The sequence below is a fragment of the Onychomys torridus genome, chromosome 12 (assembly GCF_903995425.1).
Source record: "Onychomys torridus chromosome 12, mOncTor1.1, whole genome shotgun sequence".
In the NCBI taxonomy this organism is placed as follows: Eukaryota; Metazoa; Chordata; class Mammalia; order Rodentia; family Cricetidae; genus Onychomys; species Onychomys torridus.
In genome coordinates this window covers 55,861,641-56,005,819 of record NC_050454.1, presented here as the reverse complement: position 1 = coordinate 56,005,819, position 144,179 = coordinate 55,861,641, and the positions used below count along the sequence as shown (strand labels likewise).

General features: G+C 41.5%; 2 protein-coding genes across 3 annotated transcripts; one reads left to right on the top strand and one right to left on the bottom strand.

Moving 5' to 3' along the window:
* The first annotated feature begins 63,482 nt into the window (after positions 1-63,482).
* On the top strand, positions 63,483-81,765 carry Btg3 (BTG anti-proliferation factor 3). Its single transcript, XM_036203366.1, has 5 exons — positions 63,483-63,686; positions 67,039-67,217; positions 71,714-71,851; positions 76,620-76,827; positions 81,092-81,765. Exons 2-5 carry the CDS (start codon positions 67,045-67,047, stop codon positions 81,329-81,331), a joined length of 759 nt encoding a protein of 252 aa, XP_036059259.1. The 5' UTR covers positions 63,483-63,686; positions 67,039-67,044; the 3' UTR covers positions 81,332-81,765.
* A 101-nt stretch (positions 81,766-81,866) lies between these two features.
* Positions 81,867-136,719, bottom strand: Cxadr (CXADR Ig-like cell adhesion molecule). 2 transcript variants are annotated; one of them, XM_036203365.1, is made up of 8 exons: positions 136,509-136,719; positions 109,701-109,867; positions 105,917-106,121; positions 101,576-101,731; positions 100,758-100,880; positions 100,144-100,282; positions 98,944-99,127; positions 81,867-82,400 (listed from the first exon to the last, which is right to left on the bottom strand). In XM_036203365.1, the coding sequence occupies exons 1-8, from the start codon at positions 136,549-136,551 to the stop codon at positions 82,359-82,361; spliced, it is 1,059 nt and encodes a 352-aa protein (XP_036059258.1). In that variant the 5' UTR covers positions 136,552-136,719; the 3' UTR covers positions 81,867-82,358. The 2 variants fall into 2 exon arrangements, with proteins under 2 accessions (XP_036059258.1, XP_036059257.1); XM_036203364.1 differs by lacking the exon at positions 81,867-82,400 and having other exon boundaries at positions 98,205-99,127; positions 136,509-136,717.
* Between the last annotated feature and the right edge of the window lie 7,460 nt (positions 136,720-144,179).

Genomic DNA, 144,179 nt, shown 5'->3' with positions numbered 1-144,179 from the left:
AGAGGAGAGGCTGGAGAGAAGGCTCAGCAGTTAAGAATGTTTGTTGTTCTTGCACAGGGCTGGACCTCGGTTCCCAGAACTCATACGGGGCCACTCACAACCACCTGTAATTCCTATTCCAGAGGATTCAATGTTTTCTTCTGGCCTCTGCAAACACTGCACACACACTGAAAATGGCAGAGGAAGAGTTGGGAAATCCACTAACGTAGTGACAGGACATCCAAGACGCTTAGAATGATGAGTGACAGACCTGAAGAAGTAAGCCAAAGCTAGCAGGCAGCCGAAGACAGGGGGTGGTCGTTTGAATGGGAGCTCTCCCCTAATCTTGGACATTTGAAAACTTCATCCCTACTTGGAGGCTGTTTGGGGAGGATAAGGAAGGAGTGTGGCCTCGCTGGAGGAAGTCAGTCGCTGGCAGGAGGCATTGGGGTTTCAAAAAACCCCGCGTCATTTCCAGTCAGCCCTCTCTGCTTCCTGTCCTGTGGTTGAAGACTTCATCTTAGACTGTCAGCTCTTGTTCCAGCTGCCTGCCCCATCTACCTCTGCTCTGCAATCATGGATTCTAGCCTTCAGGAACTGTAAGCCACAAACAAACTCTCTCTTCTATGAGCTGCTTTGGTCATGGTGTTATCACAGGAATAGAAAAGTAACTAATCCATGGGGAAAAGGAAACAGAAGTTATTTCCTAAGGGAAGCCAAGCAAGGGACAGTCCAGTTCCAGCTGCTGGCTTTACTCCAGCACATGGAGGAGAGGCATGAAGAACCCCATTTTGACACACAGTATGACTTAGAAAGCAGCAGTGGCCACATTGAGAGGCAACCTACTGTTAAAAGCTGAGCTACACTGGAGGCCTGAGAACAAGGAACAACAGAGGCCCAGAAGATTTCATTTGGCCTGCCACTGCCCCAGGGTGAAGGAAGGCCCTGGGAGGCAATTGTAAAGAACATGATAGGCAGTACTAACCAGCCAAAAGGTGCAGGGCAGCAGGAGGTTCCGCTCAGGCAGGGGAGTTCTTAGGGAAATGGTCTATGATCAGTAGCCAAGAGCAGATCCCATCGACTGATAGTAACCCTGGAGTCATAGCTCCGAGCTTCAGGTCAGCAGGTAGGTCAAGCTCTGGATCAGTTGTCTCCCTTCACTGTTATAGTAGAAACACAAAGAGCGAGCTCGATATCCACAGCTCTATTCCCTCCCACAGGGTCATTAACACTCAGGAAGCCATGGGAATTCAAAGGCAAGTGCTGCACTCCAACAGACCTCAGTGAGCACTGCCCACACTACCCAGGAATCTGGGAGATACTGTCCCCCAGCTCCATCATTTCAGGGATATAATCACAGGAATCTGTCGGGGGAGGGGAAGAGATCCTTCCCAACACCCACACCACAAGACTAAGCATGGCATGGAGGCCTCTGGTACTCAAAGCGATTCAAGTGAAGATGGTTCTGACAGGTGTTGGCCATTTGTAGGATGCTGAGACCCAACAGCAGCGTAAAGCACAGTAAAGACAAGGGTTCACCAATACAACTGACCCTCCCCTGCTGGGCATAGAACTGAGGTGTTTGAGGACACCGAGGCTTCCTTCTTTCTAAGCTCTTTTCTTACCCTTACCTTCTTGTTAGTTTGTTTGGACCACCAGGGTTGCCTCTGTTGTCCTCCACGTAGAGAAATAAAATGTTTATCATATGCTTTTATGGTTTTGTCCGTTATTGCCTGTCAGGCATTGACCTAGGTTTTGTTTAAACATTTTTCATCAATGGGTATTATTTTCCCGTAGTTTCCTTTCTACATGTTTACACTGTCCCTTTCTTTTTCCTTTTAGTATTTGGCTTTATTCATTTTCAAAAATACTCCTGTTTATTTATTTATTTATTTGTTTGTTTATTTATTTATTTATTTTGGTTTTTCGAAACAGGGTTTCTCTGTGTAGTTTTGCGCCTTTCCTAGAACTCGCTTTGTAGACCAGGCTGGCCTCGAACTCACAGAGATCCACCTGCCTCTCGAGTGCTGGGATTATAGGCGTTATTTTATTTTTTGATTACCTCCCATTTAGCTAAATTACTGTTATTATTATTAATATTTGGGGGTAGGAAGGGAGAGGATGTGTGTTTGCGGAGGTCAGAGGACAACTTTCTGGAGCTGGCTCTCACCTTCAACCATGGGTTCTGGGAATTCAGTTCACATCAGCCTTTACCTGCCGAGCCATCCATCACATTGGTCCCATTTACCTAATTTTATTTGTGTATTATCCCGGGGGAATCTTTCTCCCATGTTTTTTTTTTTTTTTTTTTCCCTAATCTCTGGCTCATCTTCCCTCCACTACAATACTCTGTTCCTCCCCTCTCTCCTCTCTTCTATGTAATCTTGCCCCTCCTGTTTGCACCTGCACCCTGCTGCCTTTGTGTAAAGTCTTCATTTACTCTTCCCATAACTACTCTAAATCATGTGTAATAATTTTAGCACATTCTACAATAGTTTTTACACTTTCTGTTTCACGGTCATTGGTGTTGTATTTATAATATAAAAATAACTGGGTTCTAATTTACTTCAAGCATATTTCATGTCTAGTATGATTTAATGTTGAATATATCCAGTCAAGACATTCAGACATGAAGCCAGGAACAGTGGTGGGTGTTGGAGTTACGGAAATGAATAATTTATGCCGACAGTGGCATATTTATTCAGGGCCTCTGAATTCACCATTCTACCGTGGCTGTGGTAAAAGTATAAACAGACATATAAAAATCCACAGTCATGCAGCCCTGTAAGCACGTGTCTCCAGATATGAGCAACAAGTTGGAGGCAGGTACCAGAACACAAAGAAAACATGTCCACTGAAAAGGTCCTGGGCCACAGCCTTGGCACAGCCATTTCCCGGTGGACCTGTGCTCCTCTGCACAGTGGGTTCTCATTTTCCGCCCCAGTGTTGAACAGCCGTGGAACAGAACAACCGCAGCATGCTGAGAGCAGAAAGGGCAGATGAGAATATAGGCCTAATGCCTAGCACTGTGCTCTGTAAATTTGACAAGGCTTCCCTGACGAAGGAAGACGGCCTAAGTGGGCCAAACAACAGAAATATACTTCCTCCCGTGTTTGTAGGGCTACCAGTCCAAGATCCTGGAGTCAAAATAGTTAGTTTCTTGTGGGTGCATTCTCTCCCTCCCCCTCTCTCTCATGGATGTTCTCTCTCCCTCCCTCCCCCTCTCTCTCATGGGTGTGCTCTCTCCCTCCATCCTTCTCCCTCTCCCTTTCTCTCCCCTCCCTCCCTTCCTTTCTCTTTCTCTCCCTTTCTCTCTCTCTCCTTCTCCCTCTCTCTCTTCCTCCCTCTCTCTCCCTCCTTCCCTCATCTCTTCCTCTCTTTCTGTGACTTACAGATATCACTACTTTGGACCACACACCATAAGCGACATGGCGGACACCCCCAAGTACCTGTGCTAGAGTTTTGTATCTTGAATATTTCCCAAAGACCTGTTTCTTGTTTGTTTGTTTGTTTTGTTTGTTTTTTTAGAGACAGGGTTTCTCTGTGTAGTTTTGGTGCCTGTCCTGAATCTCACTCTGTAGACTAGGCTGGTCTTGAACTCACAGAGAGCTGCCTAGCTCTGCCTCCCAAGTGCCGGGATTAAAGACGTGCACCACCACTGCCCAGCAAGACCTGTTTCTTAAAGGTTGGGATTCCTCGGATAGTTGTCCTGGGAGTGGTAGAGGTATAACCCTTTAGAAGTGGGGCCTAGTGAGAGGACCTTAGATCACAACAGTTGTGCCTTTGAAGAGGGTTTCTGGACCGTGGTTCCTTTTAATTTCTCTTTTGCTTCCCAGTGGTGAAGTAAGCAGCTTTGCTATGCTGTCACTGATGTTATCATGGGCTGCATTACTACCAGCCTAAAATAAGGGAGTACACTAACCACATACTGAAACCTCCAGACTGTGAGCCAAGATAGGCCTTGTTCCTGTGAGGGAATTGTCTCTGTTATACGGACATAATCTGAATATAACAACTGTATAAAAGAAGGAAATAATCAATTCACTTCAGAATTTCACATGACAATGAGCCATCCGAAAATAAAATTCAGAGGCTTGACGATCAGTAGACACAAAGGCTTGATGACAAGTGGACACCATCATTTTTGGAGAAACGTGGTTGTACCCTAAGGGAATAGTGACAAGCTGTCAGGGAAACACAGCAAGCTCTATGAGTTCAAATCCTTCCTGGCTGCTTTGTGTATCAACTTTCCTTTCAGACATAGGACAGGACCTCTTCAGGACATCAAGATCTTTGAACCGAAGGGGCAAGCTCAAAGAGTGGCATTTCTAGGTTTTGTGGCTTGTTTTGTTGGAGAAGAGTCCAATTTCTATGGCCCACCTCAGCAGAGAAGAATTCTGGTTTGTAAGACTTGCCTCGGAGGGAGAAAGGGAAGCTCCAGAAAGGGTGGGAAAGGATTAGAGACATTGCTTCAAAGACCTTTCCATTCTGCTTCAGTTCACAGTACTCTATATACCAATACTTGTCTTTCGGTGGCATGTCCTCAGCCCCAACACTTGCATACTTTGTTGCTTTCACATGGTCCTTCCTCTGTGTTTATTTTCTTGTAAGGACGATAATCACACTGACTTGTGCCCTAACTATATAATCTCATTTTACCTTAATTACTCCATGTTGCTATTTGAGTTCTCTAACAGACTCATGTTCTGACAGTATTTTGAGAAGTTATATAAACTTCAGGGACTAGGACCTAGCTGGAAGAACATCAGTGGGGATATGTCTTTGAAGTTTATATAGCATCCTCAATCCCTTCTGTTCTCTTTCTATTTCCTGTCTGCTGTGAGGTGAACAATGTTCCTCACCCATACACTCCCACTGCCACAATGTTCTTCAAATGGGGCCTAATGGAAGGACTGAATCTTCTAAAACTGTGAAGCAAAATACCTATATCCTACCATGTGACCTCACTATCACATCTGCAAATTGAGACCCATTCTCCTCTTTAGGGGACACTATTATGAAGCAACACATGCAAATATTATTCTTTTTATTATTATTGGCCTTTCTTGGTGACTATATATAGTATTATATATAGTATATATAGTATACACATATATTAGTATTGTATATCCTAACCATTTTAACCTTTGGTTTATGTACCTTATCTACTTCATTTAGTTTCATTAAATATAAATCATTAGCTCCATCATCATAGTATCCAACTGCCCCTTGCTATTACTGATCCCAAATCCAATGGGAAAATTTATGAAGGCTTACATTCTGCAACTCTTAGAGCAATTGAAAACCTGTCTTCCCCCTTTTTAGATGGATGGTGCATTCTATCTGTGTGTACCTGCTCGCCTAGTACAGTTCCTATGACAACATCTCTCTGAGATGTTTTTCTGCTCTTTCCAAATGTCAATGGTACGGTATTTCTTCCTGTTACCAAACAAATAAGCAAAAATGTATCAAGTAAGATCATGACTACAATGTTGCCTTTCTTTAGCAATGGGTAATTGTAACTGAAGTTTTCTCCAGTCCTGCCTGGCCCATGGTCAGGACAAATCTCTCTCACCTCCAGTCCTGCAGCCGCTCAGACCCAACCAAGTAAACACACAGAGCTTACAAACTGTATGGCTGCAGCAGGCTGTCTGTTATCTAGTCCTTATCTCTTAAATTAACCCATTTCTATTCATCTATAAGTTGCCATGTGGTTTACCGGTAATTTTACATCTTGCTTCCTCTGTGTCTGGCTCCTGACTCCTGACTCAGCCTTTCCTGTTCGCAGAATTCTCTTCCCTCCTTCTCCTGCCTATACTTCCTGCCTGGCTACTGGCCAATCAGTGTTTTATTTATTAAGCAATCAGAGCAACACATTTAATATACAGAACATCCCACAGCAGGTAATCTCAAAATTGACCCACAATGCTGCATCAAGCAAGACAGTAAACCCCTTTGAACTATTCCTTAAATGTTATAAAGCCCTGCCTGTGCTCATCCCATTTGCAGCATAATTACTGGTAACATATAAAACTGGTTGTTATAATGATTAGGTGGTCATAATCATCGATGCTGAAACTTAAAACCTTTTCCTTGACATTTCTTTTGGCTTTATTATCTGCTGTAATTTTCACTACCATATTCTAACATGTCAACAGTGGGAACCTTCTGTGTACAAATGGACTCTGATTTATGACCAAGGCATGAACTGGCATGTGAAATGTGCTAATGGGATTAACATCCTAAGAACTCACTAGGCAGCTTTCAAAATTATTTATTAGAATGTGGATTTCATTTCCAGTGGGTATGTGTGTGCACACATGTCAGGGGAGGAGGTTGCTGGACTATATGGTATGTAATTTAACAAAAATGAATTACATATCTCAAAAATGTCAGTATTTTTAAATAAAAATCAACACAAATTTACTATATAGCTTGTTGGGGTGTTAATTGGGAAAATTAACATAATTTATGTTATGTAATATGAGAAATTAGGTCTATTTTTGCAGAAGTAACATAACTAACACTTGCCTGGGTCACCTGTGCAGATAGATGGAAGTTCAACTAATCTGTCCATCATAACACACCTGTCTTTTTAGAGATATCCTTTCATGAAGATGCTGTTCAAGGTTTCAAGTGAAAACTTTCCAAGTATTTGGAATATATGATGGTGTTGTGCCTGCTTCCCAGGAGATTACCTATCTGCTTAATGGTACAGCCTGGGCTATATCATTGCTGCCACTGCCTGGGAGTCACAAGGACAGCTGGTAGGACAGGATTCCAGAGGATTGCAGTGTAGCCCACATCTAACGACATCTGTGGAACTGCAGACTCTCACTCTGCACTTCAACACACTTGCAAGGAGCAGTGTATGGACCTGTCCTTCTGACACACTGCTGTGTGTCTTCATTGAAATGCTTATGGGATATTTATGCAAATCTTCACGCTAACTTCCAGGCTCATTCCTACTGGGGGGCGCCCCCTGCCCCCCCTCCCAGTTGAGTAGACATTTTTTTTTTTTAGGGCAATTTAAAGTTCACATGAAAACTGAGTAGAAAGTACATGGTTCACACACGTCCCTTGCTCTCCTGTCTCACACTGTCAATATCCCACTGTAAGGAGGTTCATTTATGACAACTGATTGTAACTGATCTACATTGATCATTCAAAACCCTGGTTTAAAAAAAAGTCACACCAAATTTAAAGACGGAGTAGGCATTCATTTGAGGTTTCAAAACTTGGTACCACCTCATTCTATAAGACAGACTGTTGTGATAAATAGAGAACAGGGGATTGGTTGACTTCATATGCAGGAAAGTGCTGAAGAAGGATGAAGCAAGGAACACAGAGACGGGGCATGTAAACATCACCTTCTCAATGGCAGGCTTCGATACTATGCTAACTCATATTGACTAGGATCTCCTCTTATTTGGAAAAACTGTATAATTTTAAAATTTAGTTTAATTATGTCAAACATTTGTGACAGAATTCTAGTTTGGTTTGGTCTGCTGGGGGATAGGAAGCTCCCTCCAAAACAATGTTTACTTTAAACTTAAACACCACACACTATCTAGAGATTGCATTAGGATTCATTTGACTGATGTACATTCTGAGTATTTTATGATCTTGATCCAAGAGTAATACCAAACAGAATATTCTCTCTGCTTTGCTACGAATCCTGCATGCTTTACCTATTCATCTCTTCTTTCCCTTGTCTCCTGGCAACTCCTGATCTTTCTATTACTTCCTTTACAATTTTACAGAATTGCTGGGCGGTGGTCATGAACCCCTTTAATCCCAGCACTTGGGAGGCAGTGGCAGGTGGATCCCTGTGAGGTCAAGGCCAGCCTGGTCTACAGAGTGAGTTTTAGGACAGGCTCCAAAGCCACACAGAGAAACCCTGTCTCAAAAAAAAAAAAAATTAGCAGAATTAATATGCAGATAGCTCCCTATTTTTGGTTTATAATTTTTAAATTTATAGTGTTCCAAAGAGATATGCATTCAATAAGGAGAGGATTTTAAATTTTGTCTTTTTCTTAGTCAATTATTAAGCATCAGTACATGCTCTCTAGCCATGGTAGACAGCTTGTGGGTAGTCACACATCATTAAAATAAAACAACTCACATGCTTCAGTGTGCTATGACAATAAATGGTGATATTTTGTTTGTTTGTTTGTTTGTTTTGGTTTTTTGAGACAGGGTTTCTCTGTGTAGCTTTGCACCTTTTTCCTGGAACTCACTTGGTAGCCCAGGCTGGCCTCACAGAGATCCATCAGGCTCTGCCTCCTGAGTGATGGGATTAAAGGCATGCACCACCACCACCCAGCAATGGTGATATTTTGTAGGTGATATAGTAAATGTACTTTCAATGTAGGATATTTTCAACTTACAAAGGAGTTATTGGGTCCATAGCCCATCATAAAGCAAGGAGTATTTGTATTTAGAATCATATAGGATGAAAGATCTTCAGGTTTCATTTTATTAATAATACATATCTGATTTCTCCATGTCTCTCCATGAATAATAACTCCTTTTGTTCTGAATAATGTCCCTTGTTTGGACAGTGCCTTTGCACTCACTTTACTGAGTCTTGTGTGTAGCAGAATCTTCAAAGTTCTTATTAATAAAGTCAAACCCGGAGCCAGGTATTGGGGTGAATGCTGGAAGATCAGAGAAGCAGAACAAGCCACAGCTACCTCACCTCGTCAGTGCCTCAGCTGATCCTGTTTCCTCAGACCTGAAGCCTCTGACTCCTCATCTGAATGGATCTCAGCTGAACTGCTGCTAGAAGCCTAAAAGCTTAACCAGCCAAATGCTTCTAGTTTCTGGTCTTCACGCCTTATATATCTTTCTGTTTTTGCCATCACTCCCTGAGATTAAAGGCTCACTTCTTGGGATTAAATGCGTGTGTCACCATGCCTGGCTGTTTCCAATGTGGCCTTGAACTCACAGAGATCCAGAGGGATTTCTGTCTCTGGAATGCTAGGATTAAAGGCGTGTGCTACCACTGCCTAACCTCTATGTTTAATATTGTGGCTGTTCTGTCTCTGACCCCAGATAAGTTTATTAGGGTGCACAATATTTTGGGGAACACAATGCCACCACACTTGTTTATTATGAATAATGCTGCTTTAACATTTGTGTGGAATTATGAAGTGGACAAAAGTTTTTGACTCAGGTAAAATCAGAAAACATGCTGCTCTATGATATAGAAGGAGCCATTCCTTCCAAGGTTGCTGTGCCATTTTCTCCATCCCACCCGCAAGGATCGATGGCTCCTGTTGTTCCCCTTTTGTGGTCCATGTCCTGGTCTGGGTCATTCTAATGACTAGTATCCAGTGGTACCTCACTGTTTATGCTTGCGTTTCCCTAATGGCATATGAAAATAAACATTTTCAAATAACACATTTGCGTGTGTTCTTTGATGTGGTGTCTGTTCAACACATTTGCCTTTTTAATTGGATAGTATATTTTCTCACTGTTGATTCTCATAATCATCTGTCTTTTCAGATAACATCTTTATAAGGTCTATCTTTTACAAAGATTTCCTCATAGTCTGTGGTTTCTCATTTTTATTGACCATATTTATTCTTTTTTTAATGTTTGAGTATTTTTCTCACATGTATGTGTACCATGTGTGCCTGTTGCCTGTAGACACCAGCAAAGGCCATCAGATCCACTGAAACTAGAGCTACACATAGTTATGAGTTGCCATGTGGGTACTGGGAACTGAACCCAGGTCCTCTGCAAGAGGACCTATATTCATTAATAACGTAAGAAAACTTGCAGTTGTTTGTGTATTGGAATTATTCATTTATTTACTCTTACATTTATTAAATGTGTTTTCATTAGATACCTGCTAGTGTGCCAGGAATATAGAATACAGCAAAAGAGATATGCATTTGCCTCCAATCCACAGGGCCAGAGGTATCACACCACCTACCTTCTCTAAAATCATTTAACCACATTCAGCCTGACTAGGGCAAAGCAATGGCTATTTCCTCAGTGCTCCAGTTTGCTTTCCTGATGACATGACAATCACTCCAAACTAAAGCAACTTTGGAAGAAAGGGTTTATTTCAGCTTATACATCCAGGTCATAGTTCATCTCCAAGGGAGATCAAATCAGGATCTCAAGCAGGAACAAAGCAGAAGCCCTGGAAGAAGACTACTTCACGGCTTGCTCACTGGCTTGTTCCCTGGCCCATGCTTTCTTACAGAACACAGACCAACCTGCCTATGGGTGGTGCCTCCTACAGTGGGCCAGCCTTTCCCACATCAGCCATCAGTGAAGAAAATCCCTCATTTACAAGGACACAAGCCAACCTGATTTGGGTAATGCCTCAGCTGAGATTCCCTCTCTAGGCTGTCCAGTTAACAATAAAAATTAAACCAACCACACTCAAGAGCAGAACTCATTTCAGTCTTTTTATTAGACTCCTTTCTGTTAGGAACACTTTGAGGCTTTTAGCACTGTTGTGCAGAACATTCTGGAATAGCTCTCTCATGGCATACTACTATGCACTCTACTGTTCTTCACCTTGGCTATGTCCACATAGCCCTATGAAGGAAGACGATTAGGAATGTTTGAGATTTCCTCAGGAAGAAAAATTTAAAAGACCTAAAGGTGCAGAATAGTAAAGATTAGGAACCTTTTATGGAGTAAAATAAAACTTTGTAAAGAGTAGAACAACTTCACTAATTAGCATTTCAAGTTTTCCTGCTTCATGGAGTGATTCCAAATTCCTCGGCATGGCTGCTTAGACACAGCTACACTTCTCTGTTTTTGTTATCCTACTATATGCTGCAGACAGTTCACACTGGGTCTTACGAGTTAGGTGCTGATTTTTATAGCCACTTATTAGGTAGAGCTATTACTAAAAGTGAAATGATACAAACTTCCACTGTGAGTCTGGCCTAGTGATGTACACCTTTGATCTCAGCACTCAGGAGGCAAACGCAAACTGATCTCTGAGTTTGAAGTTAGCTTGGTCCACAGTGTGAGTCAGCTGAGCTACAGCTACAGAGTGGAACTCTGTCTCAATAATAATAATAATAATAATAATAATAATAATAATAATAATAAATAACTTACATCATTTCCCTTCATCTCCCTAAAGAAATCCTATTCCCACTTGAGGTCCCAAAACATTTTACAAGCAGGTGTGAGATAATGAAGCTGGCATTGTTCCTGGCTGGTGTTTTCACTGAAATACTGTCCAGCCTATGCATTTGTCAATAAGATTTCTTATTCTTATTTGTCTCTCTTGCTAGTTGAGGGCTTGGCAGATGATAGGAATTCAATAATAATTTTGTGAGTGAATGGAGGCTAAAACATTTTCCCTTTCTGATATCTTGACATCAGCTCTCTACCTGGAAGCACTCAATTTCCTCCATGCTCCACCTCCATAAACCCCAATTCCTTATACTCCTAGGGACCCGAGCCCTTCTGTCTTTTGATCAATCACTAGCAGGATAAAGTTTTGTTTCTCTCCCAAAGGAATACAGCTTTCCTTCTCCAGGGCTCTTTCCTGGAGAAAGGCCTTAATTTGCAGAGAAAAATACAAGAAGTAGGTTGGGAGAGATGGCTTATTGGGTTGAGGCACTAGCTGCCAAGTCTGATGACCTGAGTTCAATTCCTGGACCCACAGGAAGAAGAAAAGAGCAACACTCAAAGTTATCCTCTGATCTACACACACACACACACACACACACACACACACACACACACACACACACACGGCTGTGTGTATGCACATGTGTGCGTATGTGTAATAGACACAAGAAGTTGAAAAGCAAGGATCTGTACAAATTTCCTCAGGTATAGAAACTGAATGAATTACAAAGCACCGAGACAGTAATATGTTTTAATGCACAAGCCTGAACCGGAAGGTCCACGTGGGCCGGTTGGTAAACTCACAGACGGCTCTTTTCAGCTCAACTGACATTTTGGAAACAGGAGTGGGTAAGGGAAAGGCTGGCATGTAGCACTGCTAAGTGGGTTGCTTTATGGGAAACTAGCCAGGAGAGTCACTCATTGCATGCATACACCTGGAAAACATTCTTTAGTACCTTTCAGAACATTCTGGATGATTCACAACATAAATATATTGAGCACTGCGGGGGGGGGGGGGGGAGATGGAACAAGGGTTGAAAACCATTCTTTTTTTTATTTCAGAGTATCCAACCTCAGACAGAGAACTACTTGACCTAACTTCTGATTCCACAAACAGCTTTGGGGAAATAGTTATTGCTTTGCCCTAGGCTTCCTAGAACAAGAACCAAATGTCCCTAAGGGCACCAAATGATACCACCGCCCCACTGCCAAGCTGGCATCGGCAAAGAGATGGGCTATTTGCAGAGCGTGCCGCCCCTGCTGTGAGTGGGCAGTAAACTACCAGGGAGATGAGCGCTGCCTGCCTGCCTGCCTGCCTGGAGACAGGGTTGCTAGGTGCCTCTGAAGTAGTGAGACCAAGAGGTGTGCTTGATTCCCCGCCCACGCTTCTTATTTTACACAGTGGCAGTTGCGGCCTGGAAACACAAGCGAGGAACGGTGTCTACGATGTGAGGAATAATGGCTACCCAAGTGCCCTATGGGGCAGAAGGAGTAGGGTTGAGGCTTTTATCGGAGTGGCAGAAAAAAGTAATGTCATTTGGTTTCACCATAATTGCTCGAGCAGCCTGTGTGAGAACTAATTATGAGTTCATCTGGCTCCAGAGAAACCCCACCTCTTCCCTTCTCTATAATGCTACTAAAATATCAGCATTGCGTCACCATACTCACTCCCATTGGCAGGCTTTCTTAAAGAAATCAGCATAGTCTGTCTCTGAGATCTTTACAGACCCAGGAAGTCACATCATTCTGTGACAAATAAAAGATCCCTGGAACTCAATTCACCTGAAAACTCAGTGCTGGACCATTAGTATATCATAAAAGAAACATTGTTGATTTTCAAATACAGTTGTGATGAATTTGCAGAGAAGGAAATGAAGCATAAGTTCCATGCTTTATATCATTACAGTAGTCTTGTTACTGTTAGGTCCAGGAGGGGTTCTGGATTTCATAAATGCAATGCACATTGATGTCTTGTCTCTTCCTGTCCTTTCCCAGACCTCGGTGTCCCTAAAGAGACAGATACTTTTGCCCAGCAAGCCAAATGTATACTTCTCAAAAGGACAGAATTTGCATTGCAAGTCATCAGGATAAGACTGGGATTCCATGACAATCTTTAGTCCAAATTAAAAATCTATATGAAAATTAGACAAGACTGCTTTGTTTACTTGCTTGTATATGTGCCTGCTATATGCAGGCTTTATGTGAGCTCTGAGAATAAGGGAGCTGGCATATGGTGGTAGAGGGAACATGGATTCAGATCTCACATTCAACTTGGCCTCAAGTCCTGACTCTGATGCTTACTCTGCAATACTGATTATAAAATATACATTAGTTGCATGAAGGTTACTTGCCCTCTCTTTCTCAGATTCAACTAGAAAATCAGGAGGAAATAGCCCTTCCTTGCAGGGTTTCTGTAAGGATGAGGAAAGCATAAAATGCTTACATGGCACTTGCAGAAAGAGGTGCCAGGTAAATGGTGGTATGTGTCATAGATGTGCCTCTGCTCTGAGAGCTTCATCTGAGTGCTTCTGCAGGAAACTCTGTGGGGGTTGGTCATGAAGAGGTTCTCTGCCTGACTTTCATCTTGTAAGCCATCACAATTTGGTGAAAAGGAGGCGGTGAGAGGTATGGGGGGTAGTACTGTCTGAAACAAGCAGTAATAAAAACGCCACTACTTATTAGAATCCTGTTCCTTCTGTATAACTTCTAGTTGGGGTAGGAATTCAGAGGGAAGGAAGAACAATGAGATATAGCAATAGCTTAGGCCACTAGAGAGAAAAATAAACACTGATCACAAGTGGGATCTGCCAACTGCTAAGATTTACCCAGAACTCATACTTAGATTTAACAAACTAATACTGCAGAAAGAAGCTTGTCATATTTTACACAGTTTTCTAATTATTCCTGGAGGGATTAATTCTAAAATAATTGGGGGATTGCCATAGGTCAGATCTGAGATGTCCCCCAAAGGCATATGTGCTAAAGACTTAGTTCACAACTCACTGCTGTTGGGTGGGAGGTGGAAACTTTAAGGGGCTGCATCTAACAGGCAGTCCTCTGGTCAGTGGGACCCAGCATAGGGGAAGATCCTGCCTCACATTAATCTCCCCTTTCCTTCTGGGCTCCATCACAAGGTAAGCAGCTCCTTCCATCATGGATTCTCCACCACAATATGCTACATTGCCACTGGCCCACCCTTCTCCAAGACTGTGCATGTCCTAAAAAGCCACAGGGCCAACTCATGGGCTGAAGCCTCCAAAACTGAGTCAAAATAAAAATGCTCTCTTTTTAAGCTAATTGTCTCATGTATTTGTTTAAAAAAACAAAGACATCACCAATAATCCATTTGTATTAGCGTAGGAAGCATTATACTACATGAAACTGTTAAGACACATTGCAAGTAAAATTTCCAGAGCAGAATAACCAAGAGATTGCATGAGCTCAGGGTACTTGATTGATAGTTCACAAGAAATCTTATCAAATCACAGCCTTATTACAAGGGAAAACACACAGTCTTAGAGAAGGGTAGAGTTTAAGGCTGCAGTTGAATATCAGAACTAAGTTTGAAAGCTTCTAAAAGGAAAATATTTCCTAAGATAGATCTGGTCATTAAGATGAGGGACATTTTTATCACTTAAGGCACCCAAAATTTTATATCCTTTTCAGACTCCTGAATAAGCGAATAAACTAAAAAATTTTAATTAAAAATTAAAACATGACAGCCTGGTGACAAAGAGGTAGAAATGTTCACAGACCATGTTCAAAAGCAAACTCATGACCACAGCTCTGGAAATGAGTCTGAGGTCAGCCTTTCCACATTAAATACATTTTTTTCTTTCTTCAGGAAGTAGTACTTCAGGAATCTGTAATGGCAGAGTACATGTGAGGCTACATGCACTGAGAAGAGATTTAGACTTAGCAGATGTTAGAATGCATAGAAAAGAAATGAAAAAAATTCCAGGGGTAAGTATTCAACCCAAGGAGAACAGAGTTGTGAGTATATTAATAGTTGTATTCTACAAGCCTTAGCTATAAATAACAGTATGATCATAACAGAGTAGTTCTGCTCTAAGTCAAATTAGGATACAGTTGTACTAAAAGAGCACAGAGGGATTCATGAGGTGGGATATGGGTGAGATACAGGGATGAGAAACAGGGAAAATCATCCCATTCTGAAGTAGGAAGTAAGTGTTAATAAATAATGACTGAGAAAAAATAAAGAGGAAAGAAATAAGCATAGTATTTGGAAACACAAAGTTGATGTATCCCAGGGGGGAGCATAAAAAGGTTGAAAGGATTGATTTTAAATCAAGTGAAATGGATGTAAACATTTATTTAGTACCATTCTATTATTTTATTCTTTAAACTTTGTATACCTTTAATTTTGATTTTTAAAAATGTTCAATGGAATAAAAGCACAAAAGAAAAACTTGCTGTTGAAATATTGCAAGAGTGACTACTTACAACTCAGAGAAAATTCCCTAATGTAGCATCAAGTTCCTCCCAGCCCTCAGGTTGTCATCTGACCTCTAAGATTCTCATAGCTTTTCTGTACTGTATCTTGACTCCTGCCTCCAAACCCTTCCATTCAGTTTCCCTGTGTCCACCCTCATGATTTACCAGCTTACATTCCTGTTGAGAGACAGGAATCCTACCAACTCTGAAAATTTGACATACTTACTTTGCAAGTCCAATTATAGCATAAGAACCTTGAGAACTAAAGGTATGTCTTGTCTTTCTTTGAAAATCTAACAACTGATTCCAATCTTCTTTAATATTTATTTTTACTTTTTATCATGTGTATAGGTTTTGGGAGTGGTGGGTATCTGCATGTGAGTGCAGGTACAATCAAGCGTTCAAAGAAGGTATCAGATCTCCTGGAGCTGGAGTTACAGGTAGTGGGTGCTAGTAATTGAACTTAGGTCCTCTGTTAGAGAAGAACGTACAGTTAACCACTGAGAAATCTCTCCAGGTCCCTACTTTCATCTTACAACAAGTATAGACACATTCACATATTTCCTTGTGACATCTTATAGAATACAACTATAATACATGGATCATCATATTTAATACTGACATGACTCTACAAGATGAGTTTAATAGTCACCATTTTGCACATGGTAAGGAAAAGAGAAAGCAGTGAAAATTCAACCTTAGTTTTGGGTAGAAGAAGTATCACATTTCCTTAGGCTACCTGACACAGCAATCAACTGGCAGGAAATTCCACTTCAATAATTTGTGGATTTCCCTTCTCTATGACCGTTTCCTGTTGAGGGATATTTGATCACACTGTGAATGCACATTAGCATTTGTGTTAATTAAATAAAATTAACCATGGGTGAAGAGGCTGAGTTAGCAACTAGTTGACAGAAAGTAGTCATAGAGCATTAGAGGGCATCTGGAAGAGATAGACGAACTGGAAGTAGTAGGGAGGGATTTTAAGTGGCATGGCTTTTTTTGTTTGTTTGTTTTGGAGGAGCAGAAGGATGGGCTTTTTGGGGGAGACACCAGAAAGGAGAGAAGGTTAGCTAGGTGCTCCTCAGCCTTTCTGAGCTAGCAGGTTTTCACCCCAGCCTTTGAATCTTGAGTCTTACTTATAAACAGAATGGTAGAGATTTAGTTAAAGCTACCTTCAGTGGTAGGTAGTGAGAGAGCCCATGGCCTGTGGAAATAGAATTCCCACTGGGCTGTAGCCTGAGCAGCTGGGCACTGCAAGAGAAGCAGGCAGGTAACTCAGTAGTCACAGTTGCTGGCTGAAACAGCAGCAGATTAAGGTACAGCCACTCTGCCAAAGATAAAACAACATTTGGCGCTCCAATGTGTGGCATGACTCCACAGAGTCACACCAGCTGGCTCTGCCACAGTTGCTGCCTAGGCCTCTCCATGAGACAGCACTCACAGCCATTGGCTGCCACTTTCTAGGATTCCAAAAAGCAAGATCAGCCTTGGAAATTGTGGGAGGGGCTTCAGCTCATAGCTGACGCCACAGATGAATGGAGAAGTCAGCCGATCTAATGAGAGAGAGAGAGAGAGAGCAGGAAAGTCCTTTTAAAAAAACAAACGTGCTGTTGAAACATTGCATGAGTGACTACTTACGACTTAGAGAAAACTCCCTAGTGTAGCATCGAGTTCCTCCCAGCCCTCAGGCTGTCATCTCACTCTAAGATTCCCATAGCTTTTCTGTACTATATCATGACTCTTGCCTCCAAATCCTTCCATCCAGTCCCCCTGTGTTAAATAATATTATAAAGGACAATTTCTTTCATGTTTGGAATGGAAAACATCACAGTGCAAGGCACTAGGACCCTGTACAGTGCTCCTATGGATGGTTTGAAATGGAAAATTTAAATGAGGGGATAAATGACTTAGCTGGGATTGACAAAAGTATGTACTGTAATTACTATCAGTTTGGTGGTTAATATTTTATCCATAAAAAGTGACAAATATCATAATTTGACTGATGAGATCTAAGCCTTAGAAATATTTACTATTGATAAGATACAAACTTTAGAAAGACTTACTGCTGATAAGATACAAGCCTCAGAAAGACTCACCAATGAAAATGAGAAAAATTTGATTGATAAGATACAAGTTTTGGAAAGACCAACTAATGAAAATAAAAATACTCAAACATAGACAGAGGAGTTTAGAGTAGAAACTACCACACTACTACATTATGAAACTGAAGAGGGGCAGCTAAAGGTTATTAAAAAACCAAAGTTAATTTATCCAGCTACCATACAAGAACAACCACCGGATGATAGGCACCTCAAGGCTATGTAGAAGTTAGCTGGAATCCCGTAGAAATGTTAGATTTGAGAAGATTTGTGGAAGCAGTCATTTCATATGGTATGCATTCACCCTTTGTGAAACATATGTTAATGGACAACTAGGAATAAAATTATTCCACAAGACTAGAAAGATTTAACTACAGCAATATTGGAAGCTGGTCTTGTTACAATGGAAAACATGATTGAGAGAGGAGGCTAGGGTCATAGAACAATTAAGTAGGGCTACAGGTAATGAAATTTCCCAAGACCAGCTTCTCAGTGAGAGCCAATATGCTGATTTGCAAAAAAAAAAAAAAAAAAAAAAGTCTATATTTGGTGGTCATACCTTGGTTCTATGCCATACAGCAGCTTGGAATGCTTAGGACAGGGTTAAAGAATCAGGAAAGAGGGCTGGAGAGATGGCTCAGAGGTTAAGAGTACTGACTGCTCTTCCAGAGGTCCTGAGTTCAATTCCCAGCAACCACATGGTGGCTCACAACCATCTGTAATGAGATCTGGTGACCTCTTCTGGCCTGCAGACATATATACTGTATACATAATAAATAAATGAATGAATGAATGAATGAATGAATGAATGAATGAATAAATAAATAAATAAATAAATAAATAAATAAATAAATCTTTAAAAAAATAATCAGGAAAGAGGAATGAGTCATTTACTAAAATTATCCAAGGCACAAAGGAAGCTGATTTTTTTTTTACAAGGATTGACTTCAACTGTAAATAAAATGATATCAGATCCAGAAGTTCAATAAATATTAATTTAATCTTTAGCTTTTAAAAAGGCTAATTCAGATTGCAAAAGGGTGATTATGCCTTTAAAGGAAAGATCAGCACCCATAGATGAATGGATATGAAATACAACTAATATTGGATGTTATACTGTAGTGGGTAGCCATTCCAGCCTTGGCCTGGAAGTTCCAAACCCCATTGAGGCTTCGGTAATGGTCAGGCCCACAAGGCAGGGCTGAGGGAGGACACTGAAAACCCAGGATGGAGAGGAGAGGATTCTCTTGGTTCCAGGACTGAGCAGAGTTCTTGAGAGAACACTGCCGGACTGTGCCATACCTTTCCTAGACCCTGCAAACTATTCCTTCATTTGTAAGTTACCCCACAAAATAAACCTCCCTTTTAACTACATGGAGTGGCCTTAATAATTTCACCAATAGTTATACTTATGATGATACTTGAAGAGAAGTGATTTCTAAAAAACTTAAAAAATATCAAAAGGTCAGATGTTTTAATTATGGTAAACAAGGTCATCTGAAAAGGGATTGTAGGCAAGGCATTCCTAGAAACAACGTTTTTTCTAGAGATAATCCATAGAAGGCCCCAGCCTTCTGGAATATGCAGAAGTGTGACACAGACCAACATTGGACTAATGAATGCACATCAACATAGAACAGGCAAGGTAATCTTTTGCCATCAGGAAATGCCTTAGGGGTCCTCTCACAGGCCTCGATGTCAAATTTGGTTCAATCATTTCCTGATAGCATTGGGGAAACCCCTCCACAGAGCAATTAAAAGACTTAATGCCTACAGTTAAAAACCATACCGCTCTGGATGACAGAACAGCTTCAGTAGACAAACAAAATTTTCAGGAGAGACAATTGAGCAAGTATTTTAGCAAACTTCTATATAAAAATACAAATAAATGGCATTGAAATTGAGGGTATGATTGACACAGGTGCAGATGTAACAATAATTTCACCAAAATCATGGCATCTAGGTTGGCCTCTTCAGGAGGTAAACGTTCAGCTTCTAGGGATTGTAACCTTATCTCAGGTAAAACAAAGTTCAAGGTGGGTTGAGTGTACATGGCCAGAAGGACAGACAGGAAGATTAAAACCATATTTGACTAATATAGCAATGAATTTATGGGGATGTGATTTGTTGCAGCAACAGAAAACACAGATTAACATTCCTCTAATCTCAGAAACAAACTGTAAACTAATGTATCCTTCTGAGAAAAATATTAAAATGTATTATCAAGGACGGTCACAGATCGTTCAAGTTGTGCATACCTGTAGTTAGAGTTTTCCTGCCTGGCCCAGTTAGGACAAATCTCTCTTACCCGCCAGTCCCACAGTCACTCAGACCCAACCAAGAAAGCACATAGAAACTTACATTGTTTAGAAACTGTATGGCCGTGGCAGGCTTCTTGTTATCTGCTTCTTCTATCTTAAATTAACCCATTTCTGTTAGTCTATACTTTGCCACATGGCTTGTGGCTTACCAGTGTCTTTACATGTTGCTTTTCATGGCGGTGGCTGGCGGTGTCTCTCCCCAGTCTTCTACTTCCCAGAATTCTCTTCTCTCTTGTCCCGCCTATACTTCCTGCCTGGCCACTGGCCAATCAGAACTTTATTTACACAGAGCGATATCCACAGCAATTCCCCTTTTCTTTTTTTTTTTAAGGAAGGTTTTAACTTTTACATAGTACAATTACATATAACAAAACAATTATCAAGCAAGAATTACAGTTACAATATTAAAGAAGATATCCTATCTATCTTACATTCGTGAGTCCAAGGTTTTATATCTAACTTATCTTTTATCATAATTGAGGAAATTATAACTATCTATTCTTCAACCACATCAAAGACCTCAAAAGGATATAATATTACCTGAGAACCAGGAGAAGGATGTAAGCATTTTTCAGGAGCCTTATAAGAGTAGACAGAGACAGCTGGCAGCCTGGACAGTCACCTAATGTTCCTTTGTAGAGTTGGGGCATCTGTCTTCAGCCCACAGGACTAGAGTCTCTTGGTCACTTCTCTCAGTGTCCTGTAGAATGTCTGGCAGTTTCCTCTGCAAAGCAGGAACCCGAAGGACCATTTTGTCAAGCAAAGTTCAGTGGTCACCTTTCTATGGGTTCTGCATGTCCAGTTGATCGAGCAGTCCAGGCAAGAACAGTTTCTTGTCCAAATGGCTATTTTTGCCAAGGTGAAGATAAACTCCATATGAAGTGTCTTCAATGCCCATCCTCCTCTCTGAAGTAAATCAGTGCTGCCAGGAGCAGACATGTCTCACTGTCCAGAAAGTCTAAATTTTAAAAGTATTTTAAATGCCATATTCTGTAGGTCTTTGAAGTATTTGAAGATTACCTATCTATCTGAAATATCTCTTGTATACCTAGAAGACTTAACTAACATGGCTACAAGTATGATTATCCTAGATGACTAATTATTAATCTATTTTTAATTATCCATTACAATTTTAAATGAGCTATACAAACATAATACTTTAAACATGAGTAGAAATATGCACACAGTATAACAAAATTAACTTTAAGTTTGTATCAATAGACTAAAGTCTATACCAATGTAAAACATTTTAAACAAGTTGTTGCTCTTTAGAAGTAAGTTCCTTAATCTACCCTTTTGTCCAAAAGATAACATAAACCAGATTCTCTGTGTAATATCCATCTTTGTAAGACTGAAACGCTGCTGTGGCTGCTGGCTCCGCCTACCTCTGCTTCCCAACATGGCGGCAGTTACAGTTTACCGCCAGCTCTGGGTCTGGAGCCATGTGTACCATCAACTATCAGAAGCAGTTCTATCAAAGTAGTGCATAGCCCAGAAACCCCCCTTTTTTTTTTTAACTTGTAAAGGCTAAATCCACCATGCAGCAGAGCAAAATGTTGTTTGTAGTTTCCTCATTCCCGCCACACTGCAGGTCAGACGCACATGCCAGGAACCCGCCACAGTAGCTCAAACCGACAGGCTGCCGCTAACTTGAGGGAGACAACTAGGAAGCTGTTTTTAGCTCCGTTTTAGAATCTTTTTTCTCAGGTTTTAGGTGGAAATTCTTGCCAACACGTTGGACGCCATTTGTAGTTAGAGTTTTCCTGCCTGGCCCAGTTAGGACAAATCTCTCTTACCCGCCAGTCCCACAGTCACTCAGACCCAACCAAGAAAGCACATAGAAACTTACATTGTTTAGAAACTGTATGGCCGTGGCAGGCTTCTTGTTATCTGCTTCTTCTATCTTAAATTAACCCATTTCTGTTAGTCTATACTTTGCCACATGGCTTGTGGCTTACCAGTGTCTTTACATGTTGCTTTTCATGGCGGTGGCTGGCGGTGTCTCTCCCCAGTCTTCTACTTCCCAGAATTCTCTTCTCTCTTGTCCCGCCTATACTTCCTGCCTGGCCACTGGCCAATCAGAACTTTATTTACACAGAGCGATATCCACAGCACATACCCAGGGCACAATAGCTGTTGGCCTTTCAAAGGTACCAACAGCCCTACCTTTAAAATGCTCAATTGACAGACCTGTGTGGGTAGAGCAATGGTCTTTGATGAAGTAAAGAGAATTTTGCCTTGGGGATTACAAATCGCTCCTAAAAAAGCACAAAGAAGAGATTCCTTTGATTATTTAGGATACAAGATAGGGTTCCAGAAAACTCAACTACAGAAATTACAAGTCAGGAGAGATCATTTATGAACTCTTAATGATTTTCAAAAATTACTGGGCAATATTAACTGGCTACAACCTACAACTAGATTAGCAACTCAAGAACTAAGTAATTTACTTCAAATCTTATGGGGTGATAAGGACTTAAACAGTCCAAGAAAACTGTCAGCTAAGACTGAGAGAGAATTGGCTTGGTAGGAAAGAGATTACAGGCTGAACAGGTGGATTACTTAGATCCAGAGCTTAATTACCTTTAATTATTTTGCCTTCTACTCATTCTCCCACAGGAATTCTCATGCAGAGAGAAGATAATATCTTAGAATGAATATTTTTACCACACAAACGAGTAAAAAATTAAAGACCTATATAGAAAAGGTTTCTGATTTTATTCTGAGGGAAAAGTAAGACTTTGTCAATTACCAGGAATAGACCCAGCAGAAATTGTGGTACCTTTTATTAATACTGAAATTGCCTCATTGTGGGCAGAAAATGAACATTGGCAAAGAATTTGTAGTAATCTCTGGGGAGAGACTAGCAACAAATACCCCAAAATCAAGAGACTTCAGTTTATAAAAAGAACTAATTTGATTCTTCCTCATATAATAAAGGGAACACCAATTTCTAGAGCCCCTACATTCTAAATGAATGCAAATAAGTCAGGAAAGACAGGCTATGTCAGAAAAATCAAATAAAGTGGTTCAAATCCCTTATGATTCAGTTCAGAAATCAGAATTATATACTATTCTCATGGTATTATTAGATTTTCCAGAACCTCTTAATGTACTTACTGACTCTCAATATGCAGAAAGAATTGTTTTATGTATTGAAACTGATGGACTTGTTCCAGATGATTCAGAATTAACTTTGTTATTTATTCAACTACAACAGTTATCAGAAATAGAAACCATCCCTTTGTATTTAACACATATCAGATCCCATACCCTACCAGGCCCTCGAGCATGAGGCAATAATGAAATTGATCAGCTATTGGTAGAAAATGTGTGAGAAGCTTCAAAATTTCATAAGAAACACCATATTAACAGCAAGGGTTTGAAGAAATATTTTTCTATCTCTTGGCAGCAAGCCAAAGAAATTATAAGGGAAGGTCTTACTTGTTCTTTGTATAACCAAACTCCATTACCTGTAGGAAATAACACAAAAGGTACTCAAAGAAATGAAATTTGGCAAATGGATGTGTTTCCTTTTGCAGAGTTTGGAAGATTAAAATATGTGCACCACACCACAGACACATATTCAGGATTTCAATGGGCCACTACTTTAAGTTCTGAAAAGGCTAATGCTATAGTTACACATTTATTAAATGTCATGAGCATTATAGGAAAACCTGTGCAAATTAAGACTGACAATGCTCCAGTATATGTCTCTGGTAAATTGAAATAGTTTTTTGCATATTACAACATAAAACATATTACAGATATACCACACAATTCTATAGGAAAAGCAGTTATATTAAGATCTATTCATGCTTTAAAAGATATGCTTGGGGTTGGGGATTTAGCTCAGTGGTAGAGCACTTGCCTAGCAAGCTAGCAAGCGCAAGGCTCTGGGTTTAATCCTTAGCTCAAGAGAGAGAGAGAGAAGATATGCTTAATAAACAGAAAGGGTTAATAAAGACCCGCAGAGATAGATTATACAGTGGTTTATTGACTTAAATTTTTTTAATGCTAATGAAAAAGGAACAATAGCTATGGAGAGACACTGAAAAAAATTGCTGAATTAAATCAGCCTATACATTTTAAAGATGTGTTGATCTCAGAATGGAAACAGAGTATGTGTTATGTTGGGGAAGAGGTTTTGCTTTTGTTTCACAGGAGAAGAAAAGCTAAGGATACCATCAAGGTTGATAAAGATTAGATTCAAGCAGGAGATCCTTCTTGATTAGGAGAGGTGATGTTCATCAAACAGCTTAGTCACTCAATCAAAACTAACTTCTAAAACTAACAAATGTCTTTCATTTGATGAGGTATGAAAATAATAATAATTAATAATAATAATAATAAATTTGTATTATTAAAAGATAATATTTTTTCTGTTGCCAAAAAGAAACATTTTGTCTTAATGAAGACATAACTTAACAAAAAAGGAACTCCCCAAAATTAGGGTTGGGGAAGAGATTTGTTTTTGTCTTTCCACAAGAATAAAAGCATGGAACTAAAGAATCTGAAAACTACTGTACAAACAAAACCTCTGAAGAAGGATGAATTTCCAGAGAAAAATGTCCTAAGAAAAACAGTAACGTTGGTCTAATGGTATAGCATATTTCCAATAGGATAAAATTTCATAAATCTTCCCAAATATTTGTTTCTGTTGCTCTCTACAAACATAAAAGACAAATGGTATTTTGTGGTCCCAATTCAATTAAAAAATCAAAGCTGGCTTTGGAGCTGGAGCATGGTTCTCTCTTTCTCTAGACTCAAGCATGCTTGTTAAAGGAAAATCCAAAGTCTCTGTCTCACATCAGAAAAGTCACCTGATATGGGACAGAATAAAACCAAAATTAAGGGACTATTATATTGTCACCAACCTCACAATCCTTTGTTTTTATTTTGAAAAACTTTTTTAAGGTACTAATATTACCTCTAAATTTATAAGAGGTGTGTGTGTGTGTGTGTGTGTGTGTGTGTGTGTGTGTGTGTGTGTGTTTAAACTTTCAGTCATGATATTAGTGGCATATAACTAATTCTAGAAATAGGCTTCATCTAACTTATTTATGATTTGGGGCTTGGGACTAAAGCAGGTAACTAGGAATTAAGTTTTTGTACCCTGGATATACTTAATAGATTGTGGTCCTTTAACCTTTTTAAGATTTGCTGCATATTTAAAATGTTTCAGTTTTCTGCAGGGAACTGTGAACATTCCTAACAATGGCTTTTGAAGTCTGCAAAAGGATGATGAGACTCCACAGCAACAATTCCACCTGGATTATGGTAATGTCATTAAGCTGGCTAATACCACCTAAAGATCATCTTAGAACTACAAACTGCTCAGGTCAATTTCAAGGTGGTAAGCTGAGATGGTCCAGCCTTACAAACTATTCCAGCCAGGACTTCAGAAGAGCCCTGCACTTTCCCATTTCACACAGACTGGACAACCAATGTTGCAGCTAGTTTTCCCAAGACTTGATTATTATCTCAATTTTCTCAGGATGTCCTAAAGATGCTGTCACCCCCAGATAGTAGGAAGTAATTTGAAGAATATGACACCCATATTCCCAAGAGTTGGGGTGGGTGATTTTTGGTTGTTCGGTGGGTGAGAACGTTTGTCATCATTTAGGGGAGTTGGTTGCAAATTGTTAGTGGTCATGGTAAGGAAAGAAACTAAGCAAGAGAGGTTGGATTCAAAGATCTCCTTATAAAAAGAAAAAAAAAGGAATATGTAAAGGATAGGATGAAAGGGTAGATTATTGAATCTACTTTAAACTAAAAAGCAATTATTAGCCAGGTGGTGGTGGCACACACATTTAATCCCAGCACTCGGGAGGCAGAGCCAGGTAGATCTCTGTGAGTTCAAGGCCAGCCTGGTCTACAGAGCGAGATTCAGGACAGGCATCAAAACTACACAGAGAAACCCTGTCTCGAAAAACAAAATAAAACAGCAATTATTAATCTCAAATATTTTACATTACTATGGATTTTTGTATATTGATACAAATTTAAGGTTATTTTTGTTAGAACATACTCTATACATGTTCTTACTCTTGTTTAAGGTTTTTTTGTATATTAATACAAATTTATGGTTATTTTTGTTATAGTGTATATATGTTTCTACTCTTGTTTAAGGTATTGTACCTATGCAGCTCATTTTAAAATGTGAGTTCCAAGACATCCAGGGCTGTTATACAAGGAAACCCTGTCTTGAAAAACCAAAAAAAAAAAAAAAAAAAAAAAAAAAAAAATTAACCTTGGGCCTGGAGGCTGAGTTAACAACTAGTTGATGGAAAGTAATCATAGAGCATCAGAGGGCATCTAGAAGAGATAGAGAGATGCACTGGAGGCAGTAGAAAAGAATTTTGAGTGGTGTGGCTTTTGTTTTGTTTTGTTATTTTGGCAGAGTAGAAGGATGGGCTTTTGGGGGAGATGCCAGCAAAGAAAGGAGGTTAGCTAGTTGCTCCTCAGCCTCTCTGAGCTAGCAGGTTTTCACCCCAGACTTTGAATCACGTCTTATTTATAAATAGAATGATAGAGATTTGGTTAAAGCTACTTTTAGTGGCAGCGACAGAGCCAATGCCAGCAGGTACAGAATTCTCACCAAGCTGTGACCTGAAGGAGGGGCACTGCAAGAGAAGCAGGACAGTAACTGCAGATTCACAGTTGCTGGCTGAAATAGCAGTAGATTAAAGCGTAGCCATTGTGCCGAAGTCAAAACAACAATTTCCAGGTGATGAAAATAATCAGGCAATGTCTTTTACAGTCCAGAATACTTAAATGAAGGTCTGAAACCCCAACTGATCCCCACTGATATCCATACTGGTGCTGAGAACAGGCTGTGCCTAAGCTATTCCTTTTGAAACAGTGGCTTCTCAGACTCTACCTTGTCCTGAGAGACTCTACAAGCAGCTGTTGACTGGATGTTGAAGGATGGAGGATGACTCAGCACCAGGCTGGATAAATGCACAGTGCCACACCCACAGCACAGACTGATAATTTATGCCTGGGAGTAGAAAGGATACCAGTCTATACATTTCTCAAAGGGAATTGGGACTGTAGGTGCACACTGGCATATTAAAATCTTATCATGGAGACTAGACCCAAGAACTTATCAGACATACAAATAAAAGGGTGTATCTCTTCACCTGGACTCCATAAAGAGGTGGACTACTAGCAGAGATGACAGAACTGTCATCTGAACCAGGTGTATGCATCAACAAACCTTACAGCAGAGAACTCCTGAGCATCCCAGGGCCTCAATCTCAGGTTCTTCCCTGCTATTGACAAGGCCTACTCCACTACTGTCTGCCCTTCCTCCTGCTCACCAGTACACATCTGCTGTTCACCCAGTCACCTGTTCGTACATCTGGACCTAGCTAGCCCTGCCCTTCACTTTTTCTCACTCTGGCAGCTTAACTGGGCCCCTGCATCCTGACTCTGCAGCCAGAAACCGGGGGGGGGGGGGGGGGGGGGGGGGGGGGGGGTGGGGTGTCAAAGTGCCTTCTCCAGCCTCTGCAGCTCATTGTGTTGGTCCTGTCACCAGTACTGACGCTATTTGCATTTCCATCAGTTTTCCAGCTGCTCACACCTCTGAAACCTCAACCCTGCCATAGCCTCTTCAACCTTCTGTAATCATTCTGTAGCCAATATATACTCTGTGTGTGTGTGTGTGTGTGTGTGTGTGTGTGTGTGTGTGTGTGTGTGTAGAATCGACTTACTGTGTCATATGTAGTGTGTAGTCTGAAAATTAATAATTAAGATAGGAATAAAAGAATTAGTGCTTTCCTAGGCCAAGGCCACCAGAGAAGGCAAGAATATCTGGCCAATTGCTGCCACTGAAACCTCTCATGGCAATTCATTGTTATTCTGACATTGTGAAAAGACACAAAGGCATTCCTCCCACGAGAACTGATACCTGAAGAGAGTAGTGCTTCTGATTATCTTGGAAAAGAGTTGTGGACCCTGTGTCACAGAAGCTCTCCACACCATAGTCACTAGAGTCCTTGTCGCAATATATTACCAAGTGAGAATTAATAGGCAAGACCTTCACTGCCCTCTTTAGAACCTGCCCAATCCCTCTTCTTTCTTGTCTTAAGGAACTGTCAACTGTAGTCATTTCTGCTATCATGTCTCAGCACCTGCCAAAAGATCTCTCCTTCTCCTCCATTCTCTGGTTGATATGAAATAGTCACCACAAAGATTCTAATCTCTCAAAACAAAATAAAACAAAAATAGAAAAAGGCTGTTCTATGGCAACATCTGCTTTCTATTTAGCAACCCAAAGCCCCTGGGGCAAAAGAACACAATGGTTTGGCTACTTTCTTGGAAGGGGAAGGGGAAAAACACCACTTAGCAGTGAAAACAAAGCACAGATCTGTACTACAGAGCAGGGGAAAAGAGAGCACTTAAGTATTTGGGGGGGAGGGGGAAATTAATCAAGATGTATGAAGTATAATTAAGAGGAGTAAACTTTGAAATCTATGACATAGTGAGGTAAATTCAATCAATAACAAATAATAATGTATGCTATATTTCAAAATACTTTATAAGCTTCAAATGTATCACTACAGAAAATGCCAAGAAAGTAAAGGGATATGCTAATTAGCTAACCATTATGCATTGTATACAAACACAGACATCACAAAGCTTCCCTAAATACATAATTATAGCATTAATTATAAATATTAGTAACTGATATACTTCAATATAAGCATACATGTACATTAAAAGCATAAGCATGGACAAGTAGATATTTATGTATAAAGTTATATTCATGAAATAACTGAAAGTACTGTGAAAAATGAGATTTTTGTTGTAAGAGAGTTTTTATTAAAAGAATCTGCTGCATCCTCTAGTCCAGTACCATTACCTTTGAACTGCATTCCAAACCCAGGGAAAAAACATGTTTATAAAACTTCGAAGGTCAAGGGCAGTAATGGAAATTGATTTTACATGCTCAGCAAAGTGTTTTTAAAACCATAGAACAGTACAAGGGAAAAAGAAATCTATTTAATTACTCGACAGTCTTCTGTTGTCCATTAAAAGGGCTCCACAATTGTCTACTCCCCTGAATCAACTTAACATGAATCCTCCCATTAAAGAGATACTTCTTAGAAACTGCGCAGAGTGAACCCTCTGAAGAGGTGAGAACTCCAGAGAATGAGCTCAGACAGAAAAGGACGACTCCTGCACCAGGATTCTTGCACTGTTTCCTTTAAATGTTTTTCATCAGCCAGACATTCTCACTGCCGTTCCTTCCTGCTACCTGAATACCAGGACCTTTGAACTTGTATTTTTCTCCCTTCGTTCTCTTTTGGATGAGATAATGGAGAAAAAAAATCAATAGTCTCTGCTTCAGGAGCAGTTAGGGTCTGTTTTTACCTTATTCTGTTCTGATTTTTGTCTATCATGTTCAGCATTAAATTTTTCTATATCTTAAAAAAATTCATGAGGAAATATAATTTTACTGTTAAGAACTTAGAGCATTATAAATTCTTACCATTTTAGAAGGGATGTAAACATACAAATTAGTTTTAAGGAACTGTGGTTGTGAATGACTAGTTGGCTATACAAATGTCTTGTTACAGGTCAATATGCAAAACAGTCCCTAAGGGTAGCTGTATTAGAACTACAGCAAGTCAGACGGCAAGTCAGTCCTCCAGATCACTATATTCATTCAATCATTATTCATTTAATTCCATTTCATTAAAGTTTCTGAAGTGCATAGTCAGGCACTGTGTCTATGAATTTTAATCATCTTTCAAAATCAGCCACAATTAATTAATCAGGCATTAATTGTAATATATAGTACCTAAAAGGGCAGTAACATGGAAACCATGACAAATGTCTCTTCCTGCAGCTATTAGTTTGAAAGACATCACAGTTCAGAGTGACTGATAGCAGTCAAAGACTGGACTTGATCATAACTGTCAGAGCAAGGTAAGTCTTCACCTATGTTAATACTGCCCCTGTTGCTTATCTCAGCCGGAGTGTAGCTTTTCTGATTCTTTCCCCTGCAACCCATTGAAATGACATCTACTTCCTGTTAGTCATCCCAAGCCTAGAGCTACCATTATTTTTCTAGAGGACAGTTCACAGGCATTTTTGTTGAAACACACTTGAAACTTTATACTGATCTTGTGAAACTTATTAGCCAGCCCTGTCAATTGCTCATGACTTCCAGTAAAGCTCTGAACTTCTAGGTTACTTTTATTCTCCCATATGAAGCTGAAAAATGGTTTGCCAAAAGACAGCAGGCCATGTCCTAATCCCAGAAGTCTTTGCCACCTTCACATATGTGATTAGACCAGGCTCTTAAACTGAGTTGACTCTCCTGGATTAACTGGGTACACCCTAATGCAGACACTTGTGTCCTCATAAGAAAAAGGCAAAGAAAGATCTGACACATGTGGAGACGACAACATGAAGAGAGAATGAAAGGAGACTGCCCTTGATGGCTGGAGAAATGTGGCCACAAGCGCTGAAACACAGGCAGCTACCAGCAGCTGAAAGCAGCTTCCTTATCCTGTGACCTTAATACACTTCCTCATGTTGTGGTGACCGCCAACCATAAAACTATTTGAATTGCTACTTCATAACTGTAATTCTGCTACTGTTATAAGTTCTAATTTAAATATCTGTGTTTTCTGATAGTCTTGGGTGACCCCAGTGAAAGAGTCATTTGACCTCCAAAGGGATTGGGACCCACAGTTTAAGAACCACTGCTCTAGAGGGAGCATGGTCATATTGACATTGTGACTGCAGCTCACAGATACTAACTCTTTACTTCTGGCCTCCAAAACCATTACACAATAAATTGTCAAATCACATTGAGAGCACAACCCAAGTTATAAACCTTAAACCTGTTTTGTTTTGTCTCGTAGTGTTGGAGCTCAAGAATTGGTCTAGATTGAAGGCGGACAGTCGGGACGCATGGGGGGGGGGGGGGGGGGGGAGGACACAGTACAGAAGGTGTAGTCAGGAAAGTGTTTAAAGTAGTAATTCAATGGCTGGGAACAGGAATGCATGAGGCTGTAAACATAATAAGGTCAGAGCACACAAGGTTTCTAGGGCTCATCAAGGCAAAAGAAAAAAATCCGTAAGGTCAACAAAAGTCATGTGACTCTGCCCAGGAAAAAGCATTAGGAGATATAAGAGCAATACTGAAGAGCAGAGGTCTTTAAGAAAATCTTATGAACTGGCAGCTGAACTAAGAAAGCAATAAACTAGGTTGAGGTAAGCACATGAGAATGGAAGCATGTGTCTGTAGAAATGGAGAAAGTTCACAGATGACGACTTCCGGGATGTGGTTATGAGAGGTAAGCATCGAAGTGGTTGTCTGAGTGGAGGCAATCAAAAGTCACGGTGGGTATGGAAAACCTGAAGTGATCCAACATGGTGGCATGCATTAGAAGACCAGGATGCCAAGTCGACCAAAGACTTAAATATAAAAATAAATGCATTTTTTTAACTACTAGAAGACACAAACATTTTTAAAAATTATCCTGAGGTTGGGGATTTAGCTCAGTGGTAGAGCGCTTGCCTAGCAAGTGCAAGGCCCTGGGTTTGGTCCTCAGCTCCGGCAAAAAAAAAAAAATTATCCTGCCGGGCGGTGGTGGAGCACACCTTTAATCCCAGCACTTGGGAGGCAGAGCCAGGCAGATCTCTGTGAGTTCAAGGCCAGCCTGGTCTACAGAGTGAGATCCAGGACAAGCACTAAAACTACACAGAGAAACCCTGTCTTGGAAAAAAAAATTATTCCTAAACAAGGAAAGTACAAAATATGATATAAAATACCAGCAATATCAAAAGGCTGACAAATGCCAATAAACCAGGAAGAAAATATTATCACTTATTTCAGTCGAGGTAAATTGTCTTTACTATATAAAGATTTCTTATTGGGAAATAAGCAAAGGAAGGTAAGAAGATAGCCAAAAGAGTTGGCCATTGTTCACAGGAAAGGACATGCGATGTGAAGCATTTTAAAAGATGTCCAATCTCATCCAGAGCAGGATAACAACAAATTAAAAGTTAAATGAAATATTTTTTTCATTTTTAGGTTGATAACGGTAAGTGTGTGTGTGTGTGTGTGTGTGTGTGTGTGTGTGTGTGTGTGTGTGTTGTGGGAAGGATAATAGGAAACTGGTTTTTAGAAAATTGGAGGCCGGGTGGTGATGGCACACACCTCTAATCTCAACACTCGGGAGGCAGAGGCAGGTGGATCTGTGTGAGTTTGAGGCCAGCCTGGTCTACAGAGCAAAATCCAGGACAGGCACCAAAACTACACAGAGAAACCCTGTCTCGAAAAAAATAATAATAAAGAAAGAAAGAAAAAGAACAAAAAAGTTATATATGAATGTGCATACATACTTATGTATATTCATATGCTTATGTATATAAAATATCTCTGGAAGGGTATATAAACTCTAGTGACAATGAGTTGCTTCCAGAGAGGTGGGATGGGGAACAAGGAGACACACAGCAAAGACGTGTGTCATTTAATGTTCTTTTTGATGAGGAGCCATATGTCTTAGTCCTTTGTGATTTGTGGAAATGACAGGGTCGTATGTCTTAGATTTGGTTACCATAGAACACAAAGAAACAGGGATTTTGGTCATGTTCAAGATTTGAAAGTGACTTGGGTTTAATCTCCAGAAGTGAAAAGAAAAATTAAAAGTGATGGTGAGGGTCAAAGAGACTATCACCTCCTGACCTAGAAACACAGATGAAGGAAGACTGTCCAGCTTCTTTAGAGAAAACCACCTGAGCATCAAGGACAGGATCATGGTGAACACCACAAAGAGTGTGGTGATCTGAATAAGAATGGCCCCCAGTCGGTGGAACTGTTTTGGGAAGGATTAGAAGGTGTAGCTTTTTGGAGGACATATGTCACTGGGGGAAGCTTTAAGGTTGCCAAAGATGGAGATTAAATTATAGTCAGTAGGTAGAACAAATGAACAAAGTCAGAGCAATGTCAACAGCTGTAAAAATTCAACAGGGAAAATAAAAGACATCTGATAGTATCTAACTTAATAAGGTGGCACTTCCAAGGGAAGGATTGTTTTAGGATGCCCTGGTTTACACTGAAGGTGGGAGAGGAAGCAACCAAAGAAGACGAAAGGACAGATAGAATACATAGACCCGAGGAAGTGAAATCCCCAAACAAGCAAACTAGAGTTGGAAGCTAGGAATGTTGTCTCCTACCAGTATCCCAGCCCTGGCAAGCTGAGGTAAGAAGAGCGCTAAACATTGAAGCCAGCCCCAGGATGCAAAGGAAGTTCCAGGCCTGCCTAGGCTACAGAGAAGACCTTGGCTCAAACACAACAACAAAAACAGACTGCAGTAAAATAACCGAGCAGATTTCAATCAAAGGAGAAGCTAGGAGACCAGCTGCATTGACTTCAAGTGGCTGGAATTATGGAGGCTGAAGGACAGGGTAAGGTGAACATGGAAAAGATTGATGACAGCTTTTCTAGATGTCGTGACAGGGAACCAAGAGGGTGAAATAAGGATGAGCTTGCAGTTTAGGTGACGTGAGTGTGGAATCACACCAGTTGCTACTGTGAAATGCTTTCCAAGCATTACACAGCAGTGTATAAATGAAGTGGAAGCCTATGCCTAGGTTTAGGAAGGTTGAATGAAAAAATGAAATAGGAGGAGGTCATGACTACTCCTAAAGTATGGGAAAGACATTTATTATAGACATATGGGAGAAAGCAGGCAGAGGAAGAGTCCAGGCTGAACATGGCTGTAAGACTAAACCAGACCATGAGAGGAGAGAGGGGAGGGAGAGCAAGAGAAGAGCCATGGACAGAGAGACCAGCATAGCCCAAACGGCTGAGTTATATGGGGATCAGTGTGAGCGAAGGTAAGCAGCCAGCCCCTGGGAGGGAAAGGTTTAGGGTAGGGACGGGGTGTAGAGTGCTGGGGGGGGGGGGGAGTCACAGGTACTGAGTGAGACTTGTCCTGGGTTTGAGACCTAACACAGGTATTGAAAGAGGAACATGTGGAGACATAAGAAGGTCACGCCGGTCACGTTTTGATATCTTTGTTCTTGAAGTTGAGTTAATAACCTGGTGAAGCCAGGAGAGTAGACAGAATCATTGTCAAAGACGCAGAACATGAGCAACTGACTGAAAGCTGGGAGACCCACCTTCTACCACAACTATTTGCATTTTGTCGACTTTAGGCAATCACCCTTAACTGCTTCATCTTTAGAACCAAAATGCTGAGATAAAGCGGTTTACAGTTGTGATTGTAATGGGACTACTGAGGAAGTTGGAAGACTATTAGAAGATTATTCCTTGTCCCCATTTTAGAACAATCAAGTTGGGAAATGTGGTCTTGAGATATATATATATATATATATATATATATATATATATATATATATATATATATATATATATCACTTATATGATATCATACTATATCATATGCTTGATATATATGATACATACATAACAAGTAGTTATACATGGTATGTATAATACATAGTTCCAGGGGAGTAACCTGAAAGTGTGTGTGTGTGTGTGTGTATGTGTGTGTGTAGCTGCCTTGTATTTCTATCAAACATCTGCTTAATTTTCCTAGCTACCTGTCTATGGTTTGTTAAGTAACAGAAATACAGAGGACATTTAAAGACAGAACCAATAAAGATCATATGCTTTAGCATGTGAAGGTCAATTTCAGAGAAAAAACTACTAACAACAAAAACTTTAATTCAGGGTGCCACAGATTCTTCACTGAGCTGGAGAAGAAAGAAGAGTTCTAGAGGAGATTAAGTTTCCCTTAGAGGTGACGCCATCCATGATGGTTTGAGTAAGAAATACCCCCTCTAGGCTCAGGTGTTTGAATACTTGGTCTCTGGCTGTTGGTGAAGAAGCACATCACTGGGAGTGGGCCTCCAGAGTTTGGAGCCTTGCCCTGCTTCCTGAACTCTCTGCTTCCTGCATACACTTGAAAAGTGATCTCTCAACTCCTTCCTCAGCCACCCACTGCCATGCCTGCTCTGCCATTAGAGACTCCCCCTCTAGAACTATACAAATTCTTTTTTCTATATGCTGCCCTTGGTTATGTTGTTTTATCAAGTAACAGAAAAGTAACAGATACATTGCCCTGTTAAAATCCCACAGACTATGTTCAAAGGTTCCTTAAAAATGGGGACAGGTGTAAAGATACAAAGATCCCATGGTCAAACAAACAGGGTTTTTTTTTCTTCCTTAGAATGCTTATTTGAAGATTTGGATGAAATCATCAAAAAATCAAGAGAAGGGGTAAAACTAGAGATTAAAAGCATTAAGAGAAAATGGCCAAAGGCAGACCTTCAAGCCCTGCTTCTCAAGCTCATGTACCTGGAGAATCACTGACCATGTTATGGAACTGCAGATCCTCACTGGGTAAGCTTGAGATTCTGTGTTTTTCAGGCTCTGAGGTCACAGCACTCCTGCTGGTCCATGGCCACTGCTTAGGTAGTGTCCTTCCTCTGGTCTGTGGCAGGGGCCCAGTTCCCACCTACCACCCTCCCTTTCCACCATTCCCAGCCCAGTTGAATCCTTTAACCTCTAGAGTTCCGATTGTCTTTTATTTCACACCCACCCTCATTTTTGAACTGGGGCTGTGAGCTTCTACACAGCTTGTCACACCCCCTTCCTCCGCATGTTATCTCCCTTCCCCTCCTACTTCAGAGGGTTCTGCTTCCATTTGACCTCTCACTACCATCGTCCTTCCCTGACCACACCCCTTTTCCCAAAGACCCCTTGCTAGTTTCCTGACTCCCACTTGGGCCTCAAGTTAAACAAACAAGCAAACAAACATTGAAGCTAGCATCTGCAAATGAGAGAGAACCTGAGCTTGTCTCCCCAGAACTGAGGTATCCAGCTCTTTTCAGGTGCTGATTCTTGCTTATTGGGCTCTGCTGTTTCCTGGCTGTCCTGGTTGTCAACTTCCTTCTCCAATCTCCCTAACTCAGAACTAGGCAATTGCCTGCTTTGAAAAACCCCAGTTGTTTTCTAGAGCTCAGTTTCATAGGCCACCTTCATATGTGTCTCATCATTTAACCCTTACAGAAAACTATGAGCACAGAATTATTCATACCCTCATTTTACAAATAATAGCTAACTGTAGCAGGCTTTCTTGGACAGCCAGTCCCCAAATCATGACACAGAGATTTATTATTAATTATGAATGCTTGGCTAAGCTTAGACTTGTTTCTAGCTACCTGTTGGGTTTTTATTTTAAACTTAAATTAACTCATTTCTATTAATCTATGTGCTGCCCTGAGGCTTGTTTACCTCATCTATATACTGTCCATCCTGCTTTTCTGCTTCCTCCATGTCTGGACGGCTGGCCCCCAGCTGGCTGGCCACCCACTGGCTGGCTGGCTCCCCTTTTCTCTCTGCCCACCAGCCCTGCCTATCCCTCCTCTGCCTAGCTACTGGCCATTCAGTTTTTTATTAGACCAATCAGGTGCCTTAGGCAAGCAAGGTAAAACAGCAGCAACACATCTTTACATAGTTAAACAAATGCAGTATCAACAAATGCAACGCATCTTTACGTAAATAATTATTCTGCAACACAAACAAATGCAACACATCTTTATGTAGTTAAACAAATATTCTATTCCACAACAGCTAACATCTTGGACTTGTCTTGTACAGCTTTATTTTTGTAAAGCACAGATAGTCTCCTCTTAACAAAACAAAAAGTTATCTTCTAATTACCTACTGAATGATGCAACCTGCCTTTCCAGTTCTAACTCCCCCACATTCTATTCTACATTACTAATCATCACCAGAATGTACCAGTGCTTTCCCAACTCTCATTTTATTCACACTTTTCTCACCACCTACAATGTCTTCTTCCTATTCTTATCATTCAAAAAGACTATATCTATCATTCAAAGACTGATGAGTGCCCTGACATCTATGAAGTTCTTTCTTGACCAACTATGACACACTTAATTAATACATCCTTTCTCTTTTGCCAAATCATTTACAAGTAAATAAAAGTATTGCTTATGGAATCTAAAGGCCTGAGTGTTCCATCCATGTATCTTGGGCTTCAGTCCCTATCATTTAATGGAAGCCATAACAGTTTGTAACTCATGAGCTTATGATGAAACACCATGCATGCAGCAGATTTATAATAGTGATGGAACGGGAGAGAATTCTAAAGCTGTGGATTTTCATTTCACAGGAAGAAATAAGGAAAAATCATGGTGAAGTATAACATATTAGCTAATCAGTTATTTAAAGGCTCTCTGAGAAGTGAAGAATGATCCAGGTCCAGTCTGTTTAATACACTGAAGAAACAGTGTCCCAGAAAGCAGACGAGTTTGCACAAATAACTGGAAGACTAAAAGAAGCGGCCATGTTCCCGTAGGCTTCACAGCAAAAGAAAGGTAGAAAAGAGCAAGAAAAAATTAGAGAGACCAGGAATTTATTGCATTAACCATGAACCAAAAAAGTCTGAATGAATTTGAATTTGAATGGGAGTACTGAGATATTTTAAACAAGTGACCAATGTGGTTCATTTTTTTTTTCTTTTTTCTGGCGTGCTAGTCCAGCACTTGGGAGGCTGTGCAATATGGACCTCAAGTATGACGCCAGCTGAACTACACAGTGACACTGTTCCCAAAAGGAATAATAAAAAGAACAATGAGAGGAAAGAAAAATCAAGGGCAGAAGGCACACTGGTGTTTGTACAAAGGAAATAACTATGCTTCAACATCAGCAGCTAAGCAGGTAAGTAAATTATATGCCAGATGTGCCAAAACCAAGACAATGTGGCCCATGTGCTCTTCTTCCAGTAAGAATTAGCATTCTTTTATTGATTGCTGGGGTCTAAGTCTGTGAACTGCAGAGAGATGATGATTATAGCACTAGTGATAACATGTATGTTCCCAAATTCATTCAATGTCTTGTGAGGAAGTCAAGCAGCTACAGTGAGGAACCACATGGAGACTTCCCAGCCACTGTCCCAGTAGAAGCTCTGGCTACTAGACAAAATGAACCCTTCCATATTTAAGTAAGACTTTAAATGATTTTTGCCTTCATCCTGAACCACGTTAGCCATGGCAGAGGAGGCTGCTGATCTCTGTCCAAATGCAGACTTACAGGCAAATTAAATGTTGTCACATTATTGTAAGTCACTACATTTGGGGTACTTTGCTGCATAGCATTGGATAAATGAAACAGTAAATACTAGTCTGCTAATCACTAGCACAATAGACTCTCTCCTTTTCCTTTCAGTGTCCAACTTCCTTTGGAATAGCAAAAATCCCAATTACAAAAATATATTCCTCAGATAGATTGCAGCTAGCAGTTAGCATATGAATCGTTTCTGGCTGATGAAATATAAACCCATATTTATTGTTCAGGGCTTCCAGGAAAGCTATTTTATTTTAAAAAATCATATAACAACAAAAATAAAAGAAGAAGGAAAAGAAAGGAAGGAAGGGAGGGAGGGAGGGAGGGAGGGAGGGAGGGAGGGAGAGAGAGAGAGAAAGAAAGAAAGAAAGAAAGAAAGAAAGAAAGAAAGAAAGAAAGAAAGAAAGAAGGGATGGTAGGTTTGTCTAGTAGTAACCTTCTGTTTCACTTACCTTATCTTACTAACCACATATAGATGGGTCTGGAACCATCTTGCATGCATGAACATAAAGATCTGCCTTCATGAGTATGTAACCTGTGAAGTCACATGGGACTCTGTAATGTGGTTTGTCTTAGAATTGTTTTTTAATTATTATTACATTTATTTAGTGTGTGTGTGTGTGTGTGTAGATCAGAGAACAACTTGTGGAAGTCAGTTCTCTCCTTCTACTGTATAGACCTCAGGGATGAAGCTCAATCATCAGTCTTGGTAGCATGCTCTTTTACCTGCTGAACTATCTTCCTTCCCAGGCTGTAGGAGTTCCTAATGACTAAACAAAGGATGCTCTTTTTCATTTATCATTGGGTACCACAAATTTACTTTGCTTTCTTCCTTGCTCCATTCCTCCTCTCTTCCTTTCTTTCTTGAGATAAAAACTGAACTCAGAGACTCACATGCAATGCAAACATGCAACCACTGAGCCATGTCTCCAGCCCTAAATAACTATTTGTTTTAAGTCAGTGTGGAAGAAATTAAAGATACCCTTCATTGGCACTTAGCCTTGCTTTCCTAGATTATACATCACTATTATTGATGTTATGCTTGTTTGATAACAATAATCATCTGTGGAGGAGCTGAGACATCTCTTTCTGATCTGCACTCTCCCTGGAGCTTCAACGGGAATTACAATCTTGTTGGTCTACTGATACAAGAGGACTTTGCCTCAAGAATTCACCACCTGCCAGGAGCCTGTGAAACATCAGGAACGATTCATTCATCAAAATGACATGGCTAACACAGCCTTGAGAGAGAGCGGATGATGGGCATTAGTCAATCAACTCTTGGGAAGTGTAGCTGCTGAACAAATAACTGTCCCTTCAAGAATGTCATCTGTTCAAGGAGAGTACTCCACCAGCTTTTACATCTCTTCATAGCTGGTTTCGAAAACCAGGCCTACACATGTTTTCTTTCCCCAAATTCAAGGACAGTATTAGCACTTGCTCATTATTTGTTTTCTTCTGAATTCATGACTTAAAAAGTACAGCCATACACATGGATATGGTTAAAAAAAACTCAGTGGTTATAATAAAATTATAAGATTATACTAATATTATAATAAGATTTTTTAATATTATTATGACAATGATTATAATAAGAAATAATAAGATGTATAGAAAAGTGGCAGATTTCAGGGGAGACAGTTATTCTGTATGATGCTTTGAGTAGATACATGTCATCATACATTTGCTAAAAGCCATGCAACACATAATAATACCAAGAATGAACTCTAATATAAACTGTAGTCATCTAGTGATGATGATGTGTCAATGTAGCTTTTTTATTTGTAATAAAAATAATATCCTGGGATAGGATGTCAAGGGAAAGATTTAGCATGAGAGGGGAACATATGAGAGCTGTGTATTTTCTGCTCATTTGTTCTATGCATCTAAAACTTTTCTAAAAATAGCCTATTTAAAAAAAAGTACAAAAGCTAACTAAAGTAGGAAAAAAATATATCAACAACCATGTGTTCCCTTTAAGTGTATTTTCAAGATACGTTTCTCTTGCTGTATCTGACTGTCTGATATTTTATTTCTTGACATAGTCAGACTACTTGCTATTTTGATAGTGACCTAATGAGGATGCTAGTAGGCAGGGGTTTTAATTGATTGCCTCCTCAAATGATCTAGCTGAATGAGTTTGTGGCTTCATGACACCTCTGAACCTCAGTTTCCACATTTCTAAAGAGAATTATTATAGCCCTTCCTTGTGTCATTAGGCTATTTTGAGGAGAAATGAGTAATGTGAAATGCTTTATTCACATCTTGTGCTGAATAAAGGTTAATACAAGAGACAGCTGCTGATTCTGGGTACTCATAATCCATTCCTTCAAGGTTTGGCAATCAGATCTCTAGTTCTCTTTAGGGAAGTAGTATCCTTGCCAATCACTCACACCATATGGTTTAGTTGGCCTTGATCCCATCCTAACTCCTTGTGGCGCTCTGGACACAGTCCTGACCTGTCACACTTCCAAGGTCATAGCAACTTACTTCAGGATCTGCAAGGTGATCCAAGTTAGGCCAAAGAAAACCAGCAAGACTTTTGCTTAGACTTCCAAAACTGAAGTAGATACCTTTTCTAGGGGACTTAACAGCTAAGAATATGTAAAGAATAAAGCTACTGTTGCTATCACAAAAGCAGAATTTATCTACCATAGTTAGCTTTTTATTGCGATGACAAACACCATGACCAATGCAACTTGAGGAGAAAAGGGTTTATTTCGCTCACACTTCCAGGTAACAGTCCTTTATCAAAGGAAATCAGGGTAAGAACTCAATCAAGGCAATAACCTGGAGGCCATGTAGGAATGCTGTTGACTGACTTGCTCAGCCTACTTTCTTCTATCATCCAGGACTATCAGCCCAGGGGTGGCACCACCCACAGTGAGCAGGGCCCTTCCATATCAATCATCAATCAAGAAAATGCACCACATGCTTGCCCACAGCCTAATCTGGTAGGGACATTTTCTCATTTGAGGTTTCCTCTCCAAAATGACTCTAGCTTATGTCAAGTTGACATAAAACTAGCCAGCACACAATCAAAGGACAATGCTAGGCAAAAGGAGAATAGAGTCTGGGAAAGAGAAACTGGCCCTAATGGCATCATCTCAGTCTCTATGGCTGACTTTCAGTAACAGAAGCAAACAAGCCTTTATGTTTGAGGCAGTATAATTGAGATTCCTATTCAAAGAAGAGTTCTAATTGACTTGGTTATTATAACTAATAGAAATATCATTATAACTTCCATCAAAATAGAAGAACTGGACCAGTGAGATGGCTCAGTGGATAAAGGTGTTTGCTATCATGCCTGATAACCTAAATTCAATTCCCTGTGACCCACATAGTGTGAGAACCAACACTCCCAAGTTGTTATTTGACCCCTACAGAGGTATTCTGGCATACAGATACCTGTGTACACTTCCTCCTTTGTGTAAGCATGTATGTGTGTGCTTGTGTGTGAACACAGATACAATAAAAACATGTAAAAAAAAACACAATCAAATTTAAGAAACTAACAGATATATATTTAATTATCCATAATAATGCCAATCAGACAACTAGCTTTGCAGTCTCAGAGAAATAGAGATATAGTTATCTACTTCAACCTCAGAAGACACAAATATGAAAATCTGTTATAGATAGCAAACACCAAAAGGCTGAATCAACCCAACTCTTACATATCAATAACAATTCTCCAGTGAAACATGTATAATATGAAATAAACATATACATATATGCTTACATACATACATAGCAAAGAATTGGCTCATAGGATTATAAAAGCTGAAAAAAAAATCCCATGATCTGAAAGCTGGGGAACCAAGAAACCCAAAATCTCAGTCTGAAGACTGAGTCTGATGGCTGAGAACCAACTGAACTGATTATGTAAATTCCAGCACAAAAGAAGAGATAAGATGTTCCAGCTCAAGCAGCCAGGCAGAACAAGAAGGAGGATTGGGAGGTGAAATTTTCCTTCCTTTGCTCTTTGTTCTGTTTGAGCCCTCAACAGATTAGATGCTCACCCACACTCAAACGACCATTTTACTGCACTCAGTCCATTGATTCACATGCTAATCTCATCCATAAAGAGATACAGCCACAAATAATGTTTAATCTAGGTACCCTGTGGCCCAATTAAATTGACACAAAATTATCCCCCCCAGATATCCATGCTAACCATCTCTAGTCAACATTTTAAAGGAAGTTCTAACTAACATTATAATAAGACGAGAGAAAGAAATTATAAGCAAACACTTCGGAAAAGAAGACATAAATCTCTCTTTATGTACAGAAGGAATGATTATCTATGTTAAAATACTAGAGATTTGCAACTGTGGTATTAGCATTAAAAGTGAGTTTAGTTAAGTATCAGTCTATTAAGTTATATAAAAGACTAATCATTGGACTATAGGTATAGCACTTACCTAGCATGCATGAAATCATGGGCTACCACCACCACCACCACCAGAGAGAGAGAGAGAGAGAGAGAGAGAGAGAGAGAGAGAGAGAGAATGAGAGAGAGAGAGAATTTCTAAATTTTAGCAATGAATAATAAGAAATTAAAGAAAAACTAAGATTCATATTGGCATTAAAAATATGAAATGTAACACAGAAGACAGGTAACACTGAGAACTACAAAATATTGCTCAGAACTTTAAACAGAAACACATATCCAAACTTCCCCATGTTTAAAGATTACATTAAGATGCCATTTCTCTGCAATTTTATCTACAGGTTTACAATTTCCCAATTAAAAAACTCAGCAGTCTACTTTACAAAAGTGACAAGCTGATTTGAAATGTGAAAAAGATCTAAAATAGACAAAACTATTGAAGGAAATAAATGGACAAAGGCAGAGGGAGGGTGTGTGTGTCTGGCTTTTTCTTTTTCTTTCTTTTTTTTTTTTTTTGGTGGTGGGGAGCACCAATCAGCTCCTAAATCGTGGCACAGTTACTTACTATTAATTTTGAACACTCCACCCAGCTTAAGCTTTTTTCTTGCTAGTAGTTCTTACAACTTACCTGTTTCTCTTCATCTATGTGTTGCCTTGGGGCTTTTGACCTTTCTTACTTCTGTAGATCATATTTCAGCGCTTCTCTATGTCTGTCTCTCTGGTGTCTGCCTGGCTTCTTGTCCTGGGGTGTCACTTCTTCTCTTCTCCTTCTTCTCTTCTCTTCTCCTTCTTCTCTCTTCTTTCGAGCCTAGATTTCTCCTCCCATTTATTCTCTCTGCCTTCCAGCCCCGCCTACCCTTTCTCTGCCCTGCTATTGGCCGTTCAGCTTTTTATTAAACCAATCAGGTGACTTAGGCAGGTAAGGTGAAACAGATGCAACACATCTTTACATAATTAAACACACGTCCCTGCATCATTAAACAAATGCAGCATAAACAAAAGTAACACACTTTTACACAGTTCAAGTAATATTCTGCAGCATAAACAAATCTAACACATCTTTACCCAGTTAAAATAATATCTTACAAGGTGTGTGCGTGTATATAATTGAGTTTGTATAAAGTATCTTCCTAGAAAGTAATTTCAAGCAGTAGTTTCAGAGAATGAACTAAATATATTTATATTATATTTGTACTAAAAAACCTTTTGGTTTGGAATACTTTTAAAGTAAGTTAGAAGTTTTCATGAACTTGAGAAATGCCTGAGTGACTTCCCCTTTGGAGACTCTTCCTTGGAGCCTACAGCTCACCCCCACATGGTCCAGGAAGCCTCATCCCGGTCTCTCTCTTTCTCTCTCCAAACCCCACCCACTCACAGAGCCTCCCAACTCAGTAAAGGCACCAAAAACCCAGTTCCACATTCTTGGCAACCATGGCAACTTCCTCCCCTGATGCTGCCAGCGGCCCAACTCTTCATCTAAGTGCTCAGCTTCTGACCATACTTGGGCACAAATCCAGACTGTGGCAGACACATCATCACCCCTCACCTACAATCTATAAAACCACCCTACCTTAGCTTGGGTACAACTTCTCTGGCCTCAGTCTCTGAGACCAGTGAACCTACCCAGGAGTTACTTTGCTCTCGATATACCTGCTGTTTTACTTTTTCAGTTTGGCTTGATCTGGCTTACTGCGTCAGTGGAGAAATTTATTGGGGGGTTGGGGACAGAAACCCTATTAGAGCCTAAGTGAGAATGAAATGGGGTCAAGTGAAATTACTAGTAATATACATGATGGACAGGAAAAAAAATACAATTTGCAATAAGTAAATTAATATAATGGTAATTAGCAAATTTATGGATAAGTACAAGGGACATATCCTATTTTTAAATATCTTGCAAATATTTGATAGTTCTAATTGTGTTTTAATAGCATAAAGAATAACTAGCTTAACACCTTTTAATAGAAGCTTTTGCAATGAACACTTGCAAGTAAAGATGTATGGGCAAAAATAAATAAATAAATAAGCAGAGGCTCCAGAAAATAGCTTGAGCTAAGAACCTGCTGATATAAATTGCAGCACTGGATCTGTTAATAACCAGGCAGCTAACTTTGAACAAGTGATATTTTAGCATTGGTATTTTCAAAGTAAGATTACTGGATGGCTGTTTTAAGGCTGGCTCGTTTGTTTCATTTTCTTCTTTTCATAGGCACGTGTGTGCATATTCACATTTGTGGGTGCATGTGTGTGCATATTCACATTTGTGGGTGCAGCTGCAACAGAAGACCTGCAGCTGATGTGGACGAACTTCCTCTGCCATGTTCCACTTTATTCTTGTTGAAGTAGATTCTCTCAAGGAAAGCCAGAGCACTCTACCTTCCAAGACTAGAAACACAGGAGTTTCATGTGGGCTTTAGGGATCCAAAGTCCAGTTCTCCTGCTTGCGGGACAAGTGCTTCCAGTGCTGAGCCATCTCACCAGCCCCGTTTGAAGCTATCTGCCACAGATTATCACTATGTCAGTATAACAAGATTTTAGCTTCCATTGATTCCATGTCTTCATCTCTCTAAAAATCCAATGTACATGTACTAATTAGAGAACAATACCATAAGATTATTGTGTCTGTATCCAGGAAGCTGGTGTTCTGAAATGCTTTTTGTTTTCACCATCAGGGACCCATAGAAAAGGAATTTAACAGTCTCTACCATTAGTTATGGAGTCTCCTGGTTTTTTTTCATCTGTCACCTACATACAATCTTTGTTATTTCATATACATGAAACACCTACATTATTATCTCTGTTGATTTTCAGAGAACTTTAGGATAATGAAAGATATAAGTGAAGTGAAAAATGGTCTATGATCTAAAAAGACATAACTAGTTCCAATTCCAATTGCCCTTTCTCTTATAACAACTGCAATTACTCCTTCCCTTGCTTTTACAAGCCTCATTCCGTACTTAATGGGAGAGCTACGTAGCTTACAATGCCTGTAATCCAAAGAGTCCTACGTAATATGTCTCTTATTGCGTAATCCAAAATCTAGAATGTAAGCAACATGAACCATCTTGCAATCTTGGAAAACAGCTTTGTTTTGTAGAGCTTCTGTTATCCTGTTTACCCAAGGCAAGCCTCAGGTCTGCTCTAAAGAGCAAGCTCCCAGGTTCATGACCTTGGGAGGCTTTCTTTCTTTGTTATTCTAGAACATTTTGTTAGTGTAAATGACTTGTTCAACTTTACCATTTAGTCCACATGAAGCCATTTGTTGTTGTTTTGGTGTTTTGGTTTTTTGAGGCAGGGTTACTTTGTACAGCTGTCCTGGAACTTCCTCTGCAGACCAAGCTAGCCTCAACTCACAGAGATCCGCCTGCCTCTGCCTTCTGAGTACTGGGATTAAAGAAGTGATCCATCACTACCTGGCCAAATGAAGCCATTTTAAGGTGTATGCGTCATGTAGTGGGGGGGGGGGGGTTTAAAAATCAAATAAAATTCCACAAAATTACCTTAGCATACTGTGGTAGTTTGAATGCCATTGGCCCCCAGAACCTCACAAGGAGTGGCACTATTAGAAGGTGTGGCTTTGCTGGAGTGGGTCTGGCCTTGAGGGAGGAAGTGTGTCACTGTGGGGGCAAGCTTTGAGGTTTCCTATGCTCAGGATACTTCCCAGTGTCTCAGTCAACTTCCTGTTGCATGAAAGATATAGGACTCTCAGCTACCTCTCCAGTATCACCAGCATGCATGGTGCCATGCTCCCTACTGTGGTTAAAATTTTTACTAAACCTTTGAAACTGTAAGTGAGCCACCCCAATTAAATGTTTCCTTTATAAGAGTTGTCGTGGTGCTGGGCAGTGGTGGCACATGCCTTTAATCCCAGCACTTGAGAGGTAGAGGCAGGAGGATCTCCGTGAGTTTGAGGCCAGCCTGAACTACAGAGTGAGTTCCAGGAAAAGCTCCAAAGCTACACAGAGAAACCCTGTCTCAAAAAAACAAAAAACAAAAACAAACAAAAAAGTTGCCGTGGTCTCTCTTCACAGTAATAGAAACCCCTAACTAAGAAATATGCCTTTTAAAAAGTTAAAACCACATAATCCTTGAGACTCTCTAGCCTATATGTTGACTCAGAATCTGAACTCCCACCTGCAAATCCTTCAGAACCCACTGACTCATACTCTGAAAATCTATCTCCCTCAGTCTTTCTGGGATCATTGTTTTATCTTCTTTTTAAGGCATATCCCAGGCTGGCTCCAAATGTGCTACAGAGTTAGTTGACCTTGAGCTTCGGCCTCCACCTGCAAATGCTAGGAATACAATGCATGCAATTACAGCAAGCAAAAGACAGGCTTGCACCACCCTGCCCTCCCCTGTCTTGGGTACACACGCTAAACTCTAATGACTGCCAAAACTGCCAGCTTGGTTTGAGAATCTTAAAGGCTGCCCTTGGGAACATGTGACCAGCTTGTTCCAGTTCATTTTAGTAGAGCCCCCCTATCAACATGCAACTCTGTTACTCTGAGTATTGCCCTTATCTGTTCTTTTACTAGCTCTTCCTCTCCTTGATCTTTCCAAAGAGAACGTTAACCCACACTGTATTCTCAGAAGTTCTCCGCTGAGCCCTTAGTCACTGATTTTCACATGCAGAATCCAGTTCCAATCTTCACTACAGGCTAGAAAAGCCTTCATACTCCTGGAGAGGGGTGTGAGTTTTGTTGACCTCCGCCCTACTCTGAATCTTTCCTTTTGTAGCACTCAAACCAGAAGTAGATGGGTGAGTTAGCAAGTCCAAATTCTCACACCCCCTCCTTGGCTCTCTGCTGAAGCCTGCAGAATGCAGGCATTTTTAACCTGTGTGAAATGTCCCATCCTCTTCAGCGCCCCTGGGAGCAAGTGTAACTGGTGTACCACACTTAAAGGAGATGAGCAGGAAGAGCAAAGAGCCCCAGTTTACAGTAGATCTTAGATGTCATGGATGGAGAAGGATGTACACAGTGGCAAGTGGTAGAAATGTGGAAACTCAAAATGGCATGAAGAGAACAGAAAGTGGAAAGCATGAACTCTACCCTGGCAACTTGAGTAGGTTTCGGTGAGAACGAAGAGTTGATGTGTTTGAGGGAGGTGTTGTCAGAGTCTGCACTCACTCCTACTGTACAAGGAATTGACAAAGGGACCCTGAAAATGTTTTTGTATGTTTAGAATTCATAAAACTGTTCCATTGAAAAAGATTACAGGGTTGGTATCTGTGAGTGCTACCATACACTTAGGTGAAAACAGCCAGCAGCCTACTGGACACTTTGAAATATTTGGCTTGAGATGAACTCATGCACTGAGCCACAAAAAGCAAGGAGGCATAAAAAGCAGCAGAGGATTGGGGAGAGCAAGACATTTTCAGTTCAACTTTTTTATTTGATGGTCTAACACTATAAAAGCAACAAGTGATAAAACTATGTTGTACTAAACTGCTTACCACCATTGGCTTGATTCTACAATAAAGTCATAGTCGATCTGGATGAAAAATGAGGACCTGACTGCCCTTGGCATGGCTGAGGTGAAGGTTTATTGTAGACACGAGGCACAGCATAGCCAGAGACATCTGCACGAGTCCAGACTGAACATGACCAGCAGACTGAGAGGAGGGAGAGGTGGTGAGAGCGAGGGGGGAGGAGGGCAAGCAGGCCATCAGAGATGTAGGAGCAGAGCTAGCCAGGAGACAAGAGAGTGCGTGGGAAATCAGAAGGCATGCCTCCCAAATGACTGAGTTGTACAGGAATGAGAAGCTAGGGGAAGGGAAGCTGGAGGCTAGCCCCTGGGTTGGACAGGTTTAGGGTGAGGGGCATGGTAAGAAATGCTGGGAGCCACAGGTACTCAGTGAGCCTCGTCCCGGGTTTCTTTGAGACCTAACAGTACCCTTTGCTAAAGATGAATATCTAAGTTGTATGTTCATTCAGGCTACAGAACCTCCAGAGCTAATGAACCAGTGTTAGTGGGTAAAACATTTTACTCTTGATATTCAATTTTCCTACTCATTTAGGACTGACTTTCCAGCAAGTGTCTCAGAGTTTGGACACTTGGCATGACTGTTAAGGCTGAAAAAATTACATCTCAGAGCATGACACTTTAGCAAGTTGCAAAGTTCAAATCAGGAGAAATTAAAGGCCTTAAATGAGCTGTCTTAGAGCCAAGGATTCTCTAACCTCTTTTTTCTCCTCTGACAGAGAGGGGCATTTGTGAAATTCTCTTCCTATATGAAGACCTGCCAAAAAGCACAAGATTGCCTTCATTGTCCTTCTCTGAGATTTGACTAAGCAGAAAAGATTATCTCGGCAAGGAAGAATGGGAATGTCCCCACGCCTACACAAACTTTGTCACAAGTTAATTCAAGTCCTTCAGTCCATTCAGTTCTGAGATCTCGGACAAGTGTTCTTCCACTGAAATCCTCTGACAATCATCACTCCCCGCCATGTGTAGAGATTCCCCTCACATTATACCACCCCCTTCACAAATTTCATTCATTTCTTTGCCTGGGTTTCAGGTAGACACGGATGTACTTCCTACCCTCTTCACCCCATTCCTTCATTCTCTTACCTATAGGCAGCATTTCAAATTCTGCCCTTCCCTTCTCTTTTGCACAGAGTAGCACTGATCTGGAAAGGATCTCCAATTTTCATGCCCCCATTGAACCCTCTGATTCAGAGCCGAGTGGGGAGCAGAATATCACTCCCAGAACATAGGACATCTTAAATGAGACTAGCTCCAACTTCCTCAGCAAAGTCAGCAATATTATGAGACTCAAAATAGGGAGGTAAGCTCATCTCTAAAGAGTTTAGTCAGGATATTCTAATGCTATACAGGACCTTGGATTATCCCATTAATCAACTGTGTAAAGGAGTTTTTTAGGCACTTAGGGCTATTTTAATGGTCTGCATACATGTATATACCAAAATGGTATTAATAAAATATTTTTATTTTTTAGGTACAAAAACAAAAAATTAAATAATAATGATAATAATGATGATGATGATGATAAACAGTTTTGTTCTTAGGACTCCTGGTAAAGTCTGGATCTTAGAAATTTTCATTTGAGTGTATTCTCCATTAAGAATCAGTCCCACATATTTGAACAGTCTTGATTTCTTCCTAGAGTCTCACTCTTCACTGTGGCAATATTCTACTTTCAAATGCCCATTTACTTCTCATGCAGAAGAATTTAGAGACATCCTGGGTATTCTCACAGTGGTCAGAGATGTAATATCCATTAAGAAAATGGCACATCCCAGTGTTTTACTAAAAATACTGCTTTTCTTGTGACTGTATTGACTTCACCTTTCTCCAGACTGACTTAATGATTCTGCCATTTCTATTTTCATAACATTCTTTAAGTAACTGTACTGGGGCATGGATGAGGAAAAAAACCTAAGATATTCTAAATGTAATGACAAGGAGCTGGGGTACAGAAGAAAGAAGGGTTAGAGAGGTATATCACTAAAAAGCTCTAGATTTTTAAAACTTTGGTTTCTAATCTTGGGTAGATGTTGATGCTAATATGATGCTGTAGCTGCCATTCTAAATGGCTTACAGGGCCAAGCAGTACAGAGCCAACAGTGACATACCTTTGTAGACTGTCCTTTTGTCCCCAACTGTTCTCCTCTGATGAGCCCACCTTCCAGTCAACAGGAAAGTTCACTATGACTAAGTTGTTCTGCCTTCCCAGATCCTTTAGGTATTGCTAGCAGTTCTGGGAACTTGTCCCAGGACTCTTCTTTCCTTTTCCTGGACAGTCTCTCCAATGTCTCAACACACATCTCTTGATCTCAAGAGTTGGGTTTAACATCACTAAAACTATGCATTACTGTTTTACTTTTCTGTTCATCCTAGTAAATTATAAACTCCTTGAAGACAGAAACTGTGATGACTAAATGCATGTATACACTTGGCTGGGCTCTCAGACAGCTAGTCAAATGTTATTACCAGTATTCTTACAAGGGTGGCTTGGGCTTAACATTTGAATCTATAGGTAATAAAGCTCAAAGTTATGGGTATGGCTCATCTAGTCAGCTGAAGCCTGAAGAAGAAGAGTGTTGTCCTTCATCTGATTGGGAGAGAATCCTTCCTTTTGGACTGTCTCTAAACTGGGACATTTGGTGTTTCCAAACATCAGGTTTTCAGCTCTTCACAATAGCAACAGGACAGAGAAGCACTATGGATTTTCCTGCATGCCAAGTCTTTGGATACAAACAAGATCCTTCCCAGTGGCTGCCCTAGAACTCAATTTCCTGTCTCATCCTGAAAGCTGTCCTAGCTGAACAAGCCAATTTTTTGAAATGAGTGATTTGTCCATATGTCTATGCATCTTACCAGTTCTGTGTCTCTACAGAACCCTGACACAAAATCAAGCAATTCTAAGAACCCAGAATTTGGCACAATGTCTTGTAACTGAAGTTTTTCTGTGTCCTGCCCTGTCCACAGCCGCTCAGATTCAAATAAACACACAGAGGCTTGTATTATTTACAAACTGCATGGCCGTGGCTCAAGCCTTTTGCCAGCTAGCTCTTACATCTTAAATTAGCCCATAACTATTAATCTATGTATTGCTACATGTTCCATGGCTTTACCTGTGTCCCATTACATGTTGTTCCTTGGGTGGCTCGCTGGCATCTCCTCTCTCCTACTTCCTGTCTCTCCCTTTGAATTTCCTGCCTGCCTCTAAGCTGCCTTGCCATATATATTCCTCCATCAATGTCTAACAAAAGCAGATACTTCCTTCTTCAAGGTATAGTAAATAAGTTGGTATTTTTAAACAATATCCTTACAATTTCCTGTTATAAATTTCATTTTTTGTTTATTAAAACAGGAAGAAAACTACAAAGTTTAGAAAAGTCAAGTTATGCATTGATGTGAGAAACGTGAATTATTTGGTTTTTAAAAAAAATGCAACTAGAAAATTACTTATCTATAAGGAAGAGGAAGCCATGAAGCTAGGCTGGAACTAAGCATTTTACATATTTTATTGATCCAAATTTAGAATTTGCTCCCACACCACCCTTTCATCAGTCTGGGTCTTCTTTTTGTGTTCACAGACCATGAAGCCTTTTCCTCCTCTGCCTCCTGTCATCTTTCTCCATTTCAGCTTGTCCTGTAGCAACTGCAAGCTAATGTTACTCATTTGTTCCTTTTATGTTGCCCTGAAGGTTTCAGGGACTATCTAGTGTCCACACCTTTACTTTGATACCCGAGTCACTCACAATTTGCTCACCATCTATGTTTCAGGCTTGTCTCTCATCAATCTCTCAAGTCCTCCGGCCTTCCTACTACATGGGTTAATATATAACTGATGCACACAGAACTAAATTTACCTAAGTTTCAGAACACCTCCCCCTCCCTCTCATCAAGGTCAATTAGCTCAAGCACTAAGGAAGGAAGATGGAGACCTGGATTCTAGCATTCTCCTATAATACTGTGATCTGTGACAAGGGTAATTTTGTCCACTGATAGCCTTGAAACTCAATGTCCTTGTCCATTTACTAATGAAGAAAGACAAACTAGTTCCAGTTAAAGGAAGGGATATTCACTTTTGGAATGACTTTCATTATTAATACAACAAACAGTTCTTGTGTTCTTCTTCTGAGCAGTAAACATCTGTTCCTCATCTCCACCATGCAAGTTCCAAGGATCTGATTCGGTGGTCAGGCTGGACACCAGGCAGCTTTACTTGCCGGGCTATCTTGCCGGCCCTATAATAGCTCCTTAAACTTACACCTCTATATATGTGCCCCCCCCCAAAAAAAAGTTCTCAGACTTTGAACAGTGTAACCTGAGATATTTGCCAGAAAAATATATGATTCCCAAATCTCCATCCCATTCCAATTTTGATTCAGTAATCAGTAACTTATAAGAAGTGACTCCCTCCCTGACCCAAGATTCTGATTCTGGTGATCCACCAACCACTCTCTAAAATGAAAACAACTGCTTCATCTATATACAGCACATCTTTTTCATACTTATATAGACTCTCAATTTATTTTTTAACTACATGTTTCAGTCTGGGGGATAGCAATACTTGCATCGACCAAGACCCAAAATAGCGAATGAGTCATGAGAAGCAGGTAACTGTAAAACAGACAGCCCATATTATCAGAAATAATAGGGAGGACAGGAGACAAGGCTGAAGACACAAAGCACACTGGACAAGGTGCTGTCTCATGTGTCAGCAACACATACAAAAGGTATTGACTGAGATCTGTGACAGTGACAACAAGAGGCAAAAGGTCAGACAGAGCTAGTCCGTCACAAGCGGTTGCTGAGCCCAGTTCAGACACAGACATAGGCAAATCCTTCTGGTTCTCAATCCTTGCATTCTTCACTCCAGGAAAAGCCTGGGTAGGAAACACAAAGCCAATATCCTAAGGAATGGCATGAAACAGAAAATGGAGTAACTTTGAGGGGCTATTCTCGGGCTCTCGTTATTTGTAGTCTTGGGGTACTCTGTTCTAATCTCTGAGGAAATACTATAAAAGTATCAAGAATTGGCAAGCATGTTCATTCCTGATTTGAAAGAAGGGAAAAGATAGATTCTGAAACCTGCAGAGTTGATCTTTAGTTCAGCCAAGATTTTAGCACATGGTATTAAAACCTTTGTGGCTTTTGTGATATGTGCCTCAAGTTAACATAAACCCACCAAGGACAATATTGCCAGGCAGCTTGTTTGTTTGCACGGACCAGGAGATACTCATAAAACTTGCTAGGGATGCCTTTAATAGGCATTTCACAAACTAATGATATTCTTGTGAATAAGAAGTCTTTCAAGTGATTCTCTGAGGTCAATTCGAAGTTAGTTGCCTCATTTCTGTCAGAAATAATTAGTAATTGTGGTCTCTGGGGCTTTTTTTCCATTACTGGTAATTTGCATTCATTTAACAAATACTTAGTGCACATTTTACCAGTTATCAGGAACTGATAGGAATCCAACAGTGAATAAATTACAGTCTCTGCTCTCTAGGTACTTAGTAATGAGAGACAGATAAGAAGACAAAATGCAGTCAAGGAAAGACAAAATGAAAGTGAATGAACTGGGGAGTGCTTCCCTCAAAGACAAGACAGAGAGCAGAGTGTGAAGATAACCTTATCTCCAGCCCCCACCAAGCCCACTCATAAAATAAACACACAGACGCTTATATTATTTAAACTCTTTGGCCATTAGCTCAGGCCTACCATTGTCTAGCTCTTATTCTTATTCTTATATTTAGCCCATTCCTATTAATCTATACTTTGCCACGTGGCTTGTGGTTACCAGTACCTTACATCTTCCTTGTCATGGTAGCGGCTGGCAGTATCTCTCTAGCCCAGCCTTCCACCTCCCAGAATTCTCTTCTCTCTTGTCCCGCCTATACTTCCTGCCTGGCCACTGGCCAATCAGCACTTTATTTATTTTAACCAATCAGAGCAACACATTTGACATACAGAACATCCCACAGCAATAACCAAGCAGAGACTTAGCGGTATGATGGAATTGGTTGTGTAATTATCCAAGGGAAAGAATATTTCAGGTAGTGAGACCCTGAGCATGCAGATCAGAAATAGAAATCTGCTTAGCTAAGAGACTGTCTATCATAGCAGAAGCTTAATCCCCCAAATATGTTCGTGAGTACATCATTTTGTGTTTCATTACTGCAACAAAAATACCAGAGACTGTATTACTTCGTAAAGAAACAACTTTCATTAGCTTACAGTTCTGAAAAGTCAGGGAGCCACAGATGAGGGTCGTTTGCTTGGTGCAGTTCTGAGTAATGCATGCCATCACCTAACAAGAAACAAAAGGTGCACAGGAGTGTGTGTGTGTCCCCAAGTACTATCTTCTTACTGGGATTAAAGGTATGGGCTAACACACCCAGCCCATTTTAGCTTTTTAATTCCTCATAATGGAGATTACCTTTCAACACATGAACCTTAAGAGACACATTCAACTCTTACCTGAGTCTCAGTAAGGCACTAACTACTTCTTGAAACATATGAATTTGTTGTATTACATGGCAAAAGAACCTTGGAGATAAAATTGTTTCAAACCTCGAGATAAGAGATAATTGCAGATTATTCAGAGAGACTCGATCTATTCACATGAGCCCTTACAAACAGACTCTCTGACTGCAATAAGAATTATTTAATGTAAAAGGAAATCAGAGATTGTGAGAATGATATCATTGTTGCTGACTTGGAAACATAGGGACCCACCAGATTTAGGAGAACCCTCGAGGAGGTAAGGACAGCTTCTATGCAACAGCCAGGAAGGAAATAGGGTCCTTACTTGTACAAATTTAAGACTCTGAATTTTGCTGACAACCAGAGAAAATACCTAAGCCAAGTTCAACTTCCAGCCCAGAACTGCCTGACAATAGATGCATGTTGTTTTAAGCTGCACAGCCAGGGCAATCTGTGATCATTTGTTATGACAGCAAAGTCATACAGATACTAGACTGAAATGAGGGAGGAGCATGGTAGAAACCAGGAAAGAGAAGGGGGGGGCATGGGTCAGGGTACAAGGACAAATGAGGAAGAAGCTACCACTGGGGCTTTGTGGACCACTATAAAGCTTTTGTCTTTTATTGGGGGGAAAGGTGGAGTCAATGGGTGTTGGGAGTAGAAACATGGTATACTTACACTTACATTATACAAAGACCATTTTGAAAGACTCTGTGTAGACTCATTAGAGAGCTGTCCCCATAGTTCATGCAAACTCATAATGGAGAGTGTATTAAGGTGAAGCATATTAAATCTGCACTTAAGCGGGTCCAGAGTTGAAAACAAAATGATGAGTTAAGAGATACAATGATGGGCGGCTTATGGGGTATTGGGAAAAGAGAGGACTTGGTTGGCACCAAGATCTTGGGCCTGAGCCATGGGTAGAAAGCGACACTGAGGTAAAGAAGAATGGCGGGGAGCAAGTCTAGTGCAAGCTGGGGGACAGAGACAGACACAGGTTCATCTTGGGATGTGTTGTGTATGAAATGCCTGTCAGACAGCCAGGAGAAGGACATTCAGCTGCTAGACATAGAGCCTGGATTCCAGAGGATTAGCTGGAGCTGGAGCTGTTAACAGTGGAGTGCTCTCAAAGTCAGGAGGTGAGCAGTTCAGAGAAAATTGGTTCCTCCCAGCTGACCCTTCAGGAACGCCTTCTATAGAGTATAAGGCTTATTTGCTGACTTGGGACTACAAATGAAAGAGAGAGGGAGAGAGGAAGAGAGGGAGAGAGGGAGAGAGAGACAGAGAGAGAGAGAGAGAGACAGAAAGAGAGAATGAGAGAGAAAGGGCATTTTGCTATGTGGCCCTAAGGTTGGCTTTAGATTTATAATCCTCATGCCTTCTAATTGTTGAGTTTACAGATACATGTTATCATGCCCAGCTTCAACAAAACAGTCTTATTATTATTATATTTAATATTTCTTCCTGTGTGTGCATGTGTGCACACACACCGGCCGTAATCCATATGTAGAGGTCAGAGGTTGGTTCTTTCCTTCACCATGTGGGTTCTAGGAACCAAATCCAGGTCATGAGACTTAACAGCATGCATCCTACCCATTGAGCCGTCTCACTGGCCCAAAGGAAAATACATTTTAAATTATTTATATATTTATTGAATTAATTTCTTTAAAATAATAAGATTAAACAAAGCCTTACTTACTTATGGGTCTTGCAATTAAGATTACAATGTTGAAAAAGCACATAAGGTCCAAAGCCACATTAAAAATCAAGTAAATTGCATTCCCCCAACTGCTGCCACCCTGAGACCTTCTAATGCCTCGGTACACGGTTTTATGCGACATTTATGCTGACCATCTGATAAGAAATATTATTATTCATTTCAGCTCCTCAGTGTTACAAGACTCCAGTTTTTATGTGTGTACAATTACAAACAAAAACCAAACAAACGAAATGACCAACCTGACCCTGAGTTCGACTGTTCCTTTCCTTACATCCTGCCCCACTGTATCATAGCTAGCTTATTACCTTCACTGACATCCTTCTGGAAAAAAAAAAGAAATCTGTGAGCCCTTTAGAGCAGGCTAAAATCCCCGGCAGCAGATCTCTGTTATCTATTCCCTTTCCATAGCCCGTAGAGATAAAGTACACACATGCACATACACGGCAGTGAGGAGAAACTCTCCTACCATGTAAGGGAAAACACAGTCCTGCTGCAGTTACCTCGTGAAGCACTCCTCTAAGCACACCATTAGAAAATATTTTTGCTAACCACATCACGAACAATTATGAATGTGCTAACTTTAGTCCTTGCTTTATGCTCCTGCTGGATCTAGGTGGGGTGGGAACATGCTCATTATGGGAACATCTCATTGGCTCATCTGCTGACACAGCACCTTTGCCAAGCCTCCCCATAATCATTCTAATTAGGCCATCAAGTGTCAGGACTTGCTGTGTGGATTTCATTAATTCTAGCCATCTCTGTGGTGGAACTGATGTTGCCTGCATTAAAGGAGTGACTCTCTGGCTGGGAAGCAATTTCCTTCTGTTTATGACCTCTCCTGGCTACCTGCTGGTGCTGAGGAAGGCTTGCAAAGATGACCTTACACATCTGTAAAACTTCCTTTCAGCTGTGAGCCCAATCCCATCTAGACACTTTGATATACCTATGCTACCATTATGGCCTTTGCATCTTTATCTGGCCCTTAATTAATAGTCCCACCTGTAAAATGTGAAGTGGAGTATTGTAGAGGGAACCCGGGTTAAATTCCCAGTCCGTCCAGTGGTATTCAATCATGCCAGGATTTAAAAAAAAAAAAAAAATGTTGGAGGAGGGAGGAAATGGAGACCCCTCTCTCCTCTCTTTTTAAGAGGTCACATACAACGGCAAAAAGGACCTCCTCCTTCGGGCCATATAGCCCAAGGTCATGGGTGGAGCAAATACCACTACAGAGTGTTTGCTTGTATCTGAGCTGCTCTGGCAAAATCTCAGAGACTGAGTAATATTTTTTAAAAAAATGGAATTCATTTTTCTCAGTCCTAGATACAGAACAGCTTATGATGAAGGCATTAGCAGGAAGAACTGTCTGGTGAAGGCTCCTCTGCATCCAATATGGCACCTCAGGAAGGCTGTGCCCTCACTCTGGAAGACAAACGCCACTGAGTCACTGTACAAGGGTATCTGCGGTGATCTGAAGTTGCAGCGGGGAGGCCACTCCTGTGGTACAGTCTCTACAAGGCAGACTGACTGATAGGAGTTCCTGATTGCAGAAAGCAGAGCCAGAGCCAAACTACCTTACTCTATCTTCAGTCCTGGAATAGTCCTTCATTGCCCATCTTTCTCTGACTGAAATCCTTTCATCTACCCAGTGAGACTTTTTAGAATGTATTAAATTAACGATGCCTAGCATCGACCAATCCAAAAGCTAAGAATGCCATCAGATAGCACCTGAGACTTAGAGTTGAGAGTTTTCACTTTGATGAAACTTACCTACTAATATTTCCAGTGAAGTATTTGGGAAAATATGTTGATTTATGACTTCCTGTTCTTTAACTGTAAAAATTCATGAACTTGTTTCTGCATGGAAACACGTTATTTGGGACAATCTTGTATTATAGGATAATACTGTGCTATTGCTTTGAAGAGACATCATGACCAACAAAACTCTTATAAAAGAAAGCATTCAAACAGGGGCTTGCCTACAGTTTTAGTAGAGCTAGTTCATGGTCATCATGGCAGGAAACAGAGATGTAGCTGAGAGCTTTACACCCTGATCCATAGGCAGCCAACAGAAAGAGAGACTGGACCTGACTTGGGCTTTTGAAACCTCAAAGCCCACTCCCAGGGACACGCCTTCTCCAGCAAAGCCACATCTACTTCTTCAAGGCCATGTTTCTTAATCCTCTCAAACAGTTCCACCAACCGGTGACTATGAACTCAAGTGTATGAACCTATGGGGCCATTCTCATCCCGGCCACCCAAAGCTGGACTCTGCTCTTGAGGCAGGGTTACTCATTTTTGGCTCAAGAATGAGCAATCTCTTATTCTCTTTAAGGTAGGCTCCGTGTTTTGCATCAGCACTACTCTCATTTACAAAGCTAGCCGGGCGGTGGGGGTGGTGGCACACGCCTGTAATCCCAGCGCTCGGGAGGCAGAGCCAGGCGGATCTCTGTGAGTTCGAGGCCAGCCTGGTCTAAAAAGTGAGATCCAGGACAGGCACCAAAACTACACAGAGAAACCCTGTCTACAAAAACCTGAAGAAGAAGAAGAAGGAGGAGGAGGAGGAGGAGGAGGAGGAGGAGGAGGAGGAGGAGGAGGAGGAGGAGAAGGAGAAGGAGAAGAAGAAAGAAAGCAAGCCGCCTTATTTGTTAGAGCATATACAAAATATCACCACACTTTTTCTCAAACACTAGTCTAGATGTCGGTGTGAAGGATATTTTCTAAATGTGATTTAACATTCTTAATCAGTTGCCTTAAGTAAAGGAAGTTGCCCTCAATGATAGATCTGAGCCTCAATCAGTTGAAGGCCCAAAAAGCAAAAACTGAAGTTTCTCAAATAAGAAACTTTTCCTTAAAAACCTTAACATAGAAATCCTAGATATAAGTTTAGGGCTCACATGATAATTTCAATTATTGATGAGTTTCTAGACTGATGGCCTTATAGATTTTGAATTTCCCATCTCCCATAACAGTACAAACCAATTCTTAAAACTCCTCTCTCTGGGTCTATGTCTCTGTCTCTGTCTCTCTGTGTGTATGTGTATAGATAGATGATAGATAGATAGATAGATAGATAGATAGATAGATAAATGTGTACATATATACTGTACTCCTTAACAAAACTCAGCTTCTTTCATGAATGGGAAAATAGGTGAGTGCTGACAGAAGAAGCTAACAGTAAAACAAACTCCTCTTCTGCCAAAAAAGGGGAGATGCACACCAGGCACTTCCAATATGAAGTTCTGCCTGAGTCCAGGGTATCTGGCCCACCTAGGCTGTCTGCTTGCCTAGTTCACTTACTCTTAAATTTATCAATAAAGTATCTGAGAAGTCTGATCAAAATATCTTCTTCTCAAAAAAGCAGGTTATGTCTAGGACCTGGCTGAGACAGTCAAGTAGGCTTAAACAGTGGATAAAACTAAAAAAAAGAGGTTGGTATGCCAAGTCTATTCCTCATTCACCCTGTGACTGTGTGACTCATGAAAGTCAGCTTTACTGCATAAGTGGAGAAAATAAGGATTACAATTTTTCTTTATGCTTGTATTTTTTAAAATCACCAGTTTATTAATAGTTAGAAAATCCAAGAGTAAAGGAAGCAGATTTAGTTTGATCTAGGTAAATGGCTAAATCCTAGAAAATTTTGATGAGAGGAGGCTATAGTTTGGATGTTCGGCCTCCCCAGAAGTCCATGAACTAATTTTATGTCCTAGGTGGGAACTAGTGGGAAGTCCTTGGGACATTGCAGGCATGCCACTAACTGTGTTTGTGGGACCCTGGCTTCTTCTTTTGCACATGAGGTGAGCAGTGTGCTGTGCCCCATGCTTGGGAAGCTGCTATTTAGCACACTTTTCAGGGGGCTAAGGCAGTGGAGTCACCTGGTCTTGAACTAGCAGCTCCGAGACTGTGAGCCAAAAAGAAGCTTTTCTCCTTGGAAGTGAATTTTCTCGGGTATTTCATCACAATGGTGGAACACTAGCTGCCACAAACACATTATTTTTAGACTGAAAAAAATCTTAGATCCCCTTATTTAATCTCCAGTGATTTCCTAGGGCTATGCTGCTGCTACATAATACAGCAGAACTCTATTTTCAATATAAAAGCGATGGATGCATATTCAGATTCAAACTAAACATGCGGATTGAGGAGACTGCACCCGAAACAGATGTATCTCTTTTTGAAATTTAACTTTATTTTATGTATAGGATGAGTGTGGTGCACTATGTGTGTGCAGTGCACTATGTGTGTGCAATGCTCCTGGGGACCAAAAGAGGGCATCTGAACCCCTGGAACTGGAGTGACAGAGCTTGTGAGCTGTCACACATGTGTTAGGAATTGAACCCAGGGCCCGTGGAAGAGCAGTTACATACGCTTAACCTCTGGACCATCATCTCTCCAGCCTCAAGACTGTTCTGATATCAATGTAGAACTTCCCTGGGCTCAAGAAACAAAAGGTTGTCTTGTTTAAACAAAACTTAAACAGAAGTTAAAGTACTAGTTACTTAGTGAAAATGAGATTTTTAAAAGTTACTCACAGATTTGCTTAACTATGATTTCTTATTCAGAAATCACATACAATTTTCAAAAATCACACACAAACCAAAGGATGCATGTGATTATTTAGCCTCAGCTCTATCAGGGTGGTTCATTTGGAAAAAGAAACCACTTGTAGTGAGGCATACGGTGGTGACTAAGAACCGTTTTGGTGAACACTTTGTGTTAGCTGTGAAGGAGAAACATTAATATGTGATTGTTCACATCAACCATATTTCCTTCTTAGTTCATGTAGCTATAACATAAAACCAAAGGTGGAGCAGATTAAAAAGTAGAAATTATTCTCTCACAGTTCTGGAGGGTGGGACATCAAGATCCCCGGGTCTGGTGAAGGCTCACTTCCGGTTTCCTGTCTGTCTTCGGCTAGGAAAATCATCTCTCCACTGTCACTCGAACAGGGCACACATACCATTCCTAGGAAGGCTATGCTCACAATCCAGTCACATCCTGAAGACCGATTCTCCAAATACCACCCTTATACTGCTGAGTTAATTCTAAATAACCGTGGTGTGACAACACAAATATCCACTCCAGAGCAATTCCCCTTACACACTTCCTGCAGAGGATGGTCTCGTTTGACTGGAACAATTTTATTTAACTATATATATATATAGCCATGAGAGACCAGAGATGTCTCATCCCCTGGAGCTGGAGTTACTGCTCCAAATGTGGGTCCTGGGAATCAAACTTGGATCCTCCGTAACAGCAGCACATGCTCTTAACGGCGGCTGAGCCATGCCTCCAGCACTTTTATCTGTTGACGTTAGGAACTGGGAGTGGTTCTGAAGTACACAGACAGGGCTTCAAATTAAATTTTTTTAAAAAGGCAAGTTTTTATGTATCTGAATGTATGTCTATGCCCCATGTATGTACCTGGTACCTGAGGTGGTCAGGACAAGAGATGGAATCACTGGAGTTACAGAGGGCTGTTAGCAGCCATGTGGGTGATGAGAATTGAACCCCAGTCTTCTGTAAGAACAGCATGTGCTCTTAACCACTGAGCTATCTCGACACGGGCAAGTTTTGAAAAGCACAAAGGAAGCTACCATGTGGGCGAAAAGTGAGTGAGAGAAAACAGACGTGTTTAATACCACTGAATGCGTGAGGCTTCAAGTTTTGCCTTTTGTTTGGGTTTAAACGAATATGGCACTTTTGTCTAAACCACATGAGTGACAGATGAATAAAGGTTATACAGGGATTCTAGCCAGGCATGATGGCAAAAGTCTTTAATCCCAGCACTCAGGAGGCAAAGGCAAGCAGATCTGTGAGTTTGAGGCCAGGCTGGCGTACAAAGCGAGATCCAGGGCTGTTATACTGTCTGAGAGAGAGAGAGAGAGAGAGAGAGAGAGAGAGAGAGAGAGAGAGGGAGAGAGGGAGAGAGAGAGATTACAGAGAACATTAATAAAAGAAAGAATTAGAAATTTCTTGACAATTAAAAATGTTTGTAACTACCCATTTTATGAAACTGTAGAGCTAATCACCTCAAGGTGATTACTAGTTTAAAATGAAAACACTCTTAGACCATATCCTGGACTGGCCCAAGGACTACTTATAACAGCTCCCTCTTTCAACTGAGAAGTAGCCTAGTTCTTTACAACAGTAGTAATGCTTCTCATCAAATAAACACATATTACACTAGTTTTATAACGGTTTGAGGGTTGTAGATCACTGGTAAAAATGATCATTTTTGAGTTGCACAAGGCTATAATCACCAACATCAATAATAAGAAGTTTATCCATAGAATGAGGCTAACACGTGTTACCAGGCCCTAGTAAACACTATGAAATCTGGTCAAGATAAAGCTTTCACCATCAGTTCTTTCTTAATCTTGCATTTTTAGTCTTCTTTTCATGAGTATTGTGTTTTTCCCCGGCCCGGTTAGACTCATCAACTGCTTTCACAACACGAACACCTCGTTGCCAGTTCAGCCTAAGGGATGGAAAGAGAAATGTTCCTTCCCCTTCCCTTATGTGTTTAGTCAAGGCTTAAGCTTTATTCCTGGGAAGTCCTTGAGTTAAAGTGCCTCGGAAATGGCAAGTCTGGCCACTCAAGGAGGGCTTCGTCCATTCGGCCGTCCCTGGGGCCCGCTCCTTAAAGTCACTGCCCAGCAGAAAAACAACTCAAGAGGAGACGGCCTTGCTCCCATGGAGACACCCACTCTGCCAGCAAGGTGCGCAGGTAGGAGATGTCTTACACGGGCTATCTCACGTCCAGGGGGGCAGGGAGGGAGCAGCCAGTGACTTCAGGGCCCGGAAGGACGAGGGGAGCCGGCGCCAAGTGCCCCTCGGCGGCGGCGGGCGGCCGCTGGCTCGCTCGGTGCTTCCCCTCGAAGCCAGGTGGAGATCGGGAACTTGCCCTCCGGCAGCATGGAGGCGGGTTGTACGAAGGGAGGGAGACTCGCGTGAGGAGGAGGGACGGAAGAGCCGGGAGGCCGCATCCCGGCCGCCCACCCCGTCGCGGGAGGGGGCAAGGGCCTCGGGGCTCCTGCTGGAAGCCGCGCAGCCTCGTGCGAGCCACGCCGTCGGAACCCAGGCTGGGAGCGCGCTCGCCGCCTCGGGCACGCGCACGGGCGGGGCAGGGGAGGCGGGTCCCAGGCGAAGCCCCGCCCCCACCCTCCCCTAGGGCTCGCCTATTGGTTCCGCGCAGCGCCCGGGCCCCGCCCAGCTCTCGCCCCTCCCTTCTTCCGGGCCCCGAGCCCCCCCCCGCGCGCGCGCGCGCGCGCGCATCGGGACCGCGCTCGCTCATTCGCTCGCTGGCTGGCTGGCTGGCTGGCTAGCTGGCTGGGCCGCGCGCTCTGTCGCCCGCCAGTCTGGTCGGCGCGCGCTCGGCGGCGGCGGCCCGACGACGCAGCAGTAGCAGCGGCAGCGGCAGCGGCAGCAGCAGCGCTCGCCGCCGGACGAGACTCGCTCGCGCTCCGGCTCCCCCGGCCACGGAACGCGGTAGGGTGCAGCTCCCCACCCACGCACCCACCCACCCACCCACCGCGGAGCGGCGGCGGTGAGGAGAGCGGGCCGGCCGAGGGAGACAGACGCGGTGGCGGAGAGGAGAGCGGGCCTGGCATGGGAAGCGGGGCCGGGGGAGGAAGGACGCGGCGGGGCCCGGAGCGCAGGGCATCATCGGGGAAGGGAGGTCGGGACGCGCCCGCCGCCACGTCGAAAGCGGAGCGGCCGAGGGATGCGCGGCGGCGGCGGGTCCTGGAGGGGAGGGCGACGCCTCCTCGGGCGCGTGCCACGTCGCCTGCCGCCTCCGGGGAGGCGACAGCGGGCGTCGGGCGGGCGGGCGGGCGGGCGGGCGGCGGGCAGGGGCGAGGCGGCTTGCCCAGGTTGGACGCGGCGCGCAGGCGGTCCCCTCCGGAGTGTGTCCGTGTGTGTGTCCGTGTGTCCCCACCCGTGCCGGCTCGCGGGACCCCGTGCCGCCGGCCGCATCTGGATCCCGCGGGCCACCACCCCACCACCCCACCACCCCACCCCACCCCACCACCCCCGGCCCCGGGCGGTCAGGGCCGGCTCGCCCGCCCACCCCGCTCGCCAACCCCCTCCACCTTGGCAGCGTCCACCTGGAGAAGGGATTTGTTTCTAGAAATTGCGACGCGCTTTTCGTTCCCGGGCAGGGGTGGGGGGGTGGGGGTGGGGGGTGTGTGTAAGTGGGGGTGGGGGACTGCAAAGTTCTAAACTCCTAGAAGGCCCGGCTCGTGGAACAAAGTAGAACTTGAGCAGCAGCCGCCGCCGCGGTGACGACGTCCCGGGATGACGTCACCAAGCGGTGTTGAAAATGGGAGCTCGGGGTGGGGTGGGTGGGTGGGGGGAGTGTGGGTGGCACCAGGCGCTCCGGGTCTCACGGGTGCCTCCCGTGGTGGCTGGCCCCCCTCCGGGCTTTAGACCTCCTCCCCTGGAACACGGCTAGAAGTGGGGTGGGGGTGGGTTGATTCTTCCAGACATCATTCCTTCAAACAGAAATATAAGTAAGCCCGTATGACTCATCTTCTGTTACAAACCAAAAGCAACCACTAAGTGGTTCTTTCCTTCCTTTTTTATTTTGTATTTTATTTTTGTTTTGATACGAAATGGAGCAAACACATCCCCAAACTCTGTTACGTGTGTGGCACACACTGGCCGAATTGATGAATGAGGACGCTCTAGGAGTCAGTCCATCTCTCTCCTGTAAGCCTTTCGTTTTGTTGGGAGTGGAGCTCATGTAGTTCCACCAGCAACTTTCTTGCCCAGAAGTGTGTCTTCAGTGCCGGTGGGTTTTCGTAGTCGTCGTAGGTGCTATCCATGAAGTAGAAATGAAGCTTCAGAATGTGGGAAATGCCTCACATTTCTCAGGAGAAGGGAGGTTGTACAAGCAGTTGTAGTAGACTGAAGTTCTGTGTGCCCGCACACTGTTCTGTGAGGATTCCATCCACCAGTCGGTGATAGCAGTAGGTAAATTTGGCATTCTAAGAGTCCAAGAGGAAGGTTTGGGTATCTTACCTTCCCGTGCAGGATCAGAGTGAGCATGGCTGCCAGGACACAGCTCAGATAACTATGTAGAATTTGTTTCACAGTGAGGTCCCTTGTTTGCATTTGCACAGAGGAATCGCATTAGACAAGAAACTTAAAAGAACAGATTGAGAAAAGAAAGCTAAAAGAACCAGGTATTTCTGAGGTTTTGTCATTGCTTTTGATTTGTTAGAACCGACTGTTGTTAGGCAGTTATAATCAATACTGTAGGGCCTGTCATTGGTGTCCAGAAAGATGACGTTACTTAGGCAATGCTGTATCTGAATATCTCCAAGTTACTTTCATCTGCCAAATGAATGAGCTCATCTCAAAGCATATATGTATATTCAAAACAACCCCAGAACAGCCTTTGTGGATTAATCAATGACAAATCGGACTCTTTCTATTTTAAGAGTCCTTGATGCAGCTCCAAAGCATGACTGATTATTTAATTTTTTGAGTGATCCTGAACTTACCCTGTTGAATATGTCTTAATACTCACTATTTTGTCTCAGCTTTTTAGGAAAATAAGTTCTTGAGAGAGTATGTACAAAACACTCAGTGCAGAAAAAAAAAAAAACTTTTAATGTGTAACAGCTTTATTGAAGTATAATTCACATATACTTCTCATCCATTTGAAATAAACAAGAGCTTTTAGCGTAGTCAGAGTTGTAAAGCCAGGACAGTACTCAGTTTTAGAATAGTTTTATCATAGCAGAAAATTAACCTTGGACCTACTAGAAGTTTTCCTCCTGGTCCTCCACGCTTCCTGCCTCTAGGCCACCCAGTCTCTTTCCTCTCTGTGTAGACTTACCTGTTCTGGACATTAAAATGAAGGGTATCTCAATATGTGGTATTGTGTCCTGCTGCTTTGCCATTTCATCATGTGTGTATGGTTCTCCCATCTTGTGCCACATGTTAAAACTTCATCCCTTGGAATTGCCAATTCCATTGTTCGTGTATACCATACTTTGTTCATCGTTTGGTGGATATTTGGGATGCTTCTACCTTGTAGCTGGTTATGCGTAGTGCCATGGACATACCTGTACATGTTTTTGTTTTCCTGGGCTTCTAGCTAGTCAAATTACTGGAAATGTCATAGCTCTTTAACTTTATGAGAGAACTACAGATCTCCTCCAAAATGAAGCTATAGTACTACATTTTAATGATTTTTTTTCTTTACTTTTTGTGTATATGGGTATTTTGCCTGCATGTATGTACGGCCACTCTGTGTGTGCCTGGTACCCTCGAAGGTTAAAAGCTCCCCACCCGCCACTGGAGTTATGGATCATTATTAACTACCATGCAAACCCTCTGCAAGAGTAGCAAGTGGTCTTAACTGTTGAGCCATCTCTCCAGGCCTGAGTACTAGATTTTCAAATGGACTCTTCTGTTTCCCGTTTCAAATCATCTCACCGAATTTCTAATTTGAGTTAGAATTTGACTTATTTAGTAAAACCGGTGTAGTATTTATTACAGTGATTCTTTTGGGGTGTTACTTGGTTTTATTTTAGTCATCAGAAGCAATGTGATGTGTTCTTCACTGAACTACTGCTTAAAACTAAGTAGTAAGACTCCCAGTAGCATGTCCTAATAGGTCTCTGAGGACGAAAAAACATTCATGCTTATTACTGGACATGTACACAAGGTAAAACCGAAAGGAGAGGGGAAAGCTATAAGGGGACATATTGTGCAGAACTTTATTTTCCTGCGCGCGTGTGTGTGTGTGTGTGTGTGTGTGTGTGTGTGTGTTGCTGCTGCTGCTGTTTGGATTTGTGTTTTGTTTTTAAGAATACTGTGGTCTTCACAGGGAAAAATGAAGAACGAAATTGCTGCTGTTGTCTTCTTCTTCACGAGGCTGGTTCGAAAACATGACAAGTTGAAAAAAGAAGCAGTTGAGAGGTTTGCTGAGAAACTGACTCAGATACTTCAGGAGAAATATAAAAATCACTGGTATCCAGAAAAGCCATCAAAAGGACAAGCCTACAGGTAAAGTGCTAGATTGGATGGTGGAATTGGACTAAGTAAAGATCAGTCTGTGTAATGGCTACAAGGCCAGAAGACGAAAGGTCTAGAACATTGTGCCTCTTAGGATTTTATCTGCACAATACAAAACTCTGGGGTGCTGTGGTATTTTCTTGTTCACTTTAAAGTACAAGGGTTTGCTGATGGATCCTATTGCTTAGTCTAGGGAGGCCAGAGCTCTAGATTCATCAGTTTGTTTCTTGTGTCTACTCTGGCTCCTGTTCAAGTACATTTTGCTGTTATCGTGAGTACTTAGGGTTTTTCACAAATCTAACGGATTCCTAATCTCTTCTAAATGAGCATGATAATTAAGACTTGAGGGAAATTAGTCTCATTGTATCTAACGGTAAAGTACATACTGTATGTTCTTTTGAAGAAGGCAATAATGGTACACCCCTTTAATCCTGACACTCAAGAGGCAGAAGCAGGCAGATCTCTGAGTTTCAGGCCAACCTGGTCTACAGAGCGAGTTCAAGGACAGCCAGGGCTACACAGAGAAACCCTGTCTGGAAAAACCAAAAAGAAAAGAAAAAGGTAAAATAAGATAATCAGACAGAGCCAGACATAGTGGCACACGCCTCTAATCTTAGCGCTCCAGAGGCAGAAGCTGGTGGGATTTCTGTAATTTCAAGGCTAGTCTACTTTACATAGTTCTTTAGGGCTATATAGAAAGACCCTGTCTCAGGGCTGGAGAGATGGCTCAGTGGTTAAGAGGACAGACTGCTCTTCCAGAGGACCCAGGTTCAATTCCCAGCACCCACATGCCAGCTCAAAACTATCTGTAACTCCAGTTCCAGGGGACCTAACACCATGGCAAAACACCAATGCACATAAAAATAAATAAATTAATTAAAAAAAAAGAAAAAAGAAAAGGAGCAAAGGCTTCCTCTACCCTTAAAAAAAGGAAGACCCTGTCTCAAAAAACAAACAAGATAATTAGCTTAACATGTTCTTGACCTTTCCAGTGATCTCATTTATATTGGGTCTCTCCTTTGTGTCAAAAGCCCTTGAAGGTACCTCACCTGTGTACTCAGATGATAAATAAATCAAGTCTTGAATGACGCCAGGTTTTCGTGAGCTTGTGTGCACCATAGTCTCAGTACTAGGAAGGAGGGCAGTATCTACTTGGAACTAACTGCCTTTTATTCTGATTGTAAGTTACATGTACAGCTGGAGGAGCGGCCTTTTCTTTAAGCTGTACAAGAAAAACACGCCCCAGCATGCTCACGTTGGTACAGATGTAGCTACTGAGAAGGCAAATAAAGTAATTTCCTAAGACTAGCTGTCATACCATAATGGGGATTGTGGACATGGCTCAAAATTTAAAGTGCTCCACAGTTAACTGGTGACAGCCCCTACCATTTGTCCCACAGACCAGCACGTAGGAGGTCATTTATAGGAAGGTCTTCTTGGTTAGCACTTAGAGTACAGAGCTACTTGAGAGACCCAAGACTGAAGTCACAGCTACAGTTCTTACCGTTCCTTGTTTCTACTGGCTTAAAGCCAGTTGGGGTGTGCAAGCCTGATGACAGAATAGCCGGGGCAGTGTCTGTACTGTTCCTTCGATTTCACCCAAAAGTTTCCTAGGCAGTTGGTCAGTAATATGAATACAAGTAGGCATGGAGCCAGTAAGTCTTTCCACATTTTATACAAATGAGATGTTTGTAGAGGACAGTTTGGCAATATAAGACCTGTAAAAATATTTATATTCTGAACATTAATTCTCAGAATTTAATCTGGAAAAATAATCAGAAATGCAGACAAATATAGGTGAACACCAAAGTCTCTTACATATTTTAATTGCCAAAAAATTTAAAAGAACCATCCGCATTAAGTAATACACTATTTTCATGTAACCTTTATAATCTTGCATTTAAAGAACAGTTAATAGAAAAGAAGTCCCAGTATGTAGGGTAAAAAAAAAAAAAAAAGCATAAAAATATGTATGTAAATTTGCTAAAACAAGCTTTGCATTATATCTGATTTTAAAGCATAGCTTCTTCATCACTCTTGTGAGTATGATGTGTAAACACGAAGAGTTCCACCATCTCAACTGCTTTTGTACTTGGTGCATGGAACTTGAGTAACCTATGTGACATTAGAATCTGAAGGATGGGTCCATCTAATAAAAAAGATTAAGCAGCATCTTATAGACCATAAGGTATTTTTTACTCTGAATTTGTTATTTTTAGTAGTGCAATTAAGAAATGATAAAGAGGAGTTGGGCGGTGATAACACACACCTTTAATCCCAGCATTTAGGAGGCAGAGGCAGGCAAATCTCTGAGTTCCAGGACAGCCAGGGCTGTAACAGAGAAACACTTTCAATAAATAAATGAATGGAAAAGTTTGCCAGGTGGTGATAGTGGACACCTTTAATCCTAGCACTCCAGAGGTGGAGGCAGGCAGATCTCTGAGTTTTAGGTCAGTCTGGTCTACTAGTGAGTTCCAGGACAGTCAGAGAGCTATTACCAGAGAAACCCTATCTTGAAAAACAAAACAACAACAACAAAAAAGAAATGATCGGGAACTGTGGTTGAGCTTGGTTGGAGAGGCTTTTTGTAGGCTGTAAATCATGCACACTAGGCAAGCACACCATTTCTACGCTGTACATGAACTTTGGAGTTGTTTGAAGTTTAGATTCACTGGTGTGTGATATTGGACAAGTTCCTCAACTGCCTCCTTTTTTCCCTTACAAGGTTCAAATAATAGCTCATGAAATGACAAAACAAACAAACAAACAAACAAAAAAAACCAGCTAATAGGAAGCTGTCTATTGCATAGTATGTGACCAAAAAGAATTACTATATTCTAGATATATGTATTATTAGTTGTTGTCTTATGAGAACTTTTGTAGTGAAGATTAAAATCAGCTAATGAGACAGTTTAACTTTAAAAACTAAATATCACAGCCTTTAATCCCAGTACTCAAGAGGCAGAGGCAGGCAGATCTTTTTGAGTTCAAGGCCAGCCTGGTCTACAAAGCAAGTTCCCAGGACAGCCAGGGCTACATAGAAACCCTGTCTCCAGGAAGACAAAGAAACAAAACAAAACGGAAAAAAAAAAAAAAAAACCACTGTCACATTGGTACTATACCGGTAATTGAAACACTGGTTGAGTGGTCTTTTGTTAGTTACAGAATTTATCGCTATTATTGGGTGCTTGGAATTGAGCCTAGTAACATAGAAACTCAAGCAATTGCTGTACTACTGAGCTATATCCACTACGTCCTAAAAGCAGATAATAATGGATGGTGTCATTGTCAATTCACTTGCATGTCCATATTCCATATCTTCAGTTATGGTAGAGAAGTGAAACACTTTATCTAAGCTTTTGCCCAGTAGATAAATCCAGGAATAGTACTAATGCCAGATTGTCTTGGTTGAGTCTTGATTGAAAGCAATAAAATACATTACATGTTTTCTGTTTTGGCTACTGGTTTTCCTCCTAAGCAGTATGCAGGTCTTGAGGTACAGTTTTGCATTCATGCTACTATTTAGTCACTTGGCAGAAAAGTTAATTTTTAGTACGGCACAAGGGGGCGACAGGTGAGGCGATGAGGAGGGTGCTGTCTACACTGCTAGCTGTGTTTCCTACACCCCATTAGTGAGCATGGCATTTCCTAGGTTACAATGTCATAGGCTTTACTAATCTCCAATTTTCACGAGCTTACTTTGGCAACTTAGATAAAAGGAAGCCCTGTATAACCCAAGTTACATCAAATGAAATAATAATGTTTTAGGATTATTAATAAGTATGTGATATTCATGGTTCTGTTGTCCTTGAATAATTACTTTTGAGACAATTATAGATGAAGTAAAGCTGTCTCCCTTAGGATTTCACGTTTTTACCTGAGATGTAAAAGAGCAGCAATAAAACTTGTCACAAAAATGTTCCAGTAATAGTTGAGGCACTAGTTGGAGTGTTTTATTAGTTACAGATTTTATCAGCTTAGTCTGCAAAATTTTGTAATGTCAGGGGCTGGGGATATACTTACCTAACAAGAAGCTTAGGGTTTGATCTCCCACACTGCAGTAAAGCAGGTGTGAGGGTTTATACCTCCAATCCCAGCATTTGAGAGGCGGAAGTGAGAGTGTACCACAAGTTCCAATAACATTCAGCTCCATAGCAAGTTTGAGGTCAGCCTGGGATACATGAGACTCTTGTCCCACCCCCCAAAACTGTGAAGAGTTCTGAGTTCTAACTGTTTTGGTCTCGGTTTATTTGATGTCCGTGTGCTGTTTAGTGGTCTCTGATAACATAGGGGATGGGTGCTTGCTCTGGGCTCACACAGGTGCTTTCTCCTGTTTTCACCAGGCTAGGCAGCCTTCATGTTGCCTGAAGAATCTCCCAGGTTCTCCATCAGGGAATTTTGTTATCATTCACTTTCTCATCTATTGATAGAGAAGATTTAGAATGAGATTCAAGTCTACCTATTAATCTAATTCTGTTTTGTTGTAGATGCATTCGCGTCAATAAGTTTCAGAGAGTTGATCCAGATGTCCTGAAAGCCTGTGAGAAGAGCTGCATCTTGTACAGTGACCTGGGCTTGCCCAAAGAGCTCACACTCTGGGTGGATCCATGTGAGGTGTGCTGTCGGTGAGTCTTTTAGCAGCAGAACCAATTTTACCAAACGTCCTCCTGTGTGTCCCGTCTGTGTCTCTACAGCCAGGAGCGGGCAGCCTGGCTTTCTCAGAAGAGCTTTATGAAACTGCCCTCTGAAGGTGGTGGGAATCTATTTTATACCATGAAGAACTCAGAAACAGGTTTTCCTGGAACCTTGCCAAGGATTTTACTAGCACCAAGAGGCGTAGACCTTAGGCACCTACCACTCTTTCACTCACGTGACTGGCACACCCCTCTCTTCAAGGTGGGAGAAGCTGATTCTAAATAATGTAGGACAGTGACCTGTAGTTGGTCTCCATCGCTGCCTCGTTCCTGTTTTCAGATGCCTTAGTAACATTCGAAAGATTGTATTCTCGTAATAGAAATTACTTCTGTCATCTCAAACAACTGTAGAAGGCTGGTAGATGTGAAATCTACTTAAACTTTAATAAAACATGTAAAGTAGGCACTTGGGAAGTTTTCAGAAATTAAAGCAACATTCTTTAGTTCAAAGGGTAATAAGTGAGAAGTAGTAAGCAAACTACAGCATACTATTATTTGTGCCATATTAGAAATTTTACAAACTACAGTGTTAAGTGGCACAAAGAGAACAAGACAGCTGAGTGGTGTTACTTGAGCTGCTGTGTGAAGGCTGGATTGAGGGTGGCTAGGTGACGACAGGGTAGGGGAGCTGTTTTTCTCCAGGAAGAAGCAGCAGCAGCAACTAGTAGCATCAACTCCCACGGTTTTCCTGTGATGCTGCCCAGGGGGAGTTGCTGTTTGTTTTCAAAGTACAATTCTGTTGGCCTCTCAATTGATTATAATGAAGTTGCTTTTTTGATATGAATCTAGCTATATACTATAGAGATGGTCACAGCCTTTAACCTCATCTGTAATGAAGATAAGTAATACTAGAAAAACCACGTGTATTCTAAGTTTTATCAGAAAACTCCAGTGACTACTTGATTTAAGGCTATTGCCTTGGAAAATTGGGGAGGTCCAGGTTTATGAAAGCAGAGCTTTTTCAACACTGTTTTGTTGGTGGAAAAAGGAAGACTAAGCCATGTGAAGTTTGATCAGAGACAGTCCAGACAGTTTTAGATTGTGGGATTGAGTAAGAACTCAGTGTTATTTGGGTGTTAGACTTTGGAGACTTCACCTACTGAAATCCTGCTAAAGACCCGAGTTTACATGAAATAAAGAACCATCACAGTGTTGCTGAGATGGACAGCCAATCCCTCCTGATCTTGAGTCAGTACTGACAACTGCTTAAAGTTGTATCAGCTGGGCTGGAGAGATGGCTCAGAGGTTAAGAGCACTGATTGCTCTTCCAGAGGATCTGAGTTCAATTCCCAGTGACCACATGGTGGCTCACAACCACCTGTAATGAGATCTGGTGCCCTCTTCTGGCCAGCAGGGACACATGCGGGCAGAACACTATACACAATCAATCAATCAATCAATAAATAAGTCTTTAAAAAAAAAGTTGTATCAGCAATAACCTTATCAGATTTATTCCAAGCCTGGCGGAGTTGGTGCACACCTTTAACCTCAGCGCTTGGGAGGCAGAGATAGGCAGATCTCTGTGAATTTGAAGTCAGCCTGGTCTTCAGAGCAAGTTCCAGGACAGACCTCAAAGCTACACAGAGAAACCCTGTCCAAAAAAAAAAAAAAAAAAAATTATTCCTAATATCAGATGTTACAAACTTTACAGTTTTTGATATGTGCAGGATTCCTCTGTGTGTGTGTATAACTGGCATAAACCCCATTGTTTGAACTCTCTCAGTTGCTTGTGTTATTTCCTTCAGTTTCTTTCCATAAAGACTTATACATTCTTAATGCTAGACATATGTCTTACACAGGATACATTGTGTATGGGCTTTGCCTGAATGTATGTCTATGCACTGTATACATTCCTGGTGCCTGAGAAATCTAGAATAGGGCAATGGAACCTTGGAACTGGAGTTCCTGATAGTTGTAAGGCTCTATATTGTTGCTGGGAATTGAACCCAGGTCCTCTGGAAGAGCAACAAGTGGTCTTAACTGCTGAGCCCTCTCTTCAGCCCTTACATTTCACTCTCTATCTCTGCCCCGCCCCCATATACTACTGGATATACTGCTCTCATCCCCCACCACACACACAGGGTTTCTTTGTGTAGCTCTGGATGTCTTGAATCTCACTCTGTAGACCAGGCTGACCTCAAACTCCCAGAGATCCGAGTGCTGGGGTTAAAGGCAAAGGTATGTGCCACCATGCCCAGCTAGGTAGTTCATCCTTAATAGTGCCAAATAATAAAAACCTACTCTTATTTTATCATATTGGTTTATTTTCAGTACCTACTAATAGGTATATATATGATCATGATTTTTCCCCAAACTGGCTATTGTGTAGAGCTGTTTTGTTCTTTGTCTTTTTCTTTCTGAGATAAGGCCACAGGTCAGTATCTATGCTTTGTAGATCAGGATGGTCTCAAACTCAGATCAACATGCCTCTGCCTCCACTGTACTGGAATTAAGGCATGAGCCACCATGCCTGGTATGTTGTTGCTTTTTTTAAACAGCTAATACAAATTAGCTTAACGTTGTAGTGTATACACCTGGATAACAATCCTTCCAAAGAACAATATGGTCTGTGTAAGTTAATAGAGAATACTGCAATAAGGAAATGTGGTTTTGAACCCAAACTGGAAAGATAAATGTTCTGAAAATTAGAACTGTGCTCATGTAGTAGATATATAATTGAAATATATCTATCTGTCTTCAAAAACAGTAGCTTGGGGCTGAAGAAATAGTTAAGCGCATGAACAACTTTTCTAGAGGACTCATTTGGTTCCTAGCACACATGTAAGGTAGCTCAGAACCAACTTAAGCTCCAGAGCATGTGATGTTTCCAGCATTCAAGGGGACCAGCACTCTCTATGAACATACCTACAAACATATACATAATTAAAGTTAAAAATAAGAAATAACACATTGGTATACTTGAGGCTAAGGTGCTATAATAAAAGTTGGGATGTGTTTAGAGAGAGCATTCTTCCTTGTCATATAGAATAAGGTAGAACTTAGTAGGTTTTCACTTGCTGAAATATTTGAAGATACATAATAAATAATAGATTTTTTTTTCTATGAAGAGAAGTCTAAGAATAGCTGGCAACTTTATCTGTTCAGTATTATTTTACAACTTGAATGTAATGTCTACAATCTTTTTCTGTTAAGGAGCATTAGATAAGTATCGATTTGTTTCATAGTAACTAAATTAGCCTTGATATTTTAGCAATACATCATTGAGATGGAAAGTTTAAAAGTGGTCCATTACTAATTCTCATAAGGAGTTAACTGTATATTCTTAGTGTTACAGTAATGTAGCCACTAGTTTCATTTAGTATGAAGCCCTCATTCCAAAATACTACAAAAACAAAGATGTGCAATTTAATTGGTTATGAAAGAGAGCTGAGTTAGTTAATACCACAGGTCCTTCGATTATTATGTGCATGCCTTTGTAGTAGATTTCTGTTTCTACAAAGGCACTAATTTATTTTCTGCCTTTCTGTTTTCCCTGGTTTTTAACTCCACTAGTGGGGAAAAAAATGAAGATGTGCTTCAATTTCACATTTTAAGTAAATGTGAAATTATATATACTACATGTATTCTGTGTTATGAGTAACTCACCCAAACTGCTAGGCATTTTGAATTCGGAATTGCTGGATTGTGCTGGAGAGATGGCATAGAAGTACCTCTGGCTTCCTCGTCCTCATAGGAAACTAAGGCCCAAAGAGATTTGATGGGTGCATTTGGTCACACCAGCTTCAAGGCTCATGATTTTTCTGTCTCTGCTTACAAAATGTTAGGATCAGTGACCTCTTGAAAAGTTTTTTTAGGCCGGGTGGTGGTGGCACACACCTTTAATCCCAGCACTTGGGAAGCAGAGGCAGGCTGATCTTTGTGAGTTCAAGGCCAGCCTCGACTACTGAGCAAGATCCAGGAAAGTCGAAAAGCTACACAGAGAAACCCTGTCTCAAAAAAACAAAAAAAAAGTTTTTTAAAGGTGATCAGCTTTTCTATAAATCTCAGTAACATGATATAATTCAAGCAAATCTCCTTTATTATCTCCATCATTTTTCACTTTAATTTTAGTAATTGTCAGAAATCTTTTGTCTGTATGTAAATTTAAAAACACAGGCATTAGCAGAGTGGTGGTGACATACATCTTTATTCCCAGCAATCAAATCCTAGCACTCAGGAGATAGAGGCAGGTGCATCTCTGAGTTCAAGACCAGCCTAGTTTACAAAGTGAGTTCTAGGACAGCCAGGATTGTTACACAGAGAAACCCTGTCTCGGAAAACAAAATAACATCTCCCCACCCACTCCCCCAAAACCCCACAGACCCTGTCAAAGTAAATATAGGAAATTTCTAGTTGATTTTGGACAGTGGCCATTTAGAAATAGATTAGAAAAAAATCCTACTGTACAGGAATTGTTGTTGATGCATATAAAACATAATAAAAAGATCACTTGTGAAGTTTCAGACACTTTTTGCTTGATGTCAGTAGAAAAGAGTATAACCACTTCTATTTATACTTCAATAGACTAGCTGTAAGAAAATTACAACCTACTTGTGCTTTGGATATTAAATGTGCACAGTCCAGTTCTGGAATGATTCCTTTATTGCCGTGGAACAGTGGCATGACCAGACCTGTTTAATTATTTTTACAAATGTTTCTTGCCTTTTATATGATTTGTAAGTTTTTTATGTATACCTAGGTATGGAGAGAAAAACAATGCATTCATCGTTGCCAGCTTTGAAAATGAGGATGAGAACAAGGATGAGATTTCCAAGAAAGTTAGCAGGGCTCTTGATAAGGTGACCTCTGATTATCATTCAGGATCCTCCTCTTCAGACGAAGAAACAAGCAAGGAGGTGGAAGTGAAACCGAGTTCAGTGACTGCAACACCAAGCCCTGTGTACCAGGTGACTGTGGGACACTTCCTGTTACTGGACATTAGCAGGTTACAGCTAATCCAGCTAGCCACGCTATGCTTGCCAGGGATTCTGTTGAGTATTCTGAATCTCAGCTCTTCCCTTTACACACACCTGGGAAGCTGCTTCTCAGAGATGCAAATTGGCATTCTGAGTCAGTTTATCAAAAGTACTCCTTCCCCGGGGGCTGGAGAGATGGATCAGAGGTTAAGAGCACTGGCAGATCATGAGTTCAATTCCCAGCAGCCACGTGGTGTCTCACAGCCATCTATAATGAGGTCTTTAAAAAGAAAAAGTACTCCACTCCTCAGTAACTAAAATAAGTATATTTCTTAAAGAAATATGCTGTCCTCCAAAAGAATTCATAATAAATATTCCTGATTATATTAATAATAAAGTCCTTTTATTTAAAAAAAAAAGTAGCTTTTTATATTTTAGTACTTCATTTATATATTTAGGTTAATTGTCTTATTCCCTTCTTCCATCATTAAAGATAACTTTTACTGAATGACATTTTGGTTAGTTTTTATGTAAAAACGAAAGTCATCTTTACTGCTCTACCCACGGGAGCATCGCATAGCAAATGCGTTTACACTGCAGATTCGTTTACTTGATATCTAAATTACTTTCTAGAACTTTGACTGGCAATATTCTTTAACAAAAGGAAAACAAATATTTTCAGTCAGACATTTATATAGATGTTTTGAGGAGCTTTATTCTCTATATGTACTTCTTTATATTTTTAGTATATTTTAAAATGTACCTTCATTTATTAGTCTAAATTAAATGTAACTTAACATGCCAAGTTTTTGGTAAGATCAGTGTTAGTATGATACAAAAACTTGTACCTAATAAGAGTCTATTGAGTATGAAAAACTAAACTTTCAGATTCATATAATGAATATTTCCTGATGGAAATGCAATTTCTCCCTCTCTTGTTTTTAATTATCTTTCCTTGGACTGACAGGAAGGATAAAAAAGATTATCACATTGGAAGTATATGTCTATACTTTAACACAGGCTTCCTTTCTACAAAACTTTTCTTTAGAGGAAGGTTTCACTGTGTTAGCTCTAAATGGGCTGGAACCAACTACATAGACCAGACTGGTCTAGACTCACCTGCCTCTGCCCACTGGGTGCTAGGATTAAAGACATGTGCCATCACATTCAGCAAAACTGGTTTTAGAAAATAATTTATTAAAGCTATAAAAAAGAAGAACTTGCAAATACAAACAGTAAAATATTTAACAGTGCCGGGCGGTGGTGGCGCACGCCTTTAATCCCAGCACTCGGGAGGCAGAGGCAGGTGGGTCTCTGTGAGTTCAGGGCCAGCCTGGTCTACAGAGAGAGATCCAGGACAGCCAAGGCTGTTACACAGAGAAACCCTGTCTTGAAAACAAACAACTTTATAAAATAACAGTAATTTCTTCCCTCTCACTCTGGAGTCCTAACCCGTGCCCTCCCATGGGGTGCTCACCACCAAGCTTTGCTGTGGCTACTCTCCCTTGCTTTTGTTTTGTCTGTGGCTGCCTTTCAGATCATTTTTCAAATCATAAATGTTTAGGGCAGTTTTCTCTCAGTATGTTGCATTATATATTACAAATTACCTTTACTGTATTTCCTGAAAATCATCCAAATGTGGTGATTTTGTTTTTACTCAATCAAGCAAAAAATGTAAGTCCCAAAGTAAACTGACTGCTGTGAAGTCTTTGAGTCAGTTGACCTTTAAGTTTAAAACCAAGTGACATTTATCTTCCCCTATTACAAAAGCCTATTAGAATAATAGGAAGATGTTAATAGATAATAATAGAAAGAAATTAAGGTATTTCACATGCTTTTTTTGGAAGACATTTCTCTTTGGCATTCCACTTGTCAACAAGACATTTCACAGGAAAAACAATGCCCTGTCTAAGCCTTGTCTAGGAAGTTGACACCGTCCTACTTTAACCTCCTGACTGCTTGTCCTGACTCTGAGGTTGTGGCTTGTTTGGTGACTGGAGTAGTAGTTAAAGTGTGTTCTGGAAACAAGTCCTTAGCACATGGGCGTAATGAGATTTTGATTATTCATTTTCTAGTTGTTTTCTAAGGGGGTTATCTAAAAAAGACACTGACACTCATAGTTCCTGGCAGGGGAAGGTGTTTGTTCTATGGTGTTCTAGAAATTACCCCTAGAGTCAGCTCTCAATCTTTCCCCAAAATGATCTATGGACTCAGTTCAATCAAAATCCCAAAGTTATTAACACATTGATTCTAGATTTTTCAGAAAATAAAATTTGAGGGATGACATGAATATAAAACTGTTGTATGTATTAGGATTGCTAATAGTTTAAGGATATATCCTTGGAACAAAATAAAAATTCCAGAATAAGCTCACTTTTATACATTTACCCACTCAGCACTCTCACACTAGAAAGTGCTGTCTTGTTACTCTTTAGGGAGGCCCGCCACCCAGCTCCCAAATAAATTGCACATGGAGGTTTATGCTTAATTATGAATGCCCGGCCTTAGCTTAGCTTAGTATCTAGCCAGCTTTAACTTATCCCGACTATCTTCTGCCTCTGGGCTTTTCCCATTGTCTTACTTCTGTAAATCTTACTCTTAACTCCTTAGCTTGCTGTGTAGCTGGCACCTGGAGTCCTCCTCCTTCTCTGGCTACTTCTTCCTACCTTCACTCCATCTCTTCCTCCTCCCAAATTTTTTCTCCTATACTGTCTGCCAGCCCCACCTATCTTTTCTCCTGCCTTGCTATTGGCCAGTTCTTTCGAGCATCAGGGGCTTTAGAAGGCACAGTAACAGCTTCACAGAGTTCAACAAGTGCAACATGAATAAAAGTAACACACCTTAAAATCATATTCCCCAGCACTGCCTAATAGTCACGCACCAAAAAATGGATTTAAGATGATCATAGCTCTCTCTATATAAGAAAGCTAAATTTTTAGTGTTTTTTATATGAAGAAATATGGAGAATCACTGTGAAAATATCTTCCAAGAGTCACAAAAAGCATTAAAAAAACAAAAAGAATTGATTTTTTTTAATCAAAACTAAACATTTTTAGTAAGTAACCGGAAGAAAACATTAGAAAACAAATGATCAGATCAGAAAGTATATTCTTGTTATACATATGTATGAAGGACTTGGTTTTAGAATATACTTTAAAAACCCCTTCAAAAGAATTCATAGGCCTGTTGGAGCAGCAGAGGGATCACAAGTTCACAGTCAGCTTGGGCAGGTGAGACCCTATCTCAAGATGAAAACTGGAGAAGAGAGCTGGGGACATACATAGCAGTAGTGCAGCAGTCACCTCCTGTGCACAAGGCCTGAGGTTCCAGCCCCAGCATTGCAACAATAATAATAATAATAGTGGTAATAATAGCAGTAAAAGACAGATGACCGAATTAAGAAATAAGTAGAGTTATAAATACTGAGCAAAAATTGCAGAAATGCCAGAAAGCACATGAAAATGTGTTGTATTTCATTTGTTCTCAATGAAACACAAAGAAAGCAGCTGGATCTCATAAGGAGTATAAACTGACATTTCTCCTTCTACTAGTCCCCATTGTACTCCTAAGTACTACTAAGAACATGTAAAAACTGCAGGTGGGTTTAGATGTGCCCAGAGGTACAAATATAGAATATGTCATTTGCACCACCTGAATTAAATGCTTTGCAGAATTTTAACATCTCACATTTAGAGGGACAGATTAGAATCAGAATCTAAAATTGATACAGTGTAATTTCTAAGCAAAGAAGTTGAAAACTGCTGAAGAGAATTTAAGCAATGTGAACTTGATGTCCTCTACCTGACTTAAAGTATACTCTAAGATTCTTGGGCCCAAATACTAATAAACAAGCTACAGCAGAATGATCTTGAAAGTGTTGTCGAAATACTTAGCCTCTGTCCCTAGGATTTCATTATTTTGTAGTAGACCTTGGACTGGTGCATGAAAAGTTGTGACTCCTTGCTTACCTACTCTAAAAACCTATTGTGTTCTTAGGGTTACCATTCATTCTGTGTTTGCATCTTTGATGCTGGAAGATTTTAATTTAGTTTTTCTTCATTCAGAAAATCACATGGCTTATTAATGAGGTGTGGCTTTTCTTCACGTATTTAAACATAACCAAAGGGATGTCTCTGAGGCCTACTCACAGGATGAGTGGTAGTTTGTGTTTAGTTAGCAGCCTGAAAGAGTCTTGACTGAAAACGTGGGTTATTTTTTTCCTTTGAATTTACTCAATGTCTTTTCTTTCCTACAGATTTCGGAACTGATATTCCCACCTCTTCCTATGTGGCACCCATTGCCCAGAAAAAAGCCAGGAATGTACCGAGGGAATGGCCATCAGAGTCACTATCCTCCTCCTGTGCCGTTTGGTTATCCCAATCCAGGAAGGAAGAATAAAGCCTACCGTCCAATTCCAGTGACCTGGGTACCTCCTCCTGGAATGCACTGTGACCGGAACCACTGGATTAATCCTCACATGTTAGCACCTCACTAGCTCCTTTTGATTGTGGTGATGTCATGTTGAAAGAAAGGAAGAATATACCTTAAGATATACTAAAAGTTCATACTGGTAGTGAAGTTAGATGGACCAAACCATCAAACTTATTTTTATAGAAAAGTTACTGAGAATAATCTTTCTTAAAAAAGTATATATATGCACTTTAGATACATTGAAATAGTTTGAGAAACTTTATTAAAGTTAGTCAAGTGCCTGAGTTTTTACTATTGGACTTAAGTATTTATATATTGTGCATTGACTCTGTTGGATACAAAAACACTGTAGGAGTGGGCGATGTGTTCTAGCACCTTTGAGCATTTACTTTATGGAGAGTATGTAAGTTATTTATACACAAGGAAATCTATTTTATGTCATTATTTAGAAGAATTGCGTGAAATCATGTAGTTGCAAATAAAAAGTAGTTTGAGGCATGGCAATGTGTGGTTTTGTTCTGTACATGAGAAAAGGAGAAGGCAGAAGAGATACTCAGGAAAGAAAATAATCTAAAATGTTTCTTTAAAAAAACAATTTTTATTGAACATATGTTCCCCACAGGCCACATATCAAAATATACATGTAAAAAAAATTATATTTACTGGCAGTAGCTATTTGAAAATATAAATATAATAAAATCACTTTCAACTATCAAAGTCAATATATATGGGACCTTTGTCACCAGGATTTTGGCCCATAATAATTTCATAGGACATCTGACTTACATGCCTTATACCATTGGAGAAGGCAAAAATGTTCTTGTAGCCATCCTTAATCACTGTAAACTAGGTATGGTGGCAGGCACCTGTAATCCCGTAACTTGAGAGGCTGAGGCAGAAGTTGCAGGACGTCAGGGCTTATTTAGCTACACATCAAATTTGATGCCAGCCTGGGCGAGATAAGACCTTATCTCAAAAACTAAACACAAGGGAGAGGTGGTTGTGTTGTGCTTTTTCCTAAAAAGCATTAGTCTTTCCTAAAGTTCTAAAATAAAAAGGTATGGTACTGCAGATTCTTCAGTCCTTCGTATTTATACCACTGTAATCCCATCGGTCTGGTAAGTGTACTTGAACTACAGAGAAAAGAAAGAAAGAAAAACCATCTATGAGTTTGGGTATTCTAAAGGTAAATTTAACAAAACTAAGATCAGTAATGCTTTCCCCATCACTCTAACCTTTCAATGTTCACTCTGAAATTATTCAACGTGACCAAGAGCGAGTGACCACAACGTCCTAGTAACTGATTAAAAGGCTTCAACTGTTGCAAACATCCCTGTAGTCAGGTTCATTTCATTTAGTTTGTTTTGGTTTTTTGAGATACGGTCCCTACTTAGCTCTAGCTGTCTTGGATCTCACTGTGTAGAATCGGCTTACCTTCAATCTACAGATCCGCCTGCTTCTGCTCCCTGAGTGTTGTGATTAAAGGTGTTGGCCACCATGCCTAGCGCTTTGTCTATTTTTTAAATTACTATTTAAGTACAGAAAAATAGAATGAAGTTAAAACTCAGTGGAGTGAAATATGAAGTCATTTTTAATACCACAGTTCACTATGTTTGCAACTTCATCCAGAACCATATTTAATCAGCAGAGATTCCTAGTTTTAATGTCATTGTGTTCTGACTTTTAAGCCATAACAATTTTAGCATATTTCTAAAGCACAAAACTTTTCCCCTGAGTATTTTCCTACTGGTAATTGGCATCACAAGGAAGATTAGTTTTAAAATGAGGAGATTTAAAAAAAAAAAAAAAAGGTATTTTGAGCTAGGAGCCTTGTTATGTTTCCCTGGTTTGTCTCCCAATTGCTGACCTCAAATGATCCACCTCAGCACTCCAGTGCTGGGACTTAAGGCATGTATCACCGTGCCCCACTGAAAAATAAGTTTAACTGCTAAGGCCATTGCTGTACTGTTGTGGGTATTGGAGGATTTTAGGGAGAGAATGACAGATTTGGGGGCAGTTAGAAAGTTTGGAATATTTTTGTAAGGGAAGTGCATTTATTCTATTAGTTTGCTTATATTACAGGTATGTAAACTTGTTGGGAAAAGTGAAGTATAATAGCCACTCAGAAAGCAAAGCATTAATTTTAGCACTCACCAAGTTGAACTCTGCACAGTACTGCAAAATAGAAATCTACAGTCAGCAAGATGGCTCAGTGGGTAAAGGCCCTTGCCTCCAAGCCAGGTGACATATCTCTGAGACCCACATGGTGGTAGGAGAGAGCCAACTCCCAACAAGTCTTTTGACTTCACAAATGCTGTGGCACTTGTGCATGTGTGTGCAAACACAGAAACATATAAATATGATAGAAGTGAATCCTTAACTAGCCTGACAACTACATGATGCTTGGGGAAAGCCAATATTTAGATTTATTTGTTTATATTTTATGTGAATGAGTCTTGTCTGCAACAATGTCTGTGCCTATGTGCCATGCCTGGGGAAACCACAAGAGGGCATCAGATCCTCTGGAACTGGAGTTACAAATGGTTCTTAACCACCCTGTGTATGTTCTAGAAATCAAACCTGGGTTCTCTGCAAGAGCAGCAAGTGCTGTTTGTTAACCACTAAGCCATCTCCCCAGCCCTGGGAAAGCTAATTGTTAATTTATCTACATTTTCGATAGTTTTCTGTATAAGACTATGACCTTTATTCCTACTCTACCTTGCTTTAGAGTTTTAAGTTCATGTAATAGTAAAGCTTTCAACAGTAAAGCTTTTCCAACTTGTAACTACTGAAAACAGATCGCCACTCAGCAGGTGGCTCTTAAGTTCTGGGAGGCATGGGATACTCTAGTGGAAACTAAGACCAAGTCAGTGTTTCCCTTCCAGGACTGGACTGAGTGAAGACTGGTAGCAACTGCATCATTTCAGCTTCAAAGCCTTAGCACTTTCAAGCACGAGTTGCTTGTGAATGGATAATGAGAACTGTTTTTAATTTCCCATTTTGTATTTGTAGGTATAACAGCAAAGCTCTAAATTTTAGAGGTTAAAGTTGGACATGGATGTGTGAAAAATATAAGTTCTTTGGTAAGTTCTATAATATCATTAATGAAGTGCTTATTTGTGTGTATTTTTTTTAACTATATCAAAACATTTGACTACAGTACTTTTTTGGGGTGTGTTGTTTTGGTTTGGTTTGGAGACAGGTTTTCTCTGTGTAACCTTGGCTGTCCTAGAGTTTGACCTGTAGGCCAGGTGGGCCTCGAACTCGAGATCCTCTTGACTGCCTCCTGTGTGCTGGGGTTAAAGGCGTGTGCTGCCACCACCACTTGGCTGTGTACATAATAATTTTAATCTAAGCCATCAGCTTTGTGATCATGTGTTTAATCCTCATAATCACCGCATGATTTGTGCCATTTTTATTTCAGTTAAATAAGGACTCTGATGTCCAGGATGACAGCAAGCTAATTAACTTAAGCCTCAACTTAAAAACAGGACTTAAGGCTTGTGCTCCATGGTGCCAACACCACATACAGTTTGTTACCTACATAACGTCTGTGGACTTTTGGGAACTTGTGAGGTCAGGGATCAGACCAAGATTTGACAGAGAAATCTTAGGCAGAAATTATGTTAAATGAAATTTAATACAAGATATTAGCATTTCTATATTAACCACTAAGTCTTAGTTCCTTGTTACAAACTGTTTAGTTGTATCTGAGGAGAGGAACTAAAAATGTGACAGCAGTTTTGTTTGAACTATAAATCAAACTTAAGTGACAGTGTGGCCAAGAGGACAAGAAAACTACTGGCCAAGGAGAAAGCTCACACATAAGAGAAATAATTGTAGCAATGCCCAAGATGAGCAGTCTTTTGCTTTTTTCTTAATTATCAATTTTTGGGTAACTTAATCTGGAACACAGTGTTAACATTAGTTTTGCCAAATTTTTCCCATATATTCTCTGGAAATAGACTCCAGTTAGTGAAATATGTACATGGATGCGCCTGTGTGAAATGTGTACACTCTGCAGAAATTGCTACCTGCTTCCCAGTGCATAAAGGCCATCTTCAATGTAGGACCAAAATAGAGACATTTAATAGTTATCAAAAGCATGAGAACTTATAGCAGTGTAGTTTGATGTTTATTGCATAAAACAATTTATCTAAAAATCTCAAAATGCAATAGCTACAGAAAGAACTCTCATAAAGTTATGAACTTAAGAATTTCACAGGACTTGAAAACACCGTTCTAATTTACACACATCAGTTGAGATCATAAAATGTAAACTAGGGAGATGATGAAAAGCATCTCTGCTTCATTAGCTGGCTCATGTAGCACTTGTGTAGTGCTGAGGCCAGGAAGAGTATCAGCTTCATAGTAACTACGTTTGAAGATAATTAGGCAGGCAGGATTAATAAGCCCCATTATTGTGTAAATAATGTACAATGTATCCATGTATTGGAATATCCCGTAGCACCCTGCAAATAAACATGACTTTGGCTAAATAAATATAATTTAAAAAGTAATATCCCGTTATTGAGAACATGTGTAAGTGGAGAGGTAAAGGAATATAACTTTTTGTAAGGCAGTTACAGTTTTGAACTGTAGATCTTTTCACCTAGCAACTGTACTTTGAGAGATGTATCTACAAAAGTACTTCAATAGAGGGACTATCAGCTATGGAAAAGTGTTTAGTGTAATGTATTTTGGGATAACAACAAAAAAGCCAGCCACAATCAAAGAGCAATTAAATAAAATTTAAAACATGTATTCCAGGTAATATGGAAAATGCTATGTGGCTACGGGGAAAAAAGAGTAGATGAGTTTATAATGGCATAGAACATTAGAGGTGAGAACATGAAAATATCCTATCTACGATGATGTCTATACTGTCTGAAAAAAACAGTGTTTGGACAGTATATTCAGAGGAAGGACAAAGGCTGCTAAGTACAGACCATTTACTCTGCTTCTTATTTCTTTGGATTTTTCTGTTGAGCATTATTTCTCTAATTTTTTTTAACTAGCTTGATTTTTAAATTGATTTTATTTTTAAGGGATAATGTAATATGATAAAACAAAAACTAACACGTTGGAGTTGGACAAGATAAACAGAAGAAAAGAGAGTGAAAGAAAACACAACAATCGGAGAACTACTCTTTGGCACACTAAGAACTCCCATAAAACATAAACTGGGAGCCACAATTCTATAGTTCTTTAACTGGAGGGATAAAAACAGTTTGTTAAAGCACTTAGGTCCACTGGATTCATTTTTAGCTGATACTCGTAGAATATATATACAGAACGCTCTGTTGAAACATACGGTAACGAAGGACTGTAATCCATCCATGCTGTGCAGCAGCATGGAGCCAGTGAGAGTGATCTGAGTCTACTGAAGAGAAGACATGTCCACAGTGTTATGAGAGGGCTGGCTGAGAGTACATATAAAAGGTAATGAGAATAGACTGTGCCTTAGAGGGCTTTGTGTCCTTGGTTCTTGATCCAGGGTCTGTGTGTACTGAGAATGACCTTGAACTCCCAATTCCCTTGCCTCTACCTACCTACAGAGTGCTAGGATTATAAGCATGAGCCACCAGGCCTGGCTTGGAATTTGTTTATATGAGATGAAGTGACAAATAAAAGACACTGGTACCTGGCAAGTATTAATACTCAGTATGTTTACATGAGGTATCTGGAAGGCGAAAAGTCAGTATAGAAGGTAAGACTAATAGTACCTGCTGGCTTATTAGCTGTCCAGAGTAGCATGTACATGAAGTCTCAGCACTTGGGTGGCAGAGGCAGGAAAACGTCAAGTTCAAGGCCAGTTCGAAGCCAGCCTACACAAAAAGACTAGGCTCTTACTAAAAAAAAGTAAAAATGCAACTTAACCTCATAATCAAGGTTACTACTACGGTAGTTCATGTGTATGTACATATATAATAAAAACTTTTCCCTAACCTATTGAAAACTAAGTACTATAAGTACTTTCCATTCCATGGTAAACCTGTATGTCCTATTACTGTCTGTCAAAAGAGGAAACTGGGTATTTAAGTTGTCCAGGGCAATATGACTTTAGAACTTTAAACTCAGACGTTGTAACTCTAGGATACATGCTTTTAAGAGCTGGGTGATGGAAGTTGACAGTCTTAAATTGTTAATAATGCTATGTGATTTTTTTTTATATAGGAAACAAGGTATGATTCTGATAGATTTCAATGAAAAATCAAACACCTATAAAAGTTGTTGGCCACAAGAGGGCGTCAGATACTCTTAGTGTCAAAGCTAAAGGTTGGATTCCAAGTAATGTCCCCTTGATATGAAAAGTTAGTGGTTATAATCTGAAGCAACACTTCCTACAGTAATGGAAATTTTTAAGTGTTCCATAGTTGTGTACAATATACCTGTCTTTATTAGTTGTTTTTATGTTTATCATAGTATCCATTCAGTAAAGTATATGTACAAAAAGAAGATAAATTAAAACCCCTCCATCCCTTTTGCAGATATAGCAACTGCTGGAATTTTGGAGGATGGAGGGGGGTGTTTTTCCTTCTATATACATGTGCTTTAGTTTTCATATTCAAACTGCTATTATGTATGTTCAATTGGTTGAATGAGTCTTTGTCATTAGACGTTAAGCTGCAGATCTCTTGGAAGTGGTCCATCAAGTATCTCAGCCTGTACTCTACAGTCCTGATGGTGATAGGGGGTATTCCCTTCAAGGTCCAGAAACGTACCAATTAATCTCCTGACTGCCGACTTTCACTATATTGTAAGGAAAGCAGTCAAGTTCAACAAAACAGTCAGATGTGGGTTGTTCATGAGACGGAAAACATTGTTTTTACATATTGTAGATCAACAGCGAGACACATCATCCACAGAACATAAAAGTAGAGTGATCTGGGGGTTTGGCTAGCATGTATGAGGCCCTGGGTTTGAGCTCCCGCTTGGTCAGAGTAGGGGACAGGGATATTTAAATTTTTTTAACCAGCATGGTGGTTTATATTTGTTTGGGGAAAGGAAGCTGAGGCAGAAGAGTTGACCCAAGTTTGAAGCCAGCCTGGGCTACATAGTAGGTTCCAGGCGAACCTGGGTTACAAAATGAAGGCCTTTCTCAAGCATTTTTCTAAATATTTTAGCTTTATCTGAAATGACTGAAACAAGAAAAATAAATTAGTTTTGTCATATGAAATGTTAGTAAATGAAACCTACTTTTACATTTGTGTGGTTAACTGTAACCTGATTCTGTCCGCTGTTGTGCATAAGAAGCGGAGAGATGCCTAATGAAGTGGAACATAGCTAGTCTCAGAGACCAGGAGACAGAATTAGAGGTCAGCATGGGTTACACAGTGAGATCCTGCCTCAAAACAACCAAAAGGGTTAATCCAGACAAAAACAAGCACAAGTTTCTTCCACTAGTGTGACATTTTGATAGCTAGAATAATTCTTTGGTGAATAATTTCAATCATAGCACTTTTGATCATAGTGCTTGATATACTGAAAGGCATTACTATTAAAATACAGGACCTAACAAGGGATTTGCTTTTCAGATTTATAGTACAACCTCTCTTCCCTGACAACCAAGAGTAGCAAACAAAAAGGTCTAAGTTCAATGTCATTAAAATACATTCCTTAAATATTTGAACATCGGTGTACTTCTGATTATTAAATTTTTTATGTACAGTTTTTTTTATTGTTACATCCTGTACATGCATTTAATATGTCAACCATAGCTTAGCAACAGTACATCATCCAGTATCAGCCTGTGGCCATGTGGCTGCCTGGTAGCTACAGCTTGCTATTCCACTGTCCAGCATTGCCAGGAATATGGAGCCCTATTTCACAGTCCAGGAAAACCTTGAAATTAAGTGTGATTGAAATTAAAAGTGTGATTCTGTTGAATATACCAGCATACAGAAGGGAGAAAAAAATCCAAGGTAGGGACTACATACAACTTAAGACTCTAGAACACCTATTGGTAACAGTGTCTGAAAATAGCTAACCAGAGGGACTGGTGAGGAAGGTGGCCTCCCTGGCTGCTGTTGCCAAGGAAACTGGGAGAGGTGCAAGAGAGCGCCACACTAACTCTTCACTTCCTGTCAGTTTCCCTCAGTGCCAAGAAGCCAAGATTTCTAGAAAAAGACTAGACCAAAAATCAAGAGACATACTTTATTTTATAAGGCCTTGTGAAAGCAAAACCTTTCTGGATCTTGCCTTTTTCATACGTATACAATGATGAATGAAATAACAGGACATTATATAGTAATATTTCTGATGCAGATTTAATTCAATTTACCTTTCTCTGGCTTAAAAATAACTACCCAAAAAATCCCAAACTTTTATCAGAGATTCTTCCCCAAACATGTTCCTTGCTTTGCCATTATGAGAGCAGTACTTCTAACTTCCAGATTTGCAAAACTTGAATAGTCAAATGTGAAAATAATAAGAGCCATCTAGGTTTGCAAAACAGTATCCAGATGAATATAGGATGAAATGGTACACACATCAAGCACCCCACACTACAAGCTTTCCTCCCTTAGAAGATTCTTTATACTGCAGTACAGTCAAGGTAAGACAGAAGGCTGACAGGGCAGCTTTAGTAAAACTTGTCTCTATTAGCAAGCTCTAGTTTGTGGGCCTAACGGATCCTCTTGTAGCACAGTTAAAATCCTTTCTGTGTGAGGTGATGTAGGTATGAGCAGCCCTACATTTCTGCTCCAAAACTGACTGCGGGATATTCAACATGGTCTCAAAGAAACCAAAAGGAATTCCATGAGACAACTGATATGGTACTAAGGGATCATAAGCCATCGTCTTTAAGCAAACTGTAAAGGAGCCACATTTCTAATTTGCTAACATTTTAGTGATTAATCATTTAAACAGGCAGTCCCTGGTGTTAGGGGTCGCGGGGTCAAATCACTGGAGGCTTCGATATACTGATGGACTTGAAGTGTTGCTTTAGTAACTGAAGTACATGATTTACAGAAGTAATAAATGTGTGTTGGAGAAAATGTCAAACTACCGCCTCAAAACTATCTCTTAAAGTTTGATATTCCTATAACTGTCGTAGACATTTACAGTTTTGAAAATTTAACATTGTAAAGTCTGTTGGCATTCCTTTTTTTTTTTTTTTGTAAATTTTAAATTGCTATTTAACTTTTTTCCCCACTTAAGTATGGCATATTGCTTAACTATAACATTAAGAAATTCCATTCAAACTCAAACACATTGAAGTCTTATTAGCTAGTACATAGTACATGCTAGCATTTTAATTGACAGGGAAAGACTTCATCTCCTCTTGGTTAACTTGAATTTTGATTTATGTTATGTTGTTTCTCTGAATGGGTAAATTGCTCTCTACTTTTCACATTAAAATCCTGGTGCATGTTAGAAGATTCTCAACTTTACAGCAGGCTACAAGTTGGAGTTACTGGTTTGATTTCTCCCTTCTCCCAATGCTTCCTGGAAATGTTCTTCCTGTTGACAGTTCTGGGACTGTGCAATAGGGAAACTGTCCTACTTAACATTAAAAGAACACAGTGCCAGTGGCCAAAATTTATATTGGAATAGTGTGTAACAGCTAACCTACTATGTCACCTAATCATTTTCTTTTCAAGGGCAAAATAACTCATTCTTTCACCTAGTTTGTGCACATTCCATAAAACTGCTCAAGGTAGAAATTGCAGCAACTTGACTAAAAGAAACTGAGAAACACGTTGGGGGGAATACATCCAGCAGTGGCTTACTGTGAAGAACATTGGGGCAGTTGTAAATTACCTGCAGCTCAACTACGGAGAATCTGTTCTCTCGCACATTTTTATGTAAAGGTGGATTCAGCTCTGAGAAGTGTGATAGCTGTTTTTGGTTTTTTGTTGTTTTTTTTTTTTTTTTTTTTAATTTTCTTCCCTATCGTTTACACTGGCTGATAGCACTGGATCCTAAATACTGACTCGGTCATACACACACTCACACATTCACACACACTCTCATTTCCCTGCTTCCTGTTAGACTGTAGGACTACAGGGTTTGCTCCCTCATCTTCATTTATGTGTGACCACTAACACACACATGCACTTAAATCCCAATGTTTTATCTCCAATCCAGCATTCTCATGCTCTAGATAAACTTAGGGATTTCAACATCACCAGTTCCCTATTCAAGTAAATTCCTGGCCTTCAACGGGTTCAAAACAATTCCATAACCTCAATTCCAACATGGACAAATCAAGGCTGTAACTGCCACCTTTCCCCTCTATATTGTCTGCCATGGTTATACTCTGCCAACTTTTTGTCTATAATAGTATTGATTTTATGTTTTGGTCCAGGTATATAACTCAGTTACCAGTTACCATTTTACCAGAATTAAAGAAGAAACAAAACCCTTTGTGTGCTCTATCCCTGTAACAGAGCTATATCTCAACACGTCAAATGTTAGTCTTCCGTTTCCTGTCCCACTTCACTTTTCCACTCAGTTGCTCCAACCCCAAACCTAGTCCTTCCTCCCTTGTGACCAATCCTGGCCTGCTAACTTTTAAAGGTAAACAGGAGGTGCTTTAAAACACATAAATTGTTACCTGTGTATATACAGAATATTCCTGCAAGGAAACAAACTGATCATACATTCCATTGTATACTTAGGCTTTTCGTCTGGTTCCTTGAATACCTATTCATAAACTGATAGCATTTAAAGGGCAGCTTTTTGACCAACTGGGAGCAGAAACAAACACTGGTGAGAGTGTGCCTTGTATTTTCACACTGTCTCCTACATTTCACCTTTTCATGTCCTAAAACACTATAAAGAAAACTATTCAGACCCAGTTATCCTTAACGTAAAGACAACTTTTAATTCTGCTTCCCTGAAAAAAAGGCATTCCATCTTACCAGCAAGATTCATAAAGACAAATTAATTTGCAGTTCGTCTACCTTTCACTTGATGAGCACGTAAGTTTAAACAGAGTATTACCATTTCATATTTTTTAAAGATATTAGACTCTGGAGAATGGATGAAGCAAGTGAAGGTATCACTTTTTGTTTATATTAAAGTTGGGTGTTGGTGGTGGTGCACACCTTTTACCCACGCACTCAGGAGGCAGAAGCAAGCAGATCTCAGCTCCAGGACAGAAAGCAAACACAAAAACAAAATCACTGTATATTAAACAGAAAATCCTCTAGGCAGATATTCTGGATCAATTTTGACTGTTTTGTTAGGGCCCTCCTTTGTAATTTGCAATCATCACTATAATGAGTTCAACTGTCCCTACCACTCCAAATTCCTATGAGGAAATGAGTTGGGAGCTGGTGATGGTAATGCATGCAAATAATCTCAGCATTCAGGAGGCAGGGGCAGGCGGATCTCCATTTTAAGGCCAGCCTGGTCTACAGCGCTAGTTCCAGGACAACCAGAGCTATACATAGAGAAACGCCGTCTTGAAAAACAAACGAAACAAGGAAATATGGACAGAGACAGGTATTTACAGAAGAAAGAATGTGAAGAGAATCAGGGAGATAAGACCCATGGACAAGCCAAGGATGGATGCCTGGAATCATCATCCATCTCACAGCTTGCAGAGGGAGCCATCCCTGCCACCATGTTGACTAGCCCTTCAGTCTTACTTAAGCCTCATCGTTTGTGGTAGTTATGGAAGGAAGGCCTAGCAACAGGTACAAGTACACACAGAAATCATTTGTAAATAACCACTTTCAGAAGACGAGTCATTTAAAGACTTAAGAGACAACTGTACTATAATGTATTCTGAACACTAAAGTCTAAGAAGAGTGTTTCAGGTATCTTAGCAGGTCTCCCTCGATTTTTATACCAAAAAGGGTTAGGATATCAAAACTAGCCAACATACTACATAGACTAGCAGTTCTATCTCAGCTCTTCATTAGCTCTTGAAATCAACCAAGGAGAGGATTTCTTTGCTGTTCTTGTAAGACAGCACCTTTCTTTTCTATACAAATGCTTATCAATGTTAAAAAGGCACTGAAGTAACCTCACTTCCACTTCAGAAACACCAGCAAAATTAATTAAACTTGAGCTTGGTTTCTGGCCCCAACCTGACCTTTTGACCGATGTCATTATTGCATTTTGAAATTACATTCAGCTATGCCCTTAGACAGATACTAGACCTTTTTTGTAGTAATTTAGTAAGTTACTTTACATTCAGTGTTTAGTCAGTTTAGGTTTTACCCAATTAGCCAGGAATATCATATGATCTTTAGAATTAAGATTAAACTATGGTCTAAATTAAAGGCATTCAATTGTGCACCATAGTTTCACATGACATTTTATTTTATATGGACTTTGAAATTCTGTGTATCTCAAATATCAAAGATGAATACAAAAATTTTTATCATGCCAATTCTCTTTAAAACCAGGCATCTCATTAAGTAGGTAACTATCATTACTTTAAGGTCGATGAAACTGTAGTTAATTGAAGCAAACAGTAATCCTATGCTCTTTGTGTTAGCTCCACTAAGACATTTGATTTAGTATAAGCCACTGCTTCTCAAGTGGCCCTATTAGCCACCTTCCCTAGACAGTGTAGGGTCAACGACAATGTTTAAAGACACTTGACCGTAACAACGGAGGTGGAGGCAAGGGTACTTCTGACATCTGAGTAGGTGCCAGTACCAGTCTACAGTGGGGATAGTTGCCCAAAGTGTTGATGCTGTTGAGGCTGAGAAAACTTGGCAAATAACCAAATTACTCCTCAACATGTATTCTTACAGAAACTTCAATGCCCCATTTTCTTGAAATCAACCTTTGAAGCCTGTAAAAATAGCTTTAAACCATGGGATGATTGTTGCTGTGATCTGAATGTTTATGCTTTCCTGAAATTCTTACGTTGAACCCTCACTGGTAATGTGACAGGAAGTGAGTTTGGAAAGTGACAGTCGTGAAGGTTCCACCCTCTTGATTGGAATGAATGTCCTTAGGAAAGGCACAAATGAGCTGCTCTGCTCCATTCCACCTGGGGAAGACACAACAAAACAGGCCCTCCTCAGACTCTCTTGGTGCTATGGCTTGTGTTCCCCAGCTTCCAGATCTGTGAGCAGTTGGTTTATAAATGGCTGGTATAAGAGATCCTTCTAATGCAGCAGGAAGGGACCAAAACATGTCTGTGTTTAGAATGTATTTATACATACTTTTAATTCATCTGAAAAACATGGGTTTATTTCTACAATTATGGGATTCCAGAAGCTTCAACTTCAACATTGCATATTAGCAAGCAAATACATGTCCTGGAGTGGCATATATGTATGGTTGATTAATATAGGACGGTAACAATCTTTAGTCTTGTGCAAGGGATCTGAGGGTGGAAGAGGCTTGAGGAAGGAAAGCAGGAAGGAAAGCATACTGAAGCTTTAGGAGATGTCTGTGAAAGCAAAATAAAGCAACAACACAAGGCAGAGAACTGCTTTCTTCATTTTATTTCAAAAGTACACAAGGTCACAAACTAAGAGCAAGTTTCTGTTTTTAAACAAAATTGTTCTTACAAACTTTAAAATCTGCATCACTGGATATGCAAGCCAGAAATTTGAAATGCAAAATCTGAAAATGACACTACCCATACTCCACTTTGCAAATGTGGGGTGTCAGATTAGTATTCTTAGTACCACTGTATTTATTGCCAAAATGCACAATTAGGGACAAGAAGAAGTCAATTAGTGAATTGTGGTCCTCTCAACACCTATGTCATTAAACAAATGAGCAGAAACCAGAGAGCTGGTCTTTGGCAGAGCCTTCGGTGTCTGACTAACGCCCAGCCCTGCTGATGGTGTCTGTATTCTGAACTACAAACTCGGACATATAGTTTGTAAGCTTGATCTTAGAGCTTAGGGTCAAATTCTGCAAGGTAAATGGTCGGCCTCCCAAAAGGAAAAATAACCACAATTCACCAACCTATGTATTCTTAGTATTACTCCCTTTCTGTAATATTTTCAAATCCTGTCTTGCTCAGATATGTATTATTTTAGTGTCAAAGTAGGCAAAGAAGAAATTCTATTGCAGAACATGTTGCCTTTATTGCTGGAATATCCAGAGGCAATTGAAATATTAAAACTTGCCCAGAACATTTATACTACGAAACACAAGGATGTTATAAAGACATATGTACATATATAATATACAATGTCACAAACCACTTAAAATTGTGCCAGCATTTTTCTACACACTACTCTGCAAGTGACACATTTAAAGCATTCAACACCTAAAAATGAACTTTTTCTTTTCACACTGAAATAAGGCAGCTGGAGCACTCTAAACACAGGTGAAACAAAATTTAGGAAAAAAAAGAAAACCTATGAACATTCACATAGCTTCAAATTTACATGCTGTATACACAGAGCCAGTAGTTATTTAATAAGTCACACATTAAAGAATAGCCAACTCCATGCAGTGAGTTCTTTTTAATCAAAACGTTTACTTGCCTCTTCACTTAAATTCTAAATTCCCAGGGCTCAATCTGAAATTCATGTCTTAAAAGAATTCAGATTCAAACCTGAGTCTTTACTTATTTGAGACAAAACACTGTACCACTGAGTTCAACCCCCAAGTCTTAGGTCTCTCGATGTAGCTCAGTCTTGTTTTGAACTGGCTACTGGCCTCAAATCCAAGATCTTCCTGCACCTCTAGAGTTCTGGGATCAAAGATGTGTATAATCACAGGCATTTCCATAATCTATATGGATCTTTCCCCCCCAGACACACCCAGTCTGTGTTTCCATTCTAATAAATCCTTGGCAGATAACTCAAATTTAAGGAAAGGTTTATCTATCTAACTAGTCAGGGAACTCAACACAAGACTGTGAGCAGCAGCAGCAGCAGCAGGGAGGGCTGTCTAACAAGAAAATATCAGTCAGATTATCATTAACAATACTATAAATTTCTGTATTCCAAGCACAGACAATGTAATCCAGTGTCATCTCTCCAGATTACCCCAGGTAACATTAAAATATGGTTCTAAGTCTCTCTCATGTATAAAGTGGAATCAAAAAGGGCTGCTGTGAAGACACAGTGTGGCACTGGCTGTTACTGGCACTCCAGTTAAAATGCATTAATAAAGTTCTTGAACTGTTGACCACTACAAGTGTTCATTCTAGAACAAATACTTGCTCCCTGGTTCAGTTACAATCATCAGTGAGAATTGTTTGGGAAACTATCAGTACTTGTCTGAGCTTTGGGTAAACTGAAACTTACAATGAGAATAACTACATACCAAAGCCTAAAATGTAACTGTATCTCTAATTCTGTATCCTATTGGTCTTTTGTTTTCCTTCTAGTTTTTAGTTGTTTTGTTTTTTAAACAAGTTTGTCTTTGAGATTATAGTTGCTACAGATGTGGGCTGAAATACTCAGATACTCTAGGTTTTGTTTGCCTTTAAATAAATACAAAGTATAAGGAAAGGAAAAGGTTACACACATCTACTTTCTATAGTAATTTGTAGCAAGCATAATCTTCATTATGTAAAAATCATTAAAATTCACATTCTAATTTATTCTTGTTATATCTTATAAAAATGCCAAACATCTGACAGTCAAACATGGCTATGGTTATAAATCAGAAACACAGTCAAAGAGTACAGGGCATGTGATTTTTTTTTTTAATCTTTATAAACAATGATATCACTCAAGTGACATCAAAAAGAGGGCAGAGGAGAAGAGGCAAGATTGAGACTGTAAGGGTAGAAAGGAGTCACAGTGATGTGCTGGGGAAATAGTACCTTCACCTCTAAGCACCTTCCAGGTAGGTGATAGCCAGCTCATAGGCACCAGAAAGTCATAGTGGAAATCAAATTACCCAAAAAGGCACAGATGAAAACATTAACACAAATATCAAAAGTAATTTTATGTGAGGTTTAAACCTACTTTACAAAATGCTTCCAAATATGTAAAACTGTACACGAATCCATTACATGGACATTCATCTTAAATTCACCATTAAAATGTATACACAATACTCTGCCTAATTGTAAATGCATGCCAACATTAATTTATAATGTAGCATTTACCAGTGCAGCACCTGAAGAGATGAACAGAAAACGATTCCCTAGGGGAAAGGTTTTGGAGTTAATGACATCTTTTACTACAGACCGCATCTACTATTAAGGAAACTGCTGGCTCATTATATTCTACGCACACTCCCTCACAATCTTAAGGGAAATAACAATAAATTCACTTTTTTCTACAAAAACTATATTTAATACATTTGGCAGATAGGAGTATTCCCTTTACTCCTTTTTAAAATTCTTTTAAGAGTAAGTCACTTTCAGAAAACTAAGAAACTTGATTTGTGAAAACTATAAAGAAGCTAGTTTGGCCACAAGACAGCAAGCACATTGCCCAAGTCTGGAATTCAGGGCTGGTGGAAGAGACACCTAACTTGCCTCAAAAGTAGGTTTGTTCGCTGAGTCTTGGAGAAAAATAACCTCCAGGAACTGTCCTCCAGATAGTAAGCCTAGATTACATATTCCTACAACATAAAATGTGCAGTACAGCCTGCCACAAAACAAAATACAAATCTAAAAATCAATAAATGGAGAATTCTCATCTATAACTGCCAGATAGTAAATTAACATTTTTGTTGTCCTTTTTTTCATTGCAAAAACATCACTTAAAGTGGAAGGCCAGTGTTTAGTTGTAGATGGACAAATCCTAAATCCTCAGTCTGTCTAGTCAGAGTTTTGCAGACGTCCACAGGCCCCGAGGCACCAGACACACTCAAGGGTTTCATCTCCATGTGTAGCAGAAGCAAATGCTTCTGCTGACTCTCCAATGTGCTTCTTTTCCATGGCACATAAAGGGTTACTACTTCCTGTTGCCTCTGCAGTCTATTAGTTGGATACTGACACTGTTCTATAGCCAGTACACTAATACAGACTTGTAATCCCAGCTTTCAGGAGGGTGAAGCAGAAGGATCATGATTTGAGGCCAGCCTACGTTACATACTAAGACACTATCTCAAAAGAAAACACAAAAAGAAGAAAGAAATCATTTCATCTTGTTTATGAATGACTTAGAAATGAAACTAGTCATTTCTAAAACACTGTAGTGTCTCCTACTCTTAGAGATATCCCAAATACACTTAGAATTCTCAGAGAGATTATACAAACAAATTCAAACATTAAGTCATTTTTCCGTGGATGTTTCTTAAATTTAGGGGATACTATTGTTCATAACTAAATAAGACAGACAACCTAAAAATAATGTTAGAAACCGCAAAGTACCATTTTCAGATGATTCAAGTATCAATTTGGTATACATATAAATTCACAAATTTCTTCACTTATGACATCATATTCAAAGTGCCATATCTTTTTTAGCATCAGATGCCCATTGAAATCAACCTGTTAAGAAAACTCATCTTCTCCAGATGGTCAATGCCATTACTATTAAGTCTTTAGTGTTTCACTATAATCAAGAAATCTGTGGAGCATGTTTCTTAGTTTCTTATTAACGTCTTTGTGTGTGTGTGTGTGTGTGTGTGTGTGTGTGTGTGTGTGTGTGTGTGTATTGGGGCTGCTGTTAAAATGTAGACTAGAATAGGTTTTGTTATAATAAAGAAAAGAAATGAACCATGGAAAACAGCAAAGGGAGATATAGAGTTCTAGACTATAGACCCATCCTTGCTTTGTGCTGGAATCATCACAGGAACCGCTCCCATTCGACTAAGATTAGGGGCAGCTACCTTAGCAGGTGCCAGAGCTGGACTCTGAGGAGCGCGTTCAAAGTCTTCACTGGGGACTTGGTTATACTGAGTCTTGGAATAGCCTTCCATGTTGGAAGGGGACATGGATCCCAGGGACGAGTGGTTGCTACCAATGTAGCTCCTGGCAGTGGATGTCCGACTCTTCGGAGGCGGCACATCTTCCCTGCAAAACAAAGTCCCCAACACATAGTAGTTTCTAAAAACCTACAATTATGTAAGCTACACATCATGGGTAAGCACAAAAATACAAACATTGAGCAAAGCAAGCCCTAACATCATTAATTATGTATGTACCTGTCCCAAATTATTTTCTTGGTCAAAGCACAAAAATCAGTTAATGAACTATGGTTTTTGCACCAATGCATATGGTTTTGTCTAATGAGGGTCAAAGTTTCATATATTAGCATCAATGATTATCTAGTTAGCAATAGCATTAATAGTTAATAAAGCACTAACACATATACATAAATTTGTACCCCCAAAGGAAAGAAAGAATTCCTTTCACCTGGGAAAGTCCTCTAAGACTTTAGAAACCATATATTTCTGTTTTCAAAACCTAAGAATTCATAGCTAAGAATTTTCATCAAGCACTGAATAGACTATAAACGTGAATAACTTTGGGTGTATCTTAATAAAATAAGTGCTCCAATCTCCAACTTCCAGACCCAACAGCAATTTCCAGGTGGTTAATGTACTTATGTCATCTGTTATTTCTTTAAAGTATAATCCTAGTTAAAACCTACCAGTTTAGAATATTTAAAAGAATAAGCCATGTGTGGTAGTGTGTGCCTGTGACTCCACAACTAGGAGATGGGAGCACAAGGATTATGAGTTCAAGGTCAGTGTGAGCAACTTGGTGAGACTGTCCCAAGAAGAAAAACAATTGCATTACCAGTTCCACAAACTACCACTGTCACTAACGACAATCAAGTCTTTTCCCATGAAAGGCCAGGCGTTCCTGAGACAACCATTTGGCGTGATTCTCAAAATAGGCTAAGAAAATCTGAATAGTGGATGGAGGGATGCATTTGAACATGAATGCTTGGAAATGATTTGAGAGGAGGGACCAAAGTTTGTACACAGTTTTCATACTATTGCTCATTTGAGTACCTCGAGAACTGCCATTTACAAACGTAACCGTTTCTTATATACCTGTCCAACCTATTTCCACTCAATTACCTGATATCATGATGAACTTCCTTTTCATACTTCTCTTCTCTGCGTTTCCTATGACAGCAAAAGAGGATGGCCCCGATGAACACAAGAGCAAGCAGCGTTCCTATGATAGCTCCTGCAATTGTGCCAGCTCGATTCGAAGCTAGAAGAAGATTTCAACCGAATGAGTAGGAGGAAGAAGACCCACAACACATGGCTCAGTACTGAAAGTATGGCAGACATAGACAGACTCATTTCATTGCATATATTAACTTTTAAAAGACAGATCAGCAAGGCTTTTGTCTAGGAAGAAAAATGTGTAAAAATATTTTTTTTGAATGTCAAATCACCAAAATTAAAAAAAACAGATGAAATTTAAGTCAAAGCCATCTTGATTGGCACAAGAAAGTGTTAGAGGCTTCTCATTCTTGAATGGCTGAATAGTGTACCAAAGCTGATTTGACAACTTTTAGCTACTAAAATGATGGTCTTATTGATAAAGTGTCTTTTCTTCTGCATGAAATAGAGGAGCCAGTAAACACCCACAGTGTTCTAATCAAAGTGAGCATCCTTGCCTTCACCCTCGCTGACTAAATGAGGCAAGGAGAGGAGCTAAGTGGATGAAATTAGTCACTTACGAGGGACAACGTCCAGACGTAGCATACACTGGTCAGAGCCCACTCTGTTTTGGACTGTGCAACTGTATGTCCCAGAATACTCAGAACTGGCATTTTTCACAGATATAACAGGTGAAGTCATTTCTATGGAAGAAGTGGGGGGGGGGGGCAAATTTATTGTTACAGGATGTAGTACTTTCCGTTTTTAATAACGCTAATAAACCTTACAGAAGTCTGACAAAACTGTTCAAAGACAGACAATGCTGGACACAAGCACACTGCCAGAGGCAGACCCACATCTCCAGATTCATGCAATGAGCCTGCCAGCCCTACAAGCAAGCTGACAGTTACCACAAGCCCTCAGCCACAGCCTCAGCTAAAGCAAGGTGGTTGGTCCATCCACTGTGTTGCAGTTCTGTTATGAGATGCATGATTACATTTAGCCAATGTGTAACTTTTTAGCTCCTGTTACTGCACATAGGTTGTTTGGTTTAAACTTACATGGGTAAGTTACTGTAGCATAGTAAGAATCCAGGCAGAACAGCCGTGATTCCACTATGATACTTTTGCCACTAATTTGTGACCTTGAACATTTCTCCACATTAAAAAAAAGATGTTCCAAAGTAACTAATTACAATACCCTAAAGGTGCAATCTTTCTAGAAATATTTCTTCTTTGAGGACACTTGGTTGTGATTATAAAATACTGAATAACTTTCATAGTGATTTGGATCATTCTACATAGACCAAGGAATTTAAAATGTAACACACACATACAAACTCTACTAGGTTTAAATCCAACAGGGGCCCATGGGCATCATTTTGTGCCAGAAGCAGTACCTGCTAACCACGGAGTGGGCATTTTCTGGGAGTCTGACAATTTTTGCCATTCATACCGCAGTGGAAGGGAACCTTCTTTTGGTTCACATTTTAGTTTGAAGTCATTTCCAATCTCTTCTGATCCATCAACAAAACATCTTGTACCTGAAGGCTTAACTGAAGAAAAAGGAAACAAATTATAGCTTTATGTAAGAGAACAGAATTTGATTTTCTAATGGATTACTTAAGCACAAAGTACAATGCATAGCCACTGACTTCTTTATCAGCCACTGCTGGGTTCAGAATGGACAAGGGCACAGAGAATGGTAGGTTGTCAACACCGGTTTACGCAGCTTTAGCAAACACAAACAGGTAATGAGCTCAGGCAAGCAGCCACTGCATAAAGTATGGCGACATCTCAGATGCAGCTCAGCTCTGTGCACGGCCATTCCATAGGCGCATGTCAAAAAAAAAAGCAGGGAGATGAGGCTGGATGATGATGCTCCCGGAAGCTAGCCTCCACTCCTTACCTATTCTGTGTCCTTGAAATGCAGCCATCTGTGAGTACGTGCCAAGTCATATCTCTCTAGGTGTCGTTACTGGACAATCGGGGCACTTATGAATAACGCTGATAACTGGGACAATCCACTTTAGAGCAGCGCAGACCATTTAACATTAGGTATTTACATGAATTCAAATCCATTCAGACAGCAGAGTCATAAAAAGTAAATTGGAGGTTATCTTTCAGACCTCTGAGCAATGGTCTAGAGTGACAACTAATCTCATTACCTGCAACTTACCCCAACTCTGGCCTAACACCCTGGCATTGCACCATTTTGTACCTCATTGAGGAGGCATCGCATTTATGAAGTGAAATTAATATATATGTTAGTCAAATGAGCTTAACAAATGAAGTAATTAATATACGTTAGTCAAATGGGTTTAACAAATGAAATAAAAATAGATGTTAGCCAAAGGATTTAACAAATGTTCCTGCATAGTCATTGTTTAGTTCTCTAGTAGGTAACTGGTTTTAAGGCTCTATAGGTTAAAAATAGGATTATTCTCAACTGTTTTACATGAAATGACATAGTTTTGCACATAACCTACTCCTGTTAAAGACTTTAAATTACCTACAGATGGCTTGAAATACTTATTACAATGTAAATGATACTTAGTTGTTATAATGATTATGACTGGAGAAAAATCATTAAAAGTCTGTACATTCCATGAACATAAATGTTTCCAATTATTTTTTGATCCATGGTTGGTTCAGTGTGAGGATGTGAAACCCAGGGATACAAAGGCTGACTATATACCCACTAAGTGGAACTCAGGGCTGCAGACAGCCTTACTTTGAAATGTGGCCAGCTGGCTGGCTAGTTAGATTTCTATCAAATAACATAGATCTTCCTCCTGGAATCAAGACTTTAATGAAGAATGTTACATACTTTTTTGGTCTTTTATTCCATAAGTATTTTTTTAGAATAAACCATGTGTATATGAGTAATCGTCTTTATTAAATACTGTTAATGTTATTAAATTCACATATCAGTACAACACACTGTGACTTCCCATTCAGCTACTGATGAACCCTATAGTTTGGGGGCAGACAACTATAAAGCTTGCTTAGACAAGTTCACCAGGAACAAACGTGCAGTCTATAAAATCAGAATAAGCAGCCAAGAAAGTATGGAACGCTACTACACAAGAAGCAAAAACCTGTAAAGGGTTTGTGAATATTCTCAAAAAAGTAGACACCAGCTCTTGGACAGCTATTTCTGATAAAAGAGTAGAAGTTAGGTACTAAACATGGAGTGGGTACTGTCAGGATGGAGAGCCATTAATATTATTATTATCCTGGTAAATAAAGGGGGGTAATGCAGAGTCGGTCTGGGAGCAATGCTGGCCAAAGAGTAAGCTGTTATTTTCAGTTTGCTCTAAGACCCTGGGAAAAACAATGTTTGCTTTGAAGTCTGTGGTTGGCTTGACCATCTGTCTTCCCAGTCTGATAAATGCCAGAGCTGTTGCTTTTCCCCCACCCCCAGTCTAAGCTGATTCTCATGCTTTCAGTCATACATGAGTTTTCCTTGTTCCCCCATTATGAATAAAAGTGGGTACTGGAACACTCACACACACTAAATGTCAAGGGCCATTCCTGCTGCTACCACAATGTGCTTAGCCACCATGCCATCACTGCTGTCCCACCCACAGAAAGCATGTCTGTCCAGTTCTCTGAAACTAGCTACACAAATCCCATTGCTTCCCAATGAACCTTTCCCAAATTTTGACAGCCAGCCGTCAATCACATTGTGAATAATATGAATAGCAGTATGAGATGCTCTACAATTTGTCTGAACTTGGTACTTCCAGGATAGTGCTACTGTAAGAAGGTATATGCAGAGTTACACATCACCCGCATCAGGATCTGAGTAAGAGTTCAGACCACTGGTTTAAAGACACTGTCGCCAGCTTATGCAACTTACAAATATAAAGGCCCGTCCATGTTTACAGGGCATAAACATAGCTAGCATTTCCAATGACACCACATTCCCTTCTCTGGAACCTTCTTTGGGTTCACTTTCACATCACAGGAAATACTTTTAACTAGAGCCATTTTAAGATGGAGTGTCTTTAAGATCACCCTCGGGTGCTAAATCAATGAGGTGGCCAGCAACTAAGACAACCTCAGCAGTTGCCACTGGGATGCAATCGATGGCTCCCAGTCCCTGTCTGCTCACACAGGCATGCTTTAGCAGAGGCTCTGTCCCAAAACACTTACTCATCCTACCCTAAACTAAAACCAAGTCACAGAGTGTGACAAGAGGTAACTCTCTTATTTAATTATTCCCAAGATTATCTTAAGTAATTCTAGTAATCAGCATTTCCTACAAAAAGTGGATCTGCCTGAATATGAGTCCCCAGACAGGGAAGTTACTATAGTAACAGCTGTTTTTTACTTATGGAAATCAGCACACATTGTGTGTACAGCCTACCATAAGGAAGTTTCAGAGATATATTTGAGTTCTAGCCTTTCAGAGCCTCCTAAGTTGAAGAGATTAATTGTACACATTATTTCAGAGTCTAAAGTTGAATAAATAACCTCTGTAGTCTTTGACAGCTTACTAAGAAGTTGACACATCTCTTTTGTGGCTATCCCAAGAGAGCTACAAGGCATCCCAGCATCTATCTAATTCCCTCACCTGAGGAATAGAAACAGTTATAGCAAGGAGGTAAATAACCTCTCAGCCCTTATTCCGATTCCTTCTACCATAGTACATCTCCTCCAATTGAAACATTCCAGTGATTTGGGGCTGGACAAATGGCTCAGTGGATACAAGTACTTATTAAAGCTCTTACAGAAGACCCAAGTTCGATTCCCAGCACCCACATCTGACAGTTCCTAACTGCATATGACTCCAACTTTTAATATTTCTGGCCTGCATGGGCACAAATACATGCATACATACCCCCACACAGACATCTACATACACATAACTTAAAATGAAACAAATCTTTAAAAATACAAATAAATAAATACTCTGAGGAATTAATCACAGAAATCTCATTTATACTTATGAAAGTAAAGGTTAAAACACAAACATTTTAAAACACAAATTCATTTAAAGCTGAATGAGGCCTTAGGCTTAATGATAATTAAATCTTTGTTTCAAAGTGATAGGCTGAAGTTAAAGGAAATGACAAGTTTGAATTAATTCTCAGGGAAATTTCTGAAGAGAAAAAGCAAAAAACAACAACAAAAAACTTACACCAGTTAAGGTTAACTCCTGGTTTAGTCTGGTTTGGGTTTCTGTTGCTATAACAAAACAACTGAAGCTGAGGCTAGATCACTGTTTTGAAAGGAATTTGTTGTAGAATTCTGGCGTTCCAAGAACAGGATGTTAACTGTACCTGCCTGGTCTCCAGTGAGGACCTCATGACCGACGCAAAACTGGCATTTGACCCCTGAAGGGGTCAATGAAGCTAATCAACTGTAACAACTTGCTTTCAGGGTAACTGATCTGGCAGCATTGGAACGACATCAATCCCTTCAGGAGAATGGAGGCTCCTTGACCTAACTACCTAAAAGAGCAGCCCACTTCCTAAGCCTCAGTGAGTTTTGGTCACAACACACTCAAATCATAGCTGAGTTCTACTTCCATTTCCTAAGACCCTTCACTGACTTTCACAAGTAGGCAGGCCTCTTCCTTTCTCCTTTCCAAAAAAATATATGAACTCTGTTTTCTGCTGTCCCTCAACATCACAAGTACTTCCATGAGAAAGCAGCTGTGTCTGCCATGAATGCTGATATTATATGCTGTAACCACGTACCCCCCTTTGACACACGGAATGGTAACTTACCAAGAACTGTCAGCAGGACTTTCTTATTTGCCACCCCAGGAGCTTTCTTCACTTTGCACTGGTAGGTGCCAATATCCGACAACTGCAGATTCGTTACATTTATAGACGCGTCACCAGACTGGACATCACTGCTCGTAAAATGTACTCGCCCTTTCAGATCTGGATAGTAGTTGTCATAAATTTTGTCTCCAGAATACAAAATAATCTAAAACAACAGCAAAAGAAAACAAGGAGTTAAAAAAAAAATACTATCTCTCATTGCATAAATGTCTGAATTTCCCAGTAAGGTCCCTTGTTCTTGTCAAAGGGCAAAGAGTAGTACCAAACTCAAACAAGAGGGTCACAGCTGGGACCTCTAGATGACTTTCTTATCTGAATAGTATGGGGAAAAATAATACACAAGAACACCCTCTTTCCCCCCACCAACGTTAATGTGAAATACAAAACCAGAAAGATGCTGTATTATGAAACACCAGCCATCTAATCATGCACAGGATGAGAAAGGAGAAGAATCGAATGGGGCTGAGTTGTGGCCTCATGCTCCACTTCACATGGGGAAATCAAAGTGGAATTTGATAATATACTGTGCCCTATAGTAACTGGAAAACAAACAAAACCCACCCACAAACACAACCACAATCTACACAAATGTTTTGCCTGAGGTGTTCATCATGTACAGTACAAATGAAAAATGTCTCCCAAGGATCTCTTTTTTCTGAACTTTTCTGTTTGACGCTTCTAACATGTCCACCCCAGCCCGAGTCCACAGAAACACATCTGTATGTATGTTAGGTGCCCGTCACCAGGTCACACTCAAGATCAGTTTGCTGAGTAAACACACAGAGCAGCTGAAGGGGCCAGCACTGGTCTGGACACACTGACCCATCACCTTATTCCTGTCTTGCCACCCCCACTCACCAACCTCTGTCAACACTCATGTGTCCACAAACAAGACACGCCGGCTCCCTGTCTGTTCAGCTCCTCACTCACGTTGTGAAAAGCTACAGTACGAGTTCAAACAATCTACGTCAAAAGCACATTTTGACATACACATCTCACTTCTTTTTTGAAGCACCGAATGGATGTGTCCCCACGGTGAGTGACTTCGTCAACCAACTTAGTGCTTTCCTACGACAACTGGCTAAGCAATGGGACACCTACCATTTACCAGACGATCCTCCATGTCTTCACTGATTTCTTGCAATGTGGTAAGGATGGTGCGATTGTTCCCTTGTAACATTTATACTAAGAAAGCCCTGGCTCTTGTCACATCAATTGATGCAACCTAGCTAAGCAATGAGCCGGGCTGTTTTCACCGGGCACAGTATCTCACTGATGTTTCCAAGCTGACAAAATACTTATGCATGCAGTATTTTGTTAAACTCTTCTAAGAAGTTGTTGTTAGGACATATATCCCTAGCAGACACACGGATTTACAGATCATGGGAGACAGGGAAGGCCAGCACAAGGCTAATAAAAGCACAGGTGTCAGAACTGCACAAGTCTGGGCTCAAATCCCAATTACTAGCTGTATGACATTGGACTTGCTCCTCCTCATCTCCGGGCCTGTTTCCTCACTTTCATAAGCATAACCATGCGCATCCTAGAGTCATTTTAAAGCTTGAATAAGTCTATATAGTCATGTGCTGCATACAGATGTTTCTGTCAACCCTGGGGTGTGCATGTATACAACAGTGGGTCCACAAGACTACTTCAATTAAAGCTTAAATAAGTCTATATAGTCATGTGCTGCATACAGATGTTTCTGTCAACCCCGGGGTGTGCATATATATACAACAGTGGGTCCACAAGACTACTTCACAGCCATCTTATGTCTGGGCAGGTACATTCTCTGCTGTTCAAATGATTGTCAAAGTCATACAATGATATTCTTAGAAGACATCCTTCATGCTCTTCATGCTGAAACACGCATGACTGCCTAACTAAAGCATAACAACACTGACCAGGATGTGGCAGGCACATAGTAAAGTGTCTCACGGGGTTAAGGCTAGACATTTCTCCAGCCCGGTCTTCCAACTCCATGTCCTTAGGTACCATCTGCTCGATGAACCCTATTCAAGCAGAAGTTCAGCCAACGTACGCTATAGCTAAAACACTATAGAAGGAAGCATTTCCGTACCTGTCAGCTTCCTTTTCATCTGATTTGACTGTGCGTTAAATCTAAGGCCCGGTTTTTAACCCAGAAATGACCACTCCAGACCAAGGGCCCAGTGTCATGCTTGTCTCGCAATTGTGTGCTTTGTCCTCAGCTTGGAAGATTTGGGACGCTCCTTCCCTGAACAGACAGGCTGTAAGCTCGGGGCACACACACTGTGCCTGCCGGTCTCTACACACACCTGGTCACAGACTTCAGGGTCTCAGGTAACTCATGCTCTCCTGTGTTAACAGCAGGCTCAGAATCCTGAGCAGGATGAGGGAAGAGAGTGCCGGACCTCCATTAGAAACGTGTGCTCAGAGTGCAGACATCTTCACAGGGAGAGAGCAGGGAAATAAGAGAAGGCCACAGGGTAGCCGGGATGATACGAGGAAATGAGGCAGCTCTGGCGGTGGTTTTTCGTTTTTGTTGTTTTGTGCTGTTTTTTGTTTGTTTTTGTTTTTGTTTTTGCTTAGGAAACAGACAGTTCTGGCTACAGAATCAGGGCAGAAGTAAATCCACAGCCCATGTCACTGACAACTACAGCAGCTTCTTCTTTATCTCCTACACAAATGTGTGGATTTGTCCAAAATACTCATTTCTGGACTGCACTAACCATTAAGTGGAAGAATTTCATTTTCAGTTATGAAATGACCCCTTCTCTCTTATTTGGTCAATAAGTAAGATTGTGAGTTCTTTGAAGGGGCCACATTATGTATCGCAGGCTGTCTTCTGTCTCAGCCTCCTGTGTGGGGGAACGACAAGTGTGCACCACCACGCTCATCTCTTACGAACACTTGGATCTCCATACCCCTGTGAAATCTTGAACACACTTTCTTACCTCTGGTCTAGTATTTTTTAATTGAAATATGCCAAACAAAGTTAATATATAGCAGTCTAAATAAAGTGACTACTAAGCACTTAAGTAAATAAGTCACAGGGGTTTCTGCTGTTGTGTGCCACACCTACCCCTTATTATGATCATTTTGTGTGCTAGGAAGAGGGCTCTAGGGCAAGGAACCTATCACCAAGCATGAGAACCTGAGTTCAACCCCTGGAATCCACATGGTGGAAGGAAAGAATAGCTTCCCAAAGCTCCTCTAGCCTCCTCTGGCTCACCACTATGGCAGCGTTCCTAAGTGCAAAGGCGCACAAACAAATAGAAGGTAAGACAACAAAGATTTCACTCCCTTCTTAAGTAATTCATCGTGCGGGCTTTTTAACTTGAGGAAATATGGAAGACAGGCTCTAGCAATACTAATGTACACTTTTCTTACAGTACACTGTATCTTATATCTCCTTTAACAAAATCGATGTACCCTGTCCCTAACACTGTGTGCACTCCTGTCTGCCGGCTCCTGATACGCCCTATCCCCTGCTGTGGCCCCTCACGCATACCCAGGCTTTCAGAAGTTTCCAGTGGTCCTTGCTTGAAGTAGCCTTTCACTCACTTCATTCAATACATGTGCAGTGTCTCCTGCGTGTGTCAACACGCAGCTTGATTGTGTTCCTCGCTTCTACCACACCTGAGCAGATGGGGGCTTTCTCCTCCCCTTACACCCAGTCTGTGTGAAGACACACCGGACATCCGCACTGACGTGTGCAGTGACCAGCACTGATCAGACTCACCACTTGATCCACCTTCTGGTTATCCGAGGGGGATAGCAGCCACTCGATGTCTAGTGGCCCATCGTCTCCGGGACTCAGTGTAAACTTGCACGGTAGATAAGCAGTTTCCCCTTTAGCTTTCTCGATACTCTGTTCAGGAGTAGTGATGCTCAAACCTCTGGTGACATCTGCAGAAATAAACAAATACACGGGACTAAGCTTCTGCGACTGCCCTGGCACATGACCCTGAAGCAGGAATCTTAAGTGGTCTTATTAATAAAATCAAACCTGGACCAGGTACTGGGGTCAATGCTGGAAGATCAGAGAAGCAGAACAAGTCACAGCTACCTCACCTCCACAGTTCCTCAGCTGATCCTGTTTCCTCAGACTGGAAGTCTCTGAGTCCTCATCCACATGAACCTCAGCTGATCTGCTGCTCAAAAGCCTGAAAGCTTAACCAGCCAAATGCTTCTAGTTTCTGGTCCTCACGCCTTATATATCTTTCTCTTTCTGTCATCACTCCCTGGGATTAAAGGCGTGAGTCACCATGCTTGGCTGTATCCTTGAACAGATGGATTTCTGCCTCTGGAATGCTAGGATTAAAGGCGTGTGCTACCACTGCCTTTCCTCATGTTTAATATTGTGGCTGTTCTGTTCTCTGACCCCAGATAAGTTTATTAGCGTGCACAATATGTCGGGGAACACAATACCACCATATGACCCTGTGACCATTCATGAGAGCAGAGTAATATGGAAGAGAGAGAAAGAGAGAGAAAAACTGGGCAGTGGTGGTGCACAACTTTAATCTCAGCACTTGGAAGGCAGATGCAGGCAGATCTCTGTGAGTTCAAGGCCAGCCTGGTCTACAGAGTGAGATCCATGACAGTCAGGACCAATACACAGAAAACCCAGTCTTGAAAAAACAAAACAAGCATAACAAACAAATAAATAAATGAAAAGCTAATATTGGTGCTCAGATCAAGATCCAAGGTACGAATAGTCTGGTCATTAGCTTGACTTATAACAAATTGAATTATAAATGAATCATCCAATAAAAATCTTTTAAAACCATCTACAACATAAAAGTCTCCACAGAACTACTTGTCATATCTACCAGTTTCTCTGTGATGCCTTTTGTTATTCTGAAACACAGTCTCATTCATTAAGCCAACCTGGACTGGAACTCACTTTGAACTCTAAACAATGCTCCCACCTCAGTGTCCTAAGTGTCCTATTTTACAGACATGAACCACCACCCAGCTCTAATGGATTTCCTAAGCATGGACTCAAACATCTCGTTGCTCAGGATACCAAGTTTCACCATTTTGGGCTAAGCAGCAGCTTTACCACTTGGCTGTTCAGTGCTGGGTGGATTCTGAATGGTACCCAGGGCCTGCTTCTCCCTCTCCCCATCCTCTCTGCTCACCCTCCCCAACCCTTCATCTTGCACCTACCATTAACACACTGAGCAAAAGTAGAAGTCAATCCCAAGACCCCATTCTCCACAGTGACTATTTGATGATGTTCCTCCAATAATGTATGGCATTATCCTTTCTATTAGGTGAGGATTAACCTTACTACACTATCAGAAACAATATAATGTTGGTGAAGTTGAAGCTCCAAGAGCAGGAACTAAAAGTCACCATCCTAAGCTTCTGACAGTAGTATTTAAGGGCATTGCGCAACCTGAAGAAGGAACGGGTGCAAATCCTTTGCATTCCTCTCTTAAGTCACACCAGTGACAAGAAAGCGCTGGGTAAGATCCAGGGCCAGGCCTCCAGATTCCTTTCTACAACCCTTCTCGCCTTCTTGAGCACTCTTACCATTGTGCAAACAATCCACACGAGGTGTGTGACCAGCCCGAGATACAACCACAGCAGACCACCCACAATCCCTGTCTAGACCAGCTTCTACGGTGCCCTGAGTGAGCCCAGAGCTTCCTTTCTCATCCTAGCCTACCCCTACACCCAAGGGACCGTGGACACACGACTTCTGTGTTACGACTCCAAAGCTGGGGTTGGGTTTTCACCCAGCAAGGGTTGATCCACCATCTAAACCTACTGACTGAGATCAATCAACAGCTTAAGGACATCCTGAAAGCATGCTGGCCTTCAGTTTGTTTCATGTCTGCATGAAACAATGTATTTAATTACAATACAGTTTGACACTGATGTGTGGCATCTCGAGTCTCTGCTGAAGAGAGAGCAGAACTCTGGGATCCTTTTTATAATGTCTGATAAATTTAGTCCTATGCCTACCTCATTTTCAAAAATTGCATTCTACCTCTCTACCCTCCAGCGAGGTGTCTGTTCTGCCTTCTAGGAATCCTCCCGGTAGTCACCTGTTTATATCCATCACATTTCCTCAGTGCTCGTGTGCTTTTTGCCTGCATAGGACCTTTGAAGATAGAAATCCTGATTTACCATTACATGATTAGCTTCCTTAGGGGCAGGGAACTTCTAAGTACCTTTGTCTCTTAAAATAGCACCATATAAACTGCTGGAAAGAATTTGAGATTGAACTATAGAGATGTCAAAGAAATATGAAAAGCTGCCAGAAGGAATTCCTACATTTCAAGTAGTCTGTCTTGTATTTCCCTTTGCTGGTGGGTAAGGTGCATAGGCTCTATGTAGACATTTTACATGTGCACTAAGTGAGGACCTGCACGTGGATCCCCCAGATACCAGGAGATGCTATTCTGCTTAAGATATTTTAAGCAGTTTCATAAATGACTTTCGGTATTTCTCTTTTGGAATGTGTTTGCTCCTCAATGTGTTGTACTAAAAATGAACTGAAATCTCACGATCCTCACAAAGGGGTTCTCGAGTTTCCTAGCAACACAACACTGAGAGCTCTTTCTGAAGAAGCATCCTTTTCTTTTTTTTCTTCAAGTGCTGAAGTATGCAGCAGTCAAAATTGTATAAAACAAAAGACAGAAGATATACTTGGTCTCACGTAGGAACTCTGTAAACTACTAATACTTCAGTAAGCTAAGTGATACATTAACTCACAAATTACTCACAGGTTCAGAGTTTGAAAACTAAATCAAAGATCAAACCTTATAATGTTATTGAAATTGCTTTTCAGGATTTAATGAAATAAATGGCATAAAAATTCAAGCTCCAAATCCTTGCAGAGGCTAGTTATGAGTCCTCAGAACTGGAGTATATAAATAAACAGAGTGAGGCCCATCCCACATGGACACTAATTGGAATAACATCTTCCAGCCTTCTGCTTGCTTTTCTTATCTCCAATTTCTAAATCCTTGGGTCTTTGAAGACTCTCTGTTGCCCAGTCTAACAGAACATCAAAGCAATGTGATGTCATCAAAGAGTATTTTTCAGCCCTTGATGTCACCTCCTAAAAAGCCCTTAGGAGATCCGCTTCTACAAAGCAGGGCACCAGGAGAGCAATGGACCGAGCTGCTGTTCCAAGGGGAGGCAGTGCTCTGAATGGATGACACACATTGACAAGCGGACATTAGCTTGTCAGTGTGGGCGATCTGCAGTGAGCTTTGCCTTTCAATCACGCAAAGGTAGAAAATGCTGAGGAAATTTAAGGTTTTCTTTGTTTTTTTTAAGAGAAGTAAAGATAAGATTTTTAAATTATGTTGAGTAAGGAAGCTCTTAGAGAAAGTGCATTTTTTTATTATTGTTTTTAAGAAAAGTGGGGAAGCTATGGTGGGGGAAAAAGGCTTTACTATAAATATTTGAAGTTGGAAGTCATCACTTTGCAAAACCACAGAAGCAAAAGCTTCAAATGGGAAAATTAAAATGAGGAAGAGTATATTATGTGGTGTCACAAAGTCTCAGGGAACATGAGTTACAGAGGGAAAACTTGTGGCTTTCTACTAGAGTATTCTGCAATGCACCACCTTAACCAAATGACCAAAGTCACTTTCACTAGACCAGAGTGGAAAGCATGTGCCTCCTGATTCAAAATACAGCTATACCTGACATAGTGCATAGTTAAAAATGTACAAGCTAACCATGAAGACAGAAAAACCTGCAAAGTATATTTGCAAGGCCTGGCATGGGGGTGCTCGCCTTGAATCCCAGTATTTGGAAGGCAAACTCTGTGAATTTGAGGGCAGCCTGGTCTACATATAAGCTCCAGGCCACCAAGGCTACCTTATCTTGCAAAAAACCAAAACAAAATAAAAAGTATATTCAGAAAAAGTCAAAGGAAAAGGGGATGCTCTGTTTGATTACAGCCATATGACTTTCGACAAAAGGAACACTTTAACCCAGTAAAAAAGATGATTAGAGGGAGGGAGGGAGGGAGGGAAGGAGGGAGGGAGGGATACACACACACACACACACACACACACACACCCCTATATATTTTACTTTTTATTTTATTTTGTGGGGGAGGTTACAAGGGTTTAGGGCAGACATGGAAGGACTAGGAAATGAGTGGTATTGGGGTACATGCTGTGAGATTCCCAAAGAATCAATTAAAAAATATTATGTTTTTTAAAAAAAAGCCCAAGGTATAAGGGAATTCCTTGTACTTTGTATTCAATTTTGCTTTGTATTTCACACAGTTCTTAAACCATAATCTATTTTAAAATGTACATGTCATTAAAGAACTACAGAAATATAAATTAAAGCAATATGATATTGTTTGTTTTTTGTATTTTTGTTTTTCGAGACAGGGTTTCTCTATGTAACAGCCTTGGCTGTCCTAGAACTTACTCTAAAGACCAAGGTGGCCTCAAACTCACAGAGATCTGCCTGGTTCTGCCTCCTGAGTGCTGGGATTAAAGGCGTGTGTCACCACCGCCCCACACAATGTGATATTGTATTCTACATACAACATTGGCAGTGTTTAAAAAACAATCGCCACACATGAAGGTTCACACCTAGAATCCCATTTGGAAGCTCAAAGAGTTTGTAGCCTGAGCTACGTAGGGAGATTCAGTCTCAAAGCCCGAGAGCCAGAATTGTAGCTCAATGGTAGGGCAGTGGTGGTGCCCATCATGCGCAAAGCTCTGTGGTTGATTCCCAGCACCACAAGAACAAAGCCAAAAAGACTTTTAATAAAAGCCAAGACTAATAAAACATTAGAAACTGTGAGAAAGAGAAAGTGAAGCAGTATATTCTATCTTGGAAACATCAGGAAACCTGGGAAATGGGTTTGTGTGGTTTTTAGGAATTGTGGCTAAACTCCTATAGTGAAGATTTCAGTGTGCAAGGACATGATCAACCAAAGACATTATTCCCTGAAGTACTATGAAACAAGAAAACATCTGAAAGCAATCACATTGCCCAAAAAGGAAAAAAAAAAAAAAAAAAGAGCAGGAAAGTTGGGTAATAAACCCAAGCTCATCTACCAAGATAAGGATCTACAGCAGATACACCAGGTGGAAGCAGTCTTCTCCAACAGGAAAAGAAACCTAACCAGATTTGGTTCGAGGTTGTAAAATTGAATCTCACTCACATTAATAAAAACATAGTTAAATATTGCCCTCTGGATTCCATTTTATTTACCTAATCATTTAGTCAAATCAGATCATTCGAAAAGAACATGGCTTTAAGTACACAATGTATAAAAACAGAACACTCACACTAAACACTTGGAGAATGCGGCTATTGAATGCTCCTACTATTTGAGGGTGAATGTGCTGGTTTGTGACGTGGAGATACAGCCTTTAAAGGCGAGGATCTGAGCTGAACACTGGAGGAAGAGTCACCTTGATTCTCCATCTTGTGCAGACAGAGATGAGAAGATATCTGCCTCCCAGCCAGAGAGCGGCCCCTCAGTATAAACCAAAATGGCTGTCTCCCTGGCCCTGGCTCTCTTAGCAGCAGATCTGTGAGAAAAGGAGTTTCTTCACTTAAGCCATCCTCTTTGCTATCCTGTTATGGCAGCCGGGAGAAACGAATACAGGCTGAGTGCCTCAGAAAGATCCATGGAACAGATGAGCTGTTTATTACAACAAAAACTCCCATGTATGATCTAAACATGTTGAGAACTCACAAACCAAATCAATGCATCATCAGGACCATCTAAGATGGTCCCTCCAGATAAGCAGGAAATAATTAATGTTCACAAAGATATAGAGGAACTTGATTAATTTTACTTAATTATACTTTATTAATTTCCTATAAGTCAGGCATCATTCAGAGGCTGTGGATTATTTGATTTATGCCTCATAAATCCTGCAGAATAGACACTACACACAATGACACCACACTGTTTCTCACAGGAAATCGGGTTGATACTAAATAACACTGTCACTTAATTAACACTAATGTATAATGTAGACGGCCATAACAGAAGGCAATAGAAGGCCTGGTAGAAGAAAAAAATGATGAAATAAAGCCAAAGAATTCAGGAACAGGAAACAAAATACTGCTTAAGATACGTTCGTACTACAACAGTTTAAAATGGTTTTAAAGATGGGCTAGAAAGCCATTTCTGATGCAACTCACTCCTGCACTATAGTACATCCTCGACCAAGCACTTACACTCTAGGATTCTTCCTCTGCTCTCCTCTTTATCCGGTCACTTCTTCCGAAGACCATCTCTTATACCCATATATGGACTGAACTAGGAGGTGTCTCTTCAGATTGAACCAGATGTACTCTGGTTCGGTGAGGATACCACCATGAGCATTTTTCACGCTGTCCCAGGCTGCCTGCCACTCTCTACCCTCAGTGACCGTTTCACTTCTGACTTCTAAAGCCATGGGCCACCGAAATCACGACCGTCACTGGTCTTTCAGCCCAGCAGATTTCCAGACGCTCCGACAGAAGTCAGCAGCGAATGACACTGTATGTCACTGAAGAGACATAAGGGATGTTTGGAAGTGTATGTGTCTTCTGCTTTTGCCTATACCACCAAATGAAGTTTGACCACTGGTGGCTCACGTGGAGATTGAAAAGACCATGTCGTGTCGAATTCGAGCAGTGGCACATCAGGTCTCTTCTTTATCTGGGTGCGAAGAGGGGCTATCAGTTGAAATCCACAACTACATAACGTATTTTGCAGTCTAATCAATCAAGAAAGCACTTGGTGCAGCAGGATAAAATAGCAACCGGTCAATTTTGGATGCCTAGAGATAAGCAGATCACAGATCTGAGGTACTGAGAGGAGGAGGAGGAGGAGGAGGAGGAAGAGAGCTCACTGGTACATAGTGTGTTTGAATTAGAGAAGGGGAACGGAGGGTCCACTACAGAGGAAAGGTGGTACATTTCAAAATGAGGGGGACACGTAACAAGATAAGTGCAATTGGAAGGGGGTGCGAATGAGTCCACTCTCCACTAAAGATGGAAGACGTCAGTGAAACTTCCTGGTCTAGGGTCCCCAGAAGGAATACACAGTCAAACTCCCTGATCTGCTGTCCCGAGAAAAATAACCCAGAAGATACAACGGGCGGACTGAGGTGCAGAACACACCATGTTAGTTCACTTTCCTACCTCTTACGAGAGTGCATCTAACCTGTCACCTCCTCCCTCAAGCATCCGTGGTCCCCACAGGCAGTGAGTGTCAACTGCTTTCTCCTCCTCTTATCCAATTCCTTCGTTCTAGGTAATTGTTCATTCTTCCCTGAAGCACATATTTTCACGTACTTACCCCTACCTTGGAGCCACATCACCGGAGCATATGTCCCAAATCTCCCTCAATCATCTCTGGACATAGCAAGTACATAAAGCCGCCAAAGTGGCAGTGGGAAGGGGGAATTTGAACCGAGGCAGGTGAAATAAAGCGCGGCTTTTAAAAGAGGGATCGGGATGAAAGTGGGGACCATCAGACAGACCTTCCTGGAAAGGCAGGAGGCTGAGGACTTGGGAAGACGGTGAGGACATAGAGAAATGACCAGTACAAGCAAGCCGGGTCATACACTTAGACACAGATAGAACACTTGTTACTTTAAGGAAATGTCAGCAAACCTGGAAAGAAACGAACATGTATTTACTTTACACACAACTATTTAACACGAGAGAAGGTGTTGAGAAAACTTTTATGGGAAGTTATCCTGGAAGAGATAAAGAAAAGCTGTTTGTTTTTGAAGTGTCCCCGGGAAATGAAGCAAAAGGGAGCACTCAGGCACGTCCTCACTCCAAAATCTAGAAATTCTCAAAATATCGGCACAAGAGCAAAACATCTGGGTTTTGGCGGTTGTTGTTTTTAGTCTCATATCACCTGGGCTGGCCTTGAACTCACCCACACAGCCTAGAGTGACCTTATGATCTTAAACTTCAGAGCCTCCCGCCTCCACCTCCTAAGAACTGGGACTACGGGCGTGCCCCATCACACCCCATTTATGCTTTGCTGGGGATTGAACCCAGGGGTATTGCACATGTAGATAAACATCCTACCAACTCTACATTCCCAGCCCTTGCTCTGGACTTTCACAATTCCCTTTGTAGTCCATGCTGATCACAGACTCACGGAAATCTCGCAAAACCGAAATTTTGTTTAAAAAAAAAAATGTTTCTTAGCTTTCAAACATCTCCCATGTTTATTTAGTTTCTTGGGAAGGGGTGCTAGAATGACTCTAATGTCAACTGTTATAAAGAATTCACTTAGGACCTGCTTTTAGAGAAATGTCAACCATGCCCTGAAGATTGCTGCTTTTTATTTTTGTTTTTGTTTTTTTTTTGGAGACAGGGTTTCTTTGTGTTACAGCCCTGGTTATCCTGGAATTCACTTGCAGATCATACTGGCCCAAACTCACAGAAATCCACCTGCCTCTGCCTCCCAAGTGCTGGAAATAAAGGAGTGCGCCACCACTCCGGCATGGTTGCTGTTTTAAAGAGAGGACATAGTAATCTCACTGAGTCAGGTCATACCAATATCCATACAGTTATAAAACACAATAAAAGAGAAGAAACAGCAGCCCAATCAACTGGAGACGAACCCTTCCTCTACACCCATCCTGGCCATGGCCACCTTGCCAAAACAAAAGGCTGACCGGGCTGATAAAAGAGACAAGGTCAAACTAAAAGACCTACCCCCAAGAGACCGGAAGGGTTGTCTGCTGCACCTACGAGAGCCCAAGCGTCAGAAGGCCCCTGCAAGGATGGGAGAGAAGCCCCTGATGAAGCTGATGGGAGCTACGATGCAGAATGAGATGCCAAAACAGACCAGCCACAGAAAGTCGCCAGTGCCGCGGCGCCTTGTGACATGCATGCATTTCATGCGTCTTAACACAGCACAGCTGGAAATACTGTTTTTGTTTTTTGTTTTTTGGCAGCACACACACACCGTTCCTTGTTCTTTGGGGGAAGTAATGTATGTTACTAACAGAACGTCTCCCATGCCAGACAATTTGATAACGTTCTTAGCTCCCAGGACTCGGAAGCTGGCTCACCTAGCCACCTTGGCACAGAATGCCTCTTCCAGTGTGGGAGAACTCAAAAAGGTGGTTTTATGTCCTCCTTTCTTCCTCCACCATCAACACAGTCTTAACTCCCTTAAAATCAGAAACCTGCTAGGACCTGAACCGGGTTTGCGCAATGTCAGGCAATCTGCGCTCGCTTTGCAGCGATCCCACTGAGATATCCCTCAGCAGGGAGGCAGTCCCCTTTTCTAGAAGATCGTGGATCCTCAGATTGATAACTCTGGCATTTTCGTTTCACTTCCCGAAAGTGAGGGTCTGTTTTCGAAAACTATTACACAATGTGCTTATGTGAAAGGTCAGCCATCACCCAAACTTCCCTTTCAGAGCATCCTGTGAAGACTTCGCTGGATTTTACAGAGACTTTAAAGACAACAAGAAGAAGCCTCTCTGGCCTAACTTCAAGAAGGAAATTAAACCAACCAGCAACCCACATACTAAAGTGACTAATAAGGACAAGCAGAATTTTGTAGTTTAGTCACCAATACTACAGAGTTGCTACTGGTGGAGACATCACAGAGAATTCAGGCCTGTGCCAAAACGAAGCAGTGATCTTTGCTCTTGGGATCGATTCCTTCCTGTTTCACAAACCTGTGCCAACCGTCTTGCCAGGAAGTTCCTCTGGGATTAGTAATGCTTAGAAAGTCACCTGACTGATCTAGCTATTCTAACAGAAGAGAGGAAGGGGGGGTGGGGCCTGGGCTGGGCTGGGCTGGGCTGGGTGCAATGGCACACACACATGCAGTCCCGGCACACACATGCAATCCCTGAACTTCAGAGGCTGAGACTTGAACATCAGGAGTTTGAAGTCAGCCTGGGCCATACCAGGAATTTCAGGACACACCAAGCCGAACAGAGAGACCTGTCCTGAGGAAGAGAAGGGAGGGAAGGAGATGAAGTAGATCGGCAGGGGAGTGGTTAAATGTGTTGATATAATTACTTCAATTAGTCCTTTATAAGTTGCTGTGGGGAAGAAGAAATCACTCATAGGGGGGTAGAAATTATGAGCGTGGGGGTTGCTGTATTTTAGTTGTTCAATTATCACTTCTATCTGCTGAGATAAGAAAGTTAATAGATAAATTAGCAACAATAAGAACTAGCGCAGGGTACTTTTGCATTTTATAAACAGCAGGGCTAGACACCCCACACCAAGGAGAATCGAATACCCAGTACCCAGGAAATGCGGTGGGATGGAAACCACCATCTTTTGCAAAGGAAGATGACTTTTCGAGACAGGGTCTCACTGTGTAGCTCAAATTGACCTCGAACTTGAGACCCTCCTACCTTAGACCCTTCGTGCCAAGACTGCAGCTGTAGACCACAATACCCAGCTCGAAACCGTCATCTTAATTTAGACAGGAAGAGGACTCATTAAATGCTTTGCACTTTTCAAAATGCTCTAGAACAGAGGTTCTCAACCTGGGGAGTCAAGCGACCCTTTCACAGGGGTCACCTTAGACCATCTGTATATCAGATATTAACATTACGATTCATAACAGTAGCAAAATTACTGTTATGAAGTAGCAGTGAAAATAACTTTACGGTTGGGGATCACCACAACATGAGGAACTGTATTATTAAAGCACTGTAGCATTAGGAAGGTTGAGAACCACCGATCTAGAGGTGAACTCTGAATTCTCACTAACAACTCTATGACAGAGATATTCATGGTATCTCCATTTGGCAAAGAATCGGAGGCATTGAGATGTAGTTTAGCTTCTAATGGAGCAAAATACAAATCAACGTGGTTGACTTCGTCTCAGCCACAGTCAACCTGTATGGAGGAGGGAACAGAACAGGGCTCCTCTGCTACAATCATCCTGCAGGGAGACAGTGAAAGTGGTTCCATCTCCCAAATCACTAGAAAATGCCAAGTCCGCCATCAGAAAACCTCCTGATCTGCAAGGTGGGGAGGGATTGAAATATGCATGGACCCTCTTCCACGCTAAGCTTCTTTTTTAACCGATACTTTATTTTTAATTGTGTGCATGCATACATGTGAGTGACTGAGGTGAGGGTGTGTGGGGTTGTACGTGTGAGTGAATGAGTTTGTGTACCTGACTTGCAGTACCCACAAAGGCCAGAAGAGGGTAGCGCAGGTCCCGGAGCTGGAGTTACAGGTAGGTAGTCATGAGCCACACTGACATGGGTACTGGAACCTGAACTTGAGTCCTCCTTCAACAGCAGTGCCTGTTTTTCACTGCTGAGCCATCTCCCCAACCACCACACTAAACTTCCAAAGAGTGTTTCAGGCAGAGCACAGTGGCTCAGAGTCCAGGCAGATTGTTCTTTTTAGTAAAGAAATAAATAGAGGACTGGTAATATGTTGTCAAATTTGGTATACAAAAATATACACACCTACACACAGAACTGTGTCTGGGTCACTTTGGTCAAGTTGCTTCTCTGGGCCTCAGGCATAAAGGCGTTGAACTAAATTATCTATTTCAGAATTAAATGTGCTCTAAGTGTAGTCCATCAATCAACCAAAGACACCTGCCATCATCCCTTTCTACCTCCTGCCTAACAGCTTAGCAGCTCAGACTCTACCTCTCAACAACCTGAATCACTAGAAGCAACTTACCCAATGAACAGCTAGGGCTGCAAGGTCAGATCTGAGTTCAAATTCAAAGCTAGCTGATAAAATTGTCCGTAAGCAATTTATAGCCTTATGGTGACTAGATGCTTTCACATTTAAGATGAAAATAAATGGTAATAATGCCATGTAGGCTCAGTGGTATATTCCTAGATCCCAGCACTCAGGAGGCTGAGGCAGGAGGATCACCATATATCTGAGACTATCCTAGTCTATATTTGTGAGTTCAAGGCCAATCTTGGCTGTGCAGTGATACCTGTGTTGTAAAATGGACAAATAAATTGTAATAATGCCTACATCACTATAGGGTCAAATAAAATAATGCAATAAGACTAGACCAGGGTCTGAAGAGTTGGCTCAGTGGTTGTGGAATGTTAGTTGAAGATGTATTACATGTGTTTATGCTGTAGACATTTATTCAATGATGCAAAGATGTGTTGCATTCTTTTATGTTGCATTTGTTTAACTCTGTGAAGCTGTGTGACTTTGCCTGTTTGAAACACCTGATTGGTCTAATAAAGGGCAAAACAGCCAATAGCTAGGCAGGAGAGAGAACTAGGCAGGGCTGGCATGCAGAGAGAATAAATAGAAGGAGAAATCTGGGAAGGGAAGATAGGGAATGAGAAGAGGAGGAGGAGAGGAGGACATCAGGGGCCATCCACCCAGCTACACAGTAAGCCACTGAGTAAGAAGTGAAGAAAGGTACATAGAATAGAGAAAGATAAAAGCCCAGAGGCAAAAGATAGACAGGATAGTTTAAGAAAAGCTGGCTAGAAGCAAGCCAAGCTAAGGCCAGGTATTCATAAGTAAAGTAATTCTCCATGTGATTTGTTTGGGAGCAGCGTGGTGAGACCCCCCCCCCCCCCACAAAGAGTAAAAGATGAAAACACCCAACAACACACATACTGTTCTTCCAGAGGCCCAGAGTTCCTTTTCCAGCATATTTTTCAGGCAGCTTAGAATTGCCTGGAACTTTACCTCCAGGTATCCAATGCTTCCAAACTCTCAGGCACATACACTCACACACAGACACAGAGTTAGAAAAAAATATTCAAAGGACAAGCTCTAACACAAACCGGTGTTCTCTCTTCAATAAACAGAGGGCAGTAGACAATACACTGTCATCTTAAAAGCCCGTCTCAGGCGGGGATTATAGCTTAGTGAGCAGAGGACTGTCTAGCATGCAGAAAACCCTGGGTTAGATCTCCACCATGCCATAAACTGGACATGGTGGTGCATGCCTATAATATATGTCTTAGTCAGGGTTTCTATTGCTGCAATGAAACATCATGACCAAAAAGCAAGTTGGGGAGGAAAGATTCTACTTGGCTTCTTGGCTTTCGCTTCCACAGCACTGAAGGAAGTCAGGACAGGAACTCAAACAGGGAAGAGACCTGGAGGCAGGAGCTGATGCAGAGGCCATGGAAGAGTGCTGCTTACTGGCTTGCTCAGTCTGCCTTCTTATTCCACACAGGACCACTAGCGCAGGGATGGCCCCACCCACAATGCGCCGGGACCTCCCCCATCAATCACTAATTAAGAAAATGCCTTACAGCCGTATCTTACAGAAGTGTTCTCTCAATCCTCCCTCTCAGATAACTCTAATTTGTGTGTCAAGTTGACATAAGACTAGCCTGCTTAACATACAAATAAAATCACATTTCAGTACAAATAAAATATCACCATAAACCAGCACAATATATAACAAATCAATGTACCAAACCCATCCCTTCTATTAGGATACAGACCCCTCTGGGCCTTTTATCTATAACACTTAGTAATAGGGTTTTCCAAACAGAAAGAACTCAACATTTATTAGGAAAAAGAACAAGATTGAAGTGTATCTACTAGTTTTGATGATCACTACTAGGTCCACTCCAGCTTAGCTCTGTGGATGTAGCCTGGGATACATCTGACGAGAATGCCTGGAGGATCCAAGCACAGACAGACATGACTACTACTTTGAGGAACATGGCCTCCGAGAAGAGGACAAAAACAGTAGACAGATTGAGTTCCTGTCCAAGGAAAGGTTGTTTGAAATGAGAAATGTTGCGCATGCTGGTCAGTCAATAGGAAAGAAAGGACAATAGAGTAAAAAGGGAAACATGCAGAAGAACGCTCAGACTTGAGGATGAAAACCTCAGAGAAACAGAACCCTGGAAACACTAAGACACCCGAAAGACTGGAAATTTACATAGTACAATTACAGTTTAGTTTACACTGGGGTGCAAGAAATTAAAGAAGAAAATGTCTCCCTCCCTCCCAGAACGGTGCCTTCATTTCTATCCCCTGAAGCCCACCGCCACACCTCAGCAAAAAAGACACGTTACTTCCTTCAAACCTCCACAGGAATTGAGGTTGCTTATAACAAATATCTTAATAGAGAACTTAGAAGCCAGGAATAAGGAAAACGTAAATAACCATGGAAAGAAAGGCAGGCAAGGAGCACGCAGATATAAGAAGGGCTGAACCGCATTGAGACACCCCCCCCCCCCCAATCCCTCACAAAGACCCTCTCTTGAAAGGCTGCATTGATGTTTCAACTCTGACCACTGACTGTAGCCCTCCCTGTCTTATGTAAGCAGTACACTGTCTTCCCTTTGGTCCCCACTACACAGCTGCTAATTTCAAATGTGTCTGACAAAACAAATACAAAGCATTGTGGGTAAAAGTAGAATGGTTGCCATGGTGAATATTTTTTATCACCTTCATGAAGTGCTATGCTATCACTCCATTTTAGGAAATCTCCTTGGCTCCTTGCTCATAAAAAATCTTAGCCCACTTCTCTTCCTTTTTCATTAACATAAGCCTAGAAAGAAGCTACTCGGCAAAAGCAGTAAGAAAACATTGGAATGAAATAAGAAACTTAACAAATGGACATACCAAAATCAGTACATAGTGTTTCTATTGCCTTATTTAAAAAAAAAAAAAAAAGTAAACCGGTACAAAAAAGGTCACTTACTTCTGTGACATGCATGTCTAAACTAGTATAGTTTTAGCTGCTTTAGTCATGGTATAAATGCCTGCCCAATATCCCAAAGTGAATTCAAACTCCTCCTCCTCCTCCTCCATTACCAGGGTCACTGTATCCTGCTTATTGGGTACTTCACCATAAATACATTTATTTTCCTCCATGGGCAAGTTTAAGGCAGTAATTTTTGTGCACACATTTTATTTTTTCTGTCTTCCATGTAAATGTGTAATGTTCATAATCATCAAATATGTGCTGACATATTTTTGTATGCATGTAACAATTGCTCTGACGATTAAAAGAAACTAAATAAGAAACAAGAGACTTTATTGAGCTCACTGCCAACAGAAAATACTATGTGACATGCATAATTATATAAACAATCCAAAGCCATACTCTGTTAATTTTGATGACACACTGCTTTTGTGCATTTTCAAAGCAGGTGTTCATCCTAGGGATGACTATAGAAGTATCACTTTGCATTCTAGATCTATGCTGGCCAATATGGTAACAGCCAGCTACTTCTGGACAAGTGCCTAATGCAAGCTGAAATGAGCTATAAATAGAGACACTAAACAAATTTCAAAGACTACATGGAAAATAAATATTTACTATCTCAATTAATATGTTTAATTGATCATACATGAAATGTGTTTTATATAAACAAGACTAAAAGTTACTCTCAATTAACTGCACCTTTTCTTTTCAGATATGGCTGAAAGAAATTTTCTAGTAGCATATGTAATATGCATTCCCATTTCCATTGCACAGCACAGTCTGAAATCATGGCCACAGTGAACTGGATGCAAGCTTTGATTCCAATAATTTCAAAAGATAGATGTCCTTATCTCAAAGCTATTAAGAGAATAGATTCAAATAAAATTGCTTTTCAAAAACAAGGAACCCTGAGTGGTGGCCCATTCCTGCAGGCACAGAATTCCGGAGGCTATGATTGGCTGGTTGCGGGAAGGTCAACTCCAACCTGGCCTACACACTGAGACCACATCAAAGAAACAGAACAGAAACAGGGAATATTCACCTCTCTATCCCAGACTCAATGCAGTCTAGATTGGTTTTTGTTTTGTTTTATTTGTCTTCTGTTTTTGTTTTACAAGATGGGATTTCTCTGTATAACAGCCCTGGCTGTCCTGGAACTCACTATGTAGAGCAAGTTGGCCTCAAACAGAGATCCATCTGCTTCTGCCTCTGAGTGCTGGGATTAAAGGCATGCGCCACCACCACCCGGCTCTAGATTGGTTTGAACTGATCATGTTTGCAGTGAACAAGTAAGGAGTCTTCTCAATTCTTACTGCAACACTACTGCGGCACAAAACAAGGTGAAAATTTATGTCTAGTCCACTTGAAAACACAGAGACTTCCTGGTTTTCAATTTCAAAACATTCTTTACTCTAAGTCTGAAGACACTGGTGACAATCTTCACTCTAAGGACTTGGCAAAGATATGACTCATGGCATTTGGTTCACAGCTTCTGGGTATCCCTTAGCAGTCCTTGACAGAGGGTCATCTATGAGTCAAGGCATCTATCTGTTCTTCAGGAAACCTGGAAAGCTCCCAGGAAAGCACACTTGGGTCTTCGGAAGATGCAACAGTATCCCCGTGTCTCTTTCCTTCTTGTAGTCTAAACATCTTTCACATCAGGGAAATGGACTTGTTTCCAAAGACATCTGTATTTCCTCATTATGTACATGTTAGTTCACTTAACCATGCCAAACCCTTCTCTCAAACACTGAGGAACAGACACTGAACCCTGACACTGATAACAATATACCCCCCAAACAGACTGCCACAGTTTCCCTTCCTTCCGTCCTGTGGGAGCAGGAAGCAGTCTTCTTCAAGCACCCTCTCAGTTATAACCAACTGTAAATACTGCTGACCCCAGTGGAGCCCTTTAAGGATTGCGCTCTAACCTAGCTAACCCCTTGTTCCAGATCAAAATGGCAGAGAGTGAATGGAGGAGGGCTCCAGAGACAAGCCGGAAAGCACCGGAACTACAATGTTACCTTCTTGGCCTGCTCAATAGTTACCTTCTCCGCCTTCATCATCTGCTTGGTACTCAATGGAAAACCAGTTTAACTTTGTCCTCTGTTAGCCAGGAGTCAGTATGGGCTAGGAAAAGTAAATCTGCAGAAAACAGGAGTCACAGAACCCCAAAGAACCATGAAGGTTCTTCCAGCTTCCGGAAGAAATCGTACCACTGTGCCAAGGGGAGCACCCACACTCCTCAGTTCCTCCGTCTGTAATTTCAACCCAATTTAGAAATTATGTAGGAAAAAAAAGGCAAGTTGGAAAGATTATTCCTCTTTGTTCTCTAGTCTCTAGGAAATGATCTAACTCCAGAGACACCATAGTAGATTTCTATGATCCCATCACTCAGGAGAGGTGAGGCCTAACAAGACACTGTGAATAAGGAAACAGAAAACATCTTTCGTACATGTGTATACATGTGTGTACAGGTACACATGTGCATGCAGATATATATGTACGTGGAGGTCAAAGGACAATCAGGCACCGTTCACCTTGGCCTTTTTGAGACAGTCTCTTGGCCTGGGAGCTCACCATGAAGGCTAGGCCAGTCAAGGAGCAGCCAATAGTCCTGTCCTAGCATCCTCAGTGCTGATGCTAAGTACATGCCACTACATCTGGCTGTTTATGAGTTCTGGGAATCGAACTCAGGTCCTCATGCTTGCATGACAAGCACTTTTACTGACTGTGTGTCCTCTCTCTCTCTCTCCCTCCCTCCCTCCCTCCCTCCCTCCCTCCCTCCCTCTCTCTCTCCAGCTTCAAGAAGAAAAATCTAAATATAAACACCAGTCTAACAAATGTAGCAGGAATCTTAAAGAGTCATATTAATAAAATCAAACCTGAGGCCAGTTATTGGGGTGAATGCGGAAGATCAGAGAAGCAGAACAAACCACAGCTATCTCACCTTGCTAGTTCCTCAGCTGATCCTGTTTCCTCAGGCTGGAAGCTTCAGAGTCCTCCTCCACATGAATCTGAGCTGAACTGTGCTTCTCCAAAGCCTGAATGCTAAACCAGCCAAATGCTTAACTAACTTAGTTCCTGGTCCTCACGCCTTATATACCTTTCTGCTTTGTGCTATCACTCCCTGGGATTAAAGGCTGGATTTCTGGGGTTAAAGGCGTGTGTCACCATGCCTAGCTGTTTCTAAAGGGGCCTCAAACTCACCGAGATCCAGCTAGCTCTGCCTCCCAAGTGCTGGGATAAAAGGCGTGCACCACCACCGCCACCCAACTTCTGCTATGGCTTGCTCTGACCCATTTTCTAGCCACCATTTCTGGCTTTGTTCTAGTGGCTGTCTGCTCTCTGACCCCAGATAAATTTATTAGGGTGCACAATATTGTGGGGACCACAATAGCACCACAAACAATCATTTCAGAGCAGTGGTTCTCAACCTTCCTAATGCTGTGACCCTTTAATACAGTTCCTCATATTGTGATGACCCCAACCAAAACATTATTTCATTGCTACTTCATGACTGTAATTTTGCTGGTATTATCAACAGTAATGTACATATCTGATAATGTAGGGTGTCTGATATGTAACCCCAAAGGGGTCTAGACCCACAGGTTGAGAACCACTGTTTTAGACTATTGGCTTTCTTTTCCTAAGGAATGAGTGTAAGTTAGACGAAAACCAAGAAGCCAAGGGAGGTTCTAAGTTCGTTCTAGTTAGCTGCTACTTGTTTCCTGGTTACTATTTCAGCGTTCACATCCATGACTTTCTGACCACCGAAAGAACACAGTCGAAAGCCCCAGCTTAAATCTTTCCTTTATTTACTCATGAAGAGATCAGTTCTCACCTGATAATGGCTTGTGTGTGAACTGGGGAAATGTGGCAGCCAGTGGAGGAAAAAGAACAGACTAGAAACAGAATCCAAAAGATTGGGATGCAGTAGAAACTGACTCCTTCCATTCCTGACCACTCAAGCAGAGCTGACCCAGAGCTGGCCAGGTGGGAGACCGGGCCCGGCCTCCCTCAGCTCTTCCACCCACCACCTCTGACCTTCAAACACTCTTTCTACTCTAGGTCCTTTCCAAGTGTCTTACAGACCTTCCCACACACAGCCAGTGAATGCGCACAGTTCCGATGTCAGCTGGCGAGGGCATAAACAGTACCTTTATCTCATCAAAGAATCAGTCTGGCGAGAAAAAACAGTCATAATAAGATGTGCCTGGTGTTAAAGGGATCGGCCCGGAGCACAGGGGAAAGTTCACCCAAGCAAGGCCAGCTGTGAAGGTATTTCACCAAGTTTAACAGATACTCTGTTGTTATGACCTGAACCGCTCAGAGCTGGAGGGATGTGAGCAGATGAGAACTCAGAGTCAAATCCCCACACTTCTGCCGGAGATTTCCGGTGACTGAGAAGGAATTCAATGTCAGAAGAAATGGTGCTCGGTGAAGTGTGAAGTCCGAGTGGGGCTGGTGACTGAGTGGTGGGATATGATGGGGAAAGGCCGTGAGAGACGAGAAATGGACTAGAGGCTGTCAGCACAGGTATGCGAGCCGAGACCACACAACCTGGGAAACCTGCACGTACCGCGCAAGTGGGAAACCGAATACAACCCGTCAAGATTAGCAAGACATGAAAGAGCCTAATTCTCAGAGTGGAAAGTAAGCAACAGCCCAGGAGGGGAAGACTGTTTAACAGGGTTTATTTGTAATTTTCTATGGATGGCTATTTTGCACATATAGGCACCATGAGCCTGCAGTGCCATGGAAGCTAGAACAGGGTGGTGGATCCCCAGAGACTAGAGTTATAGATGATTGTAAGCCACCGCATAAATGCTGGGAAATTGAACCTGAGTCCTCCAGAAGAGCAGCCACTGAGGCTGGGCAGTGGTGGCACACTCCTTTAATCCCAGCACTCGGGAGGTAAAGACAGGTGGATGGATCTCTGTGAGTTCGAGGCCAGCTTGGGCTAGAGTGAGCTCCAGGAAAGGCTCCAAAGCTACACAGAGAAACCCTGTCTCAAAAAAGGGGGGGGGGGCGCAACTACTGCTCTTCACCACTGAGCCATCTCTCCAGCCAGCCCCAATAAAGCTATTTCTGCTGCAAGGTTTAAGAGGCAAGGCGTGATGTAGCCACAGCAGCAGTAACTTCGGTGTATAACTTCGGTGTATACAGCTGCGGCTTCACAGAAGCATGTGACATGAAAAGAGGTAACTGAGTCAGTAATCGCAGGCAGCTGCTTCAAAAAACCTGGTTACAACAGGAAAAGAAGAGTGAGGAAGGGTCCAGAAAAACGGGGTTGAAAGCATACACAGGCATCACCCATGAGGTCCAGAAGTAAGAGATGAGACAGAAGTGTGCCGTCTCTGAGCAACCAAAGGGTTCAGGAGTTCATCCGCAGGAGGAACAACATTCAAATAACGAGGTTAGGGAGATTTTTCGATGTGGAGGGAGAAAAGGCAAGATCTGCTGGCTTCTTTCTGATTTGGAATTAGGGATAAAGGGGGCAATGTGCACAGTCCAGTTTCTATTCTCCACTAACCGGACACCCAGGCGACCTATTAAAACCCAGCTCTTCTCTCACCACCACAGACGCTGTCCTTGTGGGATCCATTGACCCCAATTTCACAACCGTTGGCCTGGGCAATGGGACCGGCCTCATTTCTCCATCCATCTCCAGAGACAACCTCACCGCCTAGTCATCCTCCGTCCTCCATCCTCCGTCCTCCACACCCCCACCCCACCCCACCCTTGTCCTTATCACGCCTTGATGCTTCCACATTCTCATCTTGGGCTGCTTATTATGGGATGACGTTTCTGCCACCTCCTGTTTCACCTTACCTTTTTTTTTTTTTTTTTTTTGCAGTTAGTGTCTCTCATTAGTGATCCACAATTCAGGTTTGCTGATCTCTGCCTCTCCTGGGATTAGTCCTTTGTAAAAATCTCCCTACTGGTTTTTTGGTTTGTTGTTGTTGTTATTTGTTTGTTTGTTACTTCCTGTCTTTTTAAGATCCTAGTCAAGGGCTAGAGGATGGCTCCACTGGTAAGAGCACTTGCTCTTGAGGAGGACCCGGGTTCTGGAAACAGAACCCACACAGCGCCACACAGTAAGTAACTACAGTTCCAGGGGGACCTGACACCCTCTTTTGGCCATCCCAGATACCAGGTATGGAGGGGGCACACACACATAATTTACAGGCAAAATACTTACACACATAAAGTAAAAACAATAAAGTTTTTAAAAAACAAACGAATTGACCAGCAGTGCCCAGCGGTGGTGGTGCACGCCTTTAATCCCACCCAGCACTTGGGAGGCAGAGGCAGGCGGATCTCTGAGTTTGAGGCCAGCCTGGTCTACAAAGCAAGTTACAGCACAATCAAGGTTGTTACACAGAGAAACTCCATCTTGAAAAGACACACACACACACACACACATACACACACACACACACACACACACACACACACTCACACACTCACACACTCACACACACTTACACTTTTCTTTATTCTCCCCATAGACTGTGATACCACCACAAAAATCAAGCCAGAAATTGCACTGCTTCTCTCCAAGTTCTGCCTTTCCTACAAGGAATCAGACAGAAGGTTTCACTACCACATCTCCCAAAAAAGCTTGCCAGACCCCAGGGGAAGCTCAACATCACCGCACAGCATGTCTACAGGGGGCATTCATGCTCAGATCAAGCCAAAGTCCTGTTGGCACTGGCAGTACTACCTGCCTCCAGAAGGGCTGCATTGTTACCACCGGAGAACTTTCACAACTGCACCAGCTTCTCAGGATCATGGGTGTGCAGGGCTGACCTGACCAACCTATCATTTTCTGCCAAGCTCTCAAAACAGCCTTTACATCTTTGTCCACTAAACATGGTCAGCAATGACATCATATGGCACTTGTAAACCCAAAACCTCAGGCCCCACCCTTGGCCATCTTACGACTCATGTACAATAAAGGTTTCAACAGTATTTGTTACATATTGTATATCCACTGGACTTCTCAACCCCTAAGATACGTCATATATCCTTCATTGCAAATCTCCACATCTTTGTTGACACATTTTATAATTTGCAATATCATACACTATTGTAGAAGCATCTAGGACAGAGCATAGTATATAGTAAGCCATAAATACTTGAATGAATAGACCCATTTGATCTATTAATTAATGGAAAGTTTACTTAGCAACTTGGAAAAATCTAAGGTATGCAAATGAAAACTGACTGTCATGTCAATGGTAACTCAAGTGGGTGTGGTAGCTTATGTCTATAATCCCAGCACTTGGAGAGGGGGGGTGCTGAGACAGAAAGACTGCCCTGAGTTCAAAGCCAGCCTGGGCTACAGAGTACATTTCAGGTTAACCTGCTCTAGCAACAGAAAGAGATTTCAGAAAGAACTTAAGAAAAATGGAGATGGGAGTTGGGGGCAAGGAAAAGAAAGGGAAGTAGAAATGGAGGGAAGGAAAGAAAAGGGAAACAGTAGGTCAGAATTCAAAAGAGTTGAGTTGGAATGCATCTTCATGTGTATCAACCAGCTGACAGTGACACGAGGTCGCCCGTGTTTAAGGACACCATGGGAAAGCTGCCGCAGAAAGCATCGGAGGACAAGTCGGGTGGCTGGGAAGAATCCAAACGAGGGTTCAGGGATTTCAAAGACACAAACACAGCAGAGGCTAGACCAGAACAGTGAGATGGCAGTGTAGAGGCTCACTCCTACAATCCCGTCATCCCAGCCTTCAGGAAGCTGAGGCAAGAGGATGACTGCCGAGCAGCCTGCCTGCATAATAGTCCAAGTTAGCTAAGGAGAGAGAGCCAGGGATCGATGGGAGGAGGGGGAGGAGGAGGGAGCACAAGAGGGAGGAGGGAGCATGGAAGGGAAGCACACACCAGTATGCTCTGGCATGACTCTATCAAGCCATGGAATAGACAATTACCTCATACTTGTTTTTTGTGGTAAGAACTGTTAAAATCTACTCAGCAATTTTCAAGACTATGTTATTAACTATGGTCAACATGCTCAAATACATCTCCTAAACTTATTCCTCTGATCCACTGGAAATAACGCATCCTTTGATCAATATCTACCCAATCTCTTCCTCAGTATACCTATTCTACACACACAAAGCAACTGAGGAGTGCTTGACTGTGGCTCAGCCTAGCAAGTGACTGGGAATCGGGGTGTTTTACGGTTTACTCACATTGGTACAGTGAAAACCAGCAGTACCCCGTTACTGAACAAACTTTCTGAAATGCTGGCCCTAAGGCCAAGCCAGTCAAGTTTCCATCACAGATGAGGAGGAGCTCGGGGAGGCCTCCTCACCCATAGCTTCAGTGGCTGAAGGCCACTGGAGTAGAGAGAGTCGGTTATCTTCAGGGAATTGACGTTGGTAGGTTGTCAACGCTCCAGTGCATGGGTCTCCATTCTGCACATGTGGACATGCTCCAGTGCATGGCTTACACCCATGCACATATGGCCAGCACTGAATGGACTCGCTGGACTGTAAAAGGATATGAAATTAGGAGGACATGTGGCGGAGGGGGGGGGTGTCATCAGGAAAGATTAGGAGGAGGTTGATAAGACTGAAATGCATCATATACATGTGTATGAAACCCTCAAAGAATTAGTTGTTTCAGGTTTGGGTGGTTTTGTTTGTGTTGTTATTGTTTCATTTTGATTTTGGTCTCTCTACATCTCCCAGGCTGTCCTTGAACTCGCAGAGATCCACCTGCCTCTGCCTCCAGACTGCTGGGATTAAAGGTGTGTGCCATTACACCCAGCTGAGTTTTTTTAAAGAAATGCTGGTGCTGGCTGGACTTCATCTGTAATCTTGCTACTTGGGAAGTGGAGCAGAAGAATCAGGAATTCAAAGCCCATCCCTGGTTGACACACTCTCCAAAAACAAAACTACTTGAGGTACATTCAGGCACATTATTTTCCTCCAACAGTATCCTAAGCCCGGAAAAACACTGGAGTCCTCACAGTGACTCAAAAGCGCTCAACCAAAACCATGACATTAAAAGGCGAGTCATAAAAGCCTTCAATATTTGACCCATGGTCAGACCGACAGCAGGTTCCTCCTAAGTGACGGGTGGCCCGTGTTGGAGCTGAGGATATCAATTAGAGGTAATCAGAGAGAAAAGAGGCTCACTCAAAGGTGTGATCTCACAGTGACATGAGCAGAATGAAGAACACAACTGTGACTGTTGCACGGTAGTTTACACAACCACTCCATGCCTCAGTTTCTCTACCCACACAATAGAAACGACTATAATACATACCACCCTCCAGTGTTGTTTGAGAAAGGAATGTATATACAGCCTGAGAGTCAGGTGTGGGGCCGTTCTCCTGTAAATCTAGCAAGTAGGAGGTAGAGGCTGAAGCAAGGCTGCTGCTAAATTTGCTGTCTACACGTGTGAGTTCCAGGCAAGCCTTGGACCCTTAAAAAACAGTAGCCATTAGGAAAGTAGCACTTATGGCTGTGGATGTTTGTAGCTCAGTTGGTAGAGTGCTTGAAGCCCTAAGTTCCTAATCCTAGCACTGGAAAAAAAAGGCAGGAAAATCAAGTGTTCAAGGTTATCCTCAACACAATATACTGGAGGCCAGATTTGGTTGCTGATGGTGGAGGGGGTGGGAATGAGGGGACATGCTTACTAACAGTTCAATCAAGAGTTTACTCTTGGGTGGGGGATTTAGCTCAGTGATAGAGCATTTGCCTAGCAAGCGCAAGGCCCTGGGTTCGATCCTCAGCTCAAAAAAAAAAAAAATTTATTCTTACTGCTACAGCTCCACTACTGCTCCTAATCACATGACTTGGGTCTACATAGGCAACAAATAGACCTGCAGAGTCCCAGAGTCCCAGAGTCCCATCAGCATCCAGGACAACACAAAACCCTTTAAAACTTGCAAAGGCCAGAGCTGGGTTGGAGAGATAGGTCAGCAGTTAGGAGCACTGATTGCTTGATCTTCTAAAGGACCTGGGTTCAACTCCCTGCACCCACATGGCAGCTCACACCTGTCTGTAACTCCAGTTCCAGGGCTTCTGACACCCTCACACACTCATACATGCAAGCAAAACACCAACGAATATTAAATAAAAATAAATTATTAAAAAAAAAAAAAACTTGGGAAGGCAAGTCTGTAGCACAGCATCTATTAGTAAAGCTTAGTTTGCAAATATGAGCCAACTGTGTTAACAGTCAGCCAGACTTCTCACCACTGTATCTAAGAGCCAACAGAGCCATGAATCAATTAGTTTCTGAGGTGTTTGGGATTTTGGTTTGGGGGGTATTTTTTGGGAGGCGGGGTTGGCTGGGGAACTCTTGAGTTCTTAAGCAGAAAAACTGGAGTGGAAATAGTCCTGTTTAGATGAAAACGTTTGTCCTTTAATGATATGTCCACTACACCCTAACACCCACTATATGAACTGAATGGCTAAGCATACTACAGTAGCCTTAGTAGGAAGAGTGACCATAAAAGAGGCGTTTCAGAAGAAAAAATACCCCATTCCTTTACCAAATAAAAGTAAAACTAAAAAAAGGGAAGGTGGTCAATCTCCTACAGTTTCTGCTTTGGACGTGGTCTAAACAGTATGTCCTCCAGGAAACACAACCTCCTGCACTCAACTTGAGTTTGTTTTACAAAACAAAGGTGGGATACACTACGTGAACTGGTTCAATGTTTCCCAGAAGATTTACTTTCGAAATTTCAGCCAAGCCTAAAAGATCTGTATCAAAAAAAGGTGGAGGTGGAGCAATGGCTTCAGATCCACAGATTAGACGTGTTACTAGAATGTTGATCCCATGAGTAATGTTCACAGCTGTGGCATCCAACAATGGAATTAACATTTCAGCAGGAAGCAGAGAGCCATCCCAAAAGACAGAGCTGCCACCGACCCAACCTCCTCCCCAACTCCAGAGACCCTCACCAAAATCATCCTCCTCGGTGAACACACTGTGTGGGTGCCTCCCAGAGTTGAACGTGTGAATCCTTTTTATGATCCATTTGGTTTTAAAATTCCGCCCAATGCTTAGTATATATATTCAATGAGATCAACTAGTTAAAACACACTTAGAAAAAGCAATTTATAAATGTCAAAATGTTTGTGCGTCCTGGGGTCCAGGCATTTTTCTAAATGCCTTTTTTTCGTCTCCCGGAAAGAGGCTCGGCAGCTGATAGATGTAAATAGGCGATTCCTAATACCACACAACTCACCACCTGAACGTCGTCTTTTTAAAAAATGAATCAACTCATTACAAACCCGGGGTAACTCCTCCCCAACACCGATATCAGACCGTCGGCTTCCTTAACACCCGGTCTAGGGATGGCTCGGTCGAGCTAGCCTGTTCTTTGAAACCAAAATCCACCCGGCTAGCGCAGCTAGGGTGCTCCGTTCCTAGAGGTAGCCAGGACGATTGACACCGAACGGCTCAGTCTTCTCTCAATAATGGCGTTTGTAATTCAGCCTCCCCGCCTGGACTACCCGATACCTAAAAAAACTCGCAGCCGGGAGCTTGGAAATCGGGGAATGCTGGCGGACCCAACACCCGGGCCAGGGCGGGAAACAAAACAAGGGCGGATAAAGCAAAGTGGGCCCCCCTGGGTAAGCTGCCCTGGAGGCGCGCCCCGCACGCCGCTCCAGGAGCCACCGCCACCGCTGCGGTGCGATCTGATCCCGGCTCCGCTGCCGCCCAGACGCCCCACGCCCCTGGCGCAGCTCCCCGGACAGATGCACTCTGCCGGGTGGCGCGCGTGGCCGTCCCAGATCACCCCGGTGCATGGGTGGGTGCCCACCCGCCACCACCGCAGCAGCGCCCCAAATTGAGCCGCCCCCTCCCCCCACGCCCCATTGTTCCCGGGAGGCCGCGGGCTGCAAGCGCAAAGGACTGGGGACAGAGGGATGCCCCACTCACCCGCAACCCCGCACAGGAGCACGAAGCACAGTAGCAGCGCCATGGTGGCTGCCGGGTCGTAGCTTGCAGGTGAACGCTCTTAGCTGGGGACCTGGGTTTTCCAGAGCCTGGTACACTCCCGACTAGCTCCCGGCGGTGGCAGCAGCGAAGGCACCTCTGCGCCCCGCCCCAGCTCGGCAGGTGAACGCGTCACTTCCGGCAGCAGTCCGGAGCCCCTTTGGCAAGAGCCCACAGTGTTGGCGCCCTGGCGTTACCATGGAAACTGGGCGCAGCGCGCGGCCCCCTCTAGGGAGCCTTCCAGTTCCAGCGGTCTTGAGCCTTACACCTGCTCGCACTGGGAGCCACCTCCAGCTCCCCCCGCAGCCTTCTTGCCTTGGCAAAATCGCTGCTTTGTGAACTGGGAACCAGCCTGCCAGTCTCACCGCTGTAACTGCAGTCACGCCCTCCCCCGGGGCCGGCGCCAGGCCAGAATTACTCCCTCTCCCTAGACACCGAGCTAGGCTCCTGCACTCCACCCGCCAGCAGCCGCCGGATTCCAGGGTCAGGAGTGCGGGCCTCCCGCCACCGGTGTGCCCTTGAGCAATCGGACAGCTCCGCGAATCTGTCGCCTCCTTTTTGAATGCATAGATAGGTTGCTACAGAAGGGTTCGGAAAGGCTGTTCTTAAGCTCCTGTATACACTGGAACCGTAAAATGCGGCTCCAGATTGAACGAATACTTTGGGCTTTTCTCCTCCTTGCGTTTATGAATCAACTCAGCCCTCAAATTAGCCCATGAGGACAAGAGAGCTTTAAAAGTGGGGCTGGCTGGGGATGGCTAAATGCATTAGGTAGGGTGAACGGGAGTGGCCCTTTGGGAATTTGGGATTTGAAGAGTGCAATCCTGCCGCGTGGCTCTCCCATGCTGTTGTCCTCAGGCTTGTCCTTGCTGCTTGTTCCTGGATGCTCTTCCCAGATAAGGTTTATTTTTAACTATAGAGATGTGGAATTTCACAAGAGCTCCATATCAGGAGATAGAAAATAGAAGCAACCAGTTCAATGGCTAAGAGCTGGGGGTCTAGGTGCAAAAGTTATTTAGAAGTGAGAGCAAAGTCATGCCTGAAGGGGGAAAAAAATGCTTGACACCCCGCAGAGCACATAGGAAGGGCACATCCAGTAGCAGCTAATAAAGGAATATTGGGAATGGCTTATTGTTTATTGAACCAAAAAGAAAATCGGCAGGTGTGGCGGTTTGAATGAGAACGGTCCCCAGAGGCTCCTATATTGAAATGCTTAGTCACCAGGGAACAGCACTATTGGCAAGGATTAGAAGGATTAGGAGCTGCAGCCTTTGGGAGTGGGTGTGGCTTTGTTGGCGGAAGTGTGTCATTGGGGGCTGGCTTTGAGGTTTCAAAACGCCTAAGCCAGATATTCCTATTCTCCCTCTCCTCCCTCCCTCTCCTTATCAATCAGGCTGTCGCTCTCTGCCACTTCTTCGTCAAACCTGCCTGCAGCCATGCTCCCTGCTGTGATGGTAATGAACTAAACCTGCAGGCAAGCCCCCCAATTAAAGGCTTTCTCTTCTATGTGATAATTTGGTCATAGAACAATAATTACGATAGACTTAAGTCTCAAAAAGCTCCTACAGGAAGGGAAAAAGTGTCGTCCAGGAGGAGGTATACTACCCTGCTAAAACGCTTAAGAAGTTTGCTGATGCATTCAAGCAGAAGTCTGGGGAATACTTGTGGGAATGGTTTTTAAGGTTGTAAGATAATGGTGGAAGGAATTTAAAATTGGATCAGGCTGAGTTTATTGATATGGGCCCCAAAACACTGTGGCCTTCCACTTAAAGTAAGGGCTTGGGAAGGAATTTAAAATTGGATCAGGCTGAGTTTATTGATGTGGGTGCTAGGTTTTTGGTTTTTTGGGTTTTGTTGTTGTTGTTGTTGTTGTTGTTGTTGTTGTTGTTTTGAGCTAAGGATCGAACCCAGGGCCTTGCGCTTGCTAGGCAAGCTCTCTACCACTGAGTTAAATCCCCAACCCGGTGCTAGGTTTAATATGGAAGCATGCACCATTCACAAAGGTGTCAAAAGTCTGAACAGTTGGCTGAAGCACAACGGCCTTTTACAAGATAACTGTACACTGGGGAAAAAAACAATCAGACTTTCTGGGGTCTGATGGATACTGGTTCTGAATTGGTGCCAATTCCAAGAGACTAAAAAAACAAAACAAACAAACAAAAAAAAAAAACTGTGGTCTTCCACTTAAAGTAAGGGCTTGGGAAGGTCAGGTGACTAATGGAGCTTTGGCTGACGTCCTAATCATAGTAGGTCCAGTGGGTCCTCAAAATCATCCGGCAGTTACTCCTCCAGCCCCGGAGTATATAATTGGGATAAATATACTTAGCTGTCAGAATTCCAGCATAGCTTCCCTGCCCAGTGGAGTGAGGGCTGTTATGGTTGGAAAAAGTAAATGGAAACCTTTAGAGTTGCCTCTTCCAGGGAAGATAGTGAATCAAAAACAGCATCACATCCCTGGAGAAACTGCAATTAGTGTAACCATCAAGGACTTTTTTGAAAGATGCAGGGATAATGGTTCCCACCACATCTCCTTTTAACATTCCTATCTGGCCAGTGCAGAAGACAGTGGGTTGGCTGAATGGTTAGGGACATGCAAAGAACATTATTGGGAATTTGTTGAGGAAAACATCTGGGTAAGAATTATGAGGACAGATCCCTCCAAATGGATGAAAGATGTGAAGATATTTGTGTCCCATGTAAATGCTCATCAAAAGGTAACTTCAGCTGAGGGGGAGTTCAATAATCAAGTAGATAGAAAGACCCATTCTGTGGACAGTCAGCCTCTTTCCCCAGCCATTCCTGTCATTGTCCAATGGACACGTGAACAATCTGGTCATGGTGGCAGAGATGGGATTTATGCATGGCTCAACAACATGGACTTCCACTCACCCGAGGCTGACCTTGCTACAGCTGCTGCTGAGTGCCAGATCTGCCACCAGCAGAGACCAACACTGAGCGCCAGATATGGTAAGCATTCCCTGGGGTGGCCAGGCAACAACCTGGTGGCAGGTTGACTACACTGGAGCACTTCCTCCATGGAAAGGATAACATTTTGTTCTTACTGGAGTAGGCACTTATGCTGGTTATTTGCCTTTGCTGCATGTAACCATTCTGCCAAAACTACCATCCATGAACTTACAGAATGCCTTATTCTTTGATCATAGAATCTACTCATCTTACCTTGTTCCCCACCATCCTGAAGCAGCTGGTGAGAGAGAAAGATGAAGTGGCCTTTTGAAGACACAGTTACAACCCCATTAGGTGATAGCAATCAGTAGGGCTGGGTCGGAGTTGGCCAGAAGGCAGTATTTGCTTTGAATCACTGTTCAAACCATGTATGGTATGGTTTTGCCAATAGCCAAGATCTATGGGTCCATCCAGGAATCAAGAGGTAGAAAATGGAATAGTTCCACCCTAGTGACCCACTAGGAAAATTTCTGCTTCCTCTTTCAGTGACCTTAAGTTCTGCTGGCCCAGAAGTTTTGGCTCCAGAGTGGGGAGTGCTCCTGCCAGGAGCCCCAACAAACATTCCATTGAACCAGAAGTCCAGCGTTCCCTCTGGCCACTTTGGGCTTCTGATGCCCTTAAGCCAGTAGGTTAAGAAAGGAGTAACAGTGTTAGAAGGGGCGACTGATCCAGATTACCAAGGGGAAATTGGATTACTTCTCTACAATGGAGGTGAGGAAGAATCTGTCTGGATTATAAGAAATGCTCCAATACAAGGTTGATTTTTTTTTTGTTTTGTTTTGTTTTTTGTTTTTTTTTTTGTTTTTGTTTTTTTTGGGTGGTACCACAATTAAACTCAAGGGAAACTATGATGACCTAATCCAGGCAGGATGACAAAGGACACAAACCCTGTCAGGAATGAAGGGATAGGTCACTCCTCCAGGAAAAGTGCCAGGGAGGAAATACAGAATGGGGAGAAGAGGAAAACAGTTATAAATACCAGCTAAGGCCTTAATCAGTGTAGAAACAAGGATTGTAGCTGGCATGTCCTAGTTTGTCATATTTTGTCAAGAATATGTTTGTACAGATATTTGTGTTTTCTTTCCATGATTTATTCATCATGTAATATGATGAATTAAGAGATATCACATTAAGAGATATCAGTGGTTATCATATTTAAGTTTGATATGCTAAAAGAATGTCTCTGAAGGAGCATTGCCACATATCCTAAATTTATAATGCATTTGCAATTGTATATGTGATAGTCATATCATGTTAGTTGTAATTGTGGCATGGTTATTGTTTACATTTGGAAATTAAGCATGACATGAGAAAATACAGTTGTGTGTTAAGTTGACAAGGGGTAGATGTGTGATAGCTATTCCTGGTTGTTAGCTTGACTATATCTGGAATTAACTAAAATCCAATGGCTAGACAAACCTATGAGGGATGTTTTTCTTTTTCTTTTTCTTAAGAAATTTTTTATTCATTTTACATACCAACCACAGATCCCCCTTTCATCCCTCCTCCCACTCCTCCCCCCGGCCACCTCCTCATACACCCTCCATCCCCTTCTCCAAAAGGGTAAGGGCTCCCATGGGGAGTCAGCAAAGCCTGGTACATTCAGTTGAGGCAGGACTAAGTCTCTCCTCCCTGCATCAAGGCTGTCCAAGGTGTCCCACCATAAGTAATGGGCTCCAAAAAGCTAGCTCATGCACCAGGGACAGATCCTGATCCCACAGCCAGGGGGCTTTTCAAACAGACCAAGCTACACAACTGTCTCCCTTATGCAGAGGGCCTAGTTCAGTCCCATGCAGGCTTCATAGATGTTGGTCTAGAGTTCATGAGTTCCCATGAGCTTAGTTCAGTTGTCCCTGTAGATTTCCCCATCATGATATTGATGCCCATGGCTCATAGAATCCCTCTTCCCTCTCTTCACTGGACTCGTGGAGCTCAGTCTGGTGCTTGGCTGTGGATCTCTGCATCTGTTTCCATCAATTACTGGATGAAGGCTCTAATCTGATTACTGGGGTAGGCCAGTTTAGGCACCCTCTCCACTATTGCTAGTAGTCTAAGCTGGGGTTAAGGGATTTTTTTTTTTTTCTAAATTAAACCATTTTAAGTGGTATAGGTAGAAGTTTCTGTCCCACCAGCAACTCCCAATACTCCCAAATAATTGACTCAGAGGCTTAATATTACTTATAAAAGCTCGGCCAGTAGCTCAGGCTTACACTTAAGTTAACCCATGATTCTTATGTATGTTTAGCCATGTGGCTTGGTATATTTTCTCAGTATGACATTCTCATCTTGCTTCCTCTGCATCTGGCTGACGATTCCTGACTCCACCCTTCCTCCTCCCAGCATTCTCAGTTTGGTAGCCCTGCCTCTACTTCCTGTCTGGCTACTGGCCAATCAGCATTTTATTAAACCAATTTGAGTAACAAATCTTTACTGTATACAAGAGGATTATTCCACAGCAAAGTGGGAAGACCCACTTTTTTAAACAACTTAAGATATAATAAGATAAAAGAAAAACCATCACATTAAACTTGGACAAGGCAAAGCAACAGAAGGAAAAGAGCCCAAGAGAAGGCTCAAGATCAGAGACCCACTTGTTCACACCCTGAAAGCTGTGCACACAAACTGAAATTATAATAAATATACAGAGGACCAAAGGCAGACCTGTGCTTCTTGCTTCAGTCTCTGTGAGTTCGTATGAGCCTTGCTCAGTTTATTTAAAAGGCTTTGTTCTACTGGTATCCTGCATCCCCTCTGATTCTTACACTCTGTCCTCCTCCTCTTCTGTGTGGTTACCTAAGGTCTGGTGGGAGAGATTTGATGGAGACACTCCATTTAAAGCTGTCTGTTCAAAGAGGAAGACCCACTTCTAATTCTGATCTTTGAGGAGGAAAGATATACTTTTAATCTAGATTTTCTGAGGTGTATCTGAGTGACCTCTTATGCTGGAAGCCTAAATAAAGGGCATTCTCTCTTTGCCTGCTTGCCCTCACTTTCACTGCCAAGTCCACTGGCATTAGAGCCTACTTCTTAGGGATTCCAGCATATATGTTTTTTTTTAATTTCATTTATTTTTATTTAGTGTGCATTGGTGTTTTGTCATGGGTGTTGGGTCCCCTGAAATTGGAGTTACAGACAATGGTGAGCTGCCATGTGGGTGCTGGGAATTAAACCTGGGTACTCTGGAAGAGCAGTCAGTGCTCCTAATAACTAAGCCATTTCTCCAGCTCCCCAGCATATACTTAAGACCAGATGACACATCCAACCTCATGGACTGAATAACTACTCGAATCTTGGATCTTCTGTTGGTAGATAGCCATTGTTGGACTAGCTGGATCACAGCCTGTAAGCTATTCTAATTAAAACCTCTCTCTGTCTCTGTCTCTGTCTCTCTGTCTCTGTCTCTGTCTCTCTGTCTCTGTCTCTCTCTCTGTCTCTCTCTCTCTCTCTCTGTCTCTCTCTCTCTGTGTGTGTGTGTGTTTGTATAGATTCATTCTATATGTTCTGTTCCCATAGAGAACCCTGATTAATACAGCAGGGAAAGTATACTAGTTATCAGGAAGACCAAAATTGCCAGTTCAGTCCAATGAATTGCAAGCCAACTACCTGTTGAAATTATGTGGAAAACTTTTTAAAAACATGTACCAAAGCTAAAGGAGTGGTTTGCTAACCCCTCTAGTCCCAAACTCAAGAGGCTAGAGCAAGGAGAGTTGCTGCAAATGCAAAGCTAACCTGGGCTACCTAGTAAGTACCCCTTCAGATAGGGATACCCAGAAATACCCTGTCTCAAAAAAACAAAACAAACTATCATGTCCCAAGGTGTGGTGGTTTGAATAAATATGATCCCCATAGGCTCATAGGGAGTGGCACTTGTAGGAGGTGTGGCCTTGTTGGAGGAAGTGTGTCACTAGGGGTTGGGCTTTGAGGTTTCAGAAGCTCAAGCCAGGCCTAGTGGCTCACTATCTCTTCCTGCTTCCTGTGGATCCAGATGTAGAACTCTTGGCTACCTCTACCTGCATGCCACTATGCTTCCCACCATGGCCATAATAGACTAAACTTCTGACCTGTAAACCAGCCTCAATTAAATGGTTTCCTTTATGAGAGTTGCCATGGTTATGGTGTCTTTTCACAGCAATAAAACCCTAAGACAAAAGGGTACTCCATTTCTCCTCACTATGGTAGGCCAACTCACTTGGTCCAAAACTGAGTCTAGGCTCAGCTCAAGCTGAACTCTAAAAGGATTTCTGGCAGTTAGATAAAAGCCAGCATTCCTCGGGAACTTGTGAACTGGCTTCCAGCCCGCTAAAAGCCATCATTTTCCATGCCTCTGACAGAAGAGACATGCCTGTGTACCTATGAGCATATCAAAGCCCATGCTGGCTTCCAGGATCCTTCAGCTGCTATTCACGCTTACTTGTGTTTTTGTTTGTTTGTTTGTTTGTTTGTTTGTTTTTGTTTTTTCAAGACAGCGTTTCTCTCAGTAGCTTTGCACCTTTCCTGGATCTCACTCTGTAGACCAGGGTGCCTCTGCCTCCCAAGTGTTGGGATTAAAGGCGTGCGCCACCACCACCCAGCCTCACGCTTACTTGTTATAATCTCAAAGCCCACACTAGCATCTTGGTCCTTTTCTCCTCCTCCTCTATTCTAAAC

What these genes read in the sequence shown, in the direction of transcription:
- Cxadr (XM_036203364.1), bottom strand. Translation starts at nt 136,551, where the DNA reads ATGGCGCTGCTACTGTGCTTCGTGCTCCTGTGCGGGGTTGCGG. An exon ending in GCCCACTCCGTGGTTAGCAG is followed by an intron (nt 100,881 to 101,575) that starts GTACTGCTTCTG and finishes CTTCTTCCATAG; the next exon opens with AAATGACTTCACCTGTTATA. An exon ending in GAAGTTCATCATGATATCAG is followed by an intron (nt 99,128 to 100,143) that starts GTAATTGAGTGG and finishes TTTGTTTTGCAG; the next exon opens with GGAAGATGTGCCGCCTCCGA.
- Btg3 (XM_036203366.1), top strand. Translation starts at nt 67,045, where the DNA reads ATGAAGAACGAAATTGCTGCTGTTGTCTTCTTCTTCACGAGGCTGGTT. An exon ending in TCAAAAGGACAAGCCTACAG is followed by an intron (nt 67,218 to 71,713) that starts GTAAAGTGCTAG and finishes GTTTTGTTGTAG; the next exon opens with ATGCATTCGCGTCAATAAGT. An exon ending in CCATGTGAGGTGTGCTGTCG is followed by an intron (nt 71,852 to 76,619) that starts GTGAGTCTTTTA and finishes ATGTATACCTAG; the next exon opens with GTATGGAGAGAAAAACAATG.